The sequence below is a fragment of the Pleurodeles waltl genome, chromosome 7 (genome assembly GCF_031143425.1).
Source record: "Pleurodeles waltl isolate 20211129_DDA chromosome 7, aPleWal1.hap1.20221129, whole genome shotgun sequence".
Classification (NCBI taxonomy): Eukaryota; Metazoa; Chordata; class Amphibia; order Caudata; family Salamandridae; genus Pleurodeles; species Pleurodeles waltl.
In genome coordinates, this window is record NC_090446.1 from 558,707,974 (window position 1) to 558,829,869 (window position 121,896).

General features: G+C 44.6%; 1 protein-coding gene across 3 annotated transcripts; it reads left to right on the forward strand.

Moving 5' to 3' along the window:
- Positions 1-1,236: 1,236 nt before the first annotated feature.
- LOC138304342 (zinc finger protein 436-like) lies at positions 1,237-120,868 on the forward strand. Of its 3 annotated transcripts, none has more exons than XM_069244311.1 (8): positions 1,237-1,413; positions 68,411-68,512; positions 76,222-76,342; positions 81,876-81,986; positions 84,313-84,420; positions 87,395-87,466; positions 89,461-89,559; positions 117,181-120,868. In XM_069244311.1, exons 1-8 carry the CDS (start codon positions 1,387-1,389, stop codon positions 117,852-117,854), a joined length of 1,314 nt encoding a protein of 437 aa, XP_069100412.1. In that variant the 5' UTR covers positions 1,237-1,386; the 3' UTR covers positions 117,855-120,868. The 3 variants fall into 3 exon arrangements, with proteins under 3 accessions (XP_069100412.1, XP_069100413.1, XP_069100414.1); XM_069244312.1 differs by having other exon boundaries at positions 1,248-1,413; positions 84,316-84,420; XM_069244313.1 differs by lacking the exon at positions 68,411-68,512 and having other exon boundaries at positions 1,248-1,413.
- The last annotated feature ends 1,028 nt before the right edge of the window (positions 120,869-121,896 follow it).

Here is a 121,896-nt window from a genome sequence, read left to right on the forward strand (position 1 = left end):
TTATGTCTTCTGCCTGACTGATATTATTTTTCAGTGGCTCAACTGCTAAGGCAAAGAATAATGGCGAAAGCAGAGAGCCGTGCCTGGTACCCATTCCCAGAGGGATGGGATGTGAAGAATGGCCATTAACATGAATCATAACTGTGCGGCTGTGTAGGAGGCTATTATTTAACAAATCATTGTCAGACCGATGCCAGTCTTATGAAGGGCCACTCATGGAAAGGATCAGCTGACTCTGTCATTGTCTTCTCTGCATCCATAGAAAGAAGGCAAGAGGGTATACCATGGCAATTAGATTTTTCCACTAAATGAGCAATGCAGCGGATGTTGTCCGCTACCTGCCTATTGTGTATGAAGCCAACCTGATGAGGCTTAATCAGGCCTGGAAGATATCTCTCCAATCTGTTCACCAGGATTTTAGTAAAAATCTTGGCATGCGTGTTTAAAGGTGTATTAGGGCGCTCGGTGGCGCAGAGGTAGGGGTCCTTACCGAGCTTTGGAATCAGAGTTGGCTTCACCTCCGAAATGGTTGAGGTGAGACCCATTTCCAATTTAATGAGTTAAAAAGTGCCAGCATATGGTCCTGCAATTGGAGAAAGTATTTCCTATAGAAAGTCAAAGGAAGGCCATTTGGGTCGGGGGTTTTCCTTAAGGGAAGAGCGCATTGCAACTCCTGTAGAGTAAAGGGAGTCTCAACCAGTTCAGAGTGGAGGGGGTCAAGTCAGTCCCACCAGCAGTCCGCTAGGTAAGCATCTATGATGGCTTGGGAGGCATCATCCCCTTTATAGAGGGTGCAGTAGACGTTGTCATGTTTAGAGCCTCTCTTACCACCTTTGGTAGGCTGAGAAGAAGTTTGGCCTCCGTTCTTGATGGTCCTGGTCTGTCTGAGTTAAGGGCACCCTTTCCGGTAGCCACAGTGCTGCAGACTGTGCCTTCCAGAAGGAGTCCCAAAGAGAAAAACCACAAGGAAAAAATACCTCTTGCTGCAAGTGGGAACTCCAGGATGAGAGGAGGCGAAGAGGAAGCTCAAAGAAGAAGACCGAAAGACAACAACAGAGGATACAGACTCCAAGGACTCCGAAAATAGGAACAGGATGGAAACCAGGAAGTGAAACAGCACCCAACTGGAGCAGAAACCTCCAACAGCAGCAAGGACACAACAGCAGAAGCAGGAAGTGTTGCAACGCAAAGAAAGAAAAGATTCAGCCCCTTATGCACCCACAATCAGGAAGTGATGCAACAGGAAGAAGGAACCTCCATCTTGGGTAGAGAAACAACAATGAAAGAGATGGGGAGAAACACCAGTTTGGATTGGTACAAGAAAAACCCTTCCCTAAGCATACTGGCAACAGGGTAGAGGAGCATGGGAAGAAGACCTACAGGAACATGGCACCCTGGTACAAGAATGATCAGGTAGGAGAGTCAGGAACCAGTGATAATTATATGGAAAGCCGCAGCTCCACAACTAGAACCGCGGCGAACTTGTAAATGTCAGCAACCACGGGCCGCCACGCCCGAAATAGAAAAGAAACAGGTGTCGCGGGTCGTATCCGCGATACCAAAATGGTCACGGCAGGCCGCTGCATAGAACTACGGCGTGCCTGAAAGGAAGAGGGAAGCACTGCAGGCAGTGCTGCAATGCACAGCAGTTACGATGGTAGCACTGCATGCCGTACCTTGACCCGCGGTGTAACAAAAGTCTTGGAATGCCTGTTGTTTAGCATCCTCTGAAATGGCCCTAGTGCCATCTCTGCACTGTATCTTAGCTAAGTCGGAGTGTGTATATTGTTGCCATAATCTACACGTCAAGAGAGTCCCCACCTTGTTCCCTCCTTCATAGTATTTCTGTTTCAGGGCAAGCAATGATCGTTCCGCCCTGCTAGTATGGTGTGTCTGTAGCTGACCGCGTATAGCTTATCACCGCTTGTTGCATTTGGACGGAGCTGAATGGTCGACGCGTACCAGTGCCTTAATATCATCTGTCAGTCCTGTCTCAACCTATCAAGCTTCCCAAGCGATTACTATAGAAGATATAGATCCTTTTATCGTCGCTTTGAAGCCATCCCACAGTGTATGACCTGTGATTTCTGGGTGTGAATTGGACTCAAGTAATGTATTATCTCTTTCTGAATGTCCTCGGCATCCATGGGATCGCTCAACAAGTGTGGGGGAAGATGCCAGCATGTGTAGGCCTGAGCTGTGTTCGCAGTGCCAGTCCACGTTAATTCTAAGTGGGCATAATGTGGACTGGATATGTCAGAAAATGTAGCTGTGTCAAGGTCCCATAGTAAGGGGGAGTTAGGAGGAGCTAGTCGATACAAGAGTAGGGGTTGTGGATATGAGAATAAAAGGAGTAGTCACGGGTTTCGGGGTGCTTCTAGCATCAAGCGTCTATTGAGCCTAATTTATTAAGATCATGTTTGAGAGCATCAGATATAGCCCTGGTCCCCTGAAAAGAGGCAGCTCAAGTTCTGGGTCCCAGACCAAGTTAATGTCCCCCCCAACTACTAGCTCTCCCTACTCCCCTGCCAGCTGTTCCTGTATGAGAGACCTAATGTATGTGTCTTGTGCATGACTGGGAGCATAGATATTCAGAATAGTAAGGGGTCGTGAACCACGTTGAACTGTCAGTTTCAGGAACCGGCCCTCACCATCGCATACCATCCACAGTATTTTGTAGCAGAAAGTGGACATGCAGAGGATTGCAACCCCAGTTGTTTTAGTCGAGGTGCATGCCCAGTGGCAAATTGGATATCTACGATGGGACACACAGGAGACATCCTGTTGTAGGAGGTGGGTTTCTTGCAAGAAGATGGCATTGGGGGCTTGTATAAGAAGGTGGCACCATATGTGCTTTCATTTATTAGGTGCATAGAGACCCCGTATGTTGAGTGAGAGCAGCTTAGTACATGAAGTGGGGAACAATAAGTGGGGTCAAAGTAGGTTGGCCATGATAGTGGGGAAGGATGTTTAGGAAGGCAGCACTTCCAAGAAACACTAGGGAGGCACTCGCCTCCCACACAGGGGGCATGCTCCAGCATAGGGCCTGGGGCCCAGCCAAGAAAATGGGTCGAGGATTGTGAGCATTCTAGCTGTCATAAGGGGGCATATGGGTAAGGAATCTGTATAAGGGAAGGGGGATGTACAGTGGGGTCTTTCCAGAGTTTCAGTTGGCCTAAGGAAGGGGAAAGACTGGCTTAACAACACAAACAATAGGAGGCCAACGGGGCCAAGACATCTGATGACAAGAGAATTTTCACACGCGTCAAACTGGGGAAGTCATTCCCCTAAGGTTTGAGCCACATGATGGTACAACAAGTACCGAGAAGGCCTCAGCATCACAGACCCCCACAGTCAACAGTGGCCAGGATGCAGACCAAGCCGTGGATATACAAAGGCAGGCTTCAGTGTCAGAAGAGATTTGTGTCATCATTATGATGGATTGCCTGGGCAGTCAGATGCAATAACCTATGGGCCAGCAAGCAGGCTCTAGGCCCTTCATCTAGGGGTCAGATACATAAAGGTACAGATTGTCTATAAGATTTTGGAAGTGCACCATTAGGGGAGCATAAAATTGTGCTGTTCCAAATTGGTCAATATATGGAGATGAGCTCAGTTTGTACCAGTCCTAGACAGAGCTAGAGATCAAGGGAACAGGAACGGGAGACAAGCTTCTTTCAAGGTTGTGAAGGTACTGTACAATATCCTTCTTGGCTTTGGGAGATATGAGTTCTTTATTGTGATTAGCTGAGCCCCTGGATTTCACTGAAGACCATGCAGGTCATGGGATGGCATGAGTGATAGAGTGTGGGAGCGAGGTTAGCATCCAGTGAGTTTGGTTGCAGATTTAGGAGTTTCTGAGCCACTTTCAATAATCGTATGATCCAATGTTTGATGGCAAAGGGGTGCCCCCACTGGTAGCTAATGTTAGGCTTTTGGAGTCTAGTAATAATAGGCCTAAAGTCTCTGCAATGTCGGAATGTAGTAAGTGCCAGGTCTTGAAAAAGTATGACCCCTAAACAATAAGTTTGCCTTCTTACAGGCTGCCTGTTGAATTGCTTCCTTTTTGGTAAAAAAAAGTGCTCCTGTGTTAAGGTGTGGGAGGCCGCATCAGGACGTCCCAGGGCCGGCGACACTTGGTGCACTCTGTCCAATGCAGGGGGGGAAGCATCAACATCATCACAAATGGCATGGAGTAGTTCAGTATTGAAGATCAGTATGTCCATGCCTTCAAGGGCCCTGGGTATCCACCAAATGCAAATGTTGTTCCTCCGATTCCTGTTTTCAAGGTCTTCTTCCTTAAGTTGCAGCTCGATTTGCTATTCTTCCAGTGACGCAACCCTGTGCCAGAGAGCTTCTTGGTCCTCAGTGTGAGAGTCAATTGTTTGTTCGAGATCATTTACTCACTCTCCTAGCCCATCAACATTGTGTCTGAGGTCATGGATACAGGACTTAAACTTAGTCTTGAAGGAGAACATTTTGATGAAAAGTTCCTGGAGAAAGTTGTCCATATAGGCTGTGTAATAGGCATGGGGCGGCCATCCCTGGAGCAGCTCCATAGGGGCATCAGAGGAAGGTGTCGGAGGAGTTTTATTCCACAGGGAGGTTACATGTACTTCCTTGTAGGGACCACCTGATGTGTCCTTTGCTGTTTTGCCGTGGCATGACAAGACGTAGCAATCTGGGGTCATGGTTCGCCCGCAGTACACAGTCCAGTGGGTCTCCAGCAGCAGTGACAAGTAGACGGGTAGGGACTGGTGGGAGACAGGGTTATGCCTCTACTGCGAAGCAGAGCGTGCACCCAACCTGCTGGGATCCAAAACGCACGTTTGCGTCCTGGGGTGGTAGAGGTGGCTGATGCGGATGATGGGGGTGCCCTCAGGTCCCACCCCCTAAAGTGTGCTGCAAACAAGGGGGGAGAGGCTGTGCTCTAGGGTGAGCGATGCAGAAGAGACCTAATGAATAAGCACCTCAAGGGTCGCTGTCTATAACACTGTAGAGGTCCGGCAGCACAAGCAAGCAACTCTCTGTGGCCCAGGGCGGTCGCAAATTGTGATAGGGAGACAAATGACCAGCTTACAAAGAGGACTGCCATCTGGTGCCAGCCCCCGCACAGCACGCTGGATTGGAGTCCCCCAGCTGTGCTGTGGAGAGGTTCCCTGCTAGATGAGGATTATATCTGAAGTGTCCTCCAAAGCACCACCCCGCTTACAAGGGCCTCCATGCAGTCCCTGAGAAGAACCTTTCAATTTTCATATTGGGGGCCCTTGGGGCACAACACAGTCTGTCTCCAGGCACAGAGCTTAGGCAGTGGGGCAGGCACAATGAAGAAGTCCGGCAGGGGGCTGCGTGGGCACCCCGTGACTTTCCTCACCTGCAAGGTCTTGTGGGGCCGGACCTCTATGGTACTCTGCACTTCGCAGTACTCCCAGGGCCTTGCGCTTCCAAGCCTCTGCCAGAGGTTGCAATGCAGGTAGGTGGGGTGGGAAGAACCCGCCTCCTGTGCAGCCAGTCATCGGTAGGGCCCTCTCTTTGCTGCTGGCAAGCATGGCCCGGCATTCTCCATTGCGGTGCAGTGATGTCTGTAAAGCTGCGGGGCCAGCAGCATCCTTATTCATCCGTGCTCATACCAAGATGGTGGGACTTTGCCTACCGGGTTTCCAGACGTTCAAGGGCGGTAGCTGCAGCGGGATTTCAACAGCTGGGGGAGCAGAATGCCAAGTTGGTCCCCAAAACAGGCTGGCAGTAGTCTATCAGCTCATGGTGATGAGTTGCTGGGGCTAGTAAAGACCGACATTATGTAGCAAGATGGCAGCACTGCAACCTTGAGCCGGGTCATCACGGAGGTCCTGCTGCTAACGAGGTAGGAATAAGTTTCGCAGTAGCCACTGAGGTATCCGAGGGGACTCGGCCTGACATTTAGAGGCTAGATGTCTCATCCCTGGTGCCATAGATCACAATGTATAGGCCATGGGGGTCTGGAGCCTGGGCGAAGTGTGTCTTGCCCCTCACCCCCATGCTCGGCCAAGCCTAGGCCCCACATTTGCATGATTTAGTGTGGCACTCTTTAGAGAAGTGTGGCACAATGGTTAGAGCGGCAGACCCTGATGCAGAGATCTGGCCCGGGACCAGGGTTCAATTCCTACCTCGGTGGGTCTTAGGCTCAATTCCCTTGGACCAGATAATTCTCGCCTCGGTGCCTCATCTAATTAATGGGTCCCACTCTGTAACTCTGGGCAATAGCTTGCTTAATTTCCACAACGGCCCTCACAGCGCTTGGATGCCTGGCTTTACCCTGGGGCTATCCAGGAGTGGGTGCCTCACAGAGAAAAGCCAGGAGGGGTTCCACAGCAGTATGTGTACAGCGCCTTGAGACCCTAACGGGTGAGTAGTGCGCTATACAAGTGTGAAGTTTACAGTTTTTAATCATCTTCCAGTGGTATTACCTTTGTTTTAAAATATATTTAGAACCTGTAATCAACTTTAGAAACTAATAACATCTGCAGGATAAATCAAAAGTGTTTCATACAGGAGGTTGGGTAGATACACAGATAATGCAACTCAACTGCCAGAGTTGGGTTGCTCTGGAAATTGAACAAGTTAGGCACATGGGCATTTAGATAATGTACATGACAAAGGAACTATCATGCACGAACAGTGATAAGATGGTAGAACAGCTTAAAACATCATTTCTGTTTTGGGTCACACTTCTTTGCATATTACAGGCCATATGTTCCTACCATAAATTGTAACATAGCCTTCTGCCCAGAGGAGCAGGCTATACCAGCCATGAAAGACCCAAAACAGTGCTATAGGTTTGAACCAAAGGCAAGGGTCTACAACAGGACAGCGTACCTTTTTTGGCCAGTATAGCCAACTAGGACTGACTATAAGACTACTAGAAAATTCCACTACATGAGTACGGAAAGTCTTGTTTAAAAATAGTCTTCTGGGAGATAGAGAGGTTTATGCGTCCAAGGCTTGAGTGCTTTTCACAGATCCAGCTATGTGCGTACCTGACAGTTGCCACTGCACATGGCAGAAGCTGTGGAAGTAGGCAGAAGTCAGCCAAAGATTCTCCGGCAAACTTTTTCTTTTTTTGGCAGAGGAGAAGGAGATAAAAGTTGAGGAATATTCCACCGTTTCGCCTTCCAAGGCTCCAGTGACCTAGATCACAAAAGGAGGAAGGTCGGGGAATGCTCATGGTGTGCACTCCTCTACAGCCTCTGACTCTCTCATTCTCCAGTGCAATCTATGCAGTCTGTGTGAGAAGCAGGGACCGGATAGAGTCAGAGTGTTGGACATTGGGAAGTTGACTACACAGGGCCTATCCCAGTGCTTATCATGGTTTGTAGACCATAACTGCTCATTGTCTTCTATTGAGCTCTCAACATTCTGGTTTACTAATGCTGCTTAGATGTTTTTTTTTCATTTTCCAAGGCTGTATGTGCCTTTTTACCCAAAAGAATATTTAAGGAATTACATCAAATTAAGTTTGTGTTGGCAGGAGCTTGCAGCCAAGTAAGGCTATAGATACTGAAGTTACCTTGTGAGAGTGGGAGACTGAGCTTCCCGTACGTCAAGGCTTGCTAAAAGGCAGCACAGCTTCTGCACTGTTTGGCCTATCTCAGCAAATGATGCCATTAAGAAAAAGCACTAGGGTGAGCTGTGTAGTGCCAACATTTTTTTCAGCTGAGCCATTCCCTCAGACCTTTTATATCTTAACCCCCGAAAGGGGGTTTCTCCTAGAATTGTAGGATTAGGATGAATCTCATTTGTCCTGTGCACTGTACTTTGGGGTTTTGGAAGGTTCATAAAGTCATCACTGTTGCAAAATGTATAGTAGGTAGATGTACTACTGTGGGGACTTAAACCTAATGGCAAGATCCTTGCATGTTAAAAAAAAAAGGCAAAATAAGTTATCTGCTAATCCAAAGGCTGTCTAGGGAAGGATAAATAGAAGGACATCAAGCAGTGCTGTATCTCCACTCAGTAATGCCAGTGGCTACACATTACAACCTAGGTGTCATTTCACCCAGGATGCAATAGCTATGATCTCAGTGAGCAAATCTGCTGTGTTTTGGGAGGAATGCGACAATGCACAAACATACATCCATAGCTGGTGGCTATAATTCAGGAGCAAATGTTTTTGTTTGAAGTACTTGGGTGAATAGTAATGCCCTCACAATAAATGTGCTTATGATTTTCTTTGGAATCCATGCAAGGTATATTCATGCCATGCTAAAGACTCTAGGAACTCTTTGAATGCAGCAGGGTGGAAATGAAATGGATGAAACACCAATACATAGAAACACAATCCAGGAAAATGAAAATGTAAAGCCATTTCCTTAGGCAGGGAAGCACAATTGTAGGATTTACAAGCATGATTCACAATATTGGTCAAAAGGTTTGACTTTTGCTTCTCAGGTATACCCTATATTTGAAGCCTTCATGTCATATATTTCATTGGCCACCCAATGTGGTCTTCTGCAGAGGAAATTGTGGTAGGTGTACAGTGTACATTGAACAATAAAGTGTATTTCTGCTTTTGACATTGGTTTTATTTGTTTCAGCACATGGAAAGTATTTTTGCCTATGAAAAACCTCAATTTATGCCCCCATATTGGAAAACACACCTTGCTGGAAACACACTTACTCCTGCCAATAACAGCAGTAAATCTGTCTTTTTCAAGGATGTGTAACTCTGCAGATTGTTGTTGAATATTTGCAGATTGTTTAAGAGTGCTTGCAGGTTTTTGGTGAATACTCATAAACGTATGAGTTACTACCCAGTTTGCTATCCTTGTCTTTCTATGTTATGCCACCACCCAACTTAAAATTGGTGATGAGGGATGTCGGACAAAGCATACCAATATAGCCCTAGCCAGGATGCAGTCTGATACCAACTGGGGTACCTCAGCTCCCACACGGTAATGTCTCCCTTCTTGTGTGACTGCTGATCTCTCTATGATGCTTCTGCTCTGTCTTTGCCCCGTGTAGATGGTGTGCTGTGCCATCATTGGACACATTGACCTGCCCACAGGTATGACAGGTCCTGTCCTCAGCACTGATGCTGCTATATGGGCTTCAGCGGAGGAGGCATACTTACTCTGTTAGCCATTCCAGCACCCCTGCTGCAACTGGGTTGTTGGAAAAGACTCATCCACATGTGAAAAGAGAGAGTGCCACCAGGAAACCCTGAGCCTATCACTACCTATCTAGCCTGAGGTCCGTGTTCACCTATGCTCAGTGGTCACATTCAATGCTGCAGTGATGTCTGCTGCCAATGTGGACCTTCCCGGATCTCCTGTATCATCACATGTACCTCGACCCTTGTGCCATCTCTCCCCATCACAGGAGCTGACCATCTAGAAAAGTGAGCAATGTGCATCCCCACATGGCTTTGGGGCCTCACACGTGATGGTGCACCTCAAATGTGATGGCGCAGAAAGAGACCCATATCACTGCAGAAATAAAGTGAGGTACCTGGACATCTGACCTGCTGTCAAGGCCCCACAAACCATCCCTAAGTTGTGCACAACTATCTTAGACCTTGCACACTGCGGCCACCTGCTGAGGGTGGAGACCTGTCTACTTCACTGTCTCTGGAAAACCCCATAAATTGTCCATTAAGATGGTAAATTGATGGATGCTCTGCACTGCTTCCTCAACCTTACTGCGTACTACCACGCAAATGAAAGAATTGATGTGACCCTCTCAAGGAAGCACTCATCAAATGTATGCATACTAGTGGCTGCCTCTCTTGCAGTTGGAAACTCCACAAGATGGCTGATTAAGTATGCCCAGGCATGTAAGTCCTGGATGAGCCAGAGAGAAGCTGCAATGCCAAGGCCCTCTATACCGCACAAAGTCTCCTGCAGCCTCAAACAATCCTTTCCCCACATCTGAGACACTCTTAGGATAGAGAGGAGAGAAACATCACTTGAATCCTCCCACTCGCAATGAAGTTTGACACCCCTCTCGAAGCTCCTGCTTCCGCCTAAGGTTGCGGTGCCAGAGATAAATAAATGAATCAATGTTAGGGCAGCGGCAGGGATGGTGAAACTGCATACTCACCTGGCTTAGCACCCACTTATAGGCACTACAGACTTGCCCCCCATCTTCAGAGGAGGTAAGTGAAGGGGCCACAGTGAGAAGTCCCACATCCACTGCACATAAATTCAAACACGGATATTATGTACTCCAGCAGCTAAAGGCAAGCCTCAAAATGTTGCTGCCTCATTCCCGCTACTCTGCTACTCCATCCTGCCACGCCTTGCTGCCGCTGCTGCCCCCGCCTCCGCTCACTAACCTTAATCTTAAGAGACCCACTCACCCCACAACCAAGAAGACTTGATTGTATTTATGCCTGTCCCTGGGTCACCCCACACTGTAAAGACTACAAGACTACAAAGACTACTACACAAAGGCCATGTTAGTCTTTACTTGAATTGTGCCACGTCCTAGTACTGAAAAGTGACCTTCCAGTCCACACTGTCAAACGAATGCCCTTTCTCACACAATAGGAGAAACAGGCACACTCTGCACCTGGAAAAATGATCCCAACCACTCCGTTGGGATAATTATTTCGTTTATAATAAAATTATAATGAAGACTCCATCAACATAATGGCCTCTCATAGTTCTGGCTGAGTGTGTGTCGTACCACATACGAGCAGGCAACAGATCATAACGACCAACATTGCGGCATATAACCTTGTTCCTAAACAGATTGCAACCTGAAGTACCCATCTGCTGATTGCCTCCATGCCTGCTGATAAAGCTAGAAACCCACTTGACACCTGCTGAAGGCTTATGGTAAAGAAGATGTAAGTCTGCAGTGAACATCAGCTAAGGAACGGCCCCAAATGCACTAAGGCACCTGTGGTCCGGGGACCCTTGGGGATCCGCGAAGCCTCCCCAGGGGGTCTGCAACTACTTAGAATATTTAATAATTTTAACAGACTAGGTCCACAGCTTTCAGTAATGACTCAGTTGGGGCTCCTCAGAGTCCACTAATGATTCAGTGGGGGTCCCCCGGTTACAGTATTGATAAAGTAGGGCTCCATAGAAGTCAGGTTGCAAACCACTGCGCCAAGGAATGGCACATTTTAGAAATGGTGAAGCAGCCTTCACTAGGTGAGGGTCCAATGCAACATCTTGCCGCTCTCCCCTGGTCCTAGGCGTAGAGTGGAAGAACTGGTGATTAAGCCCCCTCCCAGCATTCCTGCATTAGGTTAGGGTGAACAGCCCTGCTTTCTGTGGTTTGCTCTCCTTGAAGTGGTCTGTGTCGCCGCCCAAAATGAGCTGCTGAGGGGCACCAAATGTTCTGCTCCTGTCCACTTACAGGACAATTAAGAGAGGAGAAGGATTACAGATTCTTGGAGGGGCACCTCAGGCGACCTGATTTACCAGGGTGCCCAAATCTCAGTCTCTAAGTTTTATATGAGCTGTAAAACTGTAAAGAGGTTCTTGTTGGTGGCTGGGTGGAAGGAGGTGTGACACAGGAGGGATCCTGTACAATGTCAATATTAAGAGAATTTATACTGTGCATGGCTGCCCCAGCCAGGGCTTCGCAGTGTGCCTGCTGCTGCTGTGGCGTACCCAGTGGTGCCCAGATACAAGATATTACTGTAATCTAGATGCAAGATGATTGAAGTCTGGATGATCATCTTCCGCACTTGTGGGCAAAAAAAAACCCAGATTCTTCTGTGGCTTCTTAATTTGCTAAAACAGCCCGAGGTCAGAGCTTTAGCTTGTGGCTTGAAAGATAGAGCTATCTATCCAGAGACCCACATTTTTAACGATTGATTTGGGCTCAGGAGTGATCCCAGCATGTTGGGCTACCAATGGCCACCCCATTCTTGCAAATGTTTTTAGAACAAGAGAATTTCGGTTTTATTAACTTTCAACTTCAATGTCTTGAATGCAACCGTTTCGAGACAGCAGGCACACAGGGGCATATTTATACTCCGTTTGCGCCAAATTTGCGTCGTTTTTTTTAACGCAAATTCGGTGCAAAACTAACGCCATATTTATACTTTGGCGTTAGACGCGTCTAGCGCCAAAGTATGAGGAAAGAGCGTCATTTTTTTGCGTGAACGCCTACCTTGCGTTAATGAGATGCAAGGTAGGCGTTCCCGTCTAAAAAAATGACTGCGACGCAAATGCGTCGTATTTATACTCCCGGGCAAAAATCACGCCCGGGAGTGGGCGGGGCAAAAAACCCCGCATTTGCGCCTCTTTTTAACGCCTGGGTCAGGGCAGGCGTTAAGGGACCTGTGGGCTCAAAATGAGCCCACAGCTGCCCTCCCATGCCCCCAGGGACCCCCCCTGCCACCCTTGCCCACCCCAGGAGGACACCCAAGGATGGAGGGACCCATCCCAGGGACATTCAGGTAAGTTCAGGTAAGTATAATATTTTATTTTTTTTATATATTTTTTTGGCATAGGGGGGCCTGATTTGTGCCCCCCTACATGCCTCAATGCCCAATGACCATGCCCAGGGGACATAAGTCCCCTGGGCATGGCCATTGGGCAAGGGGGCATGACTCCTGTCTTTAGTAAGACAGGAGTCATGTAAATGGCGTCTGGGCGTCGTTAAAAATGGCGCAAATCGGGTGGAGGCGATTTTTTTGCGTCAACCTGACTTGCACCATTTTAAGACGCCCTAACGCCATTTTTCCCTACGCCGGCGCTGCCTGGTGTACGTGTTTTTTTTCCACGCACACCAGGCAGCGCCGGTCTGCTAGCGCCGGCTAACGCCATTCAATAAATACGGCGCCCGCATGGCGCTTCAGAATGGCGTTAGCCGGCGCTAAACTTTTTGACGCTAAACTGCGTTAGCGCAGTTTAGCGTCAAAAAGTATAAACACGGGCCACAGTTCTTTAAACTGGCAGAGCCCTTCTTTTCCCTGGCAAACAATGATAGAATAAGCTGGGAATCATCCTCGTACAAGACTAGCGGCTTCAAGGACATGCTCAGCTTTAGAGATACATGTACAAAATGTGTCCACTTGCCCTTAAAAAAACCTGAAAGTGTGAATCCAAACCCTGCTGGTGTTCTGTATTGGGGATGTGTATTGGTGTTTATTTTTTCCTTAGGCCTTTTTCAAAATGCTCAAATATTCTCAAAGTTGCAGAATCACACGGACAGTATAATTTGCCCAAGATAAAACAGTTTTCTGTGCTAAGAGATGGGTGGTTTTAATACACTACTGCCTGCTCTAAAGACCATATATTTACCACATTATTGTATATTGGTGAATAAAACCATGAGAGTGGGCCGTGTATCATTGCATGTATACTGGTTCCACAGTTTCAAACTAGTCCACACAGAAGCCATATTGATCAGTGTGTAGTGACATCAGAATTACTCTCAAATCTGGGGGAGAAGCTGTTCTCATCCTACTTATCTCTCTACTATCTTTGACATGGTAGTCTACATCATCCTCTTAAACCAGTTCTGTGATACTGGTGTCAAAGACACAATTCATACTTGGCTCACTTAATTTCTCAAGGATCGTACCCAGACCTTAACCCTTTTCCCCTTTTGCTTTGCCTTTAAAAAGAACACATGCAGGGTTCCTCCTTATCCCTATGCCTTTTAACATGTGGATGTCCCCTATGGCTGAACTAACTGCATCACATGATCTTAAGTTCTTCATCTACATAGATGACTTCCAGATCATATGTATACCTGACAGTGATCTGGACAGGCTACAAAGTCAGTTCAAAAATTGTCTCTCCTAGGTGGCCCAATGGAGGAACTCCAATTCCCTTAGGTTAAATACTAACAAGACAGAGGTAATTGTCTTCGGATACTGTAAGAAATTGGGTTATTAGTTGTGAAGGATGTGAGTCCTTCACAAGTAATAAGTCCTTTACTGGGACCAAGTACTCCATTATAGGACTTTTGTCAGGGTAGCAAAGCCAACTTAGAGGAGGTGATGTAGGTTAGCATCCCAGTCTGCAGGTACGCAACCAACACCACCCAATAATTTGTTGTCCAGTCAGTGCTTTTTCTTATAAAAAGGAAAAGTATAATATTACACACACTACCGAATACTATGCATCATTTACATATTTTGGTAGATGAAAATACCTTTGGTGATTCCATCAAAACCGTTTGAATCCCTAGTAAGCCCTGAACACTGTATTCACAATCTATACTAGGCACAGTATAAGGAGGTGTTAATATTAAAAAGGTAGTCCTCCTGGCCTTGGTTAGGGTATCACCACATCGATAAAGGCATATTAAACCAATATAACAGTAGTGAAATTAGTAGAGATGGTACCACTTACGATGACATTCATTAAAGCCTGTTATGAATCACTATTAACCTTGGTGTTATGGCTAAAGTATTTCAAAATATGTCAATGAACATCATTAAAACATGCAATGATTGCCTGTTAACCCTGTGCTGCTCAATAAAACACTTCCATGACCTTGTTTATACCATATGCCAGTGGTTCCCAACCTTTTGACTTCTGTGGATCCCCACTTTATCATTACTGGAACCAAGGGACCCCCATTAAATCATTATTGGAATCCAGGGACCCCCCACGGAGTCATTACTGAAAGCTTGGGACCTAATTTGTTAATATTATTTAATTTTCTAAGCAGTCGTGGACCACCTGAGCAGGCTTCATGGACCCCCACGGTTGGGGACCACTGTCATATACTATTGAAATGTCAATATTATCATTGTTGATAAAGCATTATCAATTTAATTCATTATGTACATGAGTCTTTCTTTTGCCTTTAATATGCTGCCACTGCAACTTCAGAATCAACCAACAGGGCTCCTCGCACTTCAGGACCTGTGTGCAAAAGCATAATCTCTGGAAGTATTTAAAAGTAATAGAAACCTCTCCCTGGGGCATAAATGCAACCCCGGGGAGACTCAAAGCAATATTTGCTAGTATGGTCTCTGGCAGCTCCGTGAACAGAATCTGAAACTGTTGATGGTGCCCTGCTAACTCTTGGGTGACTGCAAGTGACACTATGCTAATTTCAGAGAGACTCAGACGATTCAGGAGTGTTCGTGAGCACAAGGCTTACATATTTGATAAGCATCTTTGCTAAGAAGTAGAGAGGCATTTTTTCTCATTTTCAATGTGGAATTGCATCACAAATATTTTGCATTATAGGACCCTAGGAAGGGGGCCGGATGCTTTCCCCTCCCCATTAAAATGAACAAAAAGGAGGTTGTGTGGGCCCACTGGAACTTGGCCCACTCTGGGGCTAATTTGATTCATTCCAATGGAGTTCTATATGCTCCATTTCCTGAGGCCATGGCCCTGGAGAGACCCATCTTAATCCTGAGTTCCTCAGGGGGCACAAGAGGGCCAGCCCCACTGGCCCTGGAGAGACTCTTCCTATTCTTGGGTTGAAAGAGAGTCCCTTCTGTGTTTGGCTCCAAAGGTCTGGCCTTCCTCCTTTGTTTCTGTGGGCTTGTTCTTAACCAAGCTAGGTGCAGTGTGAAGACTTAGTTAACACGTGCATATTTTCTCCTCACCCCTTCCTTTCCCAGGAACTGGGCCGGATACGGTCAAATGGTTCTTTAGTGCGGGGAGGCTTTTGATCCTCCTGCTGGCCAATACAGTAATTAACTTGGACCAGTAGGGGACAAAGGCCTGGAATCTGATTAAGGCCAAACAGGTTAAACAGGAAAATTCTTCATTCAAGTGCCATGAGTACAGCCATCACACAATTGACAGTGGGTTCTTTGTTTACCTGTTCACCCCAAAATTAATACCTGACCGGTATCTTTAGATCAAAGTAGACAAAACTGGGTGGTGGTGCAGATTGTGCCCATAAAATGTAATGCATTGAGTTTACAGTAATCTCTACAGATGTACATTATGCATGCCATTCACATTATGAGGACAGCACCATGTCAGCACCAATCCCTGAATAAAAATTTCTGCAACAGGTGACCTCTGTGCAGAAACCAGGCTGAGCTAAAAGGTAGGCTCACACACTCAGCCCTCACATGTGTGCACACACATGTGCTCATATGTCTACATGTAGCCAGACCAGAGCATCCTACTCAGCTGTGCACTGGACCTTATCTTAAAAGGTGGACACTGGCGGTTAGAACTCTCAGTCCATTTCCAAAGAATTTACCATGAGTGAGCCTCAGTTGGTGAGACACGCTGTCGGTAAAAGTCCAAATCTGTAGTCAGAAAGCAAAAGATCCAGGGGGATTAAATGGGTGGACCTTATTTCCTATAGCAATCCTTCAAGATCGATCCCAAACTGATGGCCAGTCGACACTTCCACCGTAATTTAGACATTGTTGTTTGAACAACATCTGTCTTTAGAGGCTCACATCAATTAACTAACCTCTGCTTGCTTTCTGATGATGAAAGTGATCAGGAAAATTCTCTCTCTAGGCTTCCCAGTGCAACAAGGAAAACTGTGATTCAAGCACTCAACATGTCCAGGTGAGACTACGGTAGTGCAGTTTTGCACCAAAAAGTATAAATCAGGGCCTAAGTACCTTAGTTCCATGTCTTAAAGAAAAATTACAGACAGTACCACATCTAGCTCTTTTGTTGACCTGTCCCACTAACATGCCCACCTTTTTAGGGGCCCTGGCAAGGTTTTTTATATTGTTTGCCTCCTGTATTGTGTGACCTTTAAACTGTGTCCCCTGCCAATAGGTGGTTACTTGGCAGTATCCATGGTGGATACTGGTATTTACAATTAATATTTCAGCACATACAACCACTTCGTTCCATTTGGAAAAGAGAGTTTTTAATTTAATAAACGTATCTCTCAAAACTGGCAATAGCAAGCAGTCAAGATATGCTCAAAGAAGTGGTAAAAGAACTGGAACTTAAATACAGTATTATATTGTAATCACACTTGAAGCTCAATATATATATATATATATATATATATATATATATATATATATATATATATATATATATATATATATTGGACTTTTGCTTATGCAGTGTCATCCCCAATCTTTTTGCGCCCTGCCTCCTATTTCTTCTGACCAGTTTTTGTTGGCTTTAGGACTCTGGACTCTTTACCACAGCTAATCAGTGCAAAAGTGCATAGGCTCTCTGTGGAAATTGTATGGTTGATTGGCTTTTCCATGATTGGCATATTTGATTTACTAGTAAGTCCCTAGTACAATATAGGTACCCAGGGCCTGTAAATCAAATGCTACTAGTGGGCCTACAGCACTGGTTGTGCCACCCACATTAGTAGCCCTGTAATCATGTCTTAGACACACTGAAGTGTTTGCAGTTTTAAACTGCCAATTCGACTTAGCACGTGTACCCATTTGCCAGGCCTAAACCTTCCCTTTTCTTACACGTAAGACACCACCAAGGTAGTCCCTAGGTAGCCCCATGGGCAGGGTGCAATGTATGTTTAAGGTAGGACATATACTAATGTGTTTTATATGTCCTGATAGTGAAATACTGCCAAATTCGTTTTTCACTGTTGCAAGGCCTATCTCTATCACAGGTTAACATTGGGGCTACCTTTAAATATGATTAAAGTGTAGCTTCCCTTTGGGAGCAGATAGACATGTGGAGTTTGGGGTCTCTGAGCTCACAATTTAAAAATACCTATTTTAGTAAAGTTGGTTTTGAGATTGTGTGTTTGAAAATGCCACTTTTCGAAAGTGGGCATTTTCTTGCTTAAACCATTCTGTGACTCTGCCTGTTTGTGGATTCCCTGTCTGGGTTAGTTTGACAGTTGGGCTGTTTGCACCTCTCTTTAGACAGTAACACAAAGGGAGCTGGGGTGTAGCCTGCATATCCTGATGAGCCATCTGTGCTAGGAGGGAGGGGAGGAATGGTCACTTACACCTGAAAGGGCTGTGCCTGCCCTCACACAATGCAGTCTCCAACCTCCTGGTGTGTGTCTGGGGCCTGGCCTGTGCAAGGCAGGATTTCACAAACAAGAGGGACTTTCCTTTGAAGGCCAAAATGGGAATAAGAAGAGCACCCAAAACCACAGACTTTAGATCACTTCTGGAAATCAAGAGGAACCTCTGCCTGGAGAAGAGCTGAAGGTTTGAGGAGAAGTGCTGCCCTGCCTGTGACTGTGCTTTGTGGAGCTATCCTGCAGTTGCTGCTTCTGCCTGGTGAAAGGGGATAAAGACTGGGCTTTGTTGTGCATTCCTGCTTGTGAAGAAATCTCCAAGGGCTTGTCTTGAGCTTGCCTCCTGTTGCTGAAGTCTCAGGGCCATCAAAGAGTTCCCCTGCCAGCACCCAGACTCTCTGCTGAGACTCCTGCCCTTCCAAGTCGTGCCCTATCCAGTTCCTGGGACCTAGAAAGGTGAAGCTGGCAGACCAAGATTGAAAATCCACGCACCAACCGCTGTATGGGGAAATTTCCGACGCAACCTCTGAGACGCAGCTGAAGAAATGACGCGATGCCGGCTCCGCGGCTGAAATCGACGCACTGCTTGCAGCGCGGCAGGAAGATCGACGCTTGCGGCTGGAGAAATGATGCGCCCATTGCTAACAGAGGCTGGTAACATTGCAACCCCCACAGCTCGGTTTTGCTGATACCGTGCCGCAGGATTTTCGATGCAAACCTTGCTGGCTGCGGAAATACAACGCAACGCCTGCCCAGGTCTGAGTGCTGCCCGGATCGACGCATCGCTCTCCTGCTGAGAGGAAAACCGACGCACGCCGACTCGACTGGAGAAGGAGAAATGACGCGTAGTCTCGCTTGCAGGTGAAAAATCAATGCATTGCTAACCTTTTTTGACGCACACTCGCCCGTGTGTGTTATATTTACGCTACCCAGGTACTTTTCAACACTAACAGGGTTTTTACTGTTTACAAAAGGATTTAAGACTCTTTTGCTTAAAATTAATAACTTGACTTGTGTATGTTGGATTTTTGTTGTTTTGGTCTTGTTTTGTTTAGATAACTATTTCCTATTTTCCAAACCTGTGTTGTGTCATTTTGTAGTGTTTTCACTGAGTTACTGTGTGTGTTGGTACAAATACTTTACACCTAGACTCTGAAGTTAAGCTGCCTGCTCGTGTCAAGCTACCAAGGGGGTGAGCAGGGGTTAGCTGAGGGTGATTCTCCTTTACCCTGACTAAAGTGAGGGTCCTTGCTTGGACAGGGGGTAGCCTGACTGCCAACCAAAGACCCCATGTCTAACAATATGTATATATATATATATATATATATATATATATATATATATATATATATATATATATATATATATATATATATATATTCTTGCTTCTGACAGCTTCTCACCATCAACTTCATCCGCACTGTGACTAATATCCCGCCACTCCAAGGCACAAAAAGAGGATGCAGGGTGATTTCTTATATTAATTTTTAATTCGTGCTCCATATCACATGCAAAGGCCAGTGCTTTTCAGCCTGTGCCTTCTACTGGACAACCAAAATGCAAAAACCCACGCTTAAAAAGCCCTTCATCTATTGCACCACCCCATTGCCCGATATTTTAGACCTTAGCCCTTTGTTGGTGTTTTCTTGTTGCGGGCGACAGCTTGGATTAACAGCATATCTCTATTTCAGCACAGAGTTTCATAACCACATATGGTATTACCATAAGTAGAACATATTCATAGACAAAAGGCACCATCATATATTGTTGACTAAAACATTTCATCCATTCAAATATTTCATCCATTTAGATAATAAGATCTCTATCAATCATAAACACATTATATCATAAACTGCTGCATACTAGACAAGCCCTAACCCATGATGAAGTCTCTGCAGCTACACAGGTCATTACTAAGTATGTTTTTCAGTGTACAAGTTCGAGCTACATGATTAAAGCTATGATTGCTGTATGGGTGAATTATCATCCAGAACGTATTTAAGGTGCCATATGATATTCCAACCTCTCGTTCCATATTATACGTATACTTAAAAACGGAATACTTAAAGTGGCAAGTGCTGTGCAAATGGTATCAAGATTGTCATATACATAAATATAGAAGCTCAATGCTTAAAGTGGTAAGTGCTGCTCAAATGACATCCAAGTTGTCACGTACATAATTATAGATATACAAGCTCAATAATTAAAGTAGTAAGTGCTGTGCAAATGAGGAAAATGCTAAATACGACATAGAGATGCCAGTTATAAGCCCCTTTCAATTCATCTGCTCCACATAATCTATTAGAAAGAAGTAAATGTGAGTCTTCAACATTAATGCATGGACATTGATAAAACACATGATCCATAATACATCTCATTTCAAACATCCTGCATCTCTCACAAAACTGCTTATATCCTTCAACCATAAGGAGAACATCAGTCTTTTCTTAAGGGTTGGATAATGTCCGGGCCATATCACAACACTCAAGTAAGGATAAGCAACCTAAAAGCAAGCTGCTTCTAGTAGTGCAAACAAAAGTTTCAGAGTGCTTAAGTGTTTCAGCAAATGTAATGGGAGAAATCCCAGCCCCACAGTCAAACAATTGTCTCATCAATTCTGCAGAGAAGGCCAGGAATTATGCAACCCATTTATACATCAAGATTATCCTATAAATGTATGCGCAATTCTGCATTAAGATTGTGCCCTCATGGACTCTCTGTCCCCAACAGAATAATCATTCTGCTTTCCACAATTCAAGTTCACAATCTCCTCTGAATGGATCTAGTTTTATATGCTTGATGCCATAGAATGCTAAGTCATTTAGACTGCCCCCATGTTCTTCCCAAAAATGCTTTGCCATGGGGTAAGTTCTAACATGGCTCTGAGGTGCTGGAGAACACGCACTTTCAGCTTATGAATTGTGCTACCAGCATATTTCTTTAAACAGGGACACTGAAGAACATAAACCAAGAATCCTGTCTCACATATTATTTTCTCATGGATGGTGTAAGTCTTGCCCTCAAAAGTATCATAGATTTGTCTGTTGGTCTCATGTCGACCTGACTTACAGTGCCCACAGCACCAAAACCCCAAGCTTTTTTTTGAGAGCCATGTAGATTTATTATCCTCCAGGAACATACTGCTAATGAGGATATCCCCCGATGTTTTTGCTCTACGCAATGTTATCTGGGGGTGATGGCCAATCCTGGTTCTAAGATGTTCATCGGATTTCAATATGTGTCAGTTACGGTTAAGAATTATTGTTATGGATCGATGTTCTTGGTTGAACTTACACCTAATAAAAGGTAACCCCTCTTTTGGGCTCTAGCTCTTACATATGCTTCACTAAGTACCTTTGGGGGTTAGCCTCTTTCATGAAACCTGTTAAACATCATATTGGCTTCTTTCTCAAAAGTCATATTGTTAGAACATATCCTGCGCGCTCTCAGAAGTTGGCTACATGGAATACTCCATTTTAGGGATTTAGGGTAACCACTTTTCCTGTGCAGAACGGAATTACAAGCCGTTTGTTTGCAAAAGACCCAGGTATCTACTTTGCTCTCCTTCACTATAACTGAAACATCTAAGAATTCAGTGTTGGTCTTGCTGCATATTGCTGTCAGTTGGATGTTGAGGTTGTTATTATTTAGTTGCTGAATATATTTGAGTAACTGACTCTCCTCTCCATCCTATATGAGGAATAGATCATCAATAAAACGCAGCCAGATTACCACATTTTCTATGTACTTGTTGTATCTTTCAGACCATGCCACTTCTTTTTCCCACTAACCCATGTAGATGTTGGCATATGTTGGCGTGAATGCAGCCCCCATGGCAGTGCCCTACTTCTGAAGGTAATATCTGTTATCAAACATAAACAGAATATGTGTCAAGCTGAAATCCAGCATGCAAATCAACATCTCTGTAGATTGTGCCTGTTCAGTACGGCGAGTTTTCAAAAAGTACAAGCAAGCTTGCAGTCCAAATTCATGTTTAATCGACGTATAAAGGGAGGTGACATCCATAGTGACCATAATATAAGTATCCTGCCATGGGACATTGTTAATCTTTCTAAAGGAATCCGTAGTGATGCACAAATATGAAGCAAGTTCAGTTACATGTGGGCACATAAATAAATCAAAGACTCTCATAGTGTTTTCCAATAGTGAATTAATCATACTGACTATCAGTCACCTAGGAAGATACATTTGGTCCTTGTGTGCCTTTGGAAGAAAATAAATAACTGGTGTTCTTGGATGTCCTGTCTTCAGATTTACATACTCTTCAAATTCCAGGATCCCCTGGTCTAACCATACTTTAAGCATGTCATGATATTGCTTCTGGTGTTTCCCAATTGGATTCACTCCTATTCACTCACAATGATCTCTGTTGTGAAGCTGTTTGTGGGCCTCCCTCACATATTGCGGTGTGTTCATGGTGACAATATTTCTGCCCTTGTCAGATGGTTTAATGTCAATGGCTGTATTCTTTTTCATTCTCCTGCCACTCCTTAAAAGTAAAATTGCCTTTTCTTTTTATTTTCAGCATGGTGCATACTTTATTGAGATCTCCCACTACTAACACATGGAAAATGTCAATCATATTGCCACTAGGTAACTGTGGGTTGAATATGCTGGAGTGTTTTAATTTGCTAGGAGTTGATGCATCAATTGAGAACCCCATTGCCTCCAATTGCACAAGTTGTGTGTCATCATGGTCCATAGTGGTTGACACTCCTTATGATTCCAGTGTGTCCAATTCCTTAATTGCTAGCAACTCATGTATGTTGTTAATAGTGAGCCCAGACTGTCTGGCAACATTAACTTTATCCATCTACCTATGGCATTGCGGGCTTCATCACAAAGTACTTATGGAGTTTTAATTTTCTCACAAATTTATATATTTTGATACGGATATTAGCAAAATCCTGACTCGTAGTAGGGCAAAAGCTCAAACAGAGATTAAGAATAATTTTCTGATTTCTGGTTAAAACACAGTCTTGGATATGTTGATTAAACTATTCCTTATGTTGGACTTTGTTGTGTACATAACCAGATCAGTTACTCTTTGACGCCATTTTCCTTTTCTTTTGCTCCTCCACATTTTCTGCCACCTCATACCCGGCCTCTTTCTTTCGTTTTTTGGGCATGGCCATCCTCACAATTATCAACTCCCCTGGAAAATCCAGTTTTTCTTTTGGGGTTTCATCAGCTGAGGATGTTAGGTTGAGCTAACCTCAGTGTCACTTGGCTCAGCATTGGAACATCCTGTTGCATTTATTCTCTCCTATGCCCTTATTGTATCAAATCTTTTGGCAAATATATATATTCTGCCATATACGGAATCCAGTTTGTCTCTGTGGAACTTATGTGCCTTGCGCGCACATGTTTCCTATTCTTTTCTTGAGATCCGTTCCTCCATCTGATTTTAGTTTTTATGCATAGTGGTATTTTAATCTTAGAGTTTTTGTTTTTTACCAGTTTAACAAGTACTCTCGTACTATATTTTTTCTTTTTTGTTATTTTCTCTAGATCATTATTTTCAAACCAGGACTTTTCATGAGGAGCAGATAGACAGACTGAGAAATTTGATGTTTGGAGACAGGATATCTAAGATGAGTAGTCTGTGTCTTAATTTCAGAATGACAAGGAAATTGCATTTACATTTTTTTGATTTGATGAAAAAATGCTACTATAGCTTGATTAGTGTTTTTATTTTGTGTTTACATATGGATTATATGTTCTATGATCTCTTATCATATGTGAGATGTTAAACCTTGTTTAGAGAATGCTTAACCCCTTCGCTGCCAGGCCTTTTCCCCCTCAGGTGCCAGGCCTTTTTTTGGCTATTCGGGGCAGGGCGTGCTTAGGCCCTCATAACTTTTTGTCTACATAAGCTACCCATGCCAAATTTGTGTCCTTTTTTTCCCAACATCATAGGTATTGCAGAGGTACCCTGACTTTGTGGGTTCCCCTGAAGGAGACCAAGAAATTAGCCAAAATACAGTGAAAATTTAGTTTTTTTCACAAAAATGGGAAAAAAGAGCTGCAGAAGAAGGCTTGTGTTTTTTTTTCCCTGAATATGGCATCAACAAAGGGTTTGCGGTGCTACAATCACCAGCTTTCCAGCTTTCAGGAACAGTCAGACTTGAATCAGAAAACCCAATTGTTCAACACAATTGTGGCATTTTACTGGGCCAGACCCCATTTTTACAATTTTTTGTGCTTTCAGCCTCCTTCCAGTCAGTGACAGAAATGGGCATGAAACCAATGCTGGATCCCAGAAACCTAAACATTTCTGAAAAGTAGACACGATTCTGAATTTAGCAATGGGTAATTTGTGTAGATCCTAAAAGAGTTTCCTACAGAAAATAACAACTGAAATAAAAAAATATTGAAATTGAGGTGAAAAAAACAGCCATTTTTCTCTACATTTTACTCTGTAACTTTTTCCTGTGATGTCAGATTTTTAAAAGCAATATACCGTTACGTCTGCTGGACACTTCTGGTTGCGGGGATATATAGGGCTTGTAGGTTCATCAAGAACCCTAGGTACCCAGAGCCAGTAAAAGAGCTGCACCTTGCAGAGGGTTTTCATTCTATACTGGGTATACAGCAATTCATTTGCTGAAATATAAAGAGTGAAAAATAGGTATCAAGAAAACCTTTGTATTTCCAAAATGGGCACAAGATAAGGTGTTGAGGAGCAGTGGTTATTTCCACATCTCTGAATTCCGGGGTGCCCATACTAGCATGTGAATTACAGGGCCTATCTCAAATAGACGTCTTTTTTTACACTCTGTCTTATATTTGGAAGGAAAAAATGTAGAGAAAGACAAGAGGCAATAACACTTGTTTTGCTATTCTATGTTCTCCCAAGTCTCCCGATAAAAATGGTACCTCACTTGTGTGGGTAGGCCTAGTGCCCGCGACAGGAAATGCCCCAAAACACAACATGGACACATCACATTTTCCCAAAGAAAACAGAGGTGTTTTTTGCAAAGTGCCTACCTGTGGATTTTGGCCTCTAGCTCAGTCGGCACCTAGGGAAACCTACCAAACCTGTGCATTTTTTTAAACTAGAGACATAAGGGAATCCAAGATGGGGTGAGTTGTGGGGCTCTCACCAGTTTCTGTTACCCAGAATCCTATGCAAACCTCAAAATTTGGCTAAAAAATACTTTTTCCTCACATTTCGGTGACAGAAAGTTCTGGAATTTGAGAGAAGCCAACCATTTCCTTCCACCCAGCATTCCCCCAAGTCTCCCGATAAAAATGATACCTCACTTGTGTGGGTAGGCCTAGTGTCCGCGACAGGAAATGCCCCAAAACACAACGTGGACACATCACATTTTTCCAAAGAAAACAGAGGTGTTTTTTGCAAAGTGCCTACCTGTGGATTTTGGCCTCTAGCTCAGTAGGCACCTAGGGAAACCTACCAAACCTGTGCATTTTTTAAAACTAGAGACCTAGGAGAATCCAAGATGGAGTGACTTGTGGGGCTCTCACCATGTTCTGTTACCCAGAAACCTTTGCAAACCTCAAATTTGGCTAAAAAAACACTTTTTACTCACATTTCGGTAACAGAAAGTTCTGGAATCCGAGAGGAGCCACAAATTTCCTTCCACCCAGCGTTCCCCCAAGTCTCCCGATAAAAATGGTACCTCACTTGTGTGGGTAGGCCTTGTGCTTGCAACAGGAAATGCCTCAAAACACTATCTGGACCCATCAAAATGATCAAATACAAAACTACCTGTTTTTGCGGGGGCACCTGCGTTTTAAGATCCTGGGCTCAGCAGCCATCGAGGAAAACCCACCAAACCCAGACATTTCTGAAAACTAGACACCCAGGGAGTCCAGGGAGGTGTGACTTGCGTGGATCCCCCAATGTTTTCTTACCCAGAATCCTCAGCAAACCTCAAATTTAGCTTAAAAATCAACCTTTTCCCACATTTCTGTGTGGGATCAGCGCACCGGGACAAATTTCTTACCACCCAACGTTCCCCTCAGTCTCCCGGTAAAAATGATACCTCACTTGTGTAGGTGGGCCAAGTGCTTGTAACAGGGAAGAGCCAAAAACATGTCGAAATTGAGGGGGAACCAAAGTGGGTCCAAAAGGGCAATTTGAAAAAAAACATTTTTAGGCAGCAGAATTTTTATCGGTATAGATGAGACAATGCTGGGTGGTAGGAATTTTGTGGATTCCTGCAGATTCCGGAAGGTTCCATCACAAAAATGGGGGAAAAATTTGTGATTTCCAGCAAAATTGGAGGTTTGCAGGGCATTGTGGGTAAGAAAATGGTGTGGGCTGCATGTGAAGCACCCCACCTTGAACTCACCCAGATGTTTAGTTTTCAGATGTGTCTAGGTCTTGTGGATTTTTCTACATGGCAGCATCCCAAAGTCCAAAAAGTGCAGCCCTTACCATTGCAAGTGGGACGATTTTGAGAGTTAGCCAAGCTCTCATGGCCCAAATGTAAAACCAAAACCCCAAATAATCAAATGTCCACTTGCTTGCCGTGGGATAAGATGTTTTAGTATGCGGGGGGAGCTGAAAGACTGTTACCCCCTTCAGTTGGGGTGGGGGCATAACCATGCCCACACTGGTTGGTAGCCAACACCACACTATTTTTTTTGTTTTTAATTCCCTGGAATTTAGTGGACTTTCTGCTCCCCTGGGGTTTGGATCAGGGGTAATTGCCCCATCTGCCCACTGGTGGGCAGAACAACTTTGGCCCCATTTATTTGGGGTGGGGGTATGGCTATACCCCCACCCTCTTATTTTGAAAAACAAATCTTCCCTGGTCTCTGGTGGGCTTTCTGCCCCCCTTGGGGACAGATGGGCCTTCCAAAAAAAGGCCGATCTGCCCCCAATGGGGACAGATATGGCCAACAGTAATGTGCCCCCATGGGGAGCGGCCCACACACACCAATCCCTGGTGCCTAAGTGGTTTCTGCCCCCCGGGGGCAGATTGGCCTAATAGAAATAGGGCGATCAGCCCCCAAGGGGAGCAAAAATGGCCTAAAATAAATTTGCCCCCAAGGGGAGCGACCCTTGCCTAAGGGCTCGCTCCCCTTCCGTGAAATTGATGCAAAAAAATAAAAATCCCTGGTGTCTAGTGGTTTCTGCCCCCCCTTGGGAGCAGATTGGCCTAATAAAAATAGGCTGATCTGCCCCCAAGCAGGGCAGAAATGGCCTAAAGATAATTTTGCCCCCAGGGGAACAACCCTTGCCTAAAGGGTCACTCCCCACATATAAATATATTTTCCCCCCAGGGGAATGACCCTTGCCTAAGGGGGCGCTCCCCTTGCGTGAAATTGACGCAAAAAAAAAATCCCTGGTGCCTAGTGGTTTCTGCCCCCCTTGGGGTCAGATTGGGCTAATAAAATTAGGCTGCTCTGCCCCCAAGGGGGGCAGAAACGGCCTTGAATAAATTTTGACCCCAGGGGAGAGACCCTTGCCTAAGGGGTCGCTCCCCACAGACAAATAAAAACAAAAACAAACAAAACAAAATTCCTGGTGTCTAGGGGTTTCTGCCCCCCTGGGGGCAGATCTGCCTAATTATAATAGGCCGATCTGTCCCGGAGGGGAGCAGAAATAGCCTAGAAATAAATTGCCCCCCTTGGGAGGGGCCCTTGCCCAAGGGGCCGCTCCCCTTATTTTATAAACACACAAAAACAAACATTCCCTGGTGTCTAGTGGAATTTATGCTGCCCGATCGCATCACGATCGGGCAGCAGAAATGCTCAGGGAGACATGAAAGGAGAGGAAAGACCTTTCATCTCCTTTCATGCCTCTCTGCCCCCTCTACGTGATCGGAGGAGAAATGCTTTTGCATTTCTCCTTCAATCAGTGCTGGAAGCTGAGCTTCCAGCGCAGAAGGGAAGGCCTCTGATGAGGTGATGTCATCAGACACCACAGTGGGGTCAGGGGGGGTGGGGGTGGAAGGGGACGCGATTCCCCTTCCACCTTTGCCCAGGGGAGGAGGGTGCTTGGCCATCTGGGGGAGCGCTAGCAGGACGAGCTGGTCTCGTCCTCGGCACCGGGCAACCGTTGCAAAACAATCAATCAATCACAAGATTGATAAAGCGCACTAATCACCTGTTATGGTCTCAAGGTGCTGCGGGGGGAGCTACTGGTCGTAAAGCCATGTCTTTAGGTGTTTCCTGAAAGTTAAGAGGTCTTGGGTCTGGCAAAGGTGGAGCGGTAGGGAGTTCCAGGTCTTGGCGGCCAGGTGGGAGAAGGATCTTCCTCCGGCGGTGGTGCAGCGGATGCGGGGAACGGAGGTGAGGGTGAGGCTGGCGGAGCGAAGGTTGCGGGTGGGGGTGTGGAAGGTGAGTCTTTCGTTGGGGTAGGTTGGGCCTGTGTTGTGGAGGGCCTTGTGTGCGTGGACGAGGAGTTTAAAGGTGATCCTCTTTGGTATTGATAGCCAGTGTAAGTCTCTGAGTGGGGGGTGAGGTGGTGGCGACGTGAGACGTCCAGAATGAGTCGGGCAGATGTTTTCTGGATTCTTTGCAGCTTTGTTTGGAGTTTGGTTGTTGTTCCTGCAGATAGGGCGTTTCCAAAGTCCAGTCTGCTGCTAACCAGGGCGTGGGTGACAAAGATGAGGATCTCTGTCTTGTCTGTGTTTAATTTGAGGCGACTTGCTTCCATCCAGCTGGTGATGGCTTGGAGTCCGTTGTGGAGGTTGTTTTTTGCAGCTGTAGGGTCTTTTGTGAGGGAGAGGATTAGCTGAGTGTCGTCTGTGTAGGAAATTATGTTGATGTGGTGTGTTCGTGCGATGTTGGCGAGTGGGGCCATGTACACGTTGAAGAGCGTGGGGCTGAGAGATGAGCCTTGGGGGACGCCGCAGATGATACTGGAGGCTTCTGATATGAACGGTGGAAGGCGGACTCTCTAGGTCCTGCCTGAAAGAAATGATGAGATCCAGTTGAGTGCTTTGTCGCGGATTCTGGCGTTCTGGAGGCGTGTGCGGAGAGTGTGATGACAAACCGTGTCGAAGGCTGTGGAGAGGTCCAGGAGGATGAGTGCTGCTGTTTCTCCTTCGTCGAGCATGGTCCTGATGTCGTCTGTGGCAGCGATGAATACGGATTAGGAGGTGTCGAGTGCCTTGCTGTCTTCCAGGAATCGAGATAGTTGGCTGTTCACGATTTTGTTCGATTACTTTGGCTGGGAACGGGATGAGGGAGATTGGTCGGTAGTTCTTTGGGTCGTCTGGGTCTGCCTTGGATGTTTTCAGCAGGGCATTGACTTCTGCGTGCTTCCAGCTTTCTGGGAAGGTGGCTGACTTGAAGGAGCTGTTGATGGCATTCAAGATGTGGGGAGCGATGATGATATTTGCATTATTGAAGATATGGTGTGGGCAGTGGTCCGATGGTGATCCGGAGTGGACGGAAGCCATGGTGTTGGCGGTGTCCAGGTGTAGAGGAGGTGGGTGTTGCTTGGGGGATTGGGTTCGTGGGTGTTATTAGTCAGCTGGTGGGTCTGGGGGTCGAAGCTGTTGTGGATTTCTTCTATCTTTCGACAGAAGTGGGTTGCGAGTGAGCTGCAGAACTCCTGTGATGGCGGGGGTTCGTTGGAGCAAGTCTTGGGAGCAGAGAGCTCTTTGATGATGCCGAAGAGCTCTTTACTGTTGTGAGCACTGGTGTCAATGCGTGTTTTGAAGTGGGTCCTTTTGGTGGTGCGGATCAGTTGGTGATGTTTGCGTATGGCATCCTTGAATGCGATGTGGTTGGAGATGGTAGGTTCGCGGTGCCAGGTTTTCTCCATTATGCAGCATATCCGTTTGGATTCCTGTAGGTCTGGGGTGAACCATCAGGCCTTGATTCTGTGGAGGGTGTTTTTTTTTTTTTTTAGCAGTACGAGGGTGTTGGCGCAGTCCTCTATCCAGCGATTCAGGTTGGTGTCTGCTGTGTTGGGGTCCGTGGTCTCAGGGGGTGGGTCCCGAGCGAGTGTGGAAATCAGTTGATCCGTCAAGACCAGCTCGTCCTTGGCACCCTAGGGGTTAAAGATGATTTATACAGCTATTTTGTTTTCTGCTTCTGTTTAAATATTTAGTTTATGTTTTTTGTACATATTACTTCTTGATCATTGAATTGTATAATGCATGATATAGATAATAAGTGGCATTGCCGAGGGCAGACTCAGAAGTCTTTCTTTTATTTTGATTGTAGTTCTTTAATTTGGTTTGTACTCACACTACGTATCACGTGATCAAGGCCTGTCTAGGTCGAAACGCATTGTTTTCCTTGTTTCTCTGCCATGCGTAAATTAAAGTTTTGCAACAAACTCTGGTGGTGAGGCTCGTCTTTGCCTCCTGGCTCTGACTGCTGGAGAAGCGCTTTGGATATTACCTACTGGCGGTTGCCAGTAGGTAGTTATAGTTAGGACCATGTTTCCATAGAAAGAGCGTTTTGTTTTACTTTCCTATATCTTTGGCACTGTTTGACAAATCTTCACAAAATTGTCCAAAAAAGGTGTGCCAGTGATTCTTATTTCGCATGGGAAGTTTCAAGGTTATACATCCAGCGGGAGCCGACAAAAAGGGGGGTCAAAAAGTTGTGTTCACCATGTTAATTTCCATAGACTCTTTAGACACCCCTGCAGCCTGAACTGCTGGACGAATTTACACCAAAAATGGCAGAATGGTAGGTTTTAGTTCTGCCGAAGGCGCTTTTTGTTATTTGGCGTAAATCTGTTCTGTAGTTTAGGAGAAATTGTAGGAAATCCAAATTTATATATCTCTGGCTGTGGTGAATTTGCAACGATCGCGGCAAATTTGCAATGATCGTGGCATATTCATGCGCTCCTAGGAATGCTGTGATTGGCTGGCCGCAACCTGACGAGAAAGTTGGGGCCACCATTTTAAGGTCCCTGGGCACATTCCCCAGGTCTGGAAAAAAAAATTCAACAGAGGCATAAGGGGTCAGGGTGGAGGTACCCTGACTGCAGGGGTGTGATTTAGGGGCGTATGACGGTCAAAATATGATCTTACTTTTTTTTTTTACGCTCAGCAAGGTCCCCAGTGTAATTGCATGATTAAATCATGAATATCGGTAGCGACAAATTGGCGAATAAGAAAACAAAATGTTAAAAAAACATTCACAGACTCATTGATACACGAATTAATTCTCTCATACATGCACTCAGAGACTAATTCGCCCACTTACACACCCACTCAGACACTCATGCGCCAACTCAGACCCACTCAGAGTCTTACATACAAGGCCGTGCCCACTGCACACAGCCTGCATGGGTATAGGGGTTGGCTGCAGGGCCAGGCTTCAGGCCAGAGCCTGCGGAGGCCTCAGGCCATACCCTGCGACCAACCACATAAGCACAGGGCCAGAGGTTGTGCCCGATGGACGTTGGATTAACGTGTAGTAAGTAAAATTACTTAACGTTAAAAGAAACATAGAAATTCACTGAAAAAAACAAATGTCACAGGGTCGTCATAGTTAGGTTCTGAATTTACTTTTACAAAACCATAGAAATTCAGCAGTTATAGTTAGAGTTATTTCAAGTAACTATAACTCGCGCCCTACAGTAACTTGTGCCTTCGCCATGCACAGCTAATTACTCCACATATTATATCATTGATATTATCACTACAACATTTGCAATAAAATTATTGATGAAAAACTGTGCATGGTGTTCCTGTAACCTTTGTTTTTTTCAGTGATATCTATCTATCTATCTATCTATCTATCTATCTATCTATCTATCTATCTATCTATCTATCTGTATATGTATATATATATACATATATATATATACATACTTGCACTCCAGGATGCCATTTTGCAGTGTAATTTTATTAAGAAGGCTGATGCATTTCAGCCACGAAGGTCTTTGTCAAAGCCAATACTGTGCACAAACACCCACTTCCTTAAAAAAATATGACTCCACTGTGAACATAGTCACTGTAGTATGCAGTATGTGGCCCACCCAGTGACAATTATTAGTTAGTCACAATGAAAGACCATATATACATAGGGGATGAAAAGAATATATTTTTTTAAGGAAATGGAAGTCAGATTGACAAAGTATGAGGAAGAGATTAAGGCCGAAAAGAAGTGTTAATTGAATAGATTCAGAATATCCCCTGGTTACCTAGCTATATCATGGTCACAATTGATGTGGTATCCTTATATACATGTATCAATCATAACCTGGGGATCCAAGCGAGCCTGACATTTCAAGAGAGACAAACCATTGTTTTTGTGTGATCATTCCGTGATGCTTCTTGACATGTTAAGGTTTTGTCTGGAACACAATTTCTTTTGGTGATCAATGGTTCAAACAATGCACCAGGACAGTGGTGGGAAGCTGTTCTGTGCGGAGCTCTGCCGGCATTTTCATGGGGTGGTGGGAAGACCAAGTCATTTGGACTGAGGAAAATGTAAGATGGACAAGATATCTTGCATTTTGGACCAGATATATAGATGATCTTTTTGTTATATGGGATGGTCTGCAAGATGATCTGGATGCCTTTCTACGGTGGATAAATTACAATAATTTGAATCTTAGGTTTACCCATAGGACACATGTATCTACTATGGAATTTCTGGATGTTTTAGTGACAGTGGAAGGATCAGAGAAACATACCTGTCTTTTTAGGAAGAGTACTCCAGGTAATAGCATTTTACATGCTTGTAGCCCTAAATGGAGTAGCCCCTATGGGGAAATGCTAAGGGCTAAGCATAAATTGAGTACTCCAGAGGCTTTTAAGGAAAAGCAGGCAAGGATGGTAGCCAGATTTAGATCACAAGTTACCCTATTTGGGTACTGAAGACAGCTTGTCAGAAAGTTGCACAGGTCAACAGAGACAGCTTAATGATACCAAAACAGAGGAACAAGAGTGCAAATGAAATAAGGTTTACTACCACATTCAACAGTGAATCCAATTCAGTAAATCGGGCTATCAGAAGGCACTGGCACTTGGTTAGATCAGATCTGGTAACTGGGAGCTTGATCAGTCCTTTTCCCCTCATAACTTACAGGAAGAATAAATTCCTGCAGGATTTGCTACAGTTACCCTAGTAAGAGTCTGGGGTCACAGGGCTTTGGCTCAAAGAGCAGCAGTTGTTCTATAAGTGCGGGCAATGCAAGCCATGCACACATAGCACCAAATTTGGCCGCATCGGGCACAGTCATTTTCACAACGCAGGGATGCACCATATTAAACAGAATACGGTGCACCCCTGGGTTGCCCCCTGCTCCGAATTTGCTGTTGTGCACCAACACAGCAACCCTTGCACCATTGTGCAAGGATGGCTGCATTGAGGGGGAGATTGTTTTAGTGCAGGGAGGACCACCTTCCTGCACAAAATCAATCTTAAATGGTGATTTTCTCTTTCTATGTGTGCTGCAGAATGCAGCACACATAGAAAGAGCAAAAAACAAGGAGAAATGAAAGCATTTCTGCTTGTCGCCCCCTGCCAACGCCACCCCTGGGGTGGTGTTAGATTTTGGCGCTGCCTCAGGTTTACGAAAACTCATAAATATGGGGCAGTGTCAAAATGCAATGGGAGTTGCTGTGGCACACCTACAGCAACACCCATTGCATGCCCCTTCCACACAAAGTGCTGCGTGTCAAGGGGCCATATTTACAAGGTGGCGTTAAGCCAAAAAAGTGGCTTAACGCCACTTTGTAGATATGGTGCAGTGCATAGCGCCACCAGAGCGTCAGTAAAAGTGACGTTTCGGTGGCGCTAGGGGCTCTTAAATATGCCCTATAGTGTCAATAGGAAAATTGACATTTTACCGACAGATAGGAAGGAGAAAATTAGAAAGTTTATAAATTGCAATAGCAATTTTGTTGTGTATGACCTGGTGTGTCCATGCGGACTCCAATATGTGGAAAGCGCTACTTCCCAGTGAAGAAAACAGTCCTGGAACATATGTGAGCCATACATAAGAATGAACCAAGTTACCCAGTTGCATGACATTGGCATCAGGAACATAACCAGGTAACTGACCATATTTCCTATTTTGGAATTGACAGAATTATTACCAGCACAAGAGGAGGTAACAGAGTAAAGAGTCTGAGGAGAATGGAATCAGAATACAGGATGAGACTTAACAGCAAGCTCCCAGGGGGACTGAACCAAGACGAGGAGATATATGTGCACATTGATTAAATAAACAGTTTCTGCAAACCAGCCTTGATGTTCAGGAGTAATTTCCCACATTGACATGAGTCTCTTTTCCGTTTTATGCCCAATCCTAGGATCATTCAATAGCAGTTTTTTCCTTGTTTTGATTGTCCTTTGGTTGTTTGTGTCATAAGCAGGGTGGTTAGGATAGCAGATCTATTTCTTGTTTTGTGTGACAGTGATACTTAGGAGAATTCTTAGGTACTGAAGTTATCCATTAGCTGCAGCAAGCAGGAGTTATGGCTTTTCGGCAGCACAAAAATAGGCCACTTGGCAATAAATACTTGGGTGACAAGAGGGTGGGTTTCCACCTAGTCTGAGTAGGACATTGTAATTATAGGACTATGTCTGCCTGATAATTAATTTATGGGGGTCATATTTATTCTTTTCATCCCCTATGTATACATGATCTTTCATTGCGACTAATAATTCTCACTGGGCAGGCCACAAACTGGAGCGATTTGAGGGAGGGTATCTTCCTTGGTTTGTTTACGTTTCAAATATATATACAAAAATAATTTTTGTGGTTGATTTCATTAAATAATTGTAATATGGATGATAGCTGCAAGCCAATGTTTTCTTTATGTTTAGGATGCAGCTGATGGAACATTTGCTACGAATCAAAGATTGTTATATGGGTAATGTTCAAAGAGGAAGTCTTTCTACTATGTTCATGATGAGGTTATGGTTTTTAAAAGAAGTGAGTGTTTGTGCACAGTATTGGCTTTGAAATAGACCTTCGTGGTTGACACACGTCAGTCTTCTTAATAAAATTACATTGCAAAATGGCTGCAAAGCCTCAGCTGGAGGGGAGGGCTCCGTGACCACTGGTGGTGGTGTCATCATCCCAGCCTCTGCTGGAGGTGAGGGCTGCACTGTGTCAGCAGGTGAAGATGCCTCCTGGGCAGCCTCTGCTGGAGGTGAGGGCTGCACTGTCTCAGCTGGTGAAGGTGCAGCCTCTGCAGAAGGAGTGGGCTGCACTGCCTCATCTGAAGGTGAGGGCTCTGTGACCACTGGTGGTGGTGTCCCCCTGCCAGTCTCTGCTGGAGTCGAGGGCTTCTTCTCCTTCATGACAGATGTTGAGGGCTTCTTCACCTTCATGGCAGGTGTGGGCTCCTTCCCCTTCATGGCAGGAGTTGAGAGCTTCTTCCCCTTCATGGAAGGAGTCGAGGGCTTCTTCCCCTTCATGGCAGGAGATGCGGCCTCCTTCCCCTTCATGGCAGGAGTCAAGGGCTTCTTCCCCTTCATGGCAGTGGCTTTGAGATCCCTACCTTTCCTGGCTGGTGGAGTGGGAAGCATCACTGTCTTGCCTCCATGACTAGGAGGTGCCTCCACTGTCCGCGTGGACTGTTTGGCTGAGGTGCTGGACTGGGTATTTGGGACCCTGCTCTTACGGGCAGGACGGCGGTGCGGGGGAGGGAAGTTGGGCAAGGAAAAGCTTTTTAGGGATGGTGGGGCGGTAAAAGGAAGGAAGGATGGGAGTGGAGGTTGATATTGTGGTTGTTGGAGGGGTACGTCTGCTGGACTTGGGTGCAGGTGAATGGGGATTGTGCTGATGTGAGGTGGATGGCTGCTGGGTGTCTGAATGCTTGCGTTTGTGAGCTTTAAGAGATGGGGACAGACAGGGTTGGTAAGGACACGGGACGCGTGCATGGATGTTGTGGAGGTGTCTGCTACTGAGGTGTGTGTGCTGCTTGGTGTGTAGGTGGATGTTGAAGCAGTGCATGCAGGTGTGAGTGTGGACATGACTATGAGGAAGGTGGAGGAGGAGGTGGGGAGACAGTGGAGGCAGTGGATGTGGTTGTGTCTGCAACTGTCTAGTGTTTGCGTGAGTGCTTGTGTGTTGAAGTGTGGTGTCTGTGTTTGACTGTGCTACTCTTGTGTGTTGTCTTGTGTGCATGCTCGTCTGTATGTGTGCATGGGATGGGTTGGGGTTGAGGGGACTGGGAAGTGGTAGGTGGAGGGGGGACGGTAGGGACAGGGGCAATGGCTGCCATCAGAGAGGAGGCCAGAGCCTGAATCGATCTCTGTTGGGCCGCCAATCCAACATGGATGCCCTCCAGGAATGCATTGCATTGCTGCATCTGGGATGCAAGTCCCTGGATGGCATTCACAATGGGTGACTGCCCTACAGAGATGGTTCTCAGGAGGTCAACAGCCTCCTCACTCAGGGCAGCAGGGCTCCCTGGGGCAGGGCCTGAGGTGCCTGGGGCAAAGGAGATGCCCACCCACCTGGGTGAGCGGGCACGGGCCACTCGCTGAGGGGCTACTGGGATGGCGGTGCTAGTACGGGGTGGTGGCTGTAACTGCAGCTGGGGTGGTCACAGAGGTGTCCGCCACCTCCAGGGAGCTTTCATTGAGGAGGTATCTGAGTCTGTTTTGTCACCTCCTGTCTCCGCCATGGTGCTCCCCTCACCCTCTGTCCCACTGGTTCCCTCGGCATCGGTGGACTCTGCCTCCTAGGTCCTGTGGGATGCAGCTCCCCCTGTCACCAGTGCCCCTGCTCCTCTGTCAGAAGATGCTAATGCACACATGGACAGGATGACAGAAGATAAAGGGGGAGATAGAGAAAGAGAAAACAGGGTCAGTTACTGCGCCAGCACCACTGTTGGCATACACAGCACCATCACACACAGGAATCAGGATTGAGCACTATGCATTGCACTGCTATTGATTTGGCTAGATGCCACAGCAAGATGAGGGCCAAACACCACCAACTGCATGCCTCCTGGGACCCACTAAGCCCTGTCTGACGTGGAATGCAACCTAGCTAAGTTACCTTCTTTTCCCTCTCAACCATTACCCTGGAGCTGGATCACGCTGCAATGTCTGGCCTGGCATAAAGGGGCACCCCCTAACTCACACCCACCACCCGGATCCCATGCCACCTACCAATTATTGAAGTAATGCTCACTGTAGTGAACCCCTTGTGGCTGCTCTGATGTCCTCAAGCGCCCACCCAGCTCTGGGTAGGCCACCGCCAGTATGCGGGCCATCAGGGGGGTCAGGTTCTGACATGCCCCCCTTCCTCGTTGGGAGGCCATCCTCAGCTGGGCCTCCGTGGTCTTCCGTGCCCAGCGTTTCAGGTCCTCCCACCGTTTCTGACAGTGGGTGCTCCATCTGCCATAGACCCCCAGGGTCCTCACGTCCTTGGCGATGGCACGCCATAATCCCTTCTTTTGAGGGGCGGTGACCTGCAGAGGCGATACAGACGGGAGGACACCATTACACATACAATCCAGCCTATCACATATATGGCCCACCAATCCCGTTTCCTTCACCATTGGCACACACATCGGCCAGTGCACACCATGTACACCACCACATTACATCACCCCCATGACAAGATGCTTGCACACACATCTCCATGCATCCTTCCCACATGCATTGTGCCCAAGGTGTACTCACCTGCTGGTCTGGTGGCCCATACAGCAATCCGTACTCGGGTAGAACCCCACCCACCAATTGCTCCAACTCCTCCGCAGTGAAGGCAGGGGCCCTTGCCCCGGTCACACGGGCCATGGTAGGTTCCACACACGGAACACAGCAGCACACGCAATATAAGTGTTCTCCTGTTGAAGGTCAGGAAACAAGTGAGGATTTATCCCCATTGGCCACTGTACTCCATAGAGGCTCATATTATCGAATGAGGAATTGCATGGCGGTGCAAGACAGCCTTCCGCCACGACGCCCAAAGTCGGCGGAGTTACCTCATTTCCACCTGTCCCTACATACAGGACAGGCAGTCGTCATGTCATGGTGATCGAAAACCATCAGGTTAAACTTTATTGCGTCACTGGCTAGATTTGCACATACCTGTCATTTCCACTGTCCCATCACATAAATGCAACATGTACACTGAGGTTGTGGTTCCATTGTTCAAATTGTGACAACCTACTCACTCTTGTGACCCTTAGACACCTACCGCTGCGGATGAATGGGAGGAGAAGACAAACCCCTGTGTACAGACCCCTTGTAGACTTGGCTACACTGGAGGACAGGCACATTATGCTCACCTATAGACTGGACAGGGCCACAGTCACACAGCTGTGTGCCCTGTTAGAGCCTGACCTGATATCAGTTATCCATCATCCCACTGGGATCCCCCATCTTGTGCAAGTGCTATCAGTGCTCCATTTCCTGGCAACTGGTTCTTTCCAAGTGACAGTGGGCTTGGCAGCTGGAATGTCACAGCCAATGTTTTCTATTGTGCTGGCAAGGGTCTTGTCTGCCCTGGTGAAACACATGTGCAGATATATTGCTTTCCCCCAGGTGGAAGATTTGGCCATTGTAAAGGCAGGATTCTATGCAATGGGCCATATCCCCAATATAATGGTGCACATATTGCATTAGTTCCCCCCCGCCAGAATGAGCAGGTGTTCAGGAATCGTAAGAGTTTCCACTCACTGAATGTGCAAATGGTTTGCCTGACGGACCAGTACATCTCCCATGTCACTGCCAAGTATTTTGGGTCGGTGCATGACCCCTTCGTCCTGAGGAATAGCAGCATCCCAAATGTGATGGCCCAACTAAAGAGGCACAGGGTGTGGCTAATAGGCGAACCAGATCCCCCACCCACTGTATGTCAGTGTATGCCTTCAGGTGTTCTCCCCATAGGATTGTGTAAGGCTAAATGTTGTCCCTTAATACTTGCAGGTGACTCTGGCTATCCAAACCTATTGTGGCTGCTGACCCCTATGAGGAATGCCAGGACAGGGGCTGAGGACCGTTATAATGAGGCACATGGGCAAACCAGAAGAATAATCGAGCGGACCTTCGGCTTCCGGAAGGCCAGGTTCAGGTGCCTCCATCTAACAGGTGGATCCCTGTGCTACTCACCCAGAAAGGTCTTCCAGATAGTAGTGGCATGCTGCATGTTGCACAACCTGGGCCTCAGACGACATGTGCCTTTTCTGCAGGAGGAGGAGACTGGAGATGACCCTGTGGCAGCAGTGGACCCTGAGGACAGTGAGGATGAGGAGGCAGAGGATGAGGACAACAGAACATCAGTTATATGACAATACTTCCAATGACAAACAGGTGAGACAGTGGAACTGACCATTACTCTAACTATTGATTTATCTATGTGCCTGTGGCATGATGGCATTCACTTCCTTTGCATCTCAACTTACTGTCATCCATGGCTTCTCATTTTCCAGATGTTGGTGATATGACATAATTGTCCTGATGTGATCACTACATACTGTTCCAGGTCATTATTTGTTAGCTATCACTTTGTTCAGATCATTTGCACTCAATGTGACTGTTGCCACAAATGCACATTTAAGACACATAAAACAGTGCTACTCAAATTGTGTTCAAGGGTGTTTATTGTAGTGCTATATAATTGAGGGTAAAGTGCAATGCAATGGGGTGATGGTAGAGGAAAGTCCAGGGAATTGTTCCAGTCTGTTTGAGCACAGGTCCAGTGCCCAAGGGGCCATAGGAAGGGGAGCAAAGGCAGTTCAAAGTGGACAAGGTGACAGGGTGGGACACAAGGGGGACAATCGGGAGAGTCTCATTTCCTGGCGGTGGTCTTGGTCTTGGTAAGTGTATCTGGCTTCTGTCTGGTTCGCAGGGACCATTTGCGGGATAGTTCACCTTCTGCAGGGGGAGGGTTGCTGGTGGCCTGTGGGTCCTGTGGTGGGACCTCCTGTCCACTAGTTGCAGCGGAAGTGGAGGGCTGGTCAAAAGACTGGCTAGTGGCAGGGCCCGCTGCTGTGCAGTCCATTCCCTCATGATGTTGGCCATTTCTGCCAGCACCCCTGCTATGGAGATCATGATGGTGTTGAGGGCCTGCAAGTCCTCCCTGATCTCCTGATGTGTTCCTCCTGCAGCTGCTAGTTCTTCTGCATGTTGGTCAGGATCTGGCCCATCGTGTCCTGGGATTCTTGGTAGGCACCCAGGACATTGGTGAGTGCCTCCTGGAGAGTCGTTCCCTGGGCCTGTCATCCCCCTGGCGCATGGCGGTCCTCCCAGTGTCCCTGTTGCACTCTGCCCCTGTCCCCTGAACGGTGTGCCCACTGCCACTGACCCTAGATCCCTGATTGTCTTGGGTATGAAGTGTGGACTGGGGTACCTGTACATGTGGGCACACTGCTGATTGACGTGTCCTGGGATACAGGTGTTGGTACGCTGGGGGAGTGGGTGCTGTGGTGTTGGTAACTGATGAGGGAGGCTCTGTGTTGGACTGTGAGTGGGCTGGGGTGACCGACTGTCCAGTGGTCCCGGATGGGCCAGGTTGTTGGTCCAGATCCTGGAGTCCAGAGTTACTGTCATCACTGTGGGCATCTTCTGTTGGAGGACTGGATAGTCTTGGCACCTCCTCTCCACTGAGATTGGCTGGGGCACCTGTGGGGATGTAAGTGATATATTATGCTTCATGCCTGTGACATGTTGTACATCCCTATCTTCCACTCTATGGTTACTGTTGCCCTGCCACCTTTGATTGTGTATGGTGATGTATTGTAGGATTGTCAGTTCCCCTGTGCTGTGCATGCTTTAGTGATGGGTGTCCATGCAGGGCTTGGAGGGCTGTCCATGCATTGCTGTGGCATGCAGGGCTAGGCATTTGAGTCAGTCATATGTGGAGGTGCAGTGTGTGGGATGGAGTGATGGGAGTGAGGGTGAGGGGTGTGATGGCATGCAGGTATGGGGGTGATAAGTGGTAAATGTTGACTTACCAGTGTCCATTCCTCTGGCTACTTCAGCGAGTCCCTCAGGATGCAGTAGTGCCAAGACTTGCTCCTTCCATGCTGTGAGCTGTGGGTGAAGAGGTGGGGGTCCACCGCCAGTCCTCTGTATGGCGAGCTGGTGCCTTGCTGCCACGGAACGTATCTTCCCCCGTAGGTCATTCCACCTCTTCCTGATGTCATCCCTTGTTCTTGGATGCTGTCCCACGGCATTCACCCTGTCCACGATTCTCCACCATAACTCCATCTTCCTTGCAATGGATGCCTGCTGGACCTGTGCTCCAAACACCTGTGGCTCTACCCTGACTATTTCCTCCACCATGACCCGCAACTCCTCATCTGTGAAACGGGGGTGCCTTTGTTGGGCCATGGGTGTTGTGTGATGTGTGTGAGTGTGTGGGTGTTAGGTGGGTATTTGGGTGTCCATTCTGAGCGTGGCGGTGTGTACCTCCAATGGTTTACCGCCGTTGAATGTCCGCCGTTGTGATTCATGGGTCAATGTGTGGTGGGCGTTGTTCTGTTGGTGTAACGGTATGGGTGTTGGGACCACCACTTTAGCACTGACCTTTGGACTGACGGATTTTTGAATGTGGCTATATTCTGTCAGTTTGGTGTGTGTGTGTCGTAATATGCTGAACGGTTATCCGTCACCGCAGCAGTAGGTTGGGGGCCGTCAGCGTGGCGGTAATCGGGATTTACCGCCAATGTCATGATGAGGGCCTTATATATTTTGACTGGAAAAACCAAAGGTTACAGGCCCGTACAAAACCATAGAAATTCAGCAGTTCTTTCAAGTAACTATAACTTGCGTCCTATGGTACTATAACTCATGCCCTTGCCATGCACAGTTTTCTTATCAATAATTTTATTGCAGATGTTGCAGTGATAATATCAGAGATGCCATACAAGATCTCATCAATGATCTCATATGTGGAGCAATTAACTGTGCATGGCAGAGGTGCGCGTTATAGCTACTTTAGGGTGCAAGTCAAAAAATGCTATTTCTATGGAGACATGGTCCTAGCTATAACTACCTAGTGATGACTGCCATTAGATAATATACATATATATATATATATATATATGTACATATATATATATATATATATATATATATATATATATATAATATATTGTTAGCATTTTTATATAAAAGATGGTCAGATTTTAAGGTGGGCATAATATGCACTGAAATCCCAGAAATGTGCCCTGCCCCTCACAGTTCCCCCTCAACTAATCATATATTTTCAGATGTCTCTACGAATAAAGTTTCCTCAAAAAGATAATAGAATAGTGTGCACCCTACTCTGCTGTGGCAGCAAAATGATGTTTATCTAATTTCCTTTGCTTTCCTTTCACTTTTTCACTGATATGTAGGCTAAAGATTGCAATAGTGGTTTTTGCAACAGCTTGCATAAGAGGGCTTAGTTGCCAAGTTTCCCAGATCCATGTGTGACTACTTAATCCAGGCCCATTATTTTTCTTACAATTCTTGGGCTTGTAGTCGTGGTTTTATACTGGGTTTAGTATGACTACAAGTCCCAGAACTCAAATTAAAACCTATGACTGCCCCATACAGGCCAATAGATCCAGCTCAGACTGGAGACTCACAATGTTTAAGCACAAAATTGTTTAATTTTAAGTGTCTATATCCTAAAATCTCCACCACTTCAATGTAAGTCAATGGTGAAAATCAATTTGGATTTGTTTTCAACATCTCTGCCCTTCTCCTGCTGGCCAGCCTTTCCTTTCAGTCACCTATCTTCCTGTTCCGGGTCCGGTGCTCCCTCTGGAAACCCTGTGCTCACATTTTAAACAACCTGGATAAACGGGTCAGTGTGGTAGGGGTGTGGCCTTCCCCAATTAAAAAAGTAGACACCCCAAACATCGCTAATGTTGCTGCATCCTTGACCGATTCGGAAGCCGCTGAGAAGTTTTTTGTTTTGAGCCTGGGCTCATCATCCTTGGGCAAATCAGGTTACCCTTCTCTTTAGTCAGTCAGCGTGTGCTCAGGAAGAGATGAGTATGGCATCGGCTGCTCTGCAAGAGTCAGACTCAGCAGCAATGGAGTTCCAAGGGGGGTATAAATGTGGAGCTGTTCCCAGGCAGAACCCAATATAGGGAGCAGGGTGTTTTGGCTTGAGAGGAGCATATGAGGCAGCAGGCAAACAAGCCAGCAGTGGTGCAGGGGCAAGGAGACAAAAGCGCAAACCAGTGAGACCAGTTAGAGGATGAAGATGTCTCTGCCATGTGCGTGGGCAGAGTGGAGCCTGGCACGGGTAGGTGAAGTGCTGGTGGAAGGTGCCTTATGGAGAGGAGCATCTCCATGAGGATAGCAAACTGCAGTACCTCATAGAGAAGGCAGCCAGCGCACATGGCCAGGACTCATTCTTGGAACAGATGCTTGGCCCAGTATGGAGAGCTTGCTGAGCAGGACTACAAGCAAGGAGGGGTCCACAGAGACTGCAACCAGTAGAGGCCCTGCGAGCACGTGAGAGTGTGTACTCTGCCGGCTGTTCCTGCTCCTACACTTGCAGCCACCATGTGGTACCTAGGAGAAAATAGTGGGCCTTTAGCTCTTCCAGCAGATTCTCCGGGAGCGACATTGAGGTCAAAGAACCAACCCCACCCTGCTGCCAGCATGATTGCGCCCTTCATTGAGGGCATGGTCCTTCACACTAATCAACAGGAATCTGGTAAGCATCAGGCCATGGGACTGCGAACAACTTGGCAGAGTGTGTGGCGGTAAGGCACGACACACGGTAGGCTGCGCAGGCAGAGGTGGGGCCCTTTGGCATCACACAGTATTCAAAACTATTGCTCGCAATTAGGCATAGTAAACAATGAGTCCACAAACCAGCCATGGACACAAAGGCAAGCACAGAACAGGAAAGCTTTTAGGCAGTCACGGTACCTAATCAGCTGGGGTGCTCTTATGGTCCAGTAGCGTTGCTTGATCAAAGTTGGTTTTTCCCACTGGCCAGTCTGAAAGCTGCTTTTCCACAGCGTATTGCTTGTCTTTACCAACTCCTTATCCAGCTCCATGGCATGCGGACTAGGCTCACAGCATGTAACTGCACCCAGGGTTTTACCTACTGCACCGGCCTGGTTGGTGGCATGGTCAATGGGGGATGTTATCCCCACAGGCACAGAACGGAGCTCCCAGCTGGGGTCCAGGGTGCACAAGTACTTCACCTTTGACAGGGCTAGGACAGGAGCTAGGCGGACAAATCCAAGGGAGCGTGTAGTCAGGAAGGTGACCATAGTCGTGGGTTAAGGGGCAGTAGCAATCTAAGGTAGGGTCAGCCTAGAGGGATGCTGACCAAGACCATCTACAGCAGACAGCCTCCACAGGTCCAGCCACAGAGGGTACTCAAGAGGACCCTCAAGCAGAAGAGATACTGACAACTAACCCTGCACCAGCTTTGCTGGGTTGCACGACGCAGGCCCCTCCTCCCAGTCAGTAAGCTGGCTGGCAAGTATATCAGGGGGTCCCCTGGTGACCTACCCATGATAGCCAGGGAAACAGGGCTGGCCAGCCTTGTTTCCTTAGCAGTCAAAGAGATTGTAGGCATGAAAGAGTTCATTGATATCTTCTTGCTTCTCAAGATCAGGCAGGCTGGACTGGATGTGATGACCCAGGAAAAGAAGGAAGAGGACAAAAAAGAGTGGTGTAAGACCAGGATAGAGTCCTAACAAGAAAACTGTCTTTATGCATTTAGGACCATTGCATTTGTGATAGTAGAAAGGTTCCTGCAGAGTGCTCCAACATTATGGCTATGTAAACAGTAGACTCAGAACGTGCAGCGTGTGTAGGAAGCCTATGCTTCATTTAAACATGATGTGTGTTTTATGGAGAAGATACAAACCTGGCCTGTGATAGAATGTGATCAAGAAGACGTGGCAGGCTACACGCAAATAATGGCAGTGGAAAGAGAAGGTGCAAATAGAATAGATTACACTTTTCGTGCCTCAGGAGACAAACAAAGACAAGAGGGGTTCTACTAAGGATGGAAATCTACACCCCTCACAGGGAGTTAGTCTAGCAAAGAGGGATCCGCCATATGTTGGAAGTTTGACTAGGGAGAATGCAAATGGGGCCATCTTGTAAGTTCAGGCATGCATATGGCAACTGTGGGGGATCACACCCAGCTAGCGATTGCCTGAAAGGCAGCCTCCTGCAGACAAGAAGAACCCGAAGAAAAAGCAATGAAGTGATCAAAAGTTAAGACAGGTTCTGGGTGGGGGAAAGGGGTCGGTATAGGGCACGGTGGGACATTGGAATGTTGCGGACAGAAGGTTGGTGGGGGCATAATCTAATATTGGAATACAAACATTGGGAATGGTAGTTTGCCGGTGGCAGTGGTTGTGTTGTGTCCTGCTGGCATTGCTCTCTATGTATGATGAACCTGAAGAAATAAAATATCAACATGGGAACCTACTGTAGTGGAGTCTGCTTAACAGGCACCCACCCCCATTAACTAAGTTAAGCTTCTTCAATTGCTCAGTGGCTACCACAAAAAGGAAGACCCACAATTACTAGCTAACGGTTTTGAGGGAGGCTTCATCATAACCTACAGTGGATTGGCGGTCGAGCACATGAATAAATCCTAAGGTGTGAAGGCAGAAGGTGGGGAAAGAAATCCAATTGAGCTGTGTGGCAAGCATTTTTAACTGTCTGCCTTTGCAGCATTTAATTTCATCATTAGTTGCATCCAGAAGGGTCCTCTGTCAATGATGGTCTGCTACAGGACCAATGCTCACTCGCATATGCAATAGTAGATGTTGCAATCAACCTAGTGAGGTCATCAGGCAAAGCAGCTCTCATGGCAAAAGCTAATAAAGAATCAGAATGTAGGTTGCTACCAGTACACTCAAGAGTTTCCACCTGTTAGGCTTCCAACTGTATGGTCTGACCTACTTTGACAAAAGTCTACAGATTGATTGTGCGATATCTTATGTGTACTTTGAAACATTCAGTATGTTCATTGAGGGGGCACTCAATGAACTGCACCTTGTCTGTCGTCTGGAAGGTGCACTAATTAAACAACTTCTTTTTTTGTAGCTGATGTGAAGGGAACCCTGAGTATCAGCAGCTCAGCTGTAGCTTTTCATGGGTGCCGCGGGAGGTAAAGGATTTGATGTCTTGTTGGGCAGGGCATGGTGCTCAGTGTGCCGGGCTACCACTTAAAGCAAGAAAGGCATCACCAAGGATATAAAGCTGCTGGAGCTCTTCTGTATAGTAGTTGCTTTTTCCCTTTGGAAAGACAAGCTAGCGAATAAGCAAGTTACTTTGTGGTCAGATAATCATGCAGTGGTGAAACTGGTGAACTATGGTTTGGCATCTTGTCCTAGGGTCCTGGGCTTGCTGTGGTGCCTGGTTTACTGCCAGCTAAGGGCAAATGTGGCGATAACAGCTAGACACATACCTGGTTGCGAAAATGCCTTTGCTGATGTCCTCTCTCATTTGCAGTTGTCAAGGTTTCGGGAGCTGACCCGAAGGCAAACCAGGATACAACACTGTACCTGACTGAGCTATGGGGGCTATTAGACACCAACTTAGCAGTGCTGACAGACAAGGTTTTAGTGCCAGCACAAATGAAGCAAGTATCGTAAGTGCCTTGGGTTTTCCTGGCAGGTGACAGGCTTAAACGAGCAGAGTGGTGGGCATGCGTTAGTTGCAGTTGAAAGGTTTACCCTGTTGGCATTCACCAATGAGAAGAGCAAGAGTTAGGCACAGGAGCACCTTAAGGCAGTGGCATACTTTGCTAAGCTCCAAAGGGAAGTGATCCGACTATCTCCTTCCAATGCAGTGCGACGATGAAAGGTTGGAGCGCATGTACGCCATACCTAAAGACAACAGACTCTCCATTTTAATAATCAAAGTCATATGCGGTCTTGCAGGACATACTCTGGGATCAGTCTGAACAGCCCTCATCAAGGCGGCTGCTTTTGCCGGAGGTTTCTCGGAGGCCTATGGGGTCAGCGAAGTGGTAGCCCCATCCAAAGCATTTACCAGTTTGACTTTTCTGCGCTGGTGGGATCTTTACTTGGGGATCAGTTAAATGGAGCTCCAGCTCAGGTGTTCTAAGACTGATCAAGAGGCCAGTGGTGCGTGGTCCACATAGACTGCCTACCTGCAACTGCCTGGTGCACTGAATGCAGGAGTATGCAAGGCTACAACTGCCAGGCGAGTCCCCTTTGTTCATACATCAGGACTGACCCCTCTTAAGCAGGTTCCAGTTTGCAGCAGTCTTGAGGAGGCCCCTAGAAAAATCTGGCTAGCCTGTGGCTTGTTTCGGGACTCATTCCTTCTCCATAGCAGTGGCATCTCACGGCCTGAGGGGACGTGATCAAAAAACTCAACAGGTGGAAGTCTACTCCTGCAAGGCATACATCAGGCCAGACTCCTTTTAAGGGCCAGTCTTTATTGTTTTCTACAGGGCCTGTGATGGGTTCATTTTAGAGCTTTGTTGGGCATGTGTATATCAGCTTAGGGTGATGCCCTTTCCCCTAGTTTTAGGCTCTGTGTTTTCATTTATTCATTTCAATTCATTTTAACACAATTGGTTTTTAGTGGAGATCTTTTGGTTTTCTAATCAGCTGAGATTCTTTGAACATGTTGTTATTAAGTAATCAACAAGTTTTGTTATAAAACATCACACGGGCCACGAGACGATAAAGATGTCGTTCTCCAGCCAGGAGGCCATCTTATGACGTGTGCCGTTCCATTCCTGACCTAAACCCTGTCTTTGCAGCCAACCACAGAGACGGAGGGCAGACCCCTGCTTTCAGGTGTGGGGGCGGATGTTCCTTCTAGGGTCTGAGAATGGACAGTTTTGGGCTAACACTGCTATGCTCTTGTTAGGAGCTAGGTATGGGTAGGAGTCCAAGGCACATATTATTCCAATATGCTTGGGTTGTTCATTTTCTATTCACTGATCATAACTATCCAGATTGTATGCTGTCTAATCTTCCTGATAATCGCAGCTCATTTATTTTATCGTAAATTGCAGTCTTTTCAATAAATGCATTAAAATTGCCCTTCATCTTTCTTTTGCCTACGTGTGTCTGAGACTCTGTAAACAAGAGAAAGGGGTGAGGTTTGTCAACCACAATTTCCCTGAGAAATCATTGAGTGTCATGTTTCAGGCTGCCGCAAATCACCTTTGCTTTTTAGGTTGGAGTGAGGTGCTGCTAGCTAGCCAAAAGGGTTAGGCCGACAGCTACCACATGGACTCAATCACCTACAAGCGGTGGTGCTGCCATCGAAATCCAGCATTCTCGCTTCCACAATGAGAGTCCTATGACATGGCACCACCAACGTTGGTAAGGCACTAATTATGCATCTCTCTTGTGTATCTCTGTCTCACACATGGCAAAGGTACCCTAAGTACTGTTATATGGAGATGTCTGTGATCGTAGGGAAACATCCTCCTCAGGAGAATAGGGAGCACCTATCTAGGCTACAAGTTGTTCAAGCTTGAACCTTAAAGGGATTCCCCCATTGGTGTTCCCAACTCTGATCCCTATCTTTCAATATGGCACAGCCATTAAATATTAGAGAAAATTGCAGACAGCCGGACACGCATTTTCTTTTAGCTAATGGAAGCACACAACGCTTACAGAACAGAAATATTTTAGTATTGGGTCACCCTTTCCTAAACTTAACGCAGATTCAAATCATTTCACACATACAGGATAGTTGGCGTACCAGCACAGTACAGAGCACATCAATACCTAGAAATACCTCTAAATTATCACAAACACCAAAATTGGTTGAATGGCGCCCTCCCACATGTAATACAACCCATTAGATGAGGTCCCTTAAGTAATAACGGACCAACATGGCCAACATTTGGCATCTATACATCACATCCCAATGTACAAGCTATGCAAGTAACTGAAGTACGCACACTATACGATGAGCTTCTACCTTTAGATAGACGCTTAATACAGTTTGGAATATGGAATTTAAACACCGTCCCAGTGAGGGCTGCTCCAGCTATAAATCAATTGGCTGTAACAGGGATAAATCCACAAACTGTCCATTCAATAATGGGAAAAGCACTCGTTGAGCGTGAAAAGATTCCGTTCTGGGTTGCACAAAAAACGAATCAGCTGGAAGCAGTGTTTTCCCATACGGGACCCCAAGATAAACATAGAATTCGCACAATGTGCCTACCTTTTAGAATGGTTCCAATGATATAGGATTGTGCCGCTTGGAGCAAGTCTTCTCTGCCATATATACTACTGTACATGGTACTCCGACACTTGCCAATTTACCTGAGATGTGTTGAAACAGATTCAAAATGAACATGGGGCAACCCCGGACCTACATTTGGGGATGAAACTGATGCATAACTTCAACACAGTCTCCTCAATAATATTAAGTGATATTAAAGGAGAAGCAACATTATTGGCAATACGGCAGTGACTCCGAGATGTTCCTCAGTTGGACCAAGTACGCAAGCTGCCTAATATTATTTCAGGAACCTACACAAGTATAGGCCGGGATAGTCTGGGGACCAGACCAGCTAAACCACAAATACAGAGTACTTCTGGAAAGGAAGGTACCAAGCAAGCACAAGAGAGCTCTGAAAAATGGTGGGATAAACAAAAACAAAGAAAAGAGAAGAGATGCCAAAGAGGGGAATCTCCACCACCTGAGGCCTCAGAAAAATGCTATAATCTTAGAAATAGAGACACTTCAAAAACTTCTGACACATAGCAATATACTGACAGTTGGCCATCTTGTTCTTTTCAGGACGTGCCAGAAAAATGGAGTGAGAGAGGTGGGCGGTCAGAGCATCGAATTGACTACATGAAGCCAAAAAAGGACTCACAATGCTCGTCAGAAACTTTTTATAAAAAAGGAAGAGAAACTTCCATAGCAAAAGCCCAAGTTTAAAAAGAAAAAGGTTGCAGCAATTTCAGTAAAACATGTCAAAAATATTGAGAACTCTACTGAAGAACAGGACGTGGGCAGTGACTCTGCTAGACAGTGCAGCAGATGTCATGATATGTCACCAGAGTCTTATAGTTCTTCTGGATGTGACAAAGACTAATGACTTTCTTGAAGTCGAAACAGCAGACAGGTGCATCTCCCCACCCAATAGGGTCTACAAATTAAATGTACAGATTGAGGAGACAAAAAAAGCACTATCAAAGTTATCTTCTGGAGAAGATTAACACTAAACAATGATATTCTGTTGGTGGAAAAAGATTGGTCACCTGAATTTGTCTGCGTGTTCCCTCAAGGGGAAGATGTATTTTTGCCTTCTTTCTCTGTCCTAGTTCTAGACGTAGTAAAAGAGGCTTACGCTGCGGATTTGGCATTGGTGCAAGCCCCAGCATTATTCTGCAACCATGTAGGGTGGGACAGAGAATCACCCTACCCTGTTATTCCTTTAAGGTTTACTCCACAGATCCAGCCACAATATCCTATCAAACATGAAGCTAAAGCACCGGTGAGAGTACTTCTTGCACAACTTGAGTACCAGGGTGTAATAGAACCCTGTGTATCCCCAATGAATAACCTGTTATTCCCTGTAGCGAAACCTGACCATTCTTATGGAATAGTTTTAGACTACAGACATTTAAACAGTCACACACTCACATTTGCAATACAAAGTGCACATAGCACAGCACTTATCAACAATATAGAGCATACAAAATAACCTTGGATATCTCCAAAGTATTTTTTCTGCCAAAACCTAGCGCCTGAAAGCTGCCTCTGTGCACTTTACAGTGGCGGTTTTGTCATTTGCCTCAAGGGTATGAGAACAGCCCTGGGCTGTTCTTTGCCTACGTAACATCAATATTATTGTGCCGCTTGGTGCAAGTCTTCTCTGCGATATATACTACTGTACATGGTACTCCGACACTTGCCAATTTACCTGAGATGTGTTGAAACAGATTCAAAATGAACATGGGGCAACCCCGGACCTACATTTGGGGATGAAACTGATGCATAACTTCAACACAGTCTCCTCAATAATATTAAGTGATATTAAAGGAGAAGCAGCATTATTGGCAATACGGCAGTGACTCCGAGATGTTCCTCAGTTGGACCAAGTACGCAAGCTGCCTAAGGTTATTTCAGGAACCTACACGAGTCTAGGCCGGGATAGTCTGGGGACCAGACCAGCTAAACCACAAATACAGAGTACTTCTGGAAAGGAAGGTACCAAGCAAGCACAAGAGAGCTCTGAAAAATGGTGGGATAAACAAAAACAAAACAAAGAAAAGAAAAGAGAAGAAATGCCAAAGAGGGGAATCTCCACCACCTGAGGCCTCAGAAAAATGCTATAATCTTAGAAATAGAGACACTTCAAAAACTTGACAGATAGCAATATACTGACAGTTGGCCATCTTGTTCTTTTCAGGACGTGCCAGAAAAATGGAGTGAGAGAGGTGGGCGGTCAGAGCATCGAATTGACTACATGAAGCCAAAAAAGGACTCACAATGCTCGTCAGAAACGTTTTATAAAAAAGGAAGAGAAACTTCCATAGCAAAATCCCCAGTTTAAAAAGAAAAAGGTTGCAGCAATTTCAGTAAAACATGTCAAAAATATTGAGAACTCTACTGAAGAACAGGATGTGGGCAGTGACTCTGCTAGACAGTGCAGCAGATGTCATGATATGTCGCCAGAGTCTTATAGTTCTTCTGGATGTGACGAAGACTAATGACTTTCTTGAAGTCGAAACAGCGGACAGGTGCATCTCCCCACCCAACAGGGTCTACAAATTAAATGTACAGATTGAGGAGACAAAAAAAGCACTATCAAAGTTATCTTCTGGAGAAGATTAACACTAAACAATGATATTCTGTTGGTGGAAAAAGATTGGTCACCTGAATTTGCCTGCGTGTTCCCTCAAGGGGAAGATGTACTTTTGCCTTCTTTCTCGGTCCTAGTTCTAGACGTAGTAAAAGAGGCTTACGCTGCGGATTTGGCATTGGTGCAAGCCCCAGCATTATTCCGCAACCATGTAGGGTGGGACAGAGAATCACCCTACCATGTTATTCCTTTAAGGTTTACTCCACAGATCCAGCCACAATATCCTATCAAACATGAAGCTAAAGCACCAGTGAGAGTACTTCTTGCACAACTTGAATACCAGGGTGTAATAGAACCCTGTGTATCCCCAATGAATAACCTGTTATTCCCTGTAGCGAAACCTGATCATTCTTATGGAATAGTTTTAGACTACAGACATTTAAACAGTCACACACTCACATTTGCAATACAAAGTGCACATAGCACAGCACTTATCAAAAATATAGAGCATACAAAATAACCTTGGATATCTCCAAAGTATTTTTTCTGCCAAAACCTAGCGCCTGAAAGCTGCCTCTGTGCACTTTACAGTGGCGGTTTTGTCATTTGCCTCAAGGGTATGAGAACAGCCCTGGGCTGTTCTTTGCCTGCGTAACATCAATATTACACAATATTGAATCTGAGGTGTTGTCGTAGGTGGATGACATCTATCTCAGAGACGACGACTTCAGTGCACATGTGGCTGGGGTGGATAGCATTTTTTTGGGATTCACCCTTCAGGGCTAAAAATTCAATTTTAAGAAAATGAAAATTGCATTCCTGAATGTCCTATTTTTAGGATATGAACTATTTGATGAAGGCAAGATCCTAGCCCCGGACTTTCTAGAACAATGCGCTCAACTTCCACCTCCAAATACCATCAAGAAATTACAGTCATTGCTGGGTTTCATGAACTTTGGCATAACATGCATTCCTAATTACGCACAGCGCATAAAACCTCTTTATGAAATAATACATTCAAATTTGTCTAGCAAACACTGGACAATAGAACATACATACATTCTTAGAGAATTACAACTGGACATGCTTGAAGCACAACACCTGCACGCATGTGACAATAAAACAAATTTGGTAATCGGAGTAATTCCTGGTGCCATTGAGTTTTTCTATGTCACATTTACCGAGGGTGACATGGTGCCCATAGCATACAAATCACATTTGTATTCCAATGCAGAACAATATTTTGCACTGACAGAACAAACACTAACTGCTGTTCACGTGGCTGTCATTAAAGAGAGGCCACTTGCCTAAGGGAAATGCATTGTTGTTGTTTCCCCGGTGCCAGCCCTTGAAGCTGTCAACAAAGCCGCTGTTCCAAACACAAAAGGATTACATTCAAGTTAGATTCAATGGGCAACCTCCCTGATGGATACTGATGTTGATTATGTTTTCGACCCAAAGCTCCAGACTCCAGAGTTTCTTCAATACCAACTTGAATACCCCATGCCCACTAATATTTTGCCTCTGGACTAATATCTGTAGGTACTAAACACCAATACTCCACCGCTTGGGCAGCCGTTAGCAGAGTAATGAATGATGGTGCATTCCAGCCTCAACATACCTACTCCCAGTCTTAAATTTTGCTACTGGAACAAACGGATCCTGAACTTTCCACCTTGATCGTGTTTGTTTCTTATTACTGTGTCCAGTCCTACAATGTTTACATACATTGTTGGCACCTAATTGGGTCCAGATATTCCAAAGGACACATCATCAAACATAAACTCTTGTGAGGGAGGGTAGCAGATCTTAAGGATAGGCTGCCAAGGGCTCACGTAGTTCATACATTGGGCCATCAATGTGTAAGAATACACATTGCAGCAAAAACCTTGGCTGATAAAGCTGCCAAGTCTGCAGTAGCCACAGCTTGTGTTTCTGTGCTTACTAGTTCCCAGATAAGATTGGATGATGAGACATTGGCTGCCGTGAAAGCTTTGACTGATGGCCATCCTTTACCAAAAGCATACCCTGCAAAACATTCCTATCACTTAAGGGACCAGAATATTGCATTAGTGGGTGATGGTGTGATTCCAACCAAGATCAGAGATTAGATCTTATTAAAGCAGCGCACAGGAGGGTTGCTTCTGCCCATGCAGGTGTGATGGCTACAATTACCTTATTACAAAAATGCTATTGGTAGCCAGGTCGATACAAGTAGACCAGACAGTATGTCTTTTGTTGTGAAATCTGCCAGCACACATAGGGGTCCACCATCAAACGTCCACCACAGACACCTCTCTTAATTTCCAACAACCACAACACTGTATTCCCTTACATTATGATGGTGTATACAAATACATCTTAGTTGCTGTTGACTCCTGTTCTAGATTCCTATGGTATGGCCACAACGATCAGCTGATGCTCTAACTGTTATTAAAGGTTTGCAAGTCTTCATTGGGACATATGCAGGTGCAGCATTCCACTCAGACCAGGGTCCTGCCTTTGCCTCCAGGGCATTCAGGGACACCTCCATTCAACTCCATTACATTATTAGGTGTTCAACTCCATTACTCCTCACTATATCATCCTGAGGAAAATTCTGTTGTGGAGAGGGAAAACTGAGACTTAAAGCAATCCTTAACAGCGAGGGTATTAGGTTCTGGTCGTAGTTGTCTTCATTACCTATATGGGGTCCATAGAGCACTAAATAATCTGCCCAGAAGGTCCTTGGGAGGACTTACCCCTTATGAGGTCTTATTCGGGATACCTATGTATGTCCCTGATCTTTGTGGCCCTGGTGTGGTGGCGGCAGACACACCTTTTGACATAAATGGACGTGTCAGTCTCTTGTAGGAATTACAACAGTTCCGTGATGAAAACTCATCTGTCTATGCCGCTACCTTGGGAATGAGGGATATGCCAACAACATCTACTGGCTAGATTCCTAAAGTGGGGGATCTAATACGTAAAAAGATTGCTGTAAAGAAATAATTTGGCCCATCATATCGAGCACTGGTTACAGTCTTGGGAATACACAGTACCAGAACTGTCATATTACCACCGCTGCCTGGTTGCAGAGAAAATCACTTTGTTTCAATTTATAGCGCCAAATTGCACCATATGGCCAATTCTGCGCAGTAGACTTCGAGGATTCCTGCGTAGTTTCCATACCTCTCTCACTACCCCGATATACCTCACCAAGCACTCAACAATGTTTCTACAAGTACCAATTCTACAATTGCCTCCCTGAGCTTGGGAGGGTAGAAAATTATCTTTTCTGAATTCTGTCACCATTTCACTGACAAGGAACATCCGAGATGTAGAAATCTCCTATTCCAATGCAAAACAAAGAGATGACATTGTTTATTATGAACCATCATTGGGTCCATATACAAGCTATGCACCAGCTCTCGCCTTTGCACAAACTGCTTCTGGTTACTTTGTCGACATTGACGACCTTTCTTCAGATTTGTCATCTTCAGCAGTTGCACCCCTATCAAGGGCATGTCAGCTTTTCAACTGGCTTATAAACAACTATTTTGTTCGACCATGGTACTATCTACGGATACCTCTGTCAATGATTGCCTTTCAGCTTTGGATTAGGTTTGTGATGGTTTTCTTTCTATTTATAAATGGTCTTTATCTTCCTAAATTACCTGATGTTGAACCTGTGGATGAAGTATTGACACCTTACCTATCTTTCCATAAGGTCTGAAGAGACTTGTCCATTGTTAACATTTCAGCTGTCCCAATCCCTGGTGGGATTGTTTGGCATAAGGTTCCATGTAATATATTCAGGCCAACAGAAGATATTTAAATTCCATATGTGTTTAAAGTATCTATGCACGGTGTTACACTGGGTGCTGTTTCTGATGACTGGGATGCTAAAACACTTGGGGCCAGATGTAAAAAGGGTTTTGCGACTCGCAAAACGGCGAAAAACGCCGTTTGCGAGGCGCAAAAGCCTCTCCGGTATGCAGAAATGCATTTTGCGAGTCGGATCCGACTCGCAAAAGGCATTTCCGACTCGCAAATAGGAAGGGGTGTTCCCTTCCTATTTGCGACTGGCAATGCTATGCAATTTAATTCGCGGTCGCAAATGAAATCGCAGTTACCATCCACTTGAAGTGGATGGTAACCCAGTCGCAAACGGGAAGGGGTCCCCATGGGACCCCTTCCCCTTTGTGAATGGAAACAAAAATAATTTTTCAGAGCAGGTAGTGGTCCTATGGACCACTGCCTGCTCTGAAAAATACCGAAACAAAAGGTTTCGTTTTTTTTTCTAAGTGCAGCTCGTTTTCCTTTAAGGAAAACGGGCTGCAGATAGAAAAAAAAAAACTGCTTTATTAAAAAGCAGTCACGGACATGGTGGTCTGCTGTCTCCAGCAGGCCACCATCCCCGTGAGTGACCATACTCGCAATGGGGTCGCAAACTGCGACCCACCTCATTAATATTAATGAGGTGGGTCTTTGCGACCCCATCGTGAGTTGCAGAAGGTGTCTGAGACACCTTTCTGCATAGCAAATTGCAAGTCGCAATTTGCTTTTTTGCTACATCTGGCCCTTGATTCCATGCTTTCTGAGCTTGAATATTATACTATATTTGAAAATGAAGATGTATATATGAGTTCAACTAATTATGGGAATATTTTCTGTTATCACAATTACGGACATTACATTCTGCACTGAGCTAATACCCTGAGATCAGTCCTCAATTACACACAGTGGGAACATTGTCCAGCTTCCCCAGTGGAAAGTTCCAAAAGTTATATAGAAAAGTTTGCATATTTTACTGGGCATGATGCTAAGTCTGCTAAGTCATACTGTTAGAAATGGGGTCTTTGGTTGACAGTCAGGTTACCCCCTGTTCAAGCAAGGACCCTCACTCTAGTCAGGGTAAAAGAGCATCACCCTCAGCTAACCCCTGCTTACCCAGCTTGGTAGCTTGGCAGAACAATAGGCTTAACTTCAGAGTGCTAGGTGTAAAGTATTTGTACCAACACACACAGTAACTTAATGAAAACACTACAAAATGACACAACACCAGTTTAGAAAAATAGGAAATATTTATCTAAACAAAACAAGACCAAAACGACAAAAATCCAACATACACAAGTCAAGTTATGAATTTTTAAAGATTAAACTCAAAAATAGTGCTTAGAAAAAAATGCTTCGATGAGGTGTTAACACGGCGTCGTGACGGAGTCGTTCCCAACAAGCCGACACCAGCGTCGCCGGACACGGAGTCACGTAGACCCCCAAGTACAGTACCTTTGGTGAAGAGTGAAAATAAGCTGATGCGCGAAGTCGGGGATCGCGGCGTCTGTGCGAAACGTTGAATCCGCGCACTTCGAGCGGCGTCGGTCACGACGTGGTGCTGCGACTTCCCACGGAGTCGCGAACTTCAGCGAGGCTGCAGGGGCGTCGGGCCTGCGAAGAGCGTCGCGTTCCAGCGAAGGTCACGGCATCGGGTGCAGGCAGTGTCACCCGATTCAGCAGAGGCGTCGGTCCGAAGTCGTCCGAAGTTGATTTCCTTGGATTTCCACCAGTTTTCCTTTCAAGGGCCCAGGGACTGGATAGGGCACCACTTGTCAGAGCAGGAGTCTCTCCAGAGACTCCAGGTGCTGGCAGAGAGAAGTCTTTGCTGTCCCTGAGACTTTAAACAACAGGAGGCAAGCTCTAAATCAAGCCCTTGGAGATTTCTTCAGAAGATGCAAGGCACACAAAGTCCAGTCTTTGCCCTCTTACTCTGGCAGAAGCAGCACTGCAGGAAAGCTCCACAAAGCATAGTCACAGGCAGGGCAGCACTTCTTCCTCAGCTATTCAGCTCTTCTCCAGGCAGAGGTTCCTCTTGGTTCCAGAAGTGTTTCTAAAGTCTGTGGTTTTGGGTGCCCTTATACCCAATTTCTCCTTTGAAGTAGGCCTACTTCAAAGTAAAGTCTCTTTTGAATGTGAAATCCTGCCTTGCCCAGGCCAGGCCCCAGACACTCACCAGGGGGTCGGAGACGGCATTGTGTGAGGACAGGCACAGCCCTTTCAGGTGTAAGTGACCACTCCTCCCCTCCCTCCTAGCACAGATGGGTCATCAGGAAATGCAGACTACACCCCAGCTCCTTTTGTGTCACTGTCTAGTGTGAGGTGCAACCAGCCCAACTGTCAAACTGACCAAGACAGGGAATCCACAAACAGGCAGAGTCACAGAAATGGTATAAGCAAGAAAATGCTCACTTTCTAAAAGTGGCATTTTCAAACACGCAATCTTAAAATCAACTTTACTAAAAGATGTATTTTTAAATTGTGAGCTCAGAGACCCCAAACTCCACATGTCCATCTGTTCCCAAAGGGAATCTACACTTTAATCAGATTTAAAGGTAGCCCCCATGTTAACCTATGAGAGGGACAGACCTTGCAACAGTGAAAAACGAATTTAGCAATATTTCACTGTCAGGACATATAAAACACATTACTATGGGGGTCATTCTGACCCTGGCGGTAACCGACCACGGGAGCACCGCCAACAGGCTGGCGGTGCTCCTAAGGGCATTCTGACCGTGGCGGTTCTGCCGCGGTCAGATGCGGGAAACCGGTGGTCTCCCGCCGGTTTCCCGCTGCCCTGCAGAATCCTCCATGGCGGCGGAGCGCGCTCCGCCGCCATGGGGATTCTGACACCCCCTACCGCCATCCTGTTCCTGGCGGGTCTCCCGCCAGGAACAGGATGGCGGTAGGGGGTGCCGCGGGGCCCCTGGGGGCCCCTGCAGTGCCCATGCCAATGGCATGGGCACTGCAGGGGCCCCCGTAAGAGGGCCCCACTCAGTATTTCAGTGTCTGCTATGCAGACACTGAAATACGCGACGGGTGCAACAGCACCCGTCGCACCTTCCCACTACGCCGGCTCAATTCTGAGCCCGCGTCCTCGTGGGAAGGTTGATTTGCCCTGGGCTGGCGGGCGGCCTTTTGGCGGCCGCCCGCCAGCCCAGGGCAAATCCCAAAATACCCTCCGCGGTCTTTAGACCGCGGAGCGGTATTTTGGTGGGGGAACTTCGGCGGGCGGCCTCCGCCGCCCGTCGAAGTTAGAATGACCCCCTATATGTCCTACCTTAACCATACACTGCACCCTGCCCTTGGGGCCACCTAGGGCCTACCTTAGGGGTGCCTTACATGTAAGAAAGGGGAAGGTTTAGGCCTGGCAAGGGGGTACGCTTGCCAAGTCGAATTTACAGTGCATATTTACACACACAGACACTGCAGTGGCAGGACTGAGACATGATTACAGGGTTACTTGTGTGGGTGGCACAACCAGTGCTGCAGGCCCACTAGTAACATTTGATTTACAGGCCCTGGGCACCTCTAGTGCACTTTACTAGGGACTTAACAGTAAAACAAATATGCCAATCATGGAGAACCAATTACATACACATTTTAAACAGGAGCACTTGCACTTTAGCACTGGTTAGCAGTGGTAAAGTGCCCAGAGTAATAAAAACAGCAAAATCAGAGTCCAGCACACATCAATAACCTGGGGAACAGAGGCAAAAAGTTAAGGTAGACCACGCCAAGGATGAAAAGTCTAACATGTGTCGCCCCCAGCTAAAAGTGGGGAGCAACTACCCAACCTAATGGGAGTTCTCATCACTAAGGCGGTAGAATCTGGACAGACCATCAGCATTGGCATGTTCTGTACCAGGACGATGTTCCACCATAAAGTCCATCCCCTGTAGGGAAATGGACCACCTCAACAGTTTTGGATTCTCACCCCTCATCTGCATTAACCATCTGAGGGGCCTGTGGTCGGTCTGAACTCGGAAGTGAGTCCCAAACAAGTAGGGTCTTAGCTTCTTCAGTGCCCAGACCACAGCAAACGCTTCGCGTTCTATGGTACTCCACCTACGTTCCCTGGGTACTAACCTCCTGCTAATGAAGGCTAAGGGTTGATCTAGGTCCTCTTTATTAAGCTGTGAGAGTACTGGTCCAATACCATGCTCTGTGGCGTCTGTTTGCACAACAAACTCCTTGGAGTAGTCAGGTGCCTTCAGCACAGGTGCTGTGCACATGGCAGCCTTCAGGGCATCAAAAGCGTTCTGGCAAGCCTCTGTCCAGATCACTTTCTTGGGTTGCTTCTTAGAAGTCAACTCAGTTAAGGGGGTAACAATGGTACCATATCCCTTAACAAACCTCCTGTAATATCCTGTGAGACCTAAAAAGGCTCTCACTTCAGTCTGGGTCTTGGGAGGCTCCCAAGCCAGAATCGTGTCAATCTTAGGCTGTAGGGGTGCCACCTGGCCACTCCCCACCTGGTGTCCTAAGTACACCACAGAACCCTGCCCTATTTGACACTTGTTCGCCTTAATAGTGAGGCCTGCCTTCTGCAGGGCCTCTAACACTCTCCAGAGGTGTTGCAAGTGTTCCTCCCATGTGGAACTAAACACAGCAATGTCATCCAGGTAGGCGGCACTGAACTCATCCAGTCCTGCCAACACCTGGTTGACCAACCTCTGAAAGGTGGCAGGGGCATTCTTTATCCCAAAGGGCATCACGTTGAAGTGGAAGTGCCCATCTGGGGTAGAGAATGCTGACCTCTCCTTTGCCCCCTCAGTTAAGGCAATCTGCCAGTACCCAGATGTTAAATCAAACGTACTGAGGTACTTGGCAGCTCCTAACCGATCAATGAGCTCATCAGCTCGGGGATGGGGTGTGCGTCAGTCTTGCTGACCGCATTGAGACCCCGGTAGTCCACACAGAACCTAAGTCCCAGAGTGGCACCAGGAGCAGCAGCCTTTGGGACCAATACCACTGGGCTGGCCCAAGGACTGCTGGAGTGCTCAATAACCCCTAGGGTTAACATTTTGGAGACTTCCTCCTTAATACAAGCCCTGACCCTGTCAGTCACCCTGTAAACCTTATGTTTAACAGGTGTACTGTCCCCAGTGTCCACATCATGTGTGCACAGGTGTGTGACTCCTGGGATCAGGGAAAACAGCGAGGCGAACTGTCCCAACACGTGGCGACAGTCCCTCTGCTGTTCCTCAGTCAGGGAGGGGGAGAGGATCACTCCCTCCACAGACCCATCTTTCTCTCCTGCAGACAGGAGGTCAGGAAGAGGCTCACTCTCTTCCTCCACCCCGTCATCTGTCGCTAGGAGCATGGATAGCTCAGTTAGCTCAAAGTGTGGTTTGAGGCGGTTGACATGTAGGACCCTCAAAGGGTTCCTGGGGGATTGCAAGTCTACCAGATAGGTGACCTCACTCTTTCTTTCCACCACCTCAAAAGGCCCAGTCCACTTATCTTGGAGAGCCCTAGGCTCCACGGGTGCCATGACCCACACTTTTTGTCCAGGCTGAAACTCAACCAGAGTGGCATTCTGGTCGTACCACCGTTTCATATCCTCCTGGCCTGCTTCCAGGTTCTCCTGAGCGAGACTCCTGAAGCAGGCAGTCTGGTTTGTTAGTGCCAGCATGTAGCTAAATACATCCTGGGGTGGTTTACTAGGAGCTTTCTCCAAAGCCTCCTTCACCAGACTGAGCGGTCCCCTCACAGGGTGGCCATAGATGAGCTCAAAGGGGCTAAAGCCAAGTCCCTTTTGAGGCACCTCCCTGTAAGCGGACAGAAGGCATGGCAAGAGGACGTCCCACTTACGCCTCAAGGGCTCTGACAGGCCCTGAATCATGCCTTTCAAGGTGCGGTTGAATCTCTCAACCAGACTATTACTTTGGGGGGTGGTAAGGTGTGGTGAACTTCTATGTTACCCCACACACCTTCCACAGAGACTTCATATACATGGATATGAAGTTCGTACCTCTATCAGATACCACTTCCTTGGGGAACCCCATGCGGGTAAAAACTCCCATCAAGGCACGTCCCACCACGGGGGCAGTGACCGTCCTTAGAGGAATGGCTTCTGGGTACCGTGTGGCATGGTCCACCAAGACCAGGATGAACCTGTTGCCCATGGCTGTCTTGGGGTCCAGAGGCCCCACAATGTCAATTCCTACCCGTTCAAAGGGGGTACTGACTTTAGGTAAAGGTTGGAGGGGAGCTTTGCATTTCCCCCCACTCTTGCCACTTGCCTGACAAGTCTGACAAGACCTACAATAAGCAGCTGACTGCTTGTGCATCAAGGGCCAGTAAAAGTGGGAGACAAGCCTCTTATAGGTCTTGTCCTGCCCTAGATGTCCTGCCAAAGGCACATCATGAGCCAAACCCAGTAGGAATGCCCTGAAGCACTGGGGTACCACCAGCATACGAGCTGACCCAGGCTCAGGAACCTTAGGCTCACTATACAGGAGGCCATCCTCCCAGTATAAAATTTGTAAATGTTGCACTTGTATAGCGCACTACTCACCCGTTAGGGTCTCAAGGCGCTGTACTCATACCGCTATGGAACCCCTCCTGGCTTTTCCCTGTGAGGTGCCCACTCCTGGGCACCCCCAGGGTGAAGCCAGGCATCCAAGCGCTGTTGGGGCCGTTGTGGAGATTAAGCAAGCTATTGCCCAGAGTTGCAGAGTGGGACCCATTAATTAGATTAGGCACTGAGGCGAGAATTATCTGGTCCAAGGGAATTGAGCCCAAGACCTGCCGAAGCGGGACTTGAACCCTGGTCTTGAGCCAGATCTCTGCTTCAGGGTCTGCCGCTCTAACCATTGTGCCACACTTCTCCACAGTATATCAGGTGAATACCTGGCGCCTCGCCAGCCGCCTGGGCTGCAGCCTGCTGTCGCAGCCCCTCAACAGTAGGGCACTCCTGCTGCGCTGTATAGAATGCTTCCCTGGTGGGTCCCCCTTCCTGCTGCCACTGTGACAGCTCAGGGACCTCCCCCATTTCAGCCACCTGCTCCCCTGTAGGTTCTGGGGTGTCACGCTCAGGCTCTGCATCCTCCCAGACCGTGGGAACCTCTGGGGCCGGTTTCCCGCGCCCCCTGCCCTTCCTCTTCTTGGCGGTCCCCTGGGCCACTGTTTCAGGCTCCAGGGGCTCTTGACTACCCTGATTGGCTGCCATAGACAGGGTGGGTACGCATACCCACCCAGGCAGACCCAACATCTCCAAGTGAGACCTGTGTTCCACCTCCTTCCAAGGGGAATCCTCCAGGTCGTTGCCTAGCAAACAATCAACAGGCATGGTTGGACTCACAGCTACTTTCCAGGAACCTGAAACCCCCCCATTCAAAGGGAACCTGCGCCACTCTGCAGAGGCGCTCAGAGTTGTCTACCGCAACTACTTGGTGAAGTACCCGGGGATCAATCTGCTCTTCAGACACCAGGTGACTCCTCACTGTAGTCACACTGGCTTCTGTGTCTCTCAGAGCCTCCAGCCTCTGTCCATTGATGGTCACCCATTGCCTGTACTTCTTAGTGTTATCAGGCACTAGGTTTCTCTGGACCATCTCACTGCCCCCTAGTGAGACAAGGGTCATTTCTGCTGGCTCCCACCCACCTGGAACCAACTCCTCCCCAAGCGCTACACTGGCCAAACCCTGGGATTGCACACCATTGGGTGCCGGTGTATATTTGAGGCATTTGGGGTCCCCCCTCACATGACCAATCTGGTCACATGAATAGCACTTACATGGGGGACCACCTACCGGTGGCTTCCCTTTGGAGAACCACGGCTTCTTTTCACTAGGAGGTTGGGAATCCTTTCCCTGGGGATCGGTTTGGGGCCCTTTAGAGAACTCCCCCTGTTTACCCTTACCCACCCCTTTCTTCTGAGAGGGACCCTACCCACCCTTGGCGTGGTCTCCCCCGTACCTCTTTTGGACCCTGGTGCTCTCCCAGCGGTCCGCTTCCTGTGCAAGCTTCCTGGGGTCAGTCAGCTTGCTGTCAATGAGGTGCTGGCGCAGCTCTGGAAAACATAAACTGTGCAAGTGCTCCCAAGCAATTAAATTGTAAAGCCCCTCATACGTGTTTACCTTACTGCCCTTCACCCAACCATCCAGTGACCTTCAAAAAGAATCAACACATTCCAACCATGTTTGGGATTCCTTTCTCTTGTAGGATCTAAACTTCTCCTTGTACTGCTCAGGGGTGAGACCATACCTGGTGAGTAAGGCCTCCTTCATGACAGGGTAGGTGAGACTCTAAACATCCCCTAAGGCTGTCAGTGTGTCCCTCCCCTCTGCCTCAAAATGCTTCCACAGGGCTGCCCCCCAATGAGCTTCAGGGACCAGGTTCATGTGGAGAGCTGACTCATAACCCTTGAACCACAAGTAGATATCATCCTCCCTCTTATAATCCCTCACAAGGTCTTTTGGGATGTGTACCCTTCTCTCAGGCTGCACTGTAGGATTGCTGCCACCATCCCTACTGGACTGGCTCCTCTGATCTAACTCCTTTAAGTTAAGCTCATGAGCCAGCTGCATCTTCCTTTCCTCAAGGACTGCTCTTCTCTCATCTCTTTCTTTCTCCAGATTGAGCTTCCGCAGCTCCAATTGGTATGCCCTCTCTGCCTGTCTGTCCTGCAATTCTTCAGGCGTCAGACCTTTGGAGGATACACTGCTACCTGCCCTAGAGACTCTTTCCCTGGGAATAACAGGTCCCCCCACTATACCATTATGTACTGATTGCCCTCCCTCCTCATCCTCATCCTCCTCCTCATCCTCAGTGTGCCCTCCAGTGTTTCTGGTTGTCACCCAGGCCCTCAGCGCCTTTTTCAGCTCATCCTTCTTGGAAGAGCTCTTAATGGGACAACCAAAAATTTTACAAAACTGCTTTAGCTGAGCCTTGTTATAACTAACCAATTGCTTCAGGTCAAAAACAGCTTCAACTGATGCATCTCCAAGTTGAGACATAATGAAAGGTTAAAAGAGTGCAAAGTTCCAAATGCAGAAACAAGTTCCCAAATGAAGTTCAAAGTCAATCAAAGATCAGCGAAGAAAAACAAAGTGGACGTAGGGAAAAATCCACAAAAAGAGAAAAAGCTAAAATCTCAAGACAAGCAGTATGTGGTCACGTAGTGGTCTGCACTCAAAATAATAGTGTACACTTAATCACTGTATGTCAAGTACAAATACAAGTCCAAATCCCAACCGCTGATCACCAATGTTAGAAATGGGGTATTTGGTTGACAGTCAGGTTTCCTCCTGTTCAAGCAAGGACCCTCACTCTAGTCAGGGTAAAAGAGAATCACCCTCAGCTAACCCCTGCTTACCCCCCTTGGTAGCTTGGCAGAGCAGTAGGCTTAACTTCAGAGTGCTAGGTGTAAAGTATTTGTACCAACACACACAGTAACTTAATGAAAACACTACAAAATGACACAACACCAGTTTAGAACAATAGGAAATATTTATCTAAACAAAACAAGACCAAAACGACAAAAATCCAACATACACAAGTCAAGTTATGAATTTTTAAAGATTAAACTCAAAAATAGTGCTTAGAAAAAAAATGCTCCGATGAGGTGTTAACACGGCGTCGTGACGGAGTCGTTCCCAACAAGCCGACACCAGCGGCGCCAGACATGGAGTCGCGTAGACCCCCAAGTACAGTACCTTTGGTGAAGAGTGAAAACAAGCCGATGCGCGGAGTCGGGGATCGCGGCGTCTGTGCGAAACGTTGAATCCGTGCACTTTGAGCGGCGTCGGTCACGACGTGGTGCGGCGACTTCCACAGAATCAGCGAGGCTGCAGCGGCGTCGGGCCTGCGAAAAGCGTCGCGTTCCAGCGAAGGTCACGGCATCGGGTGCAGGCGGTGTCACAGGATTCAGCAGCGGCGGTGGTCCGAAGTCATCCGAAGTCGATTTCCTTGGATTTCCACCAGTTTTCCTTCCAAGGGCACAGGGACTGGATAGGGCACCACTTGTCAGAGCAGGAGTCTCTCCAGAGACTCCAGGTGCTGGCAGAGAGAAGTCTTTGCTGTCCCTGAGACTTCAAGTAACAGGAGGCAAGCTCTAAATCAAGCCCTTGGAGATTTCTTCACAAGATGGAAGGCACACAAAGTCCAGTCTTTGCCCTCTTACTCTGGCAGAAGCAGCACTGCAGGAAAACTCCACAAAGCACAGTCACAGGCAGGGCAGCACTTCTTCCTCAGCTATTCAGCTCTTCTCCAGGCAGAGGTTCCTCTTGGTTCCAGAAGTGTTCCTCAAGTCTGTGGTTTTGGGTGCCCTTCTTATACCCAATTTCTCCTTTGAAGTAGGCCTACTTCAAAGTTAAGTCTCTTTTGAATGTGAAATCCTGCCTTGCCCAGGCCAGGCCCCAGACACTCACCAGGGGGTCGGAGACGGCATTGTGTGAGGACAGGCACAGCACTTTCAGGTGTAAGTGACCACTCCTCCCCTCCCTCCTAGCACAGATGGCTCATCAGGAAATGCAGACTACACCCCAGCTCCTTTTGTGTCACTGTCTAGTGTGAGGTGCAACCAGCCCAACTGTCAAACTGACCCAGACAGGGAATCCACAAACAGGCAGAGTCGCAGAAATGGTACAAGCAAGAAAATGCTCACTTTCTAAAAGTGGCATTTTCAAACACACAATCTTAAAATCAACTTTACTAAAAGATGTATTTTTAAATTGTGAGCTCAGAGACCCCAAACTCCACATGTCCATCCGTTCCCAAAGGGAATCTACACTTTAATCAGATTTAAAGGTAGCCCCCATGTTAGCCTATGAGAGGGACAGGCCTTGCAACAGTGAAAAACTAATTTAGCAATATTTCACTGTCAGGACATATAAAACACATTACTATATGTCCTACCTTAACCATACACTGCACCCTGCCCTTGGGGCTACCTAGGGCCTACCTTAGGGGTGCCTTACATGCAAGAAAAGGAAAGGTTTAGGCCTGGCAAGTGGGTACACTTGCCAAGTCGAATTTACATTGCACATTTACACACACAGACACTGCAGTGGCAGGACTGAGACATGATTACAGGGTTACTTGTGTGGGTGGCACAACCAGTGCTGCAGGCCCACTAGTAACATTTGATTTACAGGCCCTGGGCACCTCTAGTGCACTTTACTAGGGACTTAACAGTAAAACAAATATGCCAATCATGGAGAACCAATTACATACACATTTAAAACAGGAGCACTTGCACTTTAGCACTGGTTAGCAGTGGTAAAGTGCCCAGAGTAATAAAAACAGTAAAATCAGAGTCCAGCACACATCAATAACCTGGGGAACAGAGGCAAAAAGTTAAGGGAGACCACGCCAAGGATGAAAAGTCTAACACATACTATTTCACATCACATGCCTCTGAAATGATGAACGCACTGCTAACTGACACCAAATTGATGTATTCAGATTCCTTTGTCTCCCAGCTGGCCATTGAATGTTATTAATTTTAGAAAGAAAGAATTGATTTGAAGAGTGTATGGGGGATAAGAGATTAGCAGATATAGGGCAGGGAAGCTTTATTTTGAGCATACCGTATTCCTTTGCAAATTATATTTTTAAATGATACTGTCCAACAAACAACTTGCCTTGGGTTAGCAAAAATAAAAGAGGTGAATGTGCCCATTACTCCCAAACCACCTAAATTTGACAATTGGCAGAAACCTTTAAATGTTTCTGAATAACAGTTCAATAGTGGGGTTCAGAATGGCACCTTTAATTCATCATTTTCATTATTTTCATGGCTTGACAAGTGGTTATTTTGGCCCAGTGGACACAAGTGGTTGTCATGTCCATTTTGTTAACTCCACACAGGGTCTCAGAGTGAACAGACCAGACCCTTATTGCATCACAGCCCGCCATTCAGGTATCATCACAACATACAGTGTGGGCAAGCTTTGCCAAAAGTGGCTAGACATTTCCACATTAACAGCTGTAAAAGAACACCTTAATCTCCTTTCAGAAGACTTCGACCTACAATATTTCTTGTTAGGTCCTAGAAAACCAAGCTCAGAACAGTTTCATCTCATCTCCATGACCAAATTGTGCAGGGGCATGGGTTGGGAGTTCGTGAGACACTGTCTCATAAATCTGATGGTGCTGGGCTATTAGACTGAGAATCAGGTTCACCTCTCCTGAGTCAGAATGGATATGTTATCCCTAAACATTGCAGGGGCTTCAAACTAATGAGATGAACTTAGCATGGGTGACTTGAAAAATGAAACGGGGGAGATACCAACGGTCATGAGACTAACAGCAGTGTCATGTAGGTCAGCACCATTTAATCTGGATCAATAACTCGAAAGGGCACCCGATAGGTCGGAGGAGGATAGGAGGTGCCTGAATGGTAGTTCTTAGAATGCCTCAGGGGAGGGACACTGAGGGCAACAACATAGCTGCCAAGTTTCCCAGTTTCATGCATGATGTGATGCTCCAGTCCAGGTTTTTTTTAAAGTTCGAATTCTGAGAACTGAAGCCTGTTTTATAATGGAATAAACAATACTACAAGTCCCAGGATTCAAAGAAACCCCCCTAGAGTGGAGCAGCGCAGCACGCTGCGTAGATATGGGAAACTTGGCTGTGCTTCAACAAAGGAGCACAAGGGGAGAGTTGCAGAGAGACGCGGCACTTGCAGCGAATAGCCCGGCTGGGGAAGGTTAAACAAATCTCTTTACGCAATTCCACCTCTTTTACAATCACCAACAATGAGCATTCTACAACTTTGCTTTTTCGTGTCGTGTACTTGGGTTTTGAGTTTAAGTGCAATTATGGTGTGCACTACAAACTGGCATCATTCAGCCAACTGCTCCTTTAAACAGAAACGAAAGTACAAGTGACATTCCGGGTTAGGGAGCTCGGTGTGGTTAAAGACTGTCTGAGCTTTTCCTGGTGATTAGTGTCTCTGAGGTAAGCTTCCTCTGCGTCACCCAAGAGTTGTAGATGCGCATGTCCGGGAGATTAGTATTTTCTGTGCTGTGCATGAATATGCTGTTTAATTCTACAAAAAGTATTGTTTACAGTGCATTGTGTACATAGTGCAAGCTGCATATTTTTCTAGCCTATACTTTACAATCGCTTCATTTCTGCCTGGGTGTTTATTAGAAACAGGAATTCAGAAGCCGAGATCACTTCAAGGAGCCTTTGAATTGGAAAGCCATCTTCCGAGTTCAGCGGAGAATAATGTCCATGCCTCATGAAGACGAGGTTAGTTATGAAGTTTACGGATGTCTGGATAATTGCTAACCAAACTTTGATATTCGATTAGTATTTGGCTATACGGTGTCTGCTGTTGTCTTCCCAAACTGCCAACTACCGTTTCACACCCTAAATTATGCTCAGAGCTCTAGCGTTTCCCATGCTCATGCGTGAATAGTTAATCTTGCTTAGATTTATTCTTTGCATTCTGGGACTTGTAGTACCGATTTTCTAATTGGATAAAGTTAAAACAATCGGACACGATGAGACACTTTTCCATGGACACTGGAAACTGAGTGCTCCTCTAAGTGTTCTACCGAAACGTATCAAATTACTGGTCCCTTCTTGGCCCTTCCTACTCGTCTTTGCTCATTTAACACCGGGCTTCCTCCATCGCGTGTCTTTTGCCACCTGGTTGTGTTTTACTACCAGAGCTGGTATATTTTTATATAAAAGCTGAAAATAAGTAAAGGCAGTATACGATCCCCTTTGAAACACCAAAGGCAAGAAGAAATCGCTACAGAAGCATTTTAGTGCTTTCCCAAAATGTTAAATAAAGTGGGCACGGGGAGTACTGCCAGGCTAACCAAGAACTCGCTGGAATTTTAAAGAAATTCTTAATCGTGGACCCGTGACTGGCTTTAAAAAAAAAAAAAAATCTCAGCACATGAGCAGTATTTTTCTCTGAGAATGTGGAGATCTAACAGTGAACCAGAAACTCGTTACTTTTCCATCCCTTTTTCTTGTTACAGTCTTACCTTGTAGGAAGCTGATGGGTCGTGTGCAGAGTCCAGGGGTTCCCCAGAGGCTTTACAGAGGCTAGAGTAGATAATACTAATGCTCTCTTTTGTGGTAGTGTGGTTGAGCAGTTAGGCTTATCACAGGGTAGTGCTTAGCATTTGTTGCAAAGTACATACATTGTTTACAGTTAAATATGAGACTTACGGTCCCAGGCTTTGGCAGTTATGGTGTCCACAGGGCAAGTTTAGGAAGACACCAAGGATGCACCACCGGCACCACAGGGCTGGCTGGGTGCAGAGGTCAAAGTTGGGTTTTGGGCACCAAATGGAATCCTCTGGGCACTGGGGGTGCTCAGAAGAGTACAGTTTGCAGGTAAGTACCCGCAGTCTCAGGGCATGGGTTCTCGTGAGTTTAGATCCGCATCGGGGAGGCCAGAGGTAAACACCAAACACACCCTCAGCGGCACAGGGAATGCAGGGTGCAAACGCAGCATCGGGTGCCCAGTGCTTTCCTATGAGGAACTTCGGGTTCACAAAGAGACTGCAGGCTTGGTCCAGGGGGTTCGTTGCAGAAAACCAACGTCTGGACAGGGAAGGTGAGGCCCCCCGGGACGTCGATGGAATTGTCAGCTGGGTTCCCCAAGGCCAGGGGGCTGCGGGTGCAGGGGTTCTTTTAGGTGTTGGGTAGCTTCACAGGATCCGGTCAGGAAGGTCCTCTGGATTCAGACTGCAAGTGTTGTCATGGTGGCCAGGAGGGGTCAACCCGGGGTGGACTCGAGGTTGGAATCACATGGAGACTCTCTGGTCAGGTAGGCCACCTGGACTTTGGCCATGGGTGTGGGGTGCAGAGTGGGCAGGACTCGCAGATCCGGATAGCGGATAAATTACCAAACTTTAGGGAAGGCTGGCCGTCCTCTGAGGGTTTGTAGAGGTCACTGGTCCTGCAGGCCAAGACGTCTTCTTCTAGCAGGAGTCTTGAAGATGCAGACAGGCTGGTTGGGCTGTGGGCCAAGTCAGTTGTCATCTGGAATCTTCACTGCTGGTACAGCTCTTCAGTCCTTCTTCTTCTTTAGATCGCCAGAAATCTGAAGAGCAATACTAGATTTAGGGGTATTACAGAGGTCAGTTGGTAGTGGCCAATGGCTACTAACCCTGAGGGTGTCTGCACCCTTCCTGTGCCCATTTCCTTTGAGGAGGGGTGGCACATACCTAACCATGTTAGCTATATCCCTCCAAAACAAGATGGAGGATTCTGCCAGGAGGGGTTCACCAATGGGGGGGTCCCAGCTGGGGTGGACACTCCTGGTGTTTACAAATTTTCTCTCCGGAGTTGCCACCAAAAGTGGGGCTTGGTCCAGGGATGGGTGGGGGGCATCTCTACTAGCTGGAGTGCCCTGAGGCAGCAGAATAAGAGGCAGGAGCCATTGAGGCTCACCGCCAAGTGTTGCTGTACTTGCAGGGGGGAGGTGTGAAGCACTTCGAACCAGAGTAGGCTTTGACCCCGACCCCTGAGAGCACAAAGGCCCTTACCACATGGGGTCAGAAACTTGTCTGGTGGTGGAAGGCTGGCATAGACCAATCAGCCACACACTAGAGAGTTGGGTAAAGTTCAGGGGACATCTTTAAGATGCCCTTTGTGTGCATTTTACAATAAATCCAACACTGGCATCTTGTTGATTTATTGAGCTGAGGCATTTGATACTAAACCTCCCAGCATGCAGTGAGGCCATCATGGAGATGTGGAGTTTGTAATGACCAGCTCCCAGCCCATGTACTCAATAAGGCTACACTGCACTTAGAACTAAGAATGGACTTAGGACACTGTAGGGACATATAGCTCATTTAGCTATGCCTTCACATGTCGTGTAGTGCACTCTGCCTTAAAGCTGTAGGGCGTGCTAGAGGGGTGACTTACCTATGCCACTGGCAGTGGTTTGTGGGCATGGCACCCAGGGAGGGCTGCCCTGTCGACTTTAGCCTTTTAGCCACACCAACACACGCAATCTGCAATGGCAGTGTGCCTGTGCTTGGTGAGGGGTCCCTTAGGGTGGCACAATACATGCTACAGCCCTTAGAGACCATTCCTGGCCACAGGGCTTTTTGTACCACTGGTACCTTTTACAAGGGACTTAGCTGTGTGCCAGAGGTGTGTCAGTTGTGTAACCAATGGTACAGTTTAGGGAAAGAACACAGGTGTTGGGGCCTGGTTAGCATGATCCCAGCACACACTCAGTCACGTTAGCATCAGACACCATGCAAAAAGTGGGGGGTAAACAAGCCAAAAAAGGGCACTTTCCTACATACAGTTCAGGATTTTGGAAGCAGTACAGCAAGTGCCAGCCACATGGAAACAATGAAACAGGGAGCTGCAATCACACGTGACATTTTTACTGAAGATTAAAGACTAGACTAATTAAGGGGAACTGTTGAAGCAGAGGAAGAAGCAATGCTCAGAGCAACTGCCCCGAAACAAACAACGGAATCAGTCAATTGAAACAGGAAACCTGGGTATTCAAATGGCAATATTTGACCAGAGTGGGGTATTTAATTATCTTTCAGCTAGTGTCAGAGTAGGGTAACTTGTACATTCTTTTAGAGTAATACAAGTAATGGGAGTATGTATAGTGTAAAACTACAAATATTATCATACAGTTTTTCTGAACTTGATAGTAGTTCCAAAAACGTTGCGTTGGCATTTTGGGTCAATTCTACTTTGTTAGTGCTATTTGGATTTACTTTTATGTTTCACTGTGGAGAATGTTCAGCTCCAACGTATGTTCTGTGTGTGTTTGAGTGCCTGACGAAAGCTACAAACAGCTGGTGTATCAACTTGACCAGCAGCTACCTCTGGTGCTATGTAGAATGTTGAGGGCCTTGGGCCGGGCAAGTGGAATTCTGGGAAATGGGAAGGCAGTGTAGACAGAGCAGCTCCACAGGTTCATGAGATATGCTGAAGGCCCAAACATAAGAAGATGTCTGGGTGTCATTCGTTTAGCTTGCAGGTTCATAATCTGTGTTATTTATTTAAAAGTACTGGGCAAGAGCTAAACCCTGAGACTACAAAATGTATGGTAAACCATTAGCAACCCCTGTTATAGTGATGTAAGAATGATGTCATATTTTGACGGGACACACTAGACCCGAAAAGGTGCCTACATGAGGGTCACCTGTAAGCACCTAGAGAGGTGACAAACTATGTAGATCCCAGGTTTGTACACTAGACAAAATTAAGTGACGCTGCTGTTTACACTAAATAAATTCATGTGATCTGGAAGGTGTATGTGAGTTATAAAGTGCACTTGTTTTTCTTGAACTTTTTCTCAGATTCCTTTCAGATTACCACGAGACACTGAAGGCTTAGCATTAATCACATGCCAGGTGACAAGAAAGTAATTTTGTGTACTGTTTTTAGGAGTGTCCTAAACAGGTTCACTTCAGGTAACCCACCCTATTCCTTCGGGGAAAGAAAATAAGCAGCACAAATTTTGACGAAAGAGAGTTTGTAAGTTGAGTTACCTGGTTTTAATGTTTCAGTAACACAGTAGAACGGGAGGACACTGAAAAGTGTCGTGTGTTCTGTTTAATTCTGTTTCTAACCTAGGTAGATGCATGTGGGTTAAGTTTTTTTCTCTCTCACTTTTGATTTGGACCAGTGTGTGTTGGATATGAGGATATCTTCTGACGGAAGGGGGGCTTGTGCTATAAAAAGACATCAGGGCAGGTTCTGATTCAAGGGAGAGGCTGAGGCAAAGGATTATGGGGTCATTACGACCTTGGCGGGCGGCATCAGCCGCCCGCCAAGATCTGACCGCCATGCGGCCGCACCCCCGCCGCGGCCATTTGGAGATGCCCGCTGGCCCAGCGGGGATCACGGCCGCAACATAGGAGCCGGCGGTGTTGCGGCCGTGCGACGGGTGCAGTTGCACCCGTCGCGCTTTTCACTGTCTGCACAGCAGACAGTGAAAACCGGCATGGGGCCCTATCAGGGGGCCCCTGCACTGCCCATGCCAGTGGCATGGGCAGTCCAGGGGCCCCATGACTCCCCATACCGCCAGCCTTTTCCTGGCAGTTCAGACTGCCAGAAAAAGGCTGGCGGTCGGGGACTCGTAATCCCCTGGGCAGCGCTGCAAGCAGCGCTGCCCTGGCGGATTACATCCGCCGGGGCCATTGTGGCGGTAAACCGCCGGCCCCGGCAGTGCGACCGCGGCGCTACCGCTGCGGTCAAAATACGCCGGGAGGCACCGCCAGCCTGTTGGCGGTGCTCCCGTCGTTTTGGCCCTGCGGTTATAATACCGCCAGGGTCATAATGACCACCTATGTCTCCCCTCAAATCCGCCATTTTGCATTGGTCACGGAATGCCTGTAGGAGTCTGGCAATAAGAATAGATACAGGACACCTGAGAATGATGTATCGTGGTCTGTTATCAGAGTATAATAGTGCAGAGAAGCATCAGGATCAAACGATTGCTAGGAAGCATGAGGTGGTGCCTAACGGCAGAATGGCTATGCAAGGCAGCTTTCCTTGTGACAGGCCTGCCTAAACCAAGAGAACCGCTTCAGAGGAATCTAGGTGACCTTGAGAAGCACCATTCGTGGAGTTCAACACATCAATAGAAGATAGACTGTTTCGTCCCCTCCAGGGCAACAGCTGCACCCCCCCCCCCTTACAGTTAGCGGTAAACCCTCTTCCGCGTTCTGTCCCCAAACAAAAAGAGGCTGTCTTGGCAACCACCAGTTTTCTGTGAGAGTCAGGCTTTAGGAAAAGCCATACGACATGCTGGTTTGGGGTAAATACACTTATATATGACATTGCCATTTTCATACTAAAGGTCTCTGGGAAGAATCCTTTTCTCACCATGTGCTAGGCATTGGTCATAACTTGCTCTTGTGCGCGAAGATAAAAGGAACTGCTTTTTCTTTTACACCAGCCTGGCTCATAGAAAGGTCATTGAAGTACAGGAGAAAGGGGTAGAGAAACAAAAGCTCTAAGGTGAGTTTCTTAGAAGAAAAATTGGAAAATAACCAGAAAAATATGCATTAAGAGCTCTTGCTCACAAGACCTTTGGTCCAAGTGAAAACAAGGAATTCACCATCTTAATGGTTCTTCTTGGGCTAGGCTAAAGTGGAAATTTCTATGAGGCTTTCGTGATGTGATTCATTAACATATATTCAGCTCGGAAGGTCGGCCACACACGGGGAGCGACACCTGGGAGGCACTGGTAGCCAAACTAGAGACAAAAAGCGATGAGAAACCCCCATGAAGAGGGTAGTAAAATATAATAGCTACACCTACCAAAACCCCTACTAGAAACAACACATTGGGGAGTCCATCGAGACAAATAATCAGAAGTAAGATGTAAATCCCAACCCTCCTCCATTCGTGGCTGACCTAAAATGGGCGGCTCCGGAGGAGCACCGGGTGAGCGAACGGGCTGGTATGGGCCAAACCCTCCGCCTCCCCAATAAGTACACAAGCGTGCACGCATTCAACCAACACAGAGAACCGACTTAAAATAAAGCCGGATGCCACAGTAAATACAAAAGGGGCCCCTCTGAGCCGCAACACAAGAATACCATCACGCGCAAAGCAGTAGAAAATAATCACTGAATGTAATATTGTTTTGCAGGTGTGTAAATGGGGGGGTTTGGTTGTTTCTAAGTAATATTAACCAGATAAAAATAATCCTGCAACAATTTTCGACAAATGTATGTAATATGTATCTGTTACACAAAATCAATAAAGATATTTAAAAAAATAAATAAAAATAAAAATAAAAAAAACATATATTCAGCTCTGTTCAAAATACTCTTTAAAGTCAGGGGAGTCCTAGGTAGCTGATGTAGTTTGGATAAAGGGCATTGTGGATTTTAGGTGCCATTTTATAACCCTTTTACATGCAGGTTGAGTTTGTCTCAAAGCTAAGGCCCTTCCTGAATAAGACTACTTTACTCGATGCCACATCAATGCCAAGGCCGTGATTACGAGTTCACTGCACTGGCTGAGTGCAAACTCCGCACACTTAATTGCCTTTAGAGCACAGCATCACCACTTCAGTACCGTACAATGATGATTGGAACACCTCAGAGTGGGGAATATGTGAGCCCAGAAATACTGTGCTGGGTTCTCTTTTCCAAAGGGTTTATAGCATGCATTTACTACCTAGCAAATGGTACCTTTGGACAGGGGCTTCTTTGTGAAGCAGGAGTGGAGGCAAGGGAGTAGGGAATGTAGGGGAGAGAAGGGGAAGTTTAGTTCTCTCAGGGGGAATCTTTAAATGTCCCCCTATTGCCGAAGAGGAAAGGAATGGAGTGGTAGGTAAGGCTTGGCTGTTGTGTCCAAAGCCCCAGGATGTTGTACCTGCAAATACAATTTGCTGAGTTGTCCCTGCCCCGGGAAAAGCGTATGTGTGAACACCTGCCAGTGGCGCGAGGACACTGCTCCTCTGCCTGATTAATGATCGGGCCACAAGTGGCACAATAATGTACGAATGCTGCGCAATACAGAATAGAAAGGTTTAGAAACATTATCTCAACATATAAGTTTCAAGTTAACACGTTCCACCTATATTACACATAGTTGACGAATTTCCCAAGTGTATCCGCTACGACCAGGGAGGAAGGCATTTATTCTGCAATGAAATGCATTAGCTAATTTAAAGATGTAGACGAAACCATGACAACTGGACGGAAATTAAAAATGTGCGTATTTATTTTCAGATATCTCTCTTTCAGGACATTCTTTATCTATTATTTTAATTGTTTATTCAAATCATTTCGTAAATGCAGTTCACTCTCCTTCTTCTGAACTGCAGTATTTTTTGGGGGGAACAGGATGTTTTTAGAGCTAGAGGACAAATAAATGAGATGGGAGAATACAAGAGAGACAATCCTTTAAACAAGGGCGCATGCTCATTTTGAATATTTCTCTTAAATAAGTGAATATTTTTGGTGGTTCAACATACTCTTGCTTTTGTGCAGGTTACATTCCACGATGCTTCATCTTATTTCTCTGAAGATGAGTGGACACATTTATATAAATGGCAGAAGGAACTTTACTCGATTGTGATGAAGGAAATTCATCGGGCTTTGATCTCCTTAGGTAATGTTACGTTGTTGACACATTTATAAAGGTTTTACCATCTGTTTATGTGGCATGATCTGCATGGTATTTCTACCCAAAAAACTACAGAAAGGATATATGCTGTGCTTTGTACGATTGGCAATTGGGGATATAAAACAAACCAGAATGGGTATTTGAGGCGCTGTGCAAAGGTGCGATGTTGTGATAAGTGGTAGCGAAATCAGATAAATTACAACTATAGTTCGTTATCAACCTTTTTCACTATAGAGCCAGTGTATGTTATTAGTTTTTCATTTGCTTCGATCACAAGAGAAGACTTTTCTAGTTATTTTTTAAGTAATTAAGAGAGGTCCGTGAGTTCCAGTGATGGGATCAAGGCAATGGAAACCTAGGGGCCTATTCACAAAATGCATTTTGTGGCATGTGAAGTAATACCACTTTAGTGCTACCTACAAATTACTAAATGCTATTCGCTAACCGAAGTGTGCAGTACCCTATCTTTTATGTGTGTAATTCTCCACCACATGTGCAGATATTTTGCACATGTTGGCCTATGTTTTAGTTGTAAACGTGGGTGGGGGAGGGGAGTGGCTAGAAAATGGAGACTACTTATACTCAAATGGAAGGCTTAAGGAGGGGTTTAGCGAGGGACATGCAAATGCAAACACCCACCCACAAAAGAGTAATCCCATTGCTATTCCAACTATACTTCTAAAGTTACTGCAGCTGTAGTAAATGTGCTCCAGCCCAGCCTTTGGGGGTAAGTCCAGCACCCCACATGGCCATTTTCAGGTACTGCAACACAGTCCCATGGAAAACAGTGGAGCCACTGACTTAAAATAATACCCCTTAGGAACAAGTGTTAAATAAAAGTATTTTGACATTTAAAATAAATATATATTTGTTATTTAATGTTAAAAGTGTATCAATAAACTCGTCTCCTGTTCTGTAACTTAGGATTCATTCTAAGAGGAACATTGCCATGATATGGGGTAGGCAACAACTTCCAACTAGACGCCAATGGCTCAGAGGCATGGACATGTGTATGTAGGCAGAAAGAGTGGTTTACATCAGCAAATGTTTCCCAAAGAAGTTTGATAGATGGAGAGAGCACTATGGTTTAGGGTGTAAGGGCTACCACCCTAAAGTACAACACCCTAGGAAGGTTCGATTCCATACTCTACTGGGCCCAAATCCCTCACTAAAAAAAACAAAGGTTACAGGGACATTCTAGTTAGGTTCAAATTTACCCACAAAACCACAGAAAATCAGCCATTATAGTTATACTTATCTCAAGAAACTAAAACTCATGCCCTAAGGTAACAATAACTTGCTCCCCCGCCATGCACAGCTTTCTTATCAATAATTTTCTGCAAATGTTGCAGTGATATTATCAGTGGTGTCACAAGTGATGTACTATAAGGGGTAATTAGCAGTGCATGCCGAGGGTGAGATTTATAGTTACCTTAGGGCATGAGTTATAGTTATTTGAGATAACTATGTTTGGTGAATTTCAGTGATCCTTAGAGTATGAATGTTACATTGTTATTTAACATTTCACCTAATTATAATGTTACTTAAACCTTTGTTTTTTTAAGTGAATTTCTAGGTTTAAAAAAAATGTAAAGTAATATCTAATTACTATACCTAAATCCAACTCCCACCAGGACGTGTAGCCAACTTCCTGCATGCAACTAACCCCACACTGCGCATGACCGTTGGCTGTGCCCAGTGGAATGTTGACCAAAAGTCATGGCCTTGAACCAGGCCCTGTGGCCAACCCCCTTAAAGGGACCCAACCCCACACTGTGCAGGGCATTTGGTCGTGCATGGTGGGGGTTGACCAGCGGCCAGGTCCTGCAGCCAACCCCCGCATGCAGCAAACCCCATGCTGCACACAGCCTTTGGCCGGGCGACATGGGTGCTTGGCCACAAGGCTGGGCCTCTAGCCAGGCCCTGTGACCAACCCCACCAAAGGCAGCCAATCCCACACAGCTTTTGGCCATATGTGGAGGGGTTTTTGCCACAATGCCTGGCTTTGGGGACCCCATCCCCAGTGCCTTTTTTTTTTTAAAGAGGAGGAGGGTTTTGTGCCCCCCACCACCCCCCCAAACCTATCATGGCACTGGAGACACCATCCCCTAGGGCCATGTATATTTTTAAAGGGGAGGGGACCACGTGCACCCCCGTGTCTCCTTACGCCCTGGAGACCTATCACCCAGGGCCTTCTTTATTTTAAAGGGAAAGGAAGCCACATGGTCCTCCTCTACGAGCCTTGTTAGGCTCAGGGGGCCCCAGTCCCCCAGGGCCGCTTTTTTAATTAAAAGGTGTCCAGTATCATGTGCTGCCATAGATCAAGAGGCTAGAGGATAGAAGATCGATGATTGTGGTGAGCTGAAAAGGTGAGCCCAGTACCATAGAGAAGAAAAGGGGACGAGATACTGGATGATAGAGGATCAAGAAAGGTCAGTGGTTGATACTTGATTTTCTGTTTAAAGATTCTCCGAAACAATTTCACCTTTGAGCAATGGTTTTGGTAAGGCAGTGAAGTAATTTTGTAATGCTCTCATGGTGCTGTTTGGTTGTGTTGTTAATCATCCAGAGATGTATTATTTTGGAAGGATTGCAGTTGGTACCATCTCATTGGTCTTTTGGATAAACATATTGGACCTGATTTGCTAACTGGACTTTGTAGTATGTTTTGTAATACTACAGAACTTACTACAACATTCTGTTAAAAAACTCCACTTTTGTAGTAACTTACACGTGTAACTCACATTTTTGTACCAAGTCCAGCACTACATATAGCCGCTCACTAGTACTGCAACTCCCTCCGATAGAAAATAATGGAGGTAGGGATTTAAAAGAAAGCCCTATACGAAATAATGTTAAATTAATTAAGATTATTTAAAACAATTACAAATATAAATACACATAATGTAATTTAAAACAATGTGAAATTAGTACATATTTAGTATTTAATAATGAAATATTTAATAACTTATTTTTAACTTAAAACAAAATGTAACATTAAGTTGTATTGAAAATAAATTAATTTTAATTGATTATTCGCATTACTTTTAAAAATTATTAATGGACATTAAAATATATGTGTATTTTCTTCAGGTGGGAATTTTATTTTTTTATTTAAACTTCATAAAAAGAGCAGTGACAGCAAAGTAGCTGCCAAGTCATGTTACCGCAGTTGGGTAATAATTTGACGTGTGTTAATTTCTTTCATTAAGTAACTATATTTCAAATACCAAACCGTTTAAATAATTAAACTGCTAGTTACTGATGCACATTGAATGTGTATATATACATATATGTTAGCCCTGGCATCCTTGGTGTGATTTCTCCTAACGTTTTGCCCTCTTTAGGCCAGCTCCAAGGGCAGGGTGCAGTGTATTTAAAAAGTTGGACGTGCACTTTTAAGTTCAACATGTCTAGATAGTGAAAAACTCTTAAATTCGTTTTCACTATTGCAAGGACTACCTCTCCCATAGGATAGCAATGGGGTTACCTTATAACATCTTTTAAGTATAATTTCCAATTGGGGAGAGATATATATTATGGAGTTTAGTGTCTCTGGACTCACAATTTAAAATCACAACTCATGGTGAAGTTGGATTTTTAAATTTTAAGTCTGAAAGTGACACTTTTTGTAAAGTTTGCATTTTCTTACCTTAACCATTCTGCACATTAGTGCTTCCTCTGAATACACATCTGGGTTGGGCTAGGTGAGAACTACACTTTGTGAATTTCCTCCTGACAGCCACAAACACAGAACACTCAGCCGCATCTGCATTACTCTGCATACTTATGGATCTTCCTGGGCAGAGGGAAGGAGAGGGTTTGACACTTACATTTCAGTAGGTGGTGTCCTCTTTCCATACAGATGATGATTGATTACCCCTCACAGGTAGCCTGGCAGACAGGGCTGGGATGAAAGGGACCCTTGTGCACTTCGGAGAACTCCTTTGAAGTCTCCCCCCACATCAAAGGCATTTTTGGGAATGAGCACTGGACCCCAGAGTCCTGCAAATCAGAACTCTGCTGGACAAGGATACTCTGTCTGGAAGAAGGACTGCTGTGCTGCCAGGAGAGACTGCCATTCTGCAACTGCATTGCTGTGTTGGCCTATTGTTATCTGCTTGCTGAGTGCCAGAAAGGAGCACCTCTTTGTGGGCTGATCACCGAGGATCAGCACCCCATCCCCGCCTGCACCTTTGAGCCGTGTGGCAGCGCGGTGGCCTCGTCTTCACTGTCAGCTACGGGAGACTGCTGCACCTCTAGTCCAGGACCGGCACTGCAGTGGGGCGACCTGTCTTGGCTCCAGGAGAGGAGACTGCGACGCAGAGAGCCTGTCTGCTATGTGTGTAGCCAAAATCCAGATACTGTTTCGAGCGACTCGCAGGATCTTTAAAATCTTCGTTCCCAACCACCCGGGTGGGACTTTTTACCTGCAGAGTCCCACCCGAGCAGTTGACTGTGTACTCGCCCTGTGCCCACATCTGCGAACATACTCCCTGAAAATCGCTGAGTGCTGCAAACATTCGCCCCGTACCTGATGGGACCGTAGAGCCCCACTTAGAAGTGTACTGGCGTTTCCAGTGTTGAGTTCATCAATTGTTTAGGACTTCTCCCCATCCTCGACGCGACGGTAACATCCCATTTAGAAATGCAGAGGCACTTCCAACCTTGTCAACACTTGTTTAGGATTTCCCCCAGTGGGACCGCAACGAAACCCAAAAGGCTTGAGTGCCTTCCCACACTCTAACTTAAACAGCATTACCGTAATCCCTTTAAAGGGAGCACCCGCCTTTGTTTTGAGCACTGTGATGCCCCTTGAGAACAAAGTAACAACTTTAAAACTTGCATGACGCCTGATATAGTGATTGGATTTTGTTGTTTTGGTCTTGTTTAATCTAGATAAAGAGTATCTATTTATCTAAACATGGTATTGAGTCTGTGTGTGGTATACTGGGTTACTGTAATTAAGTTTTGCACAAAATCTTTACACATACCTTCTAAGTTAAGCCTTCCTGTTGTGTGCCAAGTTACCAGAGGATGAGCACAGGTTAATGCATCCAGTTCTGCTGTGATTCTGTGATCACCTAATTTTTAGGTAGACAGTCTAGATGTTACATTTGTTTCATATTCAATGTGTTAAACCTATGCATTTAGTAACGTTGAATTCGGTATCCAAAATATCAATTACTCCTTTATTTAGCTGTCAATAAGCCGCAGAAGAGTTCAACACAAAATGCTGTACATAGTAGTAGTAACAGTTCAATAGGATAACAGCATGAGGTGGATACCTCTAATTTATCATATTAATAGAATGTCAGAGACATATTAGTGTGGCAAAAAGTTAGTTAAGTTGATTATTGTGCGATGGGGTGTTCCTTGAAGACAGGTTCTAGCAGTGTGAGCGGAGGTATTGAGATGATTTTACCATCATTATTTTCGCAACCATTATTATTTTGTATAGTAAGTTTCACATCCTGCAGGCAAAATGTTAGTAATCTATTGTTTCTTCTGTTATCAGGTCCAATTATTACCAACACCGTCTTTTCATTAAGAGCTAAAGATAAGCAAGAGCGGTGCTCCGTCAACATCCAGGATTGTGCAAGGAGGCAGAGAATGGATGTTTTCCCAAGTAAGATGCTTATCTCTGACCTTAGATCAATGAATATACGTATCTTTCTATTGGTAATCGTACACACAAAAAATAGTCCATAACCTACTTTGAAAACACATATATCTGGTTTACAGTGTGTGAAAAAGGGAAAGACACAATAGAAACTAAAACAAGAGACACTTTAGGGTGACAATAATATGGGCACATCCTGGGGACAATACACGAACAAAAAAGAGAGAAATTCCAAAAAGTGGGGTACAGAAAATTGCAAGTATAAGAGTCTGAGTAAATGCCCAGTACTGAATCAGGGAAAAAGAAAGTCCAGAGATAAGACAGAGTGACACACTTGTGGTAAGAAGAGAAAGATTCACCAATAGGAGACTACAAGTTTTTTTTAAAGGGAAATACTCAGCATGGGAAAAAATGTGATGCGTGGAGGACTACCAACAGAAGAGACTAGGAGGAAAGAACGTGTGAAGAAGCATTTAAGGGCGAGACAGTAATGTTTAAAAGATACAAAGGCACTTAGGCCCAGATCACAGTAATCGGGTCTCAGATCCCACACCAGTAATTACCATTTGACATTTACTAACTAATACAGTAGAGAGCGGTATTGCTGTCAGGGAGGAGTCCCTCCCCTAGAATGAGGAATAACGTCAGACATCTGTATTTGTGCATTGATTTCAGAAAACGTTCCCTCAGTCTGTGGTGCATGTTTCCCAGGATAAAAGCTGCCTGCTGCTCACAGGCAAAATTTTTCCTGGGAAAATCTAATTGGTGAATATTTTACCTCACTTCAGCAAAACTCATTGCGAGTGGGTTAAGATAGAAAGATATCATTAAAAGTGTAGAAATTAGGAAAGAAATAATGAGAAAGACACATAGTTTGATGTGAAGGAGGGAAGATACAAAATAAATACAGAAAGTGAAGGTGAATTTAAGAAGGAGATTAAAAGCCATGCAGGTTAAAGGGTGACAAGGCTGTTGTGCATACACTATATCTGGAATAAGACATCCCTCGAACTCCACATTGTAAGAAAATTGCAAGTCACAAAGACGTTGTCGACCATAGAGAGGCACTGGGCTGAAGTCTGAGTGACTATATTAAGGTATGTAACTCTGATGTGACTTGCTGTAAACCTATAAATATTCACAGCTAGTGGTACGTTATTCAATATAATCAGTGGGCAAAAGCAAACTTAACATCAAACCATATGTTAATGCAGTGCACAGCTGGATGTTCTGATGTCAGTATGTTCCTATAATGAGAAATAATGTAGGCCAGATTACAAACCTATAATGCTCTCCCACCGATTACACACAAGTGATAACCGACTATAATAACAGACCTTTGATCATCCTGTAAACAATCGTTACTTTTTTAGGTACTTTTTGTTACTAATTGGATTCACTATCTTCTGTTTTCTATATTTTTCGCTAGCCTGTCAGTTGTTTTCTCTCTTTTGGATTTGTTTTTCTCACTGTGCCTCTGTGATCACTAAGCAGGATAATGCCACTTTTTAAGTCCAGTCCAATTGTTTGCAAGCCTCTTATAAATATGAAGGAGCGGCAAGAGAGCAGGGCTTAAATAAACATTAGATATGTAATTATTTGACAATGTACATGCAGGCATTAGGTTATATTACGCTACATTCGTTTTTCATAGTCCTTTCGGCCTTGCGAAGTATGCCTCAAAGTGATGTGGTGGGACTGCAGAGAAGGTAATGAGAAAACAAGAGAAGGAACATAAAGAGAGCAATGTGAATGGAAAGTGAAAAGTGTGTATCTTATAGGACAAAGCAATAGGGCTTTGTGGTAGTTAATATTCAGGGTCTGATCTAAAAACCAAGGAAGAGAGACAGGAAAGCAGCAGGAGAGCAAGAAGACAGAAGATTAGGACGTGACAGAATTTGAATTCAAGGAACGATAAAGGTATACTTGTGTAATGCAGAGAGTGCCGCAGAATGGAATTGCCCATTCATCCCCTTCTCCCCACAGTATTTCCAACCAGCCCTTTCATGCTGTCTCTACTAAACATTTCTTTTAAATATGCATCCATAAATACAAACCTCCACGCCTGCCCTTCTGCAAATATACTGCCTTTTCAGATCCCCACGTGTTTGGTACCTGACCACAGGGCATCTCCATGGGCTTTTTCTAGAAGTTAATTAGGACGAGAATCACACTCTTCTTGCTAACAAGAATCAAATTGTTATATATGGGCAGAAATTGAGCATTTTACCAAGACAATTAAAATGAGGAATCAAAATATATAACATTCATCTATAAGCAAAGGGAGATTAATTTATGTTTAATAAATCAAGATCTTTCTACCTTTGTCCAGCAGGTGCTAGAACTACAAATCCTGGTGATATGTTGAGGATACACAAAGAGGAAATTCTCCATCTAAACAATGCCAGGCACGTAGAAGGAAGTGGATGTCTTGGCACAGGTGAGGCCAAAAGAGTTTGCAACCTAGTGCTGCTAGGTTTATATCTGCATTGTAAACTAATATACGAAGCTTTTTCAGGAAAATAAATAATATCCAGACCCAGGAATCTTATGACTGTTCAAACCATCTGTATTTCACAGATTGGATAATTTAACCCAGTAACTCTCTACAGAATTGTTCACTTCTTTTTAACATGAAATAGCTGTTGCCGTGTTGCCGAAAGCTGGAATCCTGATTTTTCAGGATGATGTCTATCTGATTGGACTAAAAGCAAAAATGCACAAGATTATGTTCATTAGTTTGGAAATGATGCAGGTCTGTGGTGAGGATGTGATTGCCATGTTCTTCAGATATTGTACAGGTCCCTTTTGCAGGAGTCATCACATGAATGGAAGGGCCTTCCTGGGTACTGAAATTTAACGTGGAAGACTATCTTTGGCCCTATTCACAAAGAAAAATGTACATATGAGTAAATCTACTTGTGCACATTTACGCTTACACTTTGTAGTAGCATTACTGCTATTAGCTATTTACCATTTCCAAGTGCAAGTTGAACATTACCAAAAAGTGTAGGATTACGTGTGTTCACCCCTGAATTCAAGGGATGGAACCTAATTTACATATGTAATGGTACTACTAGTAACTATTCACATGTAGGCTGGGTCTCCACCACTGGAGTAGAGAGCTCCAAACGGTAAAGCGTAGGGACATTGTAAAAAAACATTAGTAAAGTTATTTTTGTGCTTCATACTAATGTAAATTAATTGTATATATTTATTTTAAATGTAGAATAAAGTAAAAATGCTACAGCACTATTATCTTTTTTAACATCTCTTTATCAGTTTTTGACAATTAGGTACCAGCTTTACAACACTGTGCATTAACACAAGCGAATGATATTATCAACAGGATAATTGTGGATACAAATAGTATTATAGGCAACATATAACAGATACATCACAGGGCAATAATTTATCAATGCCACGATAGATTTAAGGAATGAAGAGAAAACATAACAGTTATCTGAGAACAAAATCAACTGTAAAAAAACATGTAGAACAGGCTACGCAGATGATTCATTTAGGTTCATTATGGGGAACTAAAGCATCACCACCTTTCTCTAACAGTATGTGCTTGCACTCTTATCAAGGCAGGTACTAGCTAAAGAGAAGGGAGTTTTCTAGTTGATGTGCATAGGAGGAGGTGAGGTAAAGTGTCTTGCCAGTGAGCCAAAGGAATGTGCTAAATGAGGCATTGTGGGGAAGCCAGAGTAATGCCAACTTAGGGTACTGTTAACAGGCGGACAGACCCAAGTGTATGGGAGGCAAAATGTAACTTAGAGCAGGCGGGATTCATCCCAGCACACTGTCTAAAACCGTAGAACCATTGCATCCCAATGCATGGCAGTAAGGTGCTTCAGGAGACCTCTGGGGTCCTGCTCTTGGGATGGAACCCTCCGTTGTAGCCCAAACTATCAACGATTGTTGCCACACTGCAGTCATGCGAGGGACAGTAGCCTTCCAGTGGTGTGTTATTGCACGCTTAGCATACAGCAATGCTGGGTCAATAAACTAGCTACTGTTTTTTTTTGGTACAACCACAAAGCGCATACCTCCCAGTTAGGTAAAACATTAATTTCTGTGGTGTGTGCGGTTGATTATTAAATGCTGGCTAGTACACAATGGTTAGAGGCAAGACAACACCATATGACATGAATCAGCATTGGTGAGGCGGGTCCAGGTGAAGAGGGGGCAAGTAGCATGCACCTCGGGGAAAAAAATAATCTATCTTGGTAGGAGATAGGTATTCTCTGTAAAGGACAAAGAATTGGATGAATTAGTCTTCACTATTAACCTACTTTTTAATTATATAATTATCTTAAACTAAAATTATTGCTTCAAGTATTTCTTAACAAACACTATAAGTAAAATGTATATATCTATTTATTAAAGAGTAAACGTTCCTAGAAGGTATTTATAGAACTAATTCAGTAATTAAAAAAAAATTACATTTATGTTTTAATTTAAAAATGTATTAAAATATTTTTAAAAATATTTATTTGATATTTATATATAACTCTTCTGACGTTAAACAAAACATATATATTTTTATAATGTATAAATAAATGTATTTATTTTAACATTATTTCCTGTGGCGTTTTATTTTTAGTCTCTGACTCCATTAATTTCAATGGGAGTGAATGCCAATACTGGTGGTTGGCCATGTGTAGTCATGGAGCACATTTACAACTGTTTTGGGTCCTTTTTGGCTGTAGTAACTTTAGAAGTTGAGTTTGTGAATATCAACTGGCTTACTCCTTTGTGGGTGGTTGCATGCCCCATCTTAAACGTATCGTTAACCCCCTCTTTAACCCTTCCTCAATCCCACAATCCCACTTTACTCCTCCCTAAACCTATCCTATTGTGTAATAAGAATTTCCCATTTTCCAGGCACTCCCCCACCTGCCTACATTTACTACTAAACAAACGTTGGCATACTTGTTTATAGATTTCTGCACTGGAAGCAAATATCTCTGCACACAGGATACTGAATAGCAGTATGTAATGCATAAGTATTACTGTTATAATAATGTAAAATGCAGTTTGTGACACGGCTTGTTTGGCTTTTTATTGTTGGTCAAATAACAGGTATTAGGATCCTACAGAAAATACCCTCATTCCACGAATTATGATCATTTTATTCTGATAGGAGTTCTGTTATCGGGACAGAAAGTCTCAGCTGTCTTGTCCAGGGCATATACACTGCGCCTGAATCTCTAAGCTTGAAAGGGTGGATCTTTACACAGATCACAGTATCCCAATAACCAAGATTAAAATGTGTCCATTCTTATGAAAAACGTATTTCTTTATAATTCAGTTTATGCAGTCTTCACAGCTCATCTTGTTTACTTTTGAAAGCATTTTATTCATTTTAACATATTTTTTTCTCAATGTGGACAATTCTTTGTGAGCAGAAGAGTCTGTCCCTATTTTGATTGATCATCTTGGAGAGGAGGTTGGAGAAAATGGCTCGGACCCCAATTTAGGTAAGTTACAAACATGCTTGAGGTCTGACAGTGTGGACCTTTGACAGTGAGAGCCTTTTTTAATAAGTCATATTTGTTTTCATTGCTGACATCAGTCACTGAACAAATTGCTAATTCTCCTTGGTTATTTCATGGATGTCAGCAAGTCGGATCCCTTATGAGTCCGCTCTTAGGGTGTTCAATTGCTGTCACTTGATTTAATGTAGATGTATTAATTGACACGTTTAGGTCTCAAAACAGATAACATACCTATTTACCAATACTTTAATATATACTGTGATGGGCTTTGGGTCTGCTAGTTGCTCATGATTCAATGTCTTTCTTGTCTACCTGAGCCCCATACTTCTGATTTATTAGCGTTCACCCCTAGTCTTGTTTTGGCCCCGCCTCTGCAGTATTTTGGTGTCACTATGTTTTTAGGGGAAGAGTAGTATATTTCCACTGCTGACAGTGGAGAACTGCTTTACCTTTTGCAAGTTTCTGTAGCATTTGCCTTTTTGTACTCCATAAGAGTATGTGGTCCTTCTTCTTTTCCCCCATTTGTTGCTTTACCTACGCTCTCTCAGCTGGCTTTATTTCCACCCCTCCTTCTTTACCAGTATTTTTCATTGTTCTCCTCTCCCTCTTTTAGCTGGCCTTGCGCCCCCCCACCTTTAATCTTTCCCTGGAGCCTGACCCTCGTTGCTTCCACTTCTTCGGCTGTACAATGTTAGGCACATCAGGTTAGCTGTATTCATCCTCCCCTCCCTCTTTCCCTAGGGCCTGCACCTCATTGCTTCCTGCTCGCACCTCTCCACTTGCGTGTTGCTTGGTACATCAGGTTTGATTGCCGTGATAACTTTATCGCTTCATGGTCTGTCTCTCAGCCCCTTCCACACTGCGGGCTTCTTCACTTGACATTCAAGGGCTCTGCTAAAGAACTGTTCTCCTTAATCTAACTCACTTCTCACGAACGTGCGCATGGTCGCTTCTACTCATCGATAATAATAGGATAAGGAAGCACTCAAAGTCTCCATAATGACTATCACCATCAAAATCCATCATTGAGATATGTATTTATGCCATAGAAAACAAGTAAACATTATTAGACCTGCAAATGTGAATATATAGATTTATATGTTGGACCATGCCCTCTATGATCTGGCTACTCAAAATAAAAGTACAATATAGATTTTTGGCCTCTTATCCTTTCCACTTTAAATAAAAGGATACTTTCAATGGTATCTAATTCTCTGGTATCCTGTGGAAGCAGAGTATCGCTACCGCTAAACATACTTCAGCCTGGTAGAGCAAAGACTGGCGTCAATCTCAAAGCGCTTCTCAGTACAGTGCAGCTAGCCAAATCACATGTCTGTGTCATTCATGGGACCTCTTGTTGTAATGTAAGGTACTGCTGTGTGCAGATACAAACATTTGTATTTGACTTAAGGGACTTATACTAACAGGTTAAGGTACTGCACCCCATATCAGTGAAAGTGCCAATTCCAGCTTTTCAAGAATATGTGAATGTTCTTTGTGAAGATAGCAAGACCTATTGCTTCTGCCAGTGCATGTTGTAAAGAGCAAGTTTCTCGTTTTCTTACCTTCCCAGTTGAGTGTGGAAATAAAGAAAACTTTGTGATGTGTGAGAAGGCATTTCACTAGATCCTACTTTGAAACTAGACAATCCTTGCAGGTTTGTCAGCCCTTTGCAGGCTGATTATGTGATGCACTTTTCCCTGACAATTTTGTGGTTCATTTGGAAACAATTTCTAGATACCTGCAGTGTGGTCAAATCGTTCTCAGCCTACCAGCTCTTAAAACTCATTTGATAGACTGAAACAGGACGCCAGATTTTTACAGAATATGAAATAGCTATTGTAATCCACTGTCATACACATACACATTTGCTCTTTCCTAATGCAATCGGTTTTTCTGAAAGGAAAATATGTCATTTTAAATAATATGTATGCCTCTACATTGTTATAGTACATCTGGTATACTTTGTTTCATAGGACATGATGTTATTTCGTTTTGCATAAAAGCTGAGGAAGACACCAATATCATGGACCATGAAAACAAAAAGGGAGGCAGACACATCATCCGTCCCACAGGTGTGGTAACTGACGCTGAGCTGCTCTGAAGTATTTGAAAACGCGCATGGCTTACCAGACTGCATGTCTATAGAAGCACATGTTGTCCGTTCCTGTCCTCTTGGTGTTGTGCATGAGTTACAAAAGTGGTGCTGTTTTCCTAACTCACTTCACTGCCCTTGGGCGTATTATGATGGATAAAGGAGTGATGTATAGAATTCGTGCACTTTACGTTAACCTATTGTTTGGCCTGGTTGAGTTGTTTTCTAAAGAATCGCCTAAAAGCAAAAGAGGAATAGTTCAAGGCCCTATTTCGATACAGACAGTCGTGGCAGATTGTATAATATCGTGCAGCGACAAAAGAGATGCACCATGGCGTGGACTGCCCATAACCAATGTAGAATACTTCCTGAGCCTGAATAAGAAAAACAGAGACTCTGTGAACACTCTTTGTGGACTACCCGGGAGCAACATAGGAGCGACATGCAGAAGGGTAGTTGGTCAATGTTAGGGTAAATAGTCTATTTGGTCTACCTAAGAGTGAGCAGCACATGGCATACACACTCAAAGCATCACTGACAGGTCTTTAAAGTGTCATATAGAATGTGATACATCCATTTTGTACTGCAAGGTAACCCCGCATCATGAGACTGTCATAATTCCCATTCAAGCATTCTGGGGTACCTGCTTGCTAGTGCCTAAATAGAGGAGTAGGGTGTCATTGAGTGGGGTGATGAGTCACAGGAAGACGGCAATGCTTTAATTTTGGGCAGATGCATTTAAAAGCAAGGGGTTGCCATTCTCAGAGATAAGCTGTACTTGAAGAAAATTGGTTCCATTGAGTTACAAAATTGCCTTATGGAATAAAATGCAAAAGCAAATTTTTACCCAGAGACTGTCACTTTGATACTGGGTAGTGGTTATAGGGTAAGCGTCAGTGGTGGCTGGTGAAGTTTGATCTGCATCGAAGTTGATCAAACGAGTGAAACAAGCAAATCTGGTCTCCAATAGGTGGGTTTGGGCAGGGGCTCTTCCCCCTTAATGAAAAGTTTGAAGACGCCATGTCCAAATGGTGCATTTTAATGCTACAATTTTACAAACCATATATAAAAATCCATAGGTTTCCCTCTGAAGGCCACAGATGAAAAATGTCAATACTTTGGTGGTATGCCAGGCTCGTCTTATCCTCCACAAGTTTGAAATGTACCTCTTTCAAGACAGCTATGAAATAATGGTAGCAGAACTGTGGATTTTCCACCATAATTCTTCTAACGATTTGCTAAAGGACTATATGTATCACAGGCACTTTTTTTTAAAGAAATCACAGTAACATCGCAATACATTCACTTCTTTTCCCTATGCTTCCTCCTGCCTCTTCCAAGTAGATTCCAGATACCTTGCCTACAATTGGAGTTTTCTGACAGAGGGTTGGCCCAAACAATGTCCTGATTTTTTTTTCTTTTTTTTTTTAGAAGAGCACTTTACCTGCAGGGTGATAACCTTTAATCTACATATGTGGTCATATCCTAAATTAATTTGCAAACAAGTTTAAGAAAGATGATATATTCGGGGATGCTACTCATAATAAACGTTAAACTGTAACCATTAGTCAGATTAAATTTCAGCTTCAAGACACAGGACCACATTTGCCATATCTGAAGACTTCAAGTGTGCTCTTGAGAGACCTAAGAGAAGTTTGGGAGACAAGGAAAAGGTACCTCTAATGTTGAAAAAACAGGTTCAAACCCACCAAACTCCACCACCCTCAAGATTGGGCTTCGCTTAGTTTACAGTGACTAGACAAACACATCAAGGTTTCAGGGGATTAGGGATAGCTTGTAAAGCTTGTAACCTGGAACACATATTCCTGAATCTACAAAATGAGATCCACACATTTTAGCAAAATGAGGAGACTTTGCTCTTTAAATCTGTCCTGTATTAAAGACAGCCCAAGGTCAGTTTTCATCCCCTTGCCTTAATAACGTAACCCTCTCAAAATTCCTCACCAGACTGTGGCCTTATAATGTACATGATGCATCAACCTATGAGCTTTGATTAAAGATCTGGCCCCTTCATTAGGGTCACCACCTGGACAGTGTTACTGACACAAGCAATATTTTAATGTCCTAGTGATACAAAATCTTTTAAAATAGCCAAAGCTGCTATTTTCCGCCTTATCAGCACATACTTTAAACAGTGAATGTAAGAAGAAAACATATTCTACAGCTGTCTTAATGAACCCTGACTGATAGTTGAAGTAAACAAAGACGGAAAGGCCATGTTAACAAGCTTTGGCACAGCCAATAGATCTCCTCCATGCAAGCATTATTGGCTTTGCCAATGTGTTTTAGCGATGTTGTTCACCAGCGTGGGTGCAGCTCAACATGGCTAAAACTTACTGGCATAGAGCAGAGTGTCGTGGAGTGTCGTAGTGTGCAATGACAAAGAGTGAAGTAGAGTGTTGTAGAGTGGAGTGGCAGAGAATGTCATGTATTGGAGTGGCGAACAGCTGAGTGATGCAGAGGGCAATGGTGCAGAATAGAGTCAAGTGGCATTGAGTGGTGCAGAGGAGCATAGAGTGCTGTAGAGTATAGTGCCATAGAGTGCAGTGACGTAGGGTGGAGTAGTGCAGCGGAGAGTGCAGTGTTGCAGAGTAGAGTGTCAGAGTGCAGTGGTGTGGAGTGGAGTAAAGTTGCAAGTAGAGTTGCAATGACGTAGAGTACAGTGATGCTATGTAGAATGCAGTGACGGAGTGCAGTTATGTAGAGTGCAGGGGTTAAGAGTAGAGTGCAGTCCCGTAGATTGTAGTAGAGTGCAGTGGCGTAGAGTAGATTGTTTCAAAGTAGGATGAAGAGGCGTACCATGGAGTGGTGCAGGGTAGCGTGCAGTTGGGAGAGTGGCATAGGCGGTCATTCTGACCTTGGCGGGCGGCGGAGGCCGCCCGCCAAAGTCCCGCCATCAGGTTACCGTTCCGCGGTCGAAAGACCGCGGCGGTAATTCTGACTTTCCCGCTGGGCTGGCGGGCGGTCGCCTTCAGACCGCCCGCCAGCCCAGCGGGAAAGAGGCTTCCACGATGAAGCCGGCTCGGAATCGAGCCGGCGGAGTGGAAGCTGTGCGACGGGTGCAGTTGCACCCGTCGCGTATTTCACTGTCTGCACAGCAGACAGTGAAATACATGTAGGGGCCCTCTTACGGGGGCCCCTGCAATGCCCATGCCAGTGGCATGGGCACTGCAGGGGCCCCCAGGGGCCCCGCGACCCCCCCTACCGCCATCCGGATCCCGGCGGTCGGACCGCCGGGATCTGGATGGCGGTAGGGGGGGTCGGAATCCCCGCGGCGGTGCAGCAAGCTGCGCCGCCGTGGAGGATTCAATGGGGCGGCGGTACACTGGCGGGAGCCCGCCAGTGGTGCCGGTCCGACCGCGGCTTTACCGCCGCGGTCGGAATCCCCATTGGAGCACCGCCGGCCTGTCGGCGGTGCTCCCGCGGTCCTCCGCCCTGGCGGTCTTTGACCGCCAGGGTCAGAATGACCGCCATAGACTGTAATGGTGTAGAGTAAAGAGGTGTAGAGTGCAGTGCCATAGAGTGCAGTGGTGTACAGTGGATTGACGTAGCGTGCAGGGGCATAGAGTTGAATGTTACAGAGTAAAGTGAATTGGTCAATAGTGTATTGGCATGAAGTCCAGTGGGGTAGACTGCAGTGTTGCAGAGTGGCATAGAGTACAGTGGCGTAGAGTGGAGTTATGCAGACTAGGTTGGTGTGGCCTACACTGGAGTGGTGTAGTGTGCAGTGGTATAGAGTAGAGGGGAAAAGGTTGCTTTGGCATAGAGTAGAGTGGTACAGGGTAGAGTAGAGAGGCGTGGCGTGAAGTGGCATAGAGTGGAGTGGTGCAGAGTGCAGTGGCATGGAGAGGTATAAAGTGGAGTGGTGCAGAGTATAGTGGAGTGGCATAGAGTGGAGTATTTATGATGTGGTAGCTCACTGCCATTACAGGCAACACATTTTCAGTTTAAATTACCATTACATTTGCACAGACATACAGTTTTACTAATAAAACTATACAATTCACAGACAAAATGTCTGGAAATTGCAACACCTAGTTTAAGGATTTGTTTTGGTCATATGAAAGTATTTGCTTCCAACTCACTTCAGAAATCACAAAAGATTTACTTAATATGTGTGTCCATACATGACATTTGACCCTGGTCTTTGAATGCACAAGATAAGAACAAGATTTAAAGGCTTGTTAACAGAAAGCGAGTTTGTGGAAGAATACAGAAAACACAGTTTAGGCAACTGGAGGGCCGAACTGAACCTGGAAAGTCTAAAGCAAATAAAGCCAGCAAATCGAAAGCCTGAAAGTGTGAGTTACAATCCATAAAGCCAATGGTATTCAACGAGCTGAAGGCATTTCTAGGTCAACTTTCTGAAAGTCTCCAAGATGTCTTAAGCTGCGTCCTAAAAATGAATGATAGTAATTTCATACACAGTTCTACTTAAGAATCAGGTTCAGACCTTTGTAGAATTTTAAAACGTGAACAGATGACCTGTATTTTTCTGGGGGCAAGGTGGCAAACCTACCCTCCAAGGATCAATGCTGTCACATTCCCTGCAGCTACTAAGAATTTTCTCATATAAGGAATGAACTTGGAATATGATCACACAGATGATATGGACATGATGAAGATATTTTTTTTAAAATAAAGTAATAAAGTAAACAGCAATATGGTAAAGAAAATATACTCAAAGTGGTTATTGTTTCCGACGAGTGTAAATAGGTGCCCCTGTTTAGGTGGTAATAATCACAAAGACAGGATTATGATATAATGCATTTTAATGTACTGCTTGCTATTTCAAATACAGAAATACAGAGTACAGTGTCATGTGCAAAGGAGGCAGATTGTGTATTGAGAGAGTGTGGAAAGTGACAAACAGAGGCGGATTGCTCAAATCAGTGACAGGGAACCGTTGAAAGCTAAAAGGGTTATCAGAACATTGTTCACAGCATGGAGCAATTTCAGTGAACAAGAGTTGGCTTGCACCATTGCAGACAGGGAATGATTTGAATGTGCAGCACGACAGGTGTTTGTCTCACACAGTACAGCATTGCTTGTTTTCCATAAGTTGTAACTTTGCACTCACAAAACCCCTCATGCCAAATGGTAAATTCATTATAACGATTTTAAATAAAAAACTACAGGCAAAGCTCCCTCCTTACTGCTGCTCTCAGTTTTGCTTACTGGGTTCTGGTGTTTATAGCACAGGTCACACACTTCCTGCTGGCCATGATACAAAATCATGGGGGACCTGCACTAGTAGGAAATAAATAGTTTCAGACCCCTAGCATAACACCCCCAACCCATTTACTTAAGCTAGAAGGTATGTCTCTTCCCAGCCCAAGCCCACCAATCCTATTTGAGTCATGACCAATAACAATTGCTGGGTAGCAATGGAGGAGGCAGAGATCAGAGACACACCCACTCCTTCATTGTTTTTATGGCCTACCCGTCCCCTTGCCATTTACTTTAATTGCACTGTTTTGATCCTGCCCTGGAGCATGTAAATTATGCCCCAAAGGGAAATGAAAACCCCACACTAGGTCCCCAGTTTGTCGTCGCAGGCATAACTTGTGCCTCCAGGACAAGGAAGACTTGTGCTCGCTCAGCCAACACATATGCACTGCACCAGAGCCCTCAGACCGCATTCATATGACCCATCCCCCAGAATAAATCAGAGATTCACTCCATTTCATGCCAAGAGGCTACTACAATATACTTCCAGCTCCTCTGTCTTCTGTCTTATGTCTTATCTTTTTCTTTCTGTCCCATGGTGAGAGCGCAACGCCCCTCACACCCATTAACACCAGCAGTCCCACGTAAGAGTAACATAATTTCCCACACCTGAACAATTCATGTTGTTTGTGTCTTAAATGTAATTTTCTGTAGTAAAATTTACATGATTGAGAGGAATGGAAAATGTGGTGCTTGGAGGACTAACATCTTTTACAGTGGTGCTTCTCCAAAAAACATGTGAAGATGTCCTGGGTCAGAATCATTTTTGGTGTTTACTAAAGGAGATATCAGGGAACCTTGGGTTGGGTTTGTAAAGTTATGATCAGCCTTTTTGATAATAAAAATAGCTTACATGAGTTGAATAACGCCCCCCTCATTTTTGCATGGTACTACCCATTATGGAAGAAATCTGATGATGGCGCAGGCAGGTGGAGCTGTCCTGCATTTAAGAGCATCTTGAAAGTGTGTGAATGGCTCAGTAAAACTGCTCTCCCAGTCAAGGCGCAGAAGGCAAAAGCCAGGCGGCTAGTGTGAAAATGGCTGTTTCTTCAAGTGGCAGGATGCAAGGAAAAACTGCAATTCACTGGTGTAGGAAGCTGGCTTTTTATCTGGTGTACCAAAATGAGGTATACCTCACAAAGAGTCCAGAGGGTTCCCTTACTAGTGGACAGGGGCTTGTTCTAGCAATCCCCAGGTGCTCTTTTAGGGGGAGTAGTGTGGCCGAGCAGCCCTAGGCTTATCAGAGAGGAGTGTTATAAATTTACCATAGGCACAAAGTCAGTAAATGAGACACACGACTCAAGAAGGAGATCCACACCAATTTACAAAAATAACACTTACCTTTATATTTTAAGGCACTAGAACCAATACAATCAGGTAAGTACATTTTGCAATAGAAATTATTACAGTTTTGAAAAGTCTGCAAGACGCTGCAATTTTATCCTACGGAGGAAAAACAAATACGGCAAGCAGGTACTCAACAGTGACTTACAAGACCAATCTTCTAGAATTAAGGTGAGTATGGGGCAGGGTCCTATGCCACACCAACAGGTCACGTCGATGGCAATGGGGCAGCTGGGTGCAGAGGTGTAGGTCAGCGTCAGGTGCTCCATTGAAATCTAGGCAGATTGGTCTGGTCAGAAAGGCACTGCAGGCAGACAGGGGGTCCAGTCGAGGTGAACCAACAGATGGGTTCAAATCTTGAGATTCTCAGGGATGGGGGGACACCTCCGGTCCTTTTCTCCTGGGGCCAGCACTGCTGGGTGCAGTGGTGTCCTTAGCCCTTGGATTTTCCCCAATGGAGCGGTCGCAGTAGAGGGGGGCCTTCAGAAACAGGCTGCAGGCATGGACTGGGGGACCAGTCCGACCAGGCCAAAAAATTTGCTCAGGTCTCACGAGGCAGGGAGACGTGGGGACACCCTTCGTTCTCTTCTCCTCGGTCTGGGGCAGATGGGTGCAGAGGTGTCCTTCGGCATTAGGTATTTGTCTCCAGGTCACTCACGGTAGAGGGGGGCCTGTACAAAGAGACTGCCGGCATCGGTGTGAAGGTCGCAGTGAGTGAACCCACGATGGACTGTCTCTGGAGAGGTTGATGACCACGCTGGCACCATTTGCCCACTTCAACTCGAGCTTTGGGGCACAGGTGCAGTGGTGCATAAACATGTCCCAGAGTTCATAGTTCTGCCATCACCAAGATGGCAGACTTTCAAAAGTTGTGTCCACACCAGCCAGGTCACCTCAGGGGTGGGACTAACCTGAGAGGTGGGCACTCCTCTCCGACTACTCATTTTCCCACCTGTCCAGGTGCTAAATGGGCCTGGGGGGTTGGCATCCTTTTCTTTGAGAGAAGCCAGATCTGCATACCAAGGGCATTGGGGTTCTTTGAAGCCTCCTGCCTTGGAATGCAGATTTGCAGTTCATCCTGTTGCCAATAGTGTGCTAACAACCCTGCCAGAGAAGGCTTTGTTCCTGTCCACCCGAGAGCAATGGCTCTCAACCCTGGAGGTCAGAAACCTGTCTGGTGGTGGCAGACTAGTTAGAACTACTCAGCCAGCAAAGGGATAAATGGTAGGTTTTTCAGGGGGCACCTCTTGGTTGCCCTCTGGGTGCATGTATTAATAAACCCATCACTGGCATCAGCGAGGGTTTGTTAATATGAGATGTTTGATACAAAATTTTCAATGAAGCCATCATGTAGCTGGGGAACTCGTATTGATCAGTGTCCAGCACATGCACTTAAAATGGCTTCCTTGTTCACTCGCTAGATCCAAGAAGCGACAAAAACATAGTAGGGGCATATCTGCTCGTGCAGATATGTCCTCACATGTAATATATTACACCTTGCCTCAGGGCTGTAAGGCCTGCTGCAGAGGTGACTTACATATATTGCATGCATTGTTAGGGGGCATGGCACACAGGCTGTGTGCCATGTCGTGTTTTCACTTTTAGCTGCACCAAGACACACAGCCTGCAATGGCAGTGTGCATCCCTTGGGGACCCTATTTGGTACCCATGCCGTAGGGTACCAGGGGTGCCATTTACAGGGCACTTACAGGGTTGACACTTTCCTTTAAAGCATTAGGTCACAGCTCATTCAGTAGATTTCAACCATGTGTAAAAGAATGGGTTCTAGTGTGTACAAAAAATTTCATGGTGTACCTGTCTACTACAGTTTTTGTAACAACCAGATAAACAGCACAATTTTGATTTGCATTGGTAAATACACATTACTATGCCCTGAAAGTCTGACTACAAGTGAAACCAGTAACCTCACTTATTTTTGGCCCTACTTTCACATTAACGTAGTGTGTGCAGAAATGCGTAGACTTCTCCTTGACAACGCAAGGTCCAGGATTTGTCCTGTGGCGTGGAGGGCTGTACCAAGCATGCCCTCATAGTAGGCAGTAGGCTCATGCCCATGCCCTAGGTGTATTGCATTAAGTGTTGTTGGTGGTGTACCCTGTTTTTAAAAATAAAGTGTGGCCAGACCTTTCACCTCTGTCAATGGGCATATGTGCTGCTGATCCCACTCATGTAAAGTTCTTCTGTGATGTGACATCTAGGACGTGGCACTAAAATCCCACGTGAATGTGGACTGCACATGTTTGTGTGTATGTGCATGTGTAGCAGATATATGGTTGTAGGGCTTTGTGTTGTGTGAGTCTAAGTACTGGGACCAGTGAGATCTATTTTGGATATCTCTATTTTATCATGGCACAAGATAGGTTGAGGAGAGCTTCCCCCAGACAGTAGAAGTCTATTGCTGATACTTCTGAGGTTGGAGAGTGAAGAACCTGACCCAGAAGTGAACAGGATAGAGACAGATCGAACTTCCATGAGGGCCTTGTTAGAACTGCTGATTAGTTCTATCTGAGCACTTCCTTTTCGTAGATATTTCATAGATCTCACATTGTTGCTTTAGAAAGACTGATGACAGCCAGACGCGGATAAACCACACTCCATTGTGCCCTTGTTTTTGATTCTCCCATTGCTACCTGCTGTGAGACCATCACTTTGTACAGAGGCTGTATCTGGTGAGAAGTTGAAAATGATTTGAAAGAAAAACTGGTGTATAAAGGAAATTTGTAGAAGGTGGGTTTAAAAGTGGGATCTAATTAGGTGCTGTGGTAGCTGTAGAGAAGGAATGTATTGCATCATTTGAGGGTTAGAATGTAAGAGGATTCTACATTCCTCAGGGAGACTGGAGTGGGTGGAGAAGGAAGCGGTTGGAGGTATCAAAGCTCGTTGGACCTGCTTATGTGGATGGGATATTTCCTAATAAAGAATCCGCTGCAACTTTTAATTGTTAAGGATCATCTTTATTATACTGGCGACGAGGATCTGGACCCTTGGAGTATCCCAACGCATCAACATTATCTATATCAACTTTGTTTTGCATTTCCCATATATTACGACTGAATCTGCTATTACAAACTTCAAATCAACCTTTAGAGAAAGACCGTCTTCCCTGGTGAGCCATTTCATCTGTTACGTACTTTTGTTGATACTGGAGGAGGAGGAACGCTTCACAAATAACTCTTCAATCGGTTGTGCAAGACACTTTCTTCCTCCGTTTACATTACAAGACCTTTTAAGTCTCCGTTTACGTTTGACATTTGTATTAAGCACCCCTGCGTGTAATTGTGAACGAGTATTGAACAAGTTTTAACCTGTACTTGACTTCGCACACGCTGGTATTTTTCAAACAGTACGCGCTTCAAACCGGCTCTGCCCACGCATCTTACACGCATGTGTATCACTCAGCTGGCATTTTCCGCAAGGCTTTCCCGGCATTGTTTTTTCTGCACGTGAAAGTAGCATGCGCGTGTACTACTCTGCACTTGTACCTCTCAGCTTCTGAGCCGGTACCTCTCCTATATCAGCGCGCTACGCTGTACATACCCGGCCAGTAGCTCACCTTTAACTCCATTACTGTGATCGTCCTCTTTCCGGATCTCTGGAAAAGCAAAGCAGAAGGAAAACATTAAAAAAAATAAGAAGAACTTCCCAGCGAAAACATCCTTTTGCTTCTCACATCAAAAAAGGATGTGGATGGACATTATTAAAATAAAACACAAGTGTTTTATTTGCTGTGTTATTTTTAACACAAACAAGTAAATAAGTAAATAAAAGTAAATAATTCATTTGGTTGGAAGTTCTTAACTATATCTGAGCCATGCAGAACATACCTCCCCCTCCTTTCTTTTTAACGATTCCAGGTGAAGCACCAATAATCTGGTCTAAATGGGAAAAATCCTTTCTACATTATACAAGAGTGTGTGGCACAAACTTATCTAACGAAAGGAAAACTTCTCTTCTCATGCATTGTTTGGGAAGTGAGGGGCAAGAAGTTTTTGAAACTTTACCAGAGCTGGATGATGATGGCGCTGACTTGAATGAATTTGAACTCTGCTTGGAAAAGTTAGACTTGCATTACTTACCAACAATCAGCACGATCCTAGAACGTTACCATTTTGGGATGAGAGAGCAAAAACCTGGTGAATCTATAGAGGATTATATTACAGCATTAAGGAAACTAGGAGCTACATGCAAGTTTGGAGCAACTCTTGAGGAACGTATAAGAGATCAGTTTATGTTGAAATGCTCCAGTGACAAAGTCAGACAGGAACTTTGGAGCAAAAATGATCCTCCTCTACAAGAAGTTGTGGCAATAGCTAAAGTTGTGGAGCACACTCTGGCTTATGTAGAGGAATTGGAGAGGAACAGAAGTCCTGCTGTCAATAAGATAATTCAGAAAAATGAGCAACAAGATGTGTACAAAGATGGTGAAGGAGAAAAAGAAGATAGCAAATGTAATCAAATTCAGAGGTCTAAGTTCAAAGACACTAAGTGGGTCATTATGACCCTGGCGGCCGGCGGTATGTTGGCGGTAACACCGCCAACAGGCTGGCGGTGTTCCGCCTGCAATTATGACCGTGGCGGAATTGCCACGGCCATACCGCCGGCCTTATGAGTCCCCGACCGCCGGCCTGTCCATGGCGGTACACACCGCCATGGAAAGGCCGGCGGTAAGGGGACTTGGGGTGCCCCTGGGGGCCCCTGCATTGCCCATGAACTTGGCATGGGCAGTGCAGGGGCCCCCAGGCATAGCCCCGTCGTGCATTTCGCTGCCTGAATTTCGGGCAGTGAAATGCGCGATGGGTGCTACTGCACCCGCTGCACATCAGCATTGCCGCCGGCTCTATTACGAGCCAGCTGCAATGTTGATGTGACATTTCCGCTGGCCCAGCGGAAATGTCATAATAGGGAGACAGAAATACCGCCGGCAATGGCGGTATTCTGTCTCCCGCGGCCTCGGCGGTCTTTTGAAAAGACCGCCGAGGTCGTAATGACCCCCTTAGTGTTTCCAGTGTGGAAATCTTGGACATTATGCCTCTTACAAAAAGTGTCCAGCTGTTAATGCAACTTGTAAGTTGTGCAACAAACGGGGGCATTTTGCAAAGTGCTGCAGGTCAAACAAAAATTCTCCTTCTGTGAAACTAGTGGAAGATTGCATTTTAACCGTTGATACACAGGAAAAGAAGAAAAAACATCCTAAAGACTTTGTGACTATTGGTGGGATTGAAAGTGAAATTTTGTTTGACTCTGGGGCATGGTTGACATTATTGTCCAATGATACATTTGACATGCATTTGAGTCAAAGTGTGGTGCAAGTTGGCCACACCAAAGGGAACTGAAAGTTATTTTGGATCCCAATAGCCCCACACCAGTTATGATTAAGAATGACTTTGTACAAAAGTTGAGAGATGTATGTGAGGTCTCTGGGAAGGAGGAGAAAGAGAAAGTTGAACCTTTACCTGATTTTGTCCATGAGTTCAAGGATGTATTCAGTGACAAATTGGGATGCTTAGTAAAATATGTGCATTGCATTAAAATTAAGGAAGGGGCAGTGCCAGTAGTGTCCAAGGTGCGACCCATTCCTCTATCAATGAAGGATGATGTACAAAGAGAGATACGGAGAATGTGCAATGAAGGAATAATTGAACCGGTGGAGTCCTCTGAATGGGTTTCTCCGATTGTTGTTGCACATAAATCCTCTGGTGAGATCAGATTGTGTGTGGATCTGAGAAATCTCAACAAGTCTGTCATTAGTGACCAGTTCCCTTTACCAAATATTACTGAAATTGTGTCTTTATTACATGATGCAAAGTATTTTAGCACATTAGATTTAGCCTCAGCATACCATCAGGTTGTCTTGCATGTCGACTCTGGGGACTATACCACTTTTATTATGCCGTTTGGGACCTTTAGATTTGTTAGGATGCCTTTCGGGTTAGTGTCAGCTGCCTCAGTGTTCCAGCGTTTGATGTACAATTTTTTTGGCTCCGAACCAGGAATAAAGTATTTCCAGGATGATATTTTAGTTTATGCTCAGACACAGGAGGAACATGTGGAGAGAGTGAAAAAAGTATTGACCATTTTGAGAGATCATGGTCTGACACTTAAGTTAAAGAAATGTTCTTTCGGAAAGGCGGAAATTGAATACCTCGGTCATAAAATCACCTCAACAGGGTTGTTTCCAAAAGAAGAGCTAGTTAGAAATATTTTAAATTTGCATGCTCCAGGAAAAAAACAAGAACTGTTGTCCTTTCTATGGATGGTGGAATTCCTTGCTAAATTCTTGCCTAACTTAGCTTCCAAAACTGAACACATGCTTAAGTTGCTAAGGAAAGGGGTTGAATTTTTGTGGGATGATGTGTGTGAAAGGGAGTTTGGTTTGAAAGTATTAAGGAGGAGTTGTCCAACATGGAAAGTTTGAAATCTTTTGACCCAAGAAATTTGTGTGTGATCATGACAGATGCCTGCACTAAAGATTTGGGAGCTGTTTTGTTACAAAAGTCTGATGGTGATGGGCTTAAACCAGTGGTGTACAATTCACGGACGTTGCGAGGAGCAGATATCAACTACTCAACTATTGAGAGAGAAGCTTTAGCAGTAGTTTGGGCTATCAACAAATTCAGGAATTTCGTTTGGGGAAAATAATTCCATGTTTACACTGACCACAAGCCCCTTGTGGAAGTCTTTATGAAAAAGGGACTTAATTTGATCTCGAGTAGGATCAGTAGATGGGTTGTGAATAAGATTGTGACTTCAAAATGTTTTATGTGCCAGGAGCTTGTAACAAAACTGCAGATTGTTTATCAAGACTTACTTCTGAGTCTGAGGAAAATTTGGACATTAGTCAAGAAAATGAATTCAGTGTGTGTAGTGCCACGGAAGAAATTATTGAACAAGACGAGTGGGTAAGGGCAGCTGTTGAAGATCCTGTGTTGAAACGTGTATGTCATTCTCTCAGACATTTTTGGGATGCTGGGATGAAACATGATGAAGCATTTAGAGGGTTCTGGAAGGTAAGAGAGGAATTATCTGTGTCTAATGGATTATTGTTGCGGGGAGCGAGATTAGTAGTTCCAAGTGTTTTGACAGACAGAATTATTCAGTTGGGACATGCTGGACACCAAGGTATGAGCAAAACAAAATCCAGAATCCGTCTCAACTATTGGTGGCCAGGAATGGATTTGAGTATTGCGAGGGTAGTTAGGCAATGCCCTGATTGCTGTAATAGTGACAAGATATATAAAACAAGAGTTCCATCTATGTGTGTCAGGAGTTTACCTAGCAGACCGTGGGATGTAGTTGCAATGGACATTGTAGGACCTATTCATGTGAAAGCTGGAAGCAGTTACATTTTGGTTTTGGTGGATCAGTTCTTCAGGTGGGCTGAAATTGGGATTGTCAGCAGCATTGAAACAGGGAGGATAATTGGGCTGTTAGAAGAAATTTTCTCGAGAAGGGTTACCTAATTCTATTTTAACTGATAATGGTCCGCAATTTATCTCCAAGAAAATGGAAGAATACCTTAGGAGATTGGGGATCAAGCATAAATTGTGTTCCTTGTATCATCCTGAAGGGAACGGGACTGTAGAGAGATTTAACAAGTGTGTGAAGGAATGTGTGCAACTAGAATTAGCAGCTAGAAGGAATTGGAAAGAAGGTTTAAGAAACTTTCTTGTGGCATACAGATTTACCCCACATACCACCACCGGAGCAGTCCCTTTTGAATTGTTCAGAGGTAGAAAGGGAAACACTGTGTTAGCTCCTGGATGGCTGTCCTGGGATATAAATAATGCTGTTTCCTGGTCTTATGAGGGAGGATATGACAGAGAGTGTGAAAAAGTTTGTATGGAAAAAAGGAAACTGTATTTTGACAAAAGGAAATGCGCAAGGACTGTCAGAGTGAATGTAGGAGATGAAGTTTTGATTAAGAAACCCATCCTAAGTAAGAGTGGGAGTACATTTTTGGGTCCTTTTGTAGTCACCAAACTGTTAAAAAATGCTGTCAAAATTAATGATGGGAGGATATGGAATCTCAATCGTGTTGTGGTCTCCAAGAAGAAAGTCTCCTAACTTTTCTAATTTTGATTTTCTTATTTAGTCTCGTTTTTATTATTGTTCTCTTAGTATCGTATCTTGCAGTGAGGCTTATAGTTTTCATGTTCAGTATGACTCATCATATTCTTTGGGGGGAAGGTGTGTGGTAGCTGGAGAGAAGGAATGTATTGCATCATTTGAGGGTTAGAATGTAAGAGGATTCTACATTCCTCAGGGAGACTGGAGTGGTTGGAGAAGGAAGAGGTTGGAGGTATCAAAGCTCGTTGGACCTGCTTATGTGGATGGGATATTTCCTAATAAAGAATCCACTGGAACTTGTAATTGTTAAGGATCATCTTTATTACAGGTGCGCTAGTACTGTCTGACCTCAGTCGATCAATCGTTGCTTGTAAAGCGCAACTACTCACCCGTTGGTGGCAAGGCGCTTGGGGAGGGGTGTGCAGTGTTTACCGGTGACGTGGTTCTTAAAAAACCCATGTCTTCAGTTCTTTTGCGAAGCTGAGGAGGGAGGTGGTTTGTCCGATGTGGAGAGGAAGGGTGTTCCAGGTGTTGGCTGCTAGGTAGGAGAAGGAGCGTCTTCCTGTTCTGGTTGGAGAATAAAATGTTGGGCCTGTCTCTACCCAGATATCCAGCTCCCCCTGCCCACAAAACACCCCTGTTCCCCTTGAGAATTCTCCGGCTTACCTTGGCATTTGGGTTTGGCAAGTGGTATCTGGTCTGCTTTCTTCCTTCCTCTGTTGGCCCAGAGCAGGCACATTGTGATACCAATGCACCAGGCATGTTAAAGCAAATCTGTATACCAGCCAATTCAGTGTACAAGCGTTTAACAGAAGCGGATAGTCTGTGAATCACAGAGACAGGTGACCAATGAGCATAACCTGCCCAAGCAGAGAACAGACACAAATAAATACGTTTTCATACTCACAGCTCCAATGCAGATCACATGGTGAAATAAAGATGTGACGTTGATGCAAGATCTATAGTCATGGAGTAGTGCACTAACCGATCTTCAAACTAGTACAGAAATGACAAATTTCAGCACACTATTCAAACATGTCTCGCATACGATGCAAAGCATGAAAGCGAGGCTTGACACAATGGAGGGTGGCAAAACTTGATATGATTGGTTAGCATTTAGCAGAAAGATGGCTGACGCTGTCACAGATACACTAAGACAATATTTTTAATTTCACAGAAAGCAACCATTCACTTTCCCAGGGTGGTTCAGCTAAATTAAGTTTAAAGCTTGGTATGATTTGTTAAGTAATATTAAAGTGTTGTGCTAGCCGATATTTCTGGATAATGCATTGTTGGCCCACTGCATTATGTTTTCACTACTTATTTGTCTAGTATTATGCATATGGTTCTCAATATAGAGATAATAGTGCAAACTGCAGATTTAAAGAGCAATATTCCAACACATTTCTCTTATCTCTGTTGTTAGAGTTGACTGATCCAGTATGGGTAGGTGGACTGAACTCAACATTGAAGGAAGTATCCGGTATAAGTGATATCACATGAATTTATAGAGGAGAACGTTGATCAGTCACAAGAAGACACACTTTTTGTCCCACGCCAAAGTGAAGACCTAGCCCTACTGGCCCAAATAATGTTTACTGGTAGGGTATTGGCATAGAGGATCAGGATGTGTACATAGGTGGCAAAGGTTTATATGCATGCCAAGTAGCTCTAGGGCAAGAAGTCACACTCTGCCACTAATCAGGCTAATAACACTTAATGTGAGGGCTCCAAACTCCTAGCACAAATGATAGAGATTAATGAGTTACATTAGGTCCCCCTTAGCAGACATGGGATTCCCCCAAGAAACCCATATCTTGGAAAAGAAAATCAGTGCTAAATGAAGTACAAGAAATTCCTACAACAATTCTGGACTTTAGCAGGACAGTGGGAGTTGCCATTCTAGGTAAACATGACTTTGGGGTAAAGAGTGATATGAGAGGGAGATATGCCCAAGTTCAGTTAAACTTTAAAAACTAAAAATAACACTATTACATTCATAAACAGTTACGTCCCAGACACAATCTGTGAGAACTCTTGCAGTGGGTAATGGGGGGCCTGGTAGTTGAGAGCGAGGGAGAGCTCATAGTGGGTGGGCACGTCAATGTTGCATGAATCCTGCTGTTAGAGAGGTCCATTCCCTTAAGCTACAGCATCAAGAGCATGTTCAAGGGACTGTTTGAAGTATCAAGTCTTGCAGATGCCTACCCATTTCCAAATTCTACTATGAGGGACTTTATATTCTGCTGCTACTTGGCCGTACACACTCATGGACTTATGTCTTCCTAATCAAACTTCTTAAAGTGAGACTCCAGAATGTAGGCATATCAAGCATTTCCATTTCAGTGCTTGCACACCAGGAAGTATAATAAACGAGGGCTAGTTGGCACAGTGGTTCTACTGGTTCTGGATATTAGACAATAAAACATTTTGGAGTCCCATTCATAGAGTGGAAATGCCATAGGCTGTAATCAATATTTTTTTACTTGCAAAGTTTAGATTGACACCTTCTAAGCAATAACATGGGGCGCCATCAGTGCAACATCTATTGTAGAGCTTGGTTAGCTGAAGAGCTAGTAATGATTAATAGGGAATAAGGGTGAATAAGCAAAAATAGTTCTTCTCAAGGCCTAGGCAGAGTATAGTAGTGAAGAGACAGCTGAATGTTGAGCATAACTAACGCTAATGAAACTGCAGCAGCCATCTATGCTTTTTTCCAAAATTTCTCTACCTGTGACTTCTTCTTTACTCTCTGTCCCCCAACTACCTATTCAGCATTTCGATTCTGAGTGTCCCTGTGCAGTATCTGGCTGAACTGAAGCAACCAATTGAACTGGGGGAAATACAGCAAGTGCTGCAGGCTCCTAAACTGAACAAGACTCAATTGCACTATCAATATACAGCATTGAAAAGATCCAAGGCATGTACCTCATGCAGACCCACACCTTTCAATACTGATCCAAAAAACTTAGCGAACATTCCCAAAAATAAAATAGATTGGACAAACATATGCTCAACTTCATAGAACCAGATTAGCTGGATTTCATTATAACTATGCAGTGGCATAATAACATCTGGAAGTTGACCCACTTTCTTTAAAGGTTTCGCAGAAAAGGGTACCAGCTCTCCTAATTGCCTTGAATGCTGCTGATGGCAGCTTATTTAGCTTGATGGAGCTAGAACAATCCACCCCAGAAGTGGTGACAAAAACTTGAAGTATTTGAACAAGTGTAAGGGTTTAAGATTGAAAAAAGCAAATCCAAATTCTCAAATAAATCTGTGACTCCTGAATATTTAGTATCTCGGCATTTAGTTGAACAAAACCCTAGATGAGTGGTAATCTGCTAACTGGCTTCTACTTAGAAAACAGATCACTGAATCTTCCACACAATGGAAACACATTTTCCTTTCCTGGATCAGGAGGATTATAGTGAAAAAACATGGACATTATACCATGCCTGCCATATTTGTTTCAACTCTTACCAGCCTCCATTCCAAAGATGGAACCACAGGCACAACAGTGACACCCGGCTGGGGGAGAGAGTGAATGAGCAAAAGAATACTAATGAGCCTGACAGAGAATGTGGGTCTGGCTTACCTTTATATATTGAGATGTTACCAGGCAGCAACTGCACAGGTGTTAGTTGAGTGGCAGTCATAGAGACAGAACATAAATAGATTATGGTGGACCAAACAATAGTTAGTTGGGGGGGTTCCTGTGGTGTGATCAAGCATGACTATGCAAGGATCAAAGACCCACAAATCTTTAGCTAGCGATTCGTACGAGAATGGTACTAGAAGAAAGACATCAAGTATCACTAAAAAGTGGTCCCTATACTTTTCTGTCTCCTTACAAACCAATCCATTGCTATCTTTACTTTTGGGCCTGCAGTGAACAGGAAGATTTGGGGACTGATGGACTCTCACAAATGTGTTAGTGAATGGTCAGGTGTAGTCATTTGAGAAAAGCAAGTGAGATATCAGTGTCACAGAAAGCAATAGGCTATAGTACATGCACATCTGAAATGCACATCTGGAACCTTCATCCTGCAATACAAAGAGGCAGCCAGCAAGACACTCATGTTCAGGAGAAAGCAGTGATATTGAGTTGATGTGTCCACAGATGTTGCATATTGCACCTCTACAAAACACTAGATTAGTGGAACCTATCAGAAGGCATCCAACTTACCGAGTAGAAAAATATTTAAAAGTCAATGAGGTGATCTTTGGACAGATATCCCAAAAACATGTAGAAACATAACTCATAGGGAGTCATTTTATAAAGTATGTACAAAGGTAATTTGATTCTGTTGTACCTCCATCAGATTTATTCTGTGGTAATAGAAACATGCTGAAGATGTGACCAGAACACTGGACCTTTGACCCATATGGTGAGACAGTGCCAACATTAAGGCTTTTTGTGATTAATATTGCTGAGGATTTCAGTGCCCAAGGCAGTGAAGGTGTACCTACCTGGTTTTGTAGCTGTGAAAACAGACAAGCATCCCAAGATTCCTGCCTCATACCTCACCAGAAAAAGAGCTGATATGAGGACAGACAGTCCTGCAAGAGACCAAAAGCTATCAGTGAGTCCTTTTAGCCTAGTACGCCAGTCAGCTTACACAGAAGACATCTCGACTAATAAATTGTAGGCTTTTATTGTAAGCCAGCCTAGTGCAGAATATATTTAGCAAAATGGTAGCAAAATCCAGGCACATATTGGCAATAGGTAAAATGAAGAAAGTACACAGAACAAGAAAAAACTCACATTATATTGACCTTTAAGTTTCCCCACATATGCTTGCACTAATTGGTGGTAACCAGAATATATAGTATTAGGAAGATGAGAGGCAGCCGTTGCATACCTGAATACAAAGCTGAACTTAGCTCACAGCTCAGGAGCTGGAAGGTACTTGGTGATAGTCCTCCCTAGAATATCAGTTCTCTGTCCCCAAAGGCAGAGCACATTGTCACTTATTTAGCAGTCCTCACAAGGATACATTGTGATCATGATGTGAGGTGAGAACGTTAAGCTAACTTGAGAAAATCAGATAAAAACATAGGGCCTGATTCAGAGTTTTGCAGGGGGATTTACTCCATCACAAATATGATGGACATCCTATCCGCCCTATTATGATCCCATTATAACCTTTGGAGATCATAATACCATGAACGGGATAGTAGTCACGTTAGTGATGCAAAATTCCCTCCGCCAAACTCTAAATCAGGCCCAAAGTGTTTATGAAGTCATAGTCTTCTTATGTAGGAAGGGAACATCGTGCATTAGAAGTAAAAAAATTATACTATGCTTCTGTTATGTAAACATAGATCAGAAGTGCCTTATCAGAAACACATGGTAATAGTGAAACACAAAAATAATATTGTGCTATTGTGCCATTATGCAAAACAAAGGATATACATTGGACAGTGCAGGTCTAAGACCATAAGGCAATGGCCATGGAGGCCTATTGCCACACATATAAAGGTGTACGCAGAACTGGATATTCTTTGATATGTAAGGAAGGTGATAGTCTTAGTTCTAGATTTGATGGACTCTAGAGTAGGAGGCCTGAGCCAATCTCACAGGTTCCTTGTAGCACATCCTGAGGGCAGCAAATATCCCTATGGCAGCTCACTGGAAAAAGAAAGGCCAGCGGGAATGCATAAACTGTCAAATGCTAGAAACAGAAATACAACCTTACCCAAACAAGTGACAGTTTTAGTAAAATATGGACTTAATTAAAATAGAACTTATGAGGACTGAAAGAGTTTAGTTAGTGCCCTCTGAAACTTTGGGACTTGCAACTGTTTGATTGAAAATGGGATAGTGAGGGGCAGAGCAATAAAGAACCTTCATGAGTTGAGGACAGAGTCTTCGAGAGATGCTGCAGCAGCTTCTTTCAAATCTATATACCTTGGGCGGGTGAGTGTTGCGTGCTTCATCTTGTTCTAAGTTATGATTTATACCACCTTAATTCTCTTGTTTTAAGCGGGTAGTTAGTGAGACAAACCGGCAAGGTAGAGGGTAAAGAATATATCAACAGACTCAATCAAATTAATCTTGGAGTAAAATAAAAATCAAGGGTCTCAAAATCACAATTCCTGTGTGATTTTGCAGAGTGCCCTGAAGTATTTATCTTTGGAAATTAAGGGCCTGATTTAGATTTTGGCAGACTGGTTACTACACCACAGCGGTGACGAATAGCCCGTCCGCTGAAATATAAATCCCATTGGATACAATGGTATTTATATTTTGGCAGATAAGATATGCGTCACCGTTGTGACAGAGTAACCCATCCACCAAAATCTAAATGAGGCCCTAAGTCTCTCTGTGTATGTTTACTAGATAAAAATTATGTATTTGTATTAATCTCTCCCTGAATGCAACATTTGTAATACATCTACAGCACACAGCTTTAGGAATGGTTGGAAAAAGTTTGAATTGTAATAATATAAACTAGCATTTCTGGAAACTGCCCTCTGCCACTCTGCTTCTGTGAATTCCTTCCTGATGTCTGTGGACCAATTATCTTTCAGTGACTGCACTGAGGTGCACAGCACACTTATAATTTCTGCATAAAGTTGAGTCAATATTTACTTCCCTTCCTCTCCAATCCTAAGACTCACGTCTACTGCAGTGAGTGTTGATGGAGAGTTACCACAACAAGCCCACGGTCTTCTAATAGCTAGGATTAACATTAGGGCCTGATTTAGATCTTGACCCCCAATCTGCCACTGCGGCGATTCCAAGATCTCCATCAAGTTGACGGTGTTCCGGTCGCTTTATTTCGATGTATTGCGGATGAGCCAACCACAGTGGAGTGCTCTTCCTAGCCATAAGGCTGTCGGGTTCTCGACAACCATATTTAAATATTACAGTTCTGCAGGGGGGCGTAGTGCGGTGGATTGCTGCCAGAGAGAGACTGTTGTGGGAAACAATTGTAGTGGCTATGGATTAGAGGTAGATCGGACACACACTGTACTTTGGCCATATGTGTCCACCTGATCAGCACATGACCTAACACACCACACACCTACTATCATCCATTGCCATTCCAAAGCCACACATGTACATGCAGAGAACACACATTGCCATACATCCATAACACAACGTACACACTCTTTTGACACTGCAAACACACGACACAACCACAGCAACCAACACAACTACACACTCATCAACCCAAATACACTCACACACAGCACAACTACACACATCATGGTAATGACTACCACACAACAACAAGAAGCACCTGAATGTTGCACACAGCAACACAACATACAATGAAACATACACAACAACATCAGACCCATATGCAAGGGGCACCCATACTGACACAACCACATCACCCACTCCAGCTCCCTCCACCTCAACCAGCCAATCCAATCACACATGCGTACTGACTCACATACACAACTAGCAGCACAGCATTAAGGTACAGGTTCCCTTGCAGTGTGCACAAATGGACATATTTGACAAGTGCGATTGTAACGTTATTATGGTGCCCTCATATATTTGGTAATGATTACAGACACCAACATGACAGTTGTGTATGTGTGTGATATGTGTCTTGTACCAGTGTGTCCCCATCCATGACTGACACAATTGTTTTACCGAAATATGCATGTCACCGTATTTAAAAAAATTAACTGTGACATGTATATGACTGCAGTGGTCCCGAGCTCATGTGCAGTGAACACAAAGTGTACACAGGCAATTCGGGTTCCATACCTTTGAGTTTGGCGACAGGGCATGTCATGGTTTTTCTGTGGTGCAAGGGCAACAGCGACGCAAAGTCTAATCCAGTTGTGTCTAGTGGAAAACAGAAGTGGATTCAGGAAAGAAGATACGCTTTTACCTCATTTCTCTTCCAACATGCCAACTCAGGTGTGGAGGTCGGACCACCGCAATTGGCTTGGCAATAAGGCACATCAAAATCTGCTCTGCGGAAAAGGTGGCTTGAGTTTCGCCACCAGCCACTATTTCCAATGGTGCCATCGACGAGGGTGGAGATTCCTGGCAGAGCCAGCGGGACTCAGGCGGTCCATTGCCTATGAGACCGCAAACATCTTAATCGGGTGGGCAGACCGCCAACATCTTAATCGGGTGGGCAGACCGCCAAGCCAGTAGACGGGTTTTCCAATGGGAAACAGACGGTGGGACTGTTACCTCCAAGATCTAAGTCAGGCCCTAAATGTTAGGAACTGCAGAGGGAGGGGCCCAAGAAGATGGCTACCTAACTTAGGAGCTCTGCATCTTTCTACAGCAAGCAGCTGTTTCATGAGGTTAGCTTGCACTTGAATCCTAAGGGAATAAAAGGATAGTCTTTATGTTAAACCCCCACTTCCTAATAACCAGTTTGGCTGGATAAAATGAGCCTCCAAATGCAGATTCAAATTACCTTTCCTCACATTTTCATTATGGCCACTGCACTCCAACAAAATTCCTTTAGATGTAGTACGATCAATGCATCCCCCCAGTGCATGCTTTTGAGTTTACCCAGCCTTAAAAGCTGTTTGTTAGCACATACCGGATTTCATCCTCACAATGATAGCCTTGACAAACTTGCTGTAAACTGAACTAGACCAATAAGCCCTAAAATACACAGTTGGATAGAGGAAAAAAAGTTAGGAGGATTGATTACCTGTAGTCCAACCCAACCTCTACTGTGCCAACATGCCTGCTCCCCATGCAATGGGCCTTGTGGCTTGCTGAAGCTATGGATTCTCAACCATGCCGCAGCAATCCTCCTCGAGATGACTGACACAATGCATTAGCCAAAATAACCTCCTGTATGACCCCAGACTGACAAGCTCTGCTTTTCCCAGGTCCTCTGATCAGCTTTATAGCAAGGAAATGCAAGGAAGGTAACCTAAATATTGAAATCCTTGAAAATTACGTTAGAAAGCTAGAAGAATCTCTAATAAATCATCATGACAAAGATAAACTGAGCAAATTAGAAATACTAAAATATGAGTATAGTAGAATTATGCCCAGTACAGTTCACCTTATTATTACAAAAAACAAAGGACTAACTTTCGGTGGGGAAGCATATTGGGAAGACGTTTTACCACCTACCTAAACCATATATACAAAAATAGTAGCCATTAAGAATTAAGTAGGGACGATAATTACCAAAGGGGGAGACATTCTTTTGTCATTTGAAGAGGTGTACCTGAGACTATATTTAAAAAGCAACTGTTCTACCAATAAAGAATGTACCTAGTACCCCAGAACACTTCCTATACCCATGCTAAACCACTAAGCAAGGAAAACCCTTAACCATTCAGTTTTCCTCTAGGAAATTTAAAAACATTGAATACCTAAAACTGGGGAAGTCACCAGGCACTGATGGCTTACCAGCTTCCTTCTACCACACTTGGTGCAATACACTAATACATCTACTTAAAGCCCTCTTCGACCTCCACACAGGTACTGGCTCAGTTAACGATACTACCTGTAGTACAACAATCGTTGTCTTCCTAGAAGAAGGCAAATGTCCACACAACACAAAAATCTATAGACTCATATCCCTAATTAATACTGACTCTAAGCTATATGCTAAAAGTCTTGCCAGTGAGCTCATACCCTTCCTTAGATCAAGTATTTGGTTACTCAGACAGGCTGCATTAGTAGGCAGACTATCCTCAGGCCACATAGATTGTTTAGTCATGTTATAGAAAAAGCAAGTCCATCATTCACATTAGCCCTACATGCAGAAAAGGCCTTTTTTAAGGTTTCATGGACCATTCTGCAGGTGACAATAGTTTCAATCTGGGCACCATCTTCAATAAAATGGTCTTGCTCTTTACAACAATCTCTCTGCAAGCCTCAATATTAATGCACACCTATTGAAAAGCGTTACATTACAACAAGACGAGGCTGACCCTATTGCCTGTACTCTTTTTACTTATAGCAAACCCCTAATTCTTGCAGTAGGGGAGAACTAAGAAATATTTGGGGTCCCCATCAAATCTGTCACATAGACAACAGCAGCCTACACAGATGATGCATTCATTTTCTCTAGTGAGGGAGAGAGTGCTATCCCAGCAATCACGAGTACCTTGAAGAAATTTGCAAAGTCGTGTGTTATACACTCGACAAATAAAAAACTGAATTACTTCCCCTTAATATCCTTTGCAACATCTATATGATCAGCAAACTGGTCTCAAATGGGAAAACAGCATATTTAAATATGGGTGGATCTGGTTCGAACTAGCCTAAGGCTCCTATAAAATACATGGAAGACAAACTATTAAATAACATCAAGAACCTCTTAGAAAATTGGGCTTCAAAGTTCAAAACATGGTGGGTCATATCAAGGTAATGAAAACTATGATATCTCTGCCTCGGATATATCCTTTGATCAAAATTGATGCTCATGACATGATATTCATATGGTCCTGAAAAAAACCTAGAATCACTGTTAAGAAACATAAGAGACTTAAACTTTACATATTTCCACTGATGCAAGACAAGGTATATAATGGCTTTTGAAACCATTTTCAAATTCACCAGTCTGGCTAAAAATAGAACAAAAATGAGTCAATTTACTCACTCCAACTTCCCTCATTACAATGAAAAAGAATTATCACAGAACACTCATTATCAATCTGAATCAGGATTGATGCATGTTCAAAATGCATGCACAGATTAGGAAAGAAAATTAAACACTCTGTATTAGCCTCTCTATGGAACAAACTAGACATCAAAACAGAAGGTAAAATCTTGTTCTACAGAGACTGAGCCAATTGAGAAATTAACTGTGTCAAAGTGTCAGGTTCAAAACCACAGCCTATTCCTTTAAAATCATTTAAATACTTATTTGGTCTAAATAACTTTGACAAATTCTTGAAAATCAAATGTGCCCTAACTAAAACAAGACCCCCAAAATGAACCTGCTCTTCCCATCATACTTAAAAAAACATTGATAAAGGGGTGCATAGGCCTCTAAAATGTAAGTATCACCCCAAATCACTCTAGGTTTATAAAGTGGCTCTAAAGCAAATTGGAACTCTTACTCAAAGACAGTGATTCACACACAATAAGTCCACTAAACTGAATCTAACATTTTACAAAATACCTCCCTCTATGGCTCAGTGTAGTTACTGGATGGCATACTCGACCATCTTAAATTACACAAATTAGGACTGATTGAATCAGACCAATGCTGATGTTTCAGAGAAATTCAAGCCAACCTCAAACACAGGCTCATAAAATGCCATTTACTCAAAGGTTTCTGGAATTACTTTAGCAACTTCACCTCCCTCCTAAACGCAGCTTGGAGCCCCAAACTCCCATCTGCTTCACTAGAGAACCTTCCGTCACAAACTAAAAACACTCAACTAAGAGGATCTACCCCTACTAGATATTTTACTAAATATTGAAATTAAATCTATTCTTTTTTTAACTGGAAAAAACTTTGCCCAACTATCAATCCATACATGGTGGGCATGGAACCAATTTATAAGGTTCAGAGGCAAAACCTGTAACCCCATTTTAGCCAATTTGCATCCAAAAAGGAACCTTTGGAAAAACAAATATGTTGAATCTGGTAAACCACCATACCGCTCCAAACTCTGTTGCATTGCACCCTGTATGGGCCTCGCCCTGATATCCATAGGTCAGTCACTAGTTGGTCCTACCCCACCTTCTTCTCCATCTTAGTGTACCCTACTATGCCACTATTTTTCTCTCTTCAATTATCCTTCCTATCTTCTATAACTTCTAAGTACATTGAGATATTGTATCCTTTTTTTGGGCGAATTAGACTAATAATATCTGTACAATTGCCATACTTGTGAGTTGTCATGCACTTCTCTTCAGTAGTGGTAATTTGCCTGTTTGTTCTATATTATGAAATTCTATGCTTTTGCCTTTTAAAACTTGATACAATTTATTTGAACTAAAGAAATTGCCTTGCTGCTACTGGATTGGTGTTTTGCATGGCAAATATATGTACAATGTCTGTCATTTTAGTCTCTCAATCTTTGCACCTCTGCCTCCTCCCAGTTTGGTCAGTCTGTATTTACTGTCATTCTTTTCGGTTCTGGCAGGCAACATATTGGGAGCTCTGGTGGGGTTTCTCTGACTCTTGCTCCAGCAGTATCTAGCCGTCAGCATAGGTGTTTACACAGATCCCTGTTGTTTTGAGAGAAGTGATGTTTTTGTGCAGGCACCACCTGTTTTGTTATAGATTTACTGAAACACTTGATGAGCGGAATGCACCCACCTCCCTCCCACCCACTAGCTGTGCTGCTAGATATAGGTTCTATAGACGATCAAGCACACCTATTTGACTTGCAAGGTGGTGTTTGTTTACTGATTCTTTAGGACTATAGTGTCCCCATGCTACATCCGTTCCTGCTGGATCTGTTGTTTTAAAGAAGCATCTTGGCAGGCACGCTGGAATGGTGCTAAATAAATAAATAAACCGAGGCAGCACCACCATCTTGGTGATGTCCAGCCTGCCCATTGCTGAGAGAAGCAACGTTGTCAAACACTGAGTCCCTCTCATCTATCAAAACCACATTTACAGTCAGTTTCATAACAGATATTGCTACTCTACAACTCATATTTTAATATATATATATATATATATATATATATATATATATATATATATATCAAATTACGTTGTGTCCATTCCTTTAGACACAGGAACAAAAATATAATCAAAAACAAAGTTAAACAATGTTAATAAGAATCTTACTCGAGACTCAACAAAATGCACTGTTATAAACTAAAGTATGAGACATGGATTAATTTGTGTGACTTTAATATAAATAATGATCAATTAGGAATCTAATGAATTTTCACACACATCTCTAAGATTAATTTTGAAATGCAGTATTTTCTCCAATGGCATGTACATATGTGATGAAAGCTAATAATCAACTAGTTTTTTCAACCCAACAGGTGACAGAGGAATGAAGAGACAAAATAAGGATTTCGAGTTTGTACAGTATACCAGACCACCTGCACTTCAAACAGCTACTACAGGACCTAAAAGCAAGAAGCTCCCACAGATATTTGACAAGGGGCTAAACTATAAAAACAAACCCTGGTCTGAAAATGTACAAGACACGAAAAGTGAAGAAATTGCTGGATACAGAACTGAGTTCAGTAATTCAGAACATGTTGCCTCGCCATGGGAACAACTACAAGCAGAAATACCAAACGCATATAATGAATGTGAGAGTAATATGAGCAGTTTAGCTGATCAAAATAATCTTCCAGATACACATCAAAACGAGGCACCATATGAATGTGCTGAGTGTGGTACAAGCTACAGTCTGAAAGAAGAGCTTGTTCGACATATGGGATCACATTCAAGAGCTAAGCCATATTTATGTACTGAATGTGGAAAAAGCTTCTTTCGTAAGGCAAAGCTTATTATGCATCAGCGAATACATACAGGAATCAAACCATATGAATGTTTGTTCTGTCACAAAACATTCAGTCGGAAAGATAATCTGAATGGGCATATGAGAATACACACGGGAGAAAAACCATATGGATGTACTCAGTGTGAAAAACGCTTCACTTGGAAATGTGATCTGAATACTCATCAAAAGAGACACCAAATTTAAATTGGCCTCTGCTCATTAGGAACCTACTAGTTAAATGGAAAAAGAATATCAACATGTATAAACTATGCAAATGCACTAAAGAGCAAGAAATATGACACAAGACTGTACTACATGGCAAAAGAGGCTTCAGATTATAATATCACAAATAACACAACCGAAAAGCAATAGCACAGTATTATCCTCCACTACAAAACATGATATGTGGGAAACAATGTCCAAGAGGAAAAAGCAATATTGCAGAACAATATGGCCTTAATATGTACAGTTATCACAACATACATAGCCATGTGAAACTCAAACTCAATCAGTTTGAATATTATAGCAAAATAATCTTGTTACTGGTTAACTCGTGCAAGAAATTCTTAAATGAACATGAAAATTATCTGTCTAGAATCTTGAAGAGAAATAAATAACTACACTGAATCCTGTACCAACACATACGTGAAAAACGTGTTTTTAATGTTTTGAAAGCTGCATCCGCATATAATTGTGAATCATTTTTAAAAGCATACTTTAGGAAAATAAACAAAGAGTGATAGTTGAAACAAGTGATCCTCTAGTGAGAAAAGAGGCACCACACCATAAAGCAATAAACAAAATTGCTTATAGTTCTGTGATCTTTGTATCTCACAAAGACAGCCTCTTATTACGTTATAAAGTATGCTTGTTAATACACTGATTGATTCAAAACTTAATTGAAGAAGTCTTGTCCGATTAGCGTGCTGGATTCTAGGGTCTTATCAGGACATAAAATGACCTGGGTAAGGGTGAAAGGTGGGAATTATTAAAGAAAGCTTCAGCTGGATGTTGAATATTGGTATCACTGTCTGACCCAGAATGGTGCCTTTGTCACCTTAATATAAGAGCTGGGTAGGCTGGCATCTACAAAAAGAAAATACAGCGTTCCCACTGTGGGAAGATGCTGCATGAGTTAACCAGTTGCAAGATTTTTCTGCTATAATATGTAAATTGATTGTAAATGAGTTTCACGTGGGTATGTATTTTGTGATAATTATACCCAGGTTCACATGGACATTCTGGGTTGCTATTCTATTTGTTAGTGCTTAATATTTACAGGCCCTGGAGAATTAGGTACTGGAATTAAAATCTGCACTTGATTGGTAATAAGTACTGAAAGCATGTCCAGTCACTATACATACAATACAGTTCTGTTCCATAAGTTGTGAGTCTTAAGGCTTGATTGTGACTCAGGTTGTAAGTTCCAGTCTCTAGGCAAACAGGAGTTTACAAAAGGATCAAAATTATGAGTTGTGTGATATCTCAACCCAGCTATATCGACTAGGAAAAACCAGGCAAAATATATCTGTAGTGTTGGAAAGCCAGGAAAAGAGGCAGAACATGCACATTGTAGTGTGTTGAATGTTGCATCCACATGTTATGTCTCATTTTGAGGGCATAAATATGTTATAAGAAGAATTTGTGGCACTCAGTAAATGCTACACCTTAAAGTAACGGTATTTAATGAGTACAGTAAATACCCCCTGATGTTTCACATAATATTTAATCAGACCAATAGAAGGAAATGTGGTAGAACAAATGTAAATCCAGCATTCATGTGTCTTAACCGGAAGAGTAATTATATCACAGAATTAAATTGTCGTAGGACTCTCATGGTAGGAACAAGACTGCTAGATTTTGGCGGCAGCACCACCGCATGTGGCAGACTTAGTCTGATCCCATACCGTATGAAGTCGGCCTAACCCTTTCAGCTAGCTAGCAGCACCTCACCAAAACCCAAGAGTAAATGTGATTTGTGGCAGCCTATTGCATGACACTCTAAAGACTTCTGAGGGAAGTCGGGGTAGAACGGATCTTTACCCTTTCTCTCAGTTATACACACCTCATACACGCAAAGACAAACAGAAGCAGAATATGGTTCAGTACATTTTATTGAAACAACTGCATTTTATGTAGAAAGGCATGAATTGCAATTATCAGGATAATGAAACGCAACACTATTATTGCGGTGACTAAAAAAGTGAAACAGAGGAAAAGTCCCACCATACTGTCACAATGGTGAATCTAAAATCCCTCCCTGAAGTACTAAGATTCTACATGAGAGCAATAGCAATATTACCCCTAATCTGGAAGGAAACCCAGTCCCCATTCCTGTGCTATAGGTAAAGAAGAAGTCTGTTGGTCTGCTGGGAGTCCTCCTTTGTGGATGAAGAGAAGACGCAGAGTTTAAGCAGAAACTGCGACGACAACATGCAGCATAAGAGAGTTGGCTTGCTGGCAGGCTGGAATTGCTCTTCTGATTTGGTGGTGGCAGTGTGGTGTTTCATAATAAGCCTTCTGTTGTTCTAAGAACTGCCCTGACGTGACAACACTTATTTTTCTGTATAGGGTAGACACTGTACTCTTTGGACCGGCAATACCAGGTAAACTATTGTGTGCAGCCTTGGGTTGAGTACAGGAGAAAATGTTGTGAAAATAAATTAACAATAAATTCTGCATGGAAGGGCAACTGTTTAAAATAATAAAACATCACCATTTAAATGAAGTTTTGCTGAAATAATAAAAAATAATAAAATTTCATATAACTAGGCAAGAGGGCACCGGCCTTGGGCCCAGAGCTAAAATAAATGTGCGCATATAATTGCTGAAATAACCTCATAACAAAATAGTACTCTTTATTCAGTATACTCAATATGTACAGTTGTGATTGCCGCACACAATAAGTAACACCAGGGACCTAACTATTACATTGTTTTGACATGTGCTTGAGGAAACAATTCCATGTTGTACAGATAGTTTCCAAACTTCAGGTTTGCCTTTGGCATGCATGCGAAAGCAGTGTTTGAGTGGATGTCAGTTGCAAAAAATGCTACAGACTTGCCCCAGTTGTCACAGCTGTCCCCAAATTGTAATTCAATTTGCACTCCTGCATTATCTGATGGGTCCAGTTTTTTGGTACTGGAGCAAGAGTGAGGCGATGGAAGTCCGCAAAAGATATTGTACAACTGCATATGTAACTAAAATAAAATGTAATCTTTTAAAACAAGGTGAATCCGGTATGTCCAGACTATGAGTCATAGAAGCAAGAGGAGCTAGTACATGTATATTTTCACAGGTCTACAACTACAGGCTTTTAACATTGCACTGACGTTCCTTATAAAGTAGAGACAATAACAAAATTAAAATAGGCCTCACGTACAAAACGTTTTGCAATTGCAAAGCTTTCTAATTGCAAAACAGGCTCTTTGACCACTAAAGAATATACTGCAAGGCCCAATAGCCATTTGAAATGTTGTAAACGTCTTCCTGACTCATGCAAGGGGTTTGCAACCCATTTTGAAAAGGAAGTGGGCATAAAAGGGGTGTGCATCCCCTATCTAGGAGTCACAACGGGGTGTATCAATGCTTTGCAATAGCAGTTGTGTTGACAACCACTGATGAGATACTAACACCTCAAAAGCAGGTATATCAGATTTTCAAGGGGGAGGGTCAGGTTTCCATTTGGGAATCATGTTAGCTGGTCTCTAGGAAAACACTTCATACGCCCCCATGTGTTCCAAAATAGGAAACAACATTTTCCATTAATCAACATAGTTGCTTTTATTAAAAAGAAAAATATGGTTCCCATTTTGAAAAGCAAATGCATGGATAATGGCGTACTGTTGCATTCAGACCACTATCCTTGTCTTTGCAGCCTTCACAGGGGACCACAAATTGCAACCACACTAATTAATATTCATTAGGCATGTTGTTTTGTGTCCCTATGCAGATTTACAGTTTGCAATGTGCCCTATTAGTGCCTGTTGGTTGCATACCCATTTGCATTCCAGTGGGTGTGCAAAAATTAAAGGGTCACAGGCAAAGAGGATACAGTAACTTTCTCAGCATCCATCGCAGCAGGAAGTCACCTGCAGATTTCCTATGGCCCAGATATAAAGGAAGTGACGTTAATGTATTTCCCAGCATCCATGTCTCTATATGTCAACACACCTGATTCAGATGACTAGACTCTTGTTTTTTTTAAGCCAAATATAGTTTCATTTTAGCTGTTTCCTGACTGAAA

What these genes read in the sequence shown, in the direction of transcription:
- LOC138304342 (XM_069244311.1), top strand. Translation starts at nt 1,387, where the DNA reads ATGGCACCCTGGTACAAGAATGATCAG. An exon ending in CCATGCCTCATGAAGACGAG is followed by an intron (nt 68,513 to 76,221) that starts GTTAGTTATGAA and finishes GCTTTTGTGCAG; the next exon opens with GTTACATTCCACGATGCTTC. An exon ending in GAGAATGGATGTTTTCCCAA is followed by an intron (nt 81,987 to 84,312) that starts GTAAGATGCTTA and finishes ACCTTTGTCCAG; the next exon opens with CAGGTGCTAGAACTACAAAT.